Raw genomic sequence first — 142,665 nt, 5'->3', positions numbered from 1 at the left:
TAAGTGTTGAACCTGCTCAGGCTCCTAGGGTGTGAAAAAAACCCCAAGAAATCTCGTGTATCCTGTGGTGATGTTTAGCAGCAGGGGAACTTCAACACCTATGGCCATCTCTGTCTGATTTACTAGTAGGAAAAAGAATAGAATGGGTGTGTAAGGTATGTGAATTTATTCACTGTTACACATGCTATTTAAGACATTCTCATCATTGAAGATGATGGCATGCTCTCCATTTATTAGAAGTCCTGAGTGGCCTGGGATGTCTGATTCCAGTTAGGGCTGTATTTCTGCATCCCACCACTTCTAGATGAGTCATTTCTTGTGATTCTGCTTATCCATCTGTGCTTCTCAATACCCATTCACACCTCAGCTGGCAGCACTCTGACAACTGACTGTATTCACAGAATCACAAACCACAGAACACTCTGAGTTGAAAGGGACCCACAAGGGCCATCAAGTCCCACTCTGAAGTGAATGGGCCATACAGGGATTTAACCCATGACCTTGCCATTATTAGCACCCTGCTCTGACCAAAGTAACAAAGATTTACAACCACTCAGTCACTGCCAAAGGTATTAGCACAAGAATTTTAATATAAATTTGTGAAAGTGAAACAAAGTTCAGGGGCAAGATTCACTGTATTACTTGCTGTACAGGTGAAGCACACAAAGAATAATCAGTTAAGAATCAATCTAGAATGATTTACACAGGAATGTGTTCTAGTAGTTGATGCAGGTCATGGTGTGGCAGTAAATTCTTCACCAATGCAAGATTAATTCCAATATCTGGATTGTAAAAATTGGTGGATTGCAAGAGGACCATCACACTGAGCAGATTAAAATGTAAATACACTTTTCTAAATAAAAACAATTCTGGAAAAATCGTGCCTAGGGCTGCAAAGACCAGTGTTACCATGAGGAATTATTCTCAGTGTACTGCTGGTCCTCAGCATATGATCTTATAATCAAACCATTACTTCATTCTTTTTTCTCATAAAAATGCTGGACAGTCAATGACTTAACATTTAAATGTATTTAAACCTCTTGATGAGAACTGCTCTAGAGTGGAGTACATCTCAAGTGCTGGCTAAATGTGCTGGGGACAAAGGATGTGTATTTTCTACTGTGAGCTCACATTAATTTTGCGTTATTTGAAATAAAGGTTAAGCCTCTGACTGTCAATTAGTTGCAACACTGCAATGCTTGTATATGGCTTTCATCAAAAGTGCTTCACATTTTGTGAATTACAGAGAGATAAGTAATGAAATGCTGCATTTTAGTGAATCATTGTCTGTATCTGACAGTTGCAAAAAGTGCAGTGTGACTGTCCATATGACCAAGACACGGGAACTAAGTGTAATTGAAGCTGCTTCTTGAGGATGGAAGTATTTTACGACAAGACTAAGTATTTTGCTGAATATCTGTCCAAGTAATGAAATAGATAATTGGAAACAAAGCTGTGGTTTTGTGCCAGGCTCTTGAATGCAGCTCTGTCTGCCTTCCCTGGGCTGTACTAGACCAGGGAATGAGGACAGCACCACTGCTCAGGGTCACCCACTCAGCTACCACAGCTGGCACCAGGAGGGGCAAGAGACTCACCTGAATGCACTCTCCTTTAAGGTGGATCATATCTGTCAAATAAATGTATTTGATTTAAATACAGCAGAGGACTGATCATAAACACTGGCAACATTTTTTTCCAAAAATTAGAAATCTTATTAAAAAGATTTATTAGTGATTATTATTGACCTCTCTCCTGAATCCATCTAAATTTGATTTCAGCCATTGGATTTTGCTGTGACCTTATCTGATACACTGCAAACTCCACAATCCAATTTGTTCCTCAAATAAACAGTTACAGGGATCAAAGCTGACTCTCAATCCTCACTTCATTAAGCTAAGTAGATGAGCTCATTAAGAGTCTCACAACAAAGGCAGTTTTCCCAATACTTCATTAAATCTGTGACTCACCCCTAAACTGTCCCAGTGTTAGATGACACCTCAAGACTGCCAAATGAGAAGGTGCATTAGCTCATCTACTGGATATTTTCCTGCACATATGTCTGCCCACATCTCCCTTGGTAGCACTGGGTTTTTCCATAATTTGAGAGAAAAAATCAGGCTAAAAGGGACCTTGGGAGGTCAACTCCAAGATCTGCCTCAGGGGCTCAGTACTTCACTTGGGTCTTGACAGCCTCCAAGGAGGGAGGCTGCAGAGCTTTTCTGGTTGGTGGGGTGGGTGTGCTCATAGAGAAAGGATTTCTCTTTATGCTCATCCAAACCTTTCACATTTTAGCTTTTACCCATTGCCTCTCATCCTCTTGCCTTTCACCACCATGCAGAGCTTGAATTAAGCTTCTCTATCTCCTCCCTGCCAGCTCTGGAGGTGCCCTTGGCTCCATCCCAAAACCCTTGGCTCCATCCCATCTTTGGGCAGGACCAAAGCCCCATGCTGTATAATCAGGCTGACCAGAATAGCTCCTGCTATTCTGCAAGAATTCAGCTGTGGCTGGAGGTAATTTTGGCATCTGCAGGTTATGCTCCCTCTTCTTTTACCCGTTTCCTGAAGTTTGGATCAGCTGCAAGTGTTATGGATGGTTGCAAGTCATAAGGTTGTTATGGTTAGCTGCAAGTGTTATGGTTATTTTGCCATCTTCCAGTTCAGTGATGATCTGATCTGTGTGAGGCAGTCCAAGGAGAAATTAAACCTCAGACTTCCCTAATAAGGAAGGCAGACACAGCAATAATAGCAGCAGTGTTAGCAAAGCCTTACCTCACGATGCTGGAATTAGGGTGGGTCACCAAGCCCATTACCCAGCCTTCTGCACTGGTGGGATCTTTACCAGCATCCATCACTAGGAGTGATGTGAACTGTGAAATAACATATTTAAATTTGGAGTGACTTAGTGATAAACTGATTTTGATGAGCTGCTAATGCATTATTACATTTTCTACATTACAATTTTTATAATGCCTCATGCCACTTCCTGCACCTTGTACAGCCCCTGAGTGCTGATACAGGCTCTGAAGGAAATAATTTGGTTTATGTCTGTAACTGAGGCAGGAATCTTGCCAATACTGGAGTTGGCCCCTGACATGTCATGCACAGAAGTCAAACCAAATGGGCAGATTTCAATAATAAGGCCAATACTCATAGTGAGGGGTCACTTCAAATCAAAGTGTGTGACCCAATTATACTGATGGTTGGACTTCTAAAGTGCTGACAAACCTTTTTGAAATAATTAATATGGGGGAGAAAAACAGTAAAGAAAGACAGTTTTCCTGCTGATGTGTCAACAACATAGGGGCAAACTTTTTCTGTTACTGATACACTGATAAAAAGTACAATATTGTCTAAATAATTGTCTAATTATATAACTAAACCACCTACTTACTTTTGAAGATCAAGAAACATTTTAGTATGGGCCTAATCTTCCCTCAAGTGACCAATTAGAAAAGGAGATGGAATTAACTTATGATCTATTGGTGAACAGAAAGAGCTAAATAGTTTTACAGTATTCCCTCATGTCAGCTACATAATCTGGCTGAAAGACCCCACACAGGCAGATGCCTTTGTGTTTATTATTTATTATAATTAAATCTTGATGTAAATTTCACAGAACCCATGGAGACATGGGTCCCCTTCCCAGGAGACATGGAGGAGGTGATGCAGGGCTCTGCTTCCACACACCTCCCTATGGAAAGATTTTTCCACTGTTTTAAATACATACAGGTTTTCTCATGAAGTAGGAAGAATTTATCAATTCTGACTGATCTGGTTACCACAGAAATTTCATTTTCATACCAGATGACAGCTGGAAAATAAGATCCATGTAGCAGAGCTGAAGATATCTGCCCTAATGGACTGTGCTGAACAAACCGGTGACAGCTCCAGACAGAATCCTGTCAGGACCAAACAAGCTGAAAGCACTGGAGGGGAGACCTCTGTGGTGACAATGCTTCCAGACCAGAGAGAAAATGCAGCATGCTCACTCTTGCCCTTTTCTGGGGGGGAAATAAAGGAAATGTACTTCATTAGGGGTGCAGCAGGACAGAGTGTCCCTGTAGCTGCTGACCCTGCACCAACCACACTTCTATCCTGCTCCCTCCTCAGCCTCTTCACATCTGTCCTAAAAAACAAAGAAATTACTGTCCTGTGCACAAATATGCCTTATACAGCTTTCAATCAGCCACTCTAAAACCAATCCCAGCCCAGCAAAGCTCCAGAGCAGGTTGCAGGGCAGCACGTAGCCCCTCTCCCTTGCTGTCGGCTGTTACCAGTATCCAAAATAACTGCTCTAAGTTTTCTGATCTCTGCACTCTCAACACTCGCTTCCTCCTCTGACTCTCCTCCCTACGGGCAAGAAGTCAGGATGCATTTTCTTCAAGTGCAAAACAAACTGGTGCCTGAGTAAACAAAAGGCAGTAGTCCCAGCTGTGCCTCAAATTTGAGTGTTGCTGCCTTGCCCCAGGAATGCCACCCTACACTTGGACCACATGCAGTGAACACATCCAGCAAGCCCTAAATTTGCAAATACCAGTCTGCTGCTCATCTTCCAAGGTGAGGACCAGTCACCAGTGTGATACTACATCTACCAAATATAATTCTCAGAAAGCCTGTTTTGTGGTTGGGTTTTTGGGGTTTTTTGTTGGGTTTTTTTTTGGAAAATCTGGATTTTTGGGATAATTAGTTCAATTACTTCCAAAATGAGTCTATAAAGAATGCTGCAATAATTTCTGCATAGTGTAGCATGCTCAACAGCAGCTTCTTCAGGTGGCAGCAGACACATTGGCCACTGTGACCCTGGAAAATCACTGTCTGCAGACATACATGCCTTGTTCAAACATGTACGTGCCAAAGTGAGTGCAGAGGAGAGAACACGTCTGTGGTATTACTGGGGTCCCCAGGACAAAGGAGGAATTGAGAATCTGACTCCATGTTCTTAGAAGGCTAATTTATTATTTTATGTACTTATATTACATTTAAGAATGCTATACTAAAACTATACTAAAGAATAGAGAAAGGATACAGACAGAAGGTTACAAAGAATGATAGTGAAAACTTGTGACTGCTTCCAGCGTCCCAGCACAGCTGGACAATGATTGGTCATTAGGTAAAAACAAATCACATGTTGGATAAACAATCTCCATACCACATTCCAAAGCAGAAAAACACAGGAGAAGCAATCAGATAATTCTCTGAAGCTTCTCAGCTTCCCAGGATAAAAGATCTTGGCAAAGGGACTTTTCAGAAAATATGATAGTGACACACCTCTGCTATAAGTACAGGCTGGAAGAGCTAGGATTGTTCACTCTGGAGTAGAGAAGGCTCTGATGAGACATTACAGCACCTCCCAGTACCATAAGGAGGCTTACAGAAGAGCTGGAGAGAGATTTTTTGCAAGGCTGTGAAGTGATAGGGCAAGGCAGAATGGCTTTAAACTGGCAGTGTAGGTTTGGATCAGATAATAGAAAGAATTTCTTTACCATGAGGGGAGTGAGGCACTGGCACAGGCTACCCAGAGAAGTTGTGGATGCCCCATTCCTGGAAGTCTTCAAGGCCAGACTGGATGGGGATTTGAGCAATCTGGTCCAGTGGAAGATGTCCCTCCCCACTGTAGAGGGGGTTGGAACTAGATGGTCTTTAACCAATCCATACCACTTGGTGATTCTGTGGTCCAAAGCAGTTACCCCAAGTAAGGCTGGCTCTAGCAGGAGCTGAACCTGTGAAACATGCTGGGTAATGAGCAGCAGCAAAGCAGAGAGATGCCAGCACAGCACCTACTGATGCCACCCATTTGCCTCCCCACCCTTCCACAATGAGCACAGGGTCTCTGCACAGCCTCCTCCAGCAGCAGACAGGAGCTGTCATTCCTGAGAGCTCCTGCACCTCGATAAAGAGGCAATTCAGTGTCATTCCCTACAGAGCAGCAGCCCAAGCAATCCCTGCAGCCAAGGAACTTCTATTCTGGAAGCTTACACCTCCGATACAAACTGTGTAACACTGAATGGCAACCCCTTACATTAAATCAAAGACCATCTTTATTGTTCTTTATCACTGATACAAGCACATAGCTGTCCTTTCTCCAGTAGCAGACTTTTCTCCCCATGTTTTGAAAGCCCAGGTGTGTTATTATAAAGAACACTTGATGGGCAGTTCCAGACTGTGGAGACAGAAATAGAATATTTATGGTGAAAATTAAGTTTGTGAACTTACTCCCTGCTCTTCTAAGATTTGTCATCTGTGAGAGCTTGTTCACTCAAACAAAATTGGCACACAATCTGCAGCATCAGAGAAGCCTCTGTTTCTGCCGAAGCATTTTATTTGATATAAAAGACAGGAACTTAAGGGCACACTAACATAATTGAGAAACAGCTATCAAATAAGCAAGCTTTAGTTTTCAAAGGATCTGGTTGTATTTCACACAATTACTTCAGAACAGCAGCCCAATATTGGCTGATTATATTGGGTGGCAGCTGCCAGCGTGATGTGACCTCTCCAAAGACCCTCTCAGCACCCTGCCTGTTTTATCAGCTGGTCCCTTCGGGGCGCAGATGGAGCGGCAGGAGGTGGCTGAGAATCACAGCGCTCTAACCCCACCTAGGGACTGAGCCTCGGCTCAGCTCCTGCAGAGCCAGCTGCCAGCCCAGGGCTAGCTGAGAAGGGCACGGCTTTTGAATAAAAAAGCCCTGTTCCAGCCCCAAAGCCCCACTTCCCCTGCCTTTTCCATGGACCTCATTTGTCACACAGCTCTTAAAGCCTATTATACATGCACCACGTCCCACTCTTTGTTTTCAGTCTTCATTTAGTTTCCCCACACGTTGTGCTACCCTAGCCTTTATTTTCCCTGCTTGTTGCCCCCAATAAGTACTGATTATATATAAACCTAAGTATGTGCTTTACAAAATCAAATGCTTTATGAGGGATTAGACAGGTTAAACAGGATTGAAACAAACATTATTTTTAAAAAGCCACTAAACCCATGAATTTGCTACAATAAGAAAAAGCCAAATCAAATGTAACTTTGAAAATTAAACATTCTGCTTCTGTTCACATCAAAATTAGCAGCAAGGAGTACAGTGCATCTCCCTGTTCTTTCTGTTCGTCCTAGACATTACTGAGTCCTCAGTTTTAGATGCATGAGCACTGTGGGTCCCACTTTTTCTGAAAAAGGTAGAATTATAGAATGGTTTTTCTTGGAAGGGGCACTCAGGCCCAGAAAGTGTAACATTTAAGGTGCTCACAAAGCAAGTAAGTAATAATTTTTTATTTTTTGTCTTGCCATACACACATGCACAATTGCATGCCTATTGATCTGTCTCAGCAGGGTTAAAAGCTTCTAGGTTTTGTGACAGCACCACCAGGTGTTCCTGCTTTCCTATGAAATCCTTTCAGGCTGTAAAGCCAAGCAAGTAGCAGGCACTCTGAAGGCAGTTTTGAGTCTATCATTATGTAGTATTAATACAACTGCAGCCTCCTTGGCAAACCTTACCCTATGGAGACTTGTGTCTGCTTTCCCTTCAGTTCCATTACAGAAATCAGTTTTAAATGAAAAAAAATTGTTTTAAGACATTGTTGGTAGAAATACCTTAGCTCTTGTTGGTTCATGATAACCGTATCTTCCCTGTGAAACACAAGAAAATTTAATTAAATTTAAAATTTAATTTTTATTGTCAGCCTGCGGTGAGAATAAAAAAATTATTTTTCCACTATCAATTTGTACTACTTTATGGAAATTATGAAGACAGTAAAAATAAGAGAAAATAATAAAAAATTAACTGTAAACCCACAATTAAATATGTAAATTGACACTGAGTTAGCATTCAGGGGTCTTCTGAATGACTGTGGAAACAAGAAAGCAAACTCAGAGAAGGCAGATGCCTGTAAAACACTTATTTTCAATGTTGTGAGAATATAGCAGAGAACTGGGGCTGAGCTGAAGAGCTCAGCACAGAGCCCAGATTCCCACTGACAGGCATTGTAACAAGCCCACACCACTATGGATCTCTCGTAGCTTCCAGCACAATGGGTTTGCTGCAGCAGAGCAGCATCCTCGAGTAAAAATCCTGCTTTGCATTGCAGCAGCATCCTCAAAGCTCTCACTGGCAGCAGATTACATCCACTGATGGCCCTCAGGAAGCACAGCGCCCTAATCCCTTCAGGAGGGATTAGGAGAGGCGCAGAGGGGCCGCCCCATCCAAACAGCTCCCACTGGAAAGTCAGCACAGAACGCAGCCTGCCCAGCTCCCTTACAGCATCCCATTGCACCCCGCTGTGATTTGCAGCCATATCTCCCTGCAAAGATCTAACCCAAAATGTCCTCCAGCTGACTGCTGATGGGCCCTGCATCTTCCCTCTGTGCCATACCAGTGTGAAAAAAGCCAACCAATAGCCTTTCTAAAGATTATCACATTATTTGAGCAGATTTAAATCCCATTACAAGAGACAAACAAAATGATGTCTATAGTGAACACAACACAGCAAGCAGCTGTTTTTGAGGAGCAGAGAGGCTGCTAATGGGCTAACATACCAGGGTGCCAACTTGGGATGTGCTTGGTGCTTGCCAGGGAAAGGTGGGTTACACACAGGGGATCCATCACCTTGATGCTGTCTGTCTGAGGAATCCTGGTATTTCACTCTGATTCTGAGCAATGCTAGCAGACAGCCAAGATGACAAGCAGCTGTATATGTAAATTTTAAAAAAATATATATTTAAATTTGTACTTAATATCTGTATTTTAAAGATACAAATAATGTTTGCTCAGAAAAAAATAGCTTTCTCTGCTACTTTTTAAAAAGGATTTTGCTCTCGCTAGACTTACTAAAAACCTTGAACCAGAAAAATTGCAAATGCTCCATACAACTGTCTTGTCAGGAAGGAGTTGAAGCGTGGAAATAAAATTGGGTTGTCAAAAACCAGACACCTCAAAATACTCTCTTGGCAGAGAGAAACTCCTACACATGTTCTCAGCACCCTCTCAGAGGTAATGACTACCTATAACCGGAGATGAGAACTTTGCACAAGAGTGCTTTTGTGTTTTCAAGAGCTGATTGAGTCACTTATGAGTCACTGACAGCAAAACAGCAAAGTTACCTCCTTCCAGTGCTCAGCCACTATCCAAACCCCATCCCACAAATGCAGGGAAGGGTAATAAAAACGTCTTTATTTTACCTGGTTTATGACCTCTGCCATCTGACACTGTCTTCCCAGTATTTATTGTTCAAACCTGAACCTTACAGTGAGCCTTCCTCCCCCTCTCTGCCATTGGGAAACTCCTCCCTCCTGCAGCAAGGAAAAAGTGCACGGGGGAAATGGAAATATGGAGAAAAACCTGAAACTATTCCTTTTAATGGGTGCAGTGGGATTGATGACGTTTAGATACAGCTAGCATTGCTGTCTTCTGCTTCTCCTGGGTTTGCAAAATGAATAGCAAGTCTGATGGTTTGTTGTAGTTAATTGGTTTTTATTACTCAGCAACAGAATGCAAAATTAATTTTACTAAACTTGTCCCAATCAGTTTAATGACTAATATGGCATTAAAATATAGTAATTCTTTTTTTCAAAAATGCAAAAGACAAAATACTTTGCAAAACACTGTGAAGTTTTTTGGCATAATAAACAACAATAAATTATTTTACTAACAAAGTTAAATTATTTTACAAAACAAAAAGCGAAATTTCAAAAACATTAAAATGAATTTATTTATGGTACTCTTTGCCTAAAGCTCATAGATACCAATACCTTTGGTCAAAAAATGCTATGTTTCAGCAGTCCGGTTAGATATTTAATAACAGCATTAGTATCTCTACTATGACAATACAGGAAATAAAGCCAAGAATGAGAGAGAAAAAGAGAGATGTTCCCTGCCCTAATGAGTTTCTAATTTTGTTTACCATTCATTTGCTTAGGCAAAGCAGGGCAGCTGGTTGCACATTCCCATTCTGGAGGCAGGTTTGATGCTCCCCTGTGGCCAGACCAGGTGGAAGCTCCTTTCTCAGGCTTCAGGACCCGAGCAGTCACAGGTTCAGGACATCTGCAGACACTGGTAATCCATCTGTGAAACCACAAACAACAACTGGCCACATCCATGCTGTACCATGCCCACAGCACCACCCCAGAGGCTGCTCCTCATGGTTCCCCTTTGAGCTCCTTCCCTGCATCACAGCACCCTGACCAGCCCACCTCACCCCTGCCCAGGCAGGGAAACAAACCCTCCAAGCAACTTCAGCTTACCTCAGCACACATGTCTAAAACAGGCCAGAAGAAGAGAGTTTGGAAAACACTGTGTCTTCTGCTGGGGATGGAAAGGCTTGCTGCTGGCAAGGTGATGGGCAGGTAGAGCCATGGTACGTACGCACCACTCACTGCACACAAGAGATGCCAAAGCACCCACCTCAGCAAGCCATGACTCTGGAGATATTTGTGGGGGTTACTTCATCGCCTATGATTTTTTTATAACCTCTAGATCAGATTCCATTATATAAAATCAATTAATTTTGCATTTAGCTTTGGCGTAAGCGATCTGATGTCTGGTTTGCAAACAGATTTTTCTATCCAAGCTGTGAAACTAAATTAAGGAAGAGTAGTATAACAAAAATTGTTACAAAAGACATCTGCATCTGAGATGGTCATTTAAGACTCCTTTTATAGTCACTGGGCAGCAACAGTCCATGAATCATCTCATCCTAAATATAACTGGCTAGAGAGGCATGGATAAATGATGCTAAAAGATGAAAAATAACCATTCTTCATATACATTTTTATGCAGCACAGAAAAAACACAGTACTCATTGTATATTCAGTATAGTAATGTTTTTCAAGAGTTACAAGAAAAACAAATCTTCCCCATTTTTTTTTCCAGTTAGAGGAATATAGAGTGGACATTTCATAATGTCAGTGTAAAAAGATTAAATTAATTAGGACTATCATTTCTATGTATTTTCACCATCCTAATTCATGTTGTTCTTGCTTTATCTATCTGGATCTGGCTTCTGCTTAGCAGGGAGAACTGGGGGAGCAGAGCTGGCTCTGCTGTCACCTTCTGCCAATACCCATGAGCAATGGATTCCAGCTCCCACCCAGACTCCCACACTCTAGCTAGAGATAAGGGACACTAAAGAAGCAATGAGCAAGGAAACCATCAAACTCCAGCTTTACCTGGCTCTTCACTGAAAGCTTTAAGGCTCCAAAAGCAAGACAGTCTAAAAGCAGCATCATGACAGAGGCATGACAAAGCAGACGTTCAATACACCACACTTCAGCCAAACCAGCAAGCCCAAAGAGGAGAAATCAATAGCAAGAAGAAAGTGGTTTAAAACTCCTTTCCTGCCTGTCCTCAGCTGCATGCAGACATGAATTACTACTTGCAGGATGCCAAGCTGTCGCACTCTACCTCCTGCACTTGCAAAACCTATTGAACCCAATGCCCTTATCCAGTCCCACTCACTCCTTGTACCCAGGAGAACACTTACTTCTTTATGAGAGGCAATTTTAACACCCTGCTACCTGCAGGGTGTTACTCTACAGGGTTCTATAGATACATCTGTAAGCACACAGGACACCAGGCTGGATCACAGGAATTTGTAGCATCATTGTGCTGCAGGAAACCCCAGATCCCATACTCTGTACTAATGGCATGCAGATTAGGAGATGGAGTTTGAGCTGTTTTCTACTGAATCTGAAATACGTGAAATCTGAGATCTCTGAGCCATCTTGGAAGAGTTACAGCAGAGAACATGCTCCTGGAGCAGCTCTGGCAGGTGCTAGTGGAGTGGATTTTGCAATCTAACATTGGAAGCGTTCCTCACCTCTCAAAATCTTGACTTGAATCTTGTAACATCCAGAGCCTGCTGTCATGCTTATCTCAGTTGCTGGGCTTTAAAGAAAACTGAACAAGCTGAGCTCATAAATGAAAGGCTGCTGTAATTATGATTTCTTTTTTCTTATTTTAGGTTTCAGGAAGTCTGTATGTTTTCTTGTTTGATACATGCAATCCTTATGTTGTTAACAGAGGTCAAACAGAGACAGTCCTAGAGGAATCCGTCACTCTTTTTATAAGTCTTAATGCACACAGGTAGCAGAGGGCTTCAAAGCACAAGAAGTACAAAGTACAAAGCTTGTCCTGGTTTCAGCTGGGATAGAATTAATTTTCTTCCTAGTAGCTGGTACAGTGCTCTGCTCTGGATTTAGGATGAGAATAATGCTGAGATAACACAGTGATGCTTTAGTTGTTGCTAAGTAGTGCTTACTCTGTGCCAAGGACTTTCCAGCTGCTCGCTCTGCCCTGCCAGCGGGAGGAGGCTGGGGGTGTACAAGAAGATGGGAGGGGATGCAGCCAGGACAGCTGACCCCAGCTGGCCAAAGGGATATTCCATACCATATGGCATCATGCTGAAAAATAAAACTGGGGAAGCTGGCAGTGAGCGTCACTTGTCTTGCATGTTCTTTTATCATTTTTTCCTCTTCCTTTTCTGTCCTTTTAAACTATATCTCAACCCACTAGTTTTACCTTTTTCCAAAAGGCTGGGAGGTGTTTAGCTGCCTGCCCAGTTAAATCACTGCACAACTACACTGCTAGAAAACTGATAAGTAAATGAAGTGCATTTATCAATAACACAGCAGAGGGAAGCTGTATCTTTTAACAGAAACCATTCTTTTTGCAGGAGCATGCACACTCCAGCTGTCCTCACTGGTAACAATGAAAAGAAAAAGAAAATTGGTATTTCTGAATATTTCTCCATGCACACACATTGTATTTAAACACTCATGCATGTACAGTTATCCCCATTTAGCACTTTAATTATGTCAAAATGGTTGTTACTAGATGAAAATTTGACAAAGTAAAGGTCCCAGGTGATAAACCTTTTGATCTCATTCTCTTTGCCTATGTTCTAAGGAAAACAGGTTGCCAGTAAACAGTGATCTGATTATTTGCTTCTTGTCTGACCAAGGAAGGGCAGTGCAACAAAGGATTCAGTGTTCAGGTGAGTCCTGGCCTCAGGTGAGAGTCACCTGGCAATGCTTCTGCAAGGACTGAGACAGCCTAACTCTTTTCTGGGAAGGAACCAGAAGCAAAAGTGACAATTATATCCATGTACCCGACTGATGGGAATCAGCTGCCACTTGTAATACAAGTACAGAACAAAACAGAAGCACTATGGTAGCCTGACCTGCTCCTGGAGAAGGAGGAGTTCTCTGTGTACCTGGGCATTTTTCCAACCAGGCCTTTTTCTATGTAGGCTTTGTCTCAGTTATGTGTGCTTATCTTACTTTAGGACTGGATCACAGTAACGGAAGGCTAGAAAATTGCCCTCAGGCTGTGGTATGGTACCTGCTCAACTGCAATCCAGGCTGGCCTCCAAACTTTTCCCAAGGTGACCCCACGGGCCTGAATTCCACTTCTAGAATTGAATTACAGCTGTGTCTTTCACCCCTCTGTCCTAGGACACACTCCAAGTCTCAGATAAAATCCAAGACACTAATTTTTACTCAAAACATCTGGAATGGTCTTTGGGGCCTGGTGGGCTACCAAAGAGCCTGTGATTCTTTTTGCTCAATGCAGTTTTATTTAAAATTGGCGGCAGCTTTTGAACTAGAAGCCCACCTCCACTATTAAAGGACATTGCCTGCAGTGAGCACCATTAGCTGGTATATGTATTACCCTTCAGGGTACTTTTATCTCCAAAGCTGGGCTGAGGATCAAGGAAAGTTGTTCTTTACATGGTAGGTCATGTTTCTTCTGTTCAATTTAGCCCATTGTTTAGAGGTTCTGCTCTGGATACCATGCATGTAAGAGCAAACTAATTTTCTATTAGCCTTTGAAGAGAATAGGGAACGCCACCTTCAAAGATAAGGAAAATCACCTCATTTTACCCAAAATACGTAGCAGCCTGGCCAAGGATGGATGTTGGTGCCTGCCACCACCACTGTTGCTGTTTGCTCCGAGAGGCAATGCCCATTGCTCTGATACAGCACCTCCTCTTCCCGTGGCCCCCGAGACTGTACACGCTTTGCTGTGTGCAGACACAAATGCATCCCCCATTGCCTGTGTGCGTGCCCAGGGGGGCAAGCAAACATAGCACATGATGGGTAGAGTATCAGGTTATTGAAAGTCACGGTGTGTCCCCTGAAAATCAAAACACAACAAGACATGACCATGACCATCTGACATCTCTCCTTTATATTAAAGTGGTGTATACAAGTGGTGAAGAATAGAAACATCTCTTTTGCTCTGGGCTATGGGCTTCTCTGGAACTTTGAACACAACCCATGAGGTCATGCTCACTGCAAACAAAGGCACACAGTGCACTGTTGGTTCCTGCAGACCATGTTCTGTTTGTGCTGCAGTGTGTGAGATTGCAAAGATCAAAGAGATGCAAAACACCAGGGGTATATAAAAATATTACTACACTAATGCAATGCAAACAGTGCATGTGGAAAGAACAGTTTCACCTTATTTCACTTTCTTCTGCTTTCAGAATAAACATCACATCAGCATGGTAACTCTGGTTGGTGTTGGAGCAGCCCTTTTGTTGTGTCTCCTGTGATATTTCTGTAGGCAAATACAGCACTGACACGTAGGGTGATAAACCAAGAAAGCCACTGGAGATATTTCCCTTATGCTTTGGCGGGACATGAGTGAACATTTTTCACAGAACCAGGGCAAACTTTCAGGGGAGTGCTGACACAAAGGAGACATTCAAACTCCATCGTGTTTACAGTGCTCCTCTCAAAGACAATGTGCAGAGGATGGGGATGGGAATGGGGTGGGAATGGGGATGGGATCGAGGTTGCTCTGCCTTCTCAGAGCCAAAGTGACAACTCCTATTAGAGCCTCAGCTTAGCAAAGATGAAAGTGACTTATCCCATAGAGGTCACAGATCCAGGCTGCTTTCATACAAGAGTCTTCTCATCTTATTGACTGCCGTGCACTCCTTTAGTCTCTAGCATCAGCTCCTTCATACCACTGTAGCAGCTTTTGTGTTTATAGATCCCAAAGTACTTTATTGAGGGAGGAAAATACCTCACAATCCCCTAGGAAATAAGGATAATATTAGGTGCATTTACAAACAGAGGGGTTCTTTGCCTACTGTAACCAAAGTGAAAGAGAAATAAGAACAAGGAATGGTTTGGGCAGGTCCTGTCTTACTCCACTGAGGTGTTCCTAGGGCAAAGAATCAGGCTGTACCAAACATGTCAGCATCCCACCACCATTAATTACTACCATCCTCGGGCTCAGATAAGAACTGATCATGAACTACATCTACCTATTTTGAGCACTGTTTTGTGTGAAGGACAGCTGTAAGCACACACATGGACCGAAGATGATAAGGTGAGTGAGGACTCTCACCTTCACAACTCACACATGGAGTCACCTACTGAAGGAGGAGGTAAATGCTGGGGAATGTATCATCCTAGAGACCAGCACTGCTATGTCCAGGAAGGTCAGGCTAAAATTACTTCCAATGAATTAGGAATATGCAATGCTTCAGAAAAGAATAAAATCTACTTGTGCCTCCTGGACTACCTCTTACAGAGGACATAGAATCATAAAATATATAGAATATTGTCCTAAGAGCAAAGATCAGGAAAGATTCTGATCGCAGGACTTAGGACCCCTCAAATACCTCTCTCTTGTTTTATATCAGACTTTGTGGAGGATGAAATAAAGATAAAATGTTGTGACATTTTCACTGAAGCCAGACTTGCATTTAGCTTAATTAGAATGCTGAGTTTTCATCATATAAACTAAGTAACCTGGGATGTGAGTGAAATTACTTTCTTTTAAAACAATGGAGAAGTACCTGTAAAATCAGATGATTGGCAACCCTCTGGTAAAACCAGACAGATGCTATGTCACAGAAACAAATGGATACTTTCTCTTTGATGCAGAAGCAGCATTTCAGAAGGCTCAATATAGAAGACTTTAATGTGCTGCAAACATCATGAGATTGTGAGAACAAAGCCAGCATTCCCTTGCAGTGGCATCTTTTTGTTCTCTCACACACCTTTCAGTCACCCAGGCCACATTCCTTCATCATTTATGTGTGCACAGGTAAATCTCGACTGCAAGTCCAAGAGAATACTTCAGTATTCCTGAGAGCACCCTGCTGAATGCAGTAGGGATGGACAGAAACAGGAGTCAAAGCAGATGCTTCTATTCTAAACACAGAATCCCACAGATGCACAAATCAGGTTTCATTTCAGTATCAAGTGAAATGCCTGAGTCCTTCTGGGTCCAAACCTTACAAACCTTATGGTACAGCAGTCTGCTTTGCCTGTAGGATCTCTGCTGGTGAAGCATCTTGCAACACACACACACATTGTAAAACATAAAAATTATATCCCCGTTACTCTTTCATATCACACTTCAAACTGAAGTCTGTAATTAACCTATAAGGAATCCACAAATGGATCAGTATGACACATCAGAGCTGAAAATAAATAAGCACTGGTTAGGATCTCTGGTTTCATCTGAAGAGATGCAAAAATGAGCAAGTGACAAAATCTGTTGCCCAGCTCTCATTTGTGTTCTGCCAAACCAATCCTGACTTAATATATGGGCTCTTATCCAGTCTGTCTTGAAGCTGAAAGGGCCAGATTCAGACTGTTACGTGGAAGTGACAGTAGACTCACTCTAACACAAGACAACAGGTTCCCAGTCCCTAAGTTGCCTTTTATTTATGTAACTTCAGCTAAACCATTTGAAATTACCCCCTGCATTCCTAAGTTTAAACCTAAGGGTCATAAAGTGACAGTTTCATCTGAACTTGTGAAATCTATTCTATTTCTTTGCTCATTTGCACATATTTTTGTGGCAGCATTAAAGCTGCTAGACTGTGCCAGATATGCAAAAGCAGTAGGTCATAGTACAGCAGTGCAGGAAGTGTACTGTCCCAGCATGATTTAAAATACAGATTCCCAATCTAGACCAAGAGAGATGGACATGACAGAGATAAAGTTATCTATTTTTAAAAGTCTTGCTCCAGCTGCTGGCTTCATAGCACACACTGTGGTCTAGACTGATAAGAAGCAGAAATTTGCATAAGAGCTGATGACACTATACACTCCAAAACCACAGGATATATGGATGTGGACAGAACACTACAAGCACCATGTAGCTGAACAATATCCCAAGCAACCAGAAATTTTTGGCAGCCAGCACATAGTCCAGTAGTTAACATCAGGGAGGAAAATAAAGCAGACTACTTTCTCTTTGGCCAGTATAACACTCTGTCTTTTCAAAGCAGCACTTGCAAAATAAATGAAGTTATTAATGACAAAACACACAGGATGTGGCCTAGATATCAGACTTTCTGAAGTATCCCATGTCTCATAGAAGGCATACTTAGAGATATTTGGGCTACTTTGTGGGTTTGGCTTGTGGATTGAGGATGTGGGGCCAAGATATGATCTGCTGTTCTCTCATGGCTTTTCTGTGCAGAGCCAGCATAGCCTGCAAGTAACACTGCTCAAGTATTAAGACAATTTACAAGATGCAAGGGCATAGGGAGACGTGGGAGGAGCTGAACAGTATGGTCAGGTTTGTCTCTGGATCCCCCAGGTAGATATGAGCATGGGATCTGAGATGCCAGCCCTCACACACAGAGCTCACTGTCCGCTCCAGGCCCTACACATCTGCCAGAGGAAAGCAGATGGCCTAAAGGGCAGGTTAAAACAGTCCAGATCCCCTTGCACCTCAGCAGGGTCAAGCAGGTGAACAAGCCATGGCACAAGATGAGGGAGTGCTCTGAGCCCATCAAGGATCAAATCTGAATTTGCAGAGAAGCAGCTGTTTAGAAAATTAGAAATGAAGATTTCTCCATCCCAATTTCTACCACTGTCATGGGGAACATTATAGGGCAAATAGAGAGAATTTCTTCAATTTGGCTTTTAGAGGCATTTATCTTCTAGAAGCTCTTATATTCTTTGGGTATGATTAGCTTTAGGTAAAGCAAGAAGATACATCATTCAGTTCTGCATTTCATTTCCTTCTCTGCTCAACCCCAGCCTGACTACCCACAATCCCAAAAGGCCAGCGAAAGAGAAAACCACGTACATACCTTTTGTTTCATGATGCTACTTTTCTGTTAAGTATCCAAACCCACCAGTCCAGGTTAACCTGCCCAAGCAGCTGGGCTGGCCAGCAGTCCATCGAGAGGGAAATGAGGGCAAGATGTGGAGGTTGATCCGTAGCAGAAATGTGACAGGTAGACACATCAACCACCAGACCAAAAGGAAGAAATTGAGCATTTTAAACTGCAAAAAGCCTATTCAGATGTCTAAATAGCATGGGTAGCTGTCCACAGCCAGCAGACACTGTTTAAAGAGTTCATAGTTCAGCCAGCTGGAGAGGTTGGATGGTTGTGAGAGCTTGTCAAGTCCTTAGACCATTGGTTTTAAAAAAAGGTTGGCTAAAACCACTTCTGCCCTTGAGGCAATGTTCGGAAAAGATTTTTCCCACAGTATGTCACAAGCCACTAACCAGTGCAAGGAATGCAGCTTATGGCTCTGCCTCACACACCTACAAGAGGAGGAGTGAGATTCATCTTTCTTCTGAAACACTGGAGATATACCTTAACTTGTTCCTCAGTGCCCTGTTGATGATACTCAACCCAGCTGAAAGGATCATGTTTCTTGCTTCTATGCTCAGGGTAAAATTATTCCCAGATGTGAAATCCAAGAGGAATCCTCCCTTAGCCCCTGTCCTGGTCAGGTCACTGGGGCTGCCAGTGAGACTGCTGCAAACTTTTCAACTAACAATTCTTTTACAGCCTTGGTGATGACCTTGCTTTCTTCTTCTGCTCTCTTCTGGCTGCTTACCTGGGAAAAGCTTATGGGGCCTTTCAGGCTTGTTTCTGCAGCTTTTAGCCATGGGAACATGTTCAGACTATGGCAAAGTCCGTGCCTGTGACCAAAAGAGTCTCCTTTTGTGTTCTGTTTTGAAGTGCCTTGCATTTCTCAAATGCTTTAGGCAATGGGGTTCAAAGTACTTCAGTATCTTTAAAAAAACCCACTATTTTGGTGACCTTTATTTTCTCCATCTCCCACAAGGAGTCAAGCCCAGGTCTGCTACTCACTCATACTACCTGCAGTGATGGTGCTTCTGGGCTGCTCCAGAATGCTTCTCTGCTTGACTCTGAGCGGGAGACCAGATTTCATCTCCTCTCTATCAGCAGTCCCATAAAAAATTCTTTACTAAAAACTCAGTAATTCCTTTGGATTAATCCTCACTTTAATAAATACCTCAGTAGTAGCAACAAAAATGACTCAACTGTAAAGACAGCACAGAAAACATTCCTCACCACAGACACCATAACAGACAGTGTGGTGAACCTGGGTTTTTTCATTAAGGATTCTCATTAATAAGCTTTATCAGAGCCTGAACTCAGGACAAATTCTGCTCTAATTTACCTGACAAATTTTTTCACAGCACACTTACTGTCTCTGTTCATAGTCCATCTTTTGATTCTTTGATTCTGAGATAATACATCAATGGGACAATCTGGGGATACAATAATTTTCACCACTAAATAGAAAACTCACAGCATAAAGTCTCAGTCTTAAAACCTGATGAGATGTTTCAGACCAAGCTGGGGTCTCCAACAAGATGCTGCCCTAAAACATGCTTCTCTGTTTTGTATTCAGCTTGTATTGCTTACTTATCTTACCCCAGGACTCTTGCAAAATACAACCAAAATTTCCAGCAACCATCCATATATTACTTATCTCCTCTTAGCTCTCCTTCTGTAAAGTAATAAGACATTAAAGAAGACATCCTCAGGTCTGTGCACATTTGAGGAAAACGTGGATGACAGAGAAGGGAAACCAACAATAAGGCAAACAAAACATACACTTGGGACTGGAAGGGGAATAAAATGTTCAGAGCTCTGCCTTAATTTCAGGAGGCCATTCCTATTCAGAAGTAGATGTAAGCATGAGTACCAGCGTGATTCTGAACCTATGTTTTCTGGTTTCAGTTTGGGCTAGAGTCAGCAGTTCCAAGGACATTCTCTGTTTGTTTCCACTTAACAATTTAAAATGTCCACCCATGCTTTCCCACAATTGCATGAGTTTGGTTTTTTTTCCAGTATCATTTTTCCATTTTGAATCCAGCTTTGCCTTTAGGACAATTATTTTGTTGTATTTCATGTAGCCATGTTGTGCTTGCTTCAAATAAATTAATCATGTTTATACTATACAAAGATATTTGGCAGCATTACAAATGCACCAAAATATATTCACAATCTGATAATCTATGCTTTTTATTTGCAATCATCTTTCTGCCTTCTGCTTAAAAGCAAGATGGCCAATTTCCAGTCATAAGCATGCATGCATTCATGTGATCAGGATCTCAGAGCCATAGTAGGCTTGGGCCTTCCTAATGCTCTGTTTTCCTGTTTTATGAGCTTCTCATAATCCAAAATATCTACAGCATCTTTTACATCAATGACAAATTCAAGGATGCAAATACAGAATTTTCTTCCATAATGTGTACAGCCAACCTATGGGTTGATAAATTTCAAAAGATGTTTTGATAAATAGAGAAAAATTCAAGTTCCAAATTGGGGACCATTTTTCATAGTTATTAAAAGAATATTATTAAAATAAAGTATTCCTGAAATAAATCCAGTTTTAAATCTGTTGCAAAAATTAAACCCGTGCAATTATAAGGACCTAAAATCATTGAAGGAATTCAGAAAAGTATGTACTCCTTAAGAAAATATTTTTCAATTAAAAGGGGGTCACAGCTTCTCGATGCTTCCCGAACACATTGAGCACCTGTAGTGCCAGCAGTGAGAAATCCCTGCATCTCTCAAAGCACTCCTGAAAAACAGGTTTAACTTTTTTAACTCAGATAATTTCAGGGTGAGACTCTCAGGAACAGCTGCCATTGTATGAAAATTAGGCCTAAGTATTTAGCTCAAGGCCATTAAAAAAACATAAATCTTCAGAATGCAAAGAAGACACAGAAATTCTGGCCTGGGGTATTGTTTTTTAAATGACCACATAGAAGAAAAGACATAATTATGCAAATTGTTAAACTGAGTTGGTTACATAAACCAAGCGGGTTACAGGCAAGTTATTCAAATAATGACTTGGTTTTTTTTACTGATTAAAAACGGGCTGTTATACTTGGATCCTGAGCTATCTTTAGTTAAACACCACTTAAATCCACATTAAGTCACTGTGTTCTCGTCAATAGATTTTAGATTGAGTCAGGTCTGTGCACCCTACAAAGAGTTATTTACTCTCTTAAACACCATTTTATATGGCTGTTGGATAGAGAGCTGTGTGAGTTTAATCAGTCATAACTCACTCACTCACCAAACAAGCTTGAACAAATGGTACCTAATATTTGTCAGAAAAATATTTAACCAGTTTCCCAAACCCAGTGTTCAGAGCCATCTGGAAAATGAGCTAAAAAAACGTTTCCCCCTCAGGCAGGACTAAGCAAGCAGTCAGTTTAAGCTCTACTTAGAAAAGTTAAATGTGAGAAAGATAGAAGGAAAAGCAAGGTCTGTAGCTCTGCCCCCTTCCTGGCTGGGCAGGAATTTCCAGAAATGCTTTCTCAATAGTGTGCACTAAGCTGAACAGAAGAGGAGTAAAGAGAGGGGTAAGCCATCACTTGTGCAGCAATCAGTGTTAACAGAAGCTTAGGGAAAACAGCTTTTGGCTCTTGGTCTTTTGTTGTTCAGTTGAAAACAACCATGAACAACCGTGGAAAAAAAGCTGTAGCTAAAAAGGAAGATAAAGCACTACATGCTGAATACCAAAACAAACATAGTCTCTTTCTGAAATTTAGGGGCGGCAAAAAGAATCCAACCACATTCAAATTCTCTGTAGGTCAAGAGAAAGTTTGTTTTTTTTATTTTGTTTGAAATGACATTTTTCCAACACCCAACTTCAATAAATGCACCTTTTCATATAGAAAATAACTCAGCACAGCATTTCCTATGAAAATATTTTTCTCCTGGCAGAACCAGGTTTCATGCCTAACCTCAGACAGTCTGACTGCTCTGAGAACAATCAGCCACTTTTATTTATTAAACCAACATGAAAAAACATTCATTCTCTTTAAAAAGCAGTTTTCTTCAGCTTTCATAACACAGACAACAGAATAAAAAATAGGGTCATTTTGCACTACTTCTTTTAATTTTATTGAGTGTCAATATATATCATTAATATAAAGTTACTTCATTCTATGAAGATCAAGACACCTTACAGTATAAAATTCCCTGAGATACAATATGCAATTTGAGGGATCACATAATTCTCTATTCCATTTACATCATAACCAAAAAGTAATGGTAATTCGTCTTCTTATAAAGCCCAGAAGATAATGATCTTCCTTTCTCTCCCTCCACCCCAATATTTTAAGGCATGGAATAAAAAAAGTTTCCAAAATGTATTCAAGGAAATTTTTCTACTAAAAAAAGAAAATAGCTTTGCCCAATTTTTACAACTGGATTGTATACATCATCTGCAATGCCTTGGTACCCAATGTACAAACCAGTTTGTTCAGGCAAACTTTAAATTTATCATTGAACTAGAGCTCTACAAAGTGCATTACAAAAGCCAGTCCTTTGCCTGTAACAGTACACTCTTAGCTCATGGTGTGGATGACCAAAAACCAGAGAAATTCTGTAATACTGACTTCAGCAGCTATAGGCCTGGACTGACTTTCCTCCCAAATGGGACGCCACAAATTTGCAACACCCATGTAAGAATGATGAAATTAGAAAAGGCTTCTCTTCTCCCAATGCAAGTGCTCTGCAATAATTACTACAAATCTGCAGTTTTCACTATACAGTTCTTGAAAACCCTCAATGCACAATTTACAAATACTGTGCAATTTTGACCACTTTACCCAAACTATGCTTTAATTGCTTTGTAGCTCTTTTCTGAATTTTACAAAAATATTCCCTCAAAGATTTCAACTCTTTTTTTAGAGAGGTGGAGAAGAAAATTAATGTTTGCAATCTCTGGAAATTCCCATGGTCCTGCAGCCTGATCTTCTGCATGTGGCATTACTAATGATTACACAGAAGAACTGTCTGCCTGGAAACTTTCACAAAATGCAAAGTTTAGGAGGACTGAAAAAAATGCACTGGTTTCAGCAGACTGATAAAAAGTATTGCAATCTTAAATATTATTTCTTTACATTTAAGATTAGGTTTTTGTATACAGTTCTGCAAACTCTGGTAAAAACTGAACAGAAAAAAATACTATACATTCAAAGGAAAAGAGGGAACCTATCATCCTGACACTTGGGTATTACTCTTAATACTATACCTATATTGGAGTTTTAAAAATATCAAACCCAGTATTATGGCAGTAGTAACTACTGATAGAGAAACAGATGACCATGTTGTCATGAAGAACACTCTTTTACTTTAAATGATCACTTTATACTTCTTGGAGTGAAAGTGCAGCATTAGAAATCATCCCTACTACATCCCACATTGCACAGATTGTTTTCACTCCCTTCCCAATAAATATTCTACAGCAACTCTGGCACTGACAACAGAAAGGTTCATCAAGTACTTTCAGCCAACCCCCTCCTTGACAAAAGCAGAAGGGAATAATTGGAGAAGCCTGCAAGATCTGAACTGCTAAAAATGCGCAAATTATTAATGAACTTCATTATTATTAGTTTTTTCCCAATAATCCTTGGTTCCATGCTTACCTATTCATGGGGAACATCTAACTAGAAATAAATTACAGTAGACTGCCAGTTCATACATCTTAAAAGCATTCGTCCAACATCCCATAGAGCTTAAATCAAAACTAATCCTTTCCTAACCTAAATATGACTCACAAATGCCAGCAAGGTTGCCTGTTCTGATGCCCATCTTTTATTTGCAACTGACTTTCTTCTTTTCCCACATGTTCTGTGCTCATGATTTCATTCTGAATGAAGTCTCTGAGTAACTCCATGGACTAAAAAGCAGCAGAATTAATATCTTATTCACATGGGCAAGTCTCTCTCCTGTAGGTTGCCATTTTTTTTGTCACCAAACTTCATAGCTGCAAAAGACAGGGGGGCTGAGCATGGCAAGGATGTGCAATTGTAACTAAAGTTTCTTTCCGGCTTTGGCAGAGCAAGATTACATGTAACCAAAAGGTCTGGCTTTGGCAGAGCAAGATTACATGTAACATCCACTACTAGGATGGCTCCAGCAAAAAGTGGGAGTCTAAAAGGGAATGACTCCTGTAAATATTGCTTGACAGGCACTGAGCAAAGGGAGTTCTACCTTAAGAACCTATGTATTGAATTAAAAACTGAGCCACAAAAAGACCTCAAAACCAAAGGAAAACAATAAATCCTTCCCTTTTCGTATTCTTTCCTCACACAATCCGTACTTTACCACAACATAGATCTTATTCTCTACAGTAATTTTCTTTCTGAATGGAAGTGATTTGGGAGTTTGGGGATTTTTTTGGTAATTATGATTTTAAAAACAACAAAACAACATTCTGACTAGTCTGCCCTCCAGCAGAATTTTTTAAAATGCATGCCAAAAATTGAAAGAGTTGCTACACAACAGCACTGTCTACTGATACTTGAGAAAAAAGATTGCCTTTCTGTATATATATTCAATACAGCAATAAAACCCCTGCAATTCTGAGTCTTTCCCTGAATTTTCCTGTATGGCAATAATTTTGCAGAGAAAAACATGCAGATACCTGTAAACATTTTCTAATTCCTGAATAAAGGGAGGGTGGAAGTGTTCCAACTTTCTTCCTTACAGTCTTTGTTTTCCTGTACTTAAAGTTCCAATCTACTGTCATAGAGGATAAACATGCCTATGGTTTCAGCAGGTAGTAGGAGAAATACTTTACATCATCTGAGCTGTTTGTCCACTCAGATTCAGGTCCCCCCATACACTTTTTCCTAAACAGAACAATTATTTGGTTCAAAGCATTATTAACTAGCTGTTCCAATTTCAAGCTAAAAGGTGTTACTGTATCATCAGATTCTTACATTCAACACTTGCGGCTCAGAATTTGCCTGTAAATAGCTTCCACACGCATAAAAAACAGTTTAAAACATTCATTTTTGTCTTAGTATTACAGAAAACCAGCACTGATCATGTGTCTTCTGTGAGCAAAGTTTCACGGTCCAGGAAGTTGTCATAGCCATGAAAATTGGTTTCAGCTGTACAGCTGAGGAATTTGGCATCAGATATTTATGTTGAGCTGTGCAGAAATTTAAAAGTTCTGTAACTGTACAACTTCTGGAAATTTAACTTTGCTCTTTAGGAATCATCTGGCATAATGTCTCTTTGTACCTTCATCATTTTCTCTTTAATAAAAATCTTCCTTTCATAGGCTTTTCACAGCTTGTTTTCCTGTATCTGTACACTTCTCCAACTAATGCCAGTCTCCTGTGGCTAATGCCGACTACCTGGGCTAATGATCCCTGTGAGAATCATCCTTCCTGACACCTTGACACTTGGCCCAGGCTGTCCAGGCAAGCCTCACCCGGCCCGGAGCATCAGCTTTCAAACCAGCTGGCCAGATTCTGAACAGTCTTGATTTGATTCCCAGCTGTCCTAACAGCCTCGCAGACCTTGCAGAAATGCTCATCCCAGAACGAGGTGACGTGGACTTCGTACTTCTTCCTCCAGGCAAAGTACCGCCTGTAGTTGGGTTTGTTTTTATCGAGGAATTTCAGGTAGGTGGCCAGCAGCCGGGGGCTGGGGAAGTCGTCCACGTGGATGAAGGAATCGGGGGGAATGAAGCGCTCATAGTTGGCCCTGCGGGGTCCCAGGACGACGGGCACGGCGCTGGCGGAGAAAGCGTTCCTCCAGAGCTTCTCGGTGATGTAGTCGGTGTGCTGGGAGTTCTCGAAGGCCAGGTAGAACTTGTAGGCTGAGACGGTCTCCACCAGGCCGCCTTCGGCCAGCGCCAGCCCCCGCGCCCCGTACACGTCGATGGGCAGGTGCTCCTTCAGCTGGCGGTAGTAGCGCACCCGGGCGTGCTCCTCGTTCCAGTTGCTGATGACCCAGGCCACCAGCCGCGTCTTGCGGGGCAGGATGAAGGGTCGGGGCGCCGGCGGGACGTAGAGGTACCCGTAGGGCACGAACACGTCGGAGTCGCGGCGGTAGGACATGGTCCAGTTGAAGACCCCGGCGAGCCCCCGCAGCCCGGGCGAGTGAGACGGCGACTCGAAGTTCATCCACACCCAGCGCTGGCGCGGGGGCCGCGGCGGGGACCCTCGGGGCAGCCCCTCGGCGCCGTGCCGCGCCAGGTCGCGGTGGTGGAACAGCACCGCCTGCGCTTCGCCGAACCGGCTGCGGTCGGCGCTGAGGCGGCAGCCGCTGATGTTGTAGCGCCGCCGGCAGTCGGGCAGGCGCCGCGGGCGGCCGAAGGGCTCCCACCACAGCAGCACGGTCACCACCTCGCCCTCCGCCCGGGCCGGCTCGGGCAGCGCCGAGTAGAGGGCGAGCGCGGCGGCGGCGGCTCCCAGCAGCCCGGCCGCCAGCGCGCACCGCCGCCCGCCCAGCCGCCGCCGCCAGCAGCAGCAGCGCCGCAGGGCCGCCTCCATCCCCGCCGCCCGCTGCCCGAGCTCTGCCCCCCGCAGGGCACCGGCGCCGGGCAGCGCATCCTGGGGCTGGGGCTGCTGCCGCCGCCGCCGCTCTGCTCCCACCCCCGGCCCCGGTAGCGGGGAGGTGTCGGTGCCACCGCCTCTCCCGGCCATGCCCGCCCGGCCTCCGCCTCCCGGCCCCGGTGCCGCCCCCTGCCCCTGGTGCCGCCTTGCCCCGCCCGCCGCGGCCCTGCCTCTCCGCCTTCGGGGACAGCGGTACTCGGGCCCCTGGCGGGGTTTCGCGGCCTCCCCGCCTCCCCCGTGCGGCGGCCAGGGAGCTGCGGCCCCGGGCCGCTCGGCTGCTCATGCCCGGCTCGGGGCCGCAGAGGCAATCTGTGCCTCCGCACTCAGGAGGCATCCCCGGTAAGAGCCCAGGCCCCAGCACGCACGGGAAAGGTTCTAGGGACGCTCACAAGGGGTCTCGGGGTGCCCGCAGCCTGGCACGCTGGTGGGTTGACCCCGGCTTGGTGCCGGGGGTTAATCACAGCCGCTTTGTCTCCGCCTTCATCAGCAGGGCAAAGGAGAGAAAAACAACGAAGGGCTCTCTGATCGACCTAAGGGCAGGGAGACATCACTCAGCAGTTACAGTCACGGCCAAAACAAAACCGATTTGGGGAAATTAACTTAATTTCTTGCCTATCAAATCTGACTAGGGTAATGGGAAATGAAACCAAAATTGAAAGACACCTTCTCCCCACCCCTCCCTTCTTCCTAGGCTCATTTCTGCTCGCAATTACTCTATCTCCTCCCCAACAGCAGAGCAGGAGGCTGGGGAATGGAGGCTGCAGTCAGCTCATCACATGGTGTCTCTCCTGCTCCTTCCTCCTCAGGGGACGGACTCCTCACACCCTTCATCTGCTCCAGTGTGGGTCCTCCCACGGGAGACAGTCCTTTGAACTTCTCCAACGTGAGTCCTTCTCAGGGCCTGCAGTTCTTCATGAACTGCTCCGGTGAGGGTCCCTTCCACAGGGTGCAGCCCTTCAGGAACAGGCTGCTCCAGCGCCACTCCCCAGTGGGGTCACAAGTCCTGCCAGCAAACCCAGCGTGGGCTTCCTTTCTCCACGGGGCCACAGATCCTGCCAGGAACCTGCCCAGCAGCAGAGTGGTCTATGGGCATCCACCTGCTCTGGCATGAGGTCCTCCATCCAGGAACATCCTGCCTCACCATGGACCGCAGGCTGCAGGGGAATCTCTGCTCCAGCCCCTGCAGCACCTCCATCCCTTTCTTCTGCACTGACTGTGGTGTCTGCTCTCACATATTTTCATTCCTCTCTTCTCCGGATGCAATTGCTTCTGTGCAGTAACTTTTTTCCTTCCTAGATACATTATCCCAAAGGTGCTATTGCTATCACCGATGGGGTCAGCCATGGCCAGCAGTGGGTCTGTTTTGGAGCTGGCTGGAATTGGCTCCACCAGACATGGGGGAAAGTTTCTAGCACCTTCTCAGAGAAGCCACCCCTGTCACCCCATCACTAGCAGAACCTTGCCACACAAACCCCATACATGAGCACATGTAGGAGCACGGGGCAGAGGGCCACACAGGGAGGAGAACCCTGCCCACTCACGTCACAAAGGCTGGCACAGTCTCAGGTCTCCCCTGCCCTACTGCCCATGAGAAAGCAGGACTGCTTTGCTGCTTCCCTTGTGCATTCTCATTTATTTCTTCCAGTCCACACCTGAAACAGACAGAGGTTTTAAACTCTGGCAAAAGGGTTTTCCCACACCAGCTGAGCTATGATTTACATGCTGTATCCTGTGGCCTCACAGGAAAGTACTTTGGAAGATGCAGGGAATTTTTTTAAGAACAGGTGTAATTTAGAGAGTGAAGCTGAGAGCAAGTTTGAATAAGTCACTTGTTTAGGAAAAAAAAAAGTGACAGCTGCCACAATAGCTTTGAATTCCTGTTAAATTCAATCTGTTTCAAGCACCTCTATGAGGAGTAACAATTTGGAAAACTAAAGGAAAATAAATTTTAAAAGAGGGTTCTTTTTGCTCCTTTACATCTTTCTTAGAATCATACATGCTTACTTTAAAATCTCACAGTTATTTAAAAACTACAAAACCTCATGATTACTAGAAAATTACTTTTTCCAGCTCTGCTTCACAGAGTTGCTGTGAAAAACTACCTCACATAGGCTCAAAACGTTTTTCCTAAGCAATTTGCATCAGTGAACTGCAAGGTTGTTGACTCACACAGTTCAGACAGTGTTTGTACAGAACTGAACAAGTTTCCAGCTCTGACATTTCACAAGCTTGTATCCAACAGCTGTCGATCCAAGGTCTTCTCATCTGTATCTACTGAAGGCAGCAGAGTTACATCAGGCATAAATTCTCACTGACTGTTTGGATTTCAGATTTTACATAATACATATGTCAAGGCCCTGTGACTTAACTCTAGTAAGTCAAGAAGTAAGAAGTAAGAAAAGTGATTCAGGTCTCATAAAAATAAAGCACGGTTGTGTATGAGGGTGGTGTTAGGTTAGAAACTAAGTCATGTACATCCATAAACCTATTGCACATAGTCATTCCATACTGTGTACACAGTATGTCCATAGTCCATGCTGCAAGCACTCATAAAATATAAGAAATGCCAACAGCTGTGGTTGGAGTTGGTAGCTGGCTGCCTGTTTCAACATACAGAGTTGGCTGGAAGGGATCTCCAGGGAACACTAGTCCTCACTAGTGGATGAGGTGAATCATTGTCGGCACTAGCATTGTCTGATTGTCCTGATAAATAACTGATTTTAGTCACAAAATGGGACTATGGGAAAGCTACAGTAGAAAACTGCAAAAAAAAAATACAGAAATGCTCATCCTTCTAAGGAAGAGCAGAATCCTGTGAAGCCTTAAACTGTACGTAGATTCAATCCAGAGCCCACCTGATACAATGAACACTACATAAAATGAACACAATCCCTAGTCTATATTAATCAAGGATTCAAAATGGTCGAAACCCACAGCTGTTAGTTATTTTGTTTATTCAAACATTTTTCTGATAATATGAGAAATCTGGGACTTGTGACAGTGAGTGGGAGAACTCAATTGTCTTCTGGAATTCTGATTCACTCAATAAATTTGATCATATCAACTGCAATGACAGTTCCTATTTTCCTTCAGGAGCTTTCAGCATTGATACGTGACTTTGGAGGAGTTTTATCTAGTCATGCTTTCATTTCCATTGCTGCTAAGCATTCACTGCTAAGCATTCCAAATTCAAAGCCTGACCAGTTACATTCATGATGCAAGGCTTGATCCTGCCTATGGTAAGTCAACAAAAATGTTTACCTTAATTCAGCATTTATGAAATGTTTCATAGCAATGTAACATGGAAATCTTTATAAGCCAAATAGTGACAAATTTGAAAGACAAACCACCCCCCCCCCAAAAAAAATTCCCTTGTGATGATTCACAGCAAGAGTTGCCTAGTTACTTTTGATTTTTTGCAGTCTCACAGTGAAACTTCAGTGTGACTTTCATCTGAACTTCAGTGGCGTCCATATTAAGATGATTGTTATACCAAGACAAATCTGTTGAATTATTTAGCATGAAATCAAAAGATGGCTTTCTGTATTCCTCAACACAACATCAGCTAAAGCTCTACATCTCTCTGTATCCTAAAAAAAAAAGCTATTACTGAAATCCACAGTAAGTTGTGGTTGTATATAAAACACAGATATTCAGAACTATAATAATATTTGGTTTATTATGGCAAATAAGAATTTAATCATTTCAAGATGAGAGAACAGTAGCCTAAATCGTTTCTATGAGTATTATTGTCACCTTAAATTAATTTTCCTGTTACACCTGCTGCTGTGGAAGCTACATATATGTTTACATTTACATGTTGTATATGTAGTCCACTAGTTCAAAAATCTTTATACAATTTATATCTATAGTAAGATGAAATGTATATTTGAGATATATTTTAGAATTTTTACAAATCACAGATCTGACTGTTTTGTTGCTGCTGTCTTCAAACCCTCCCAGTATTGGTAATAGCAGAAATACATTTTAATTGGATATTCATTATAGTCACTGCTGAAAGTAAAGATAGTTGTGCCTTCATCTAGAAGTCCAGCAGATTCCTAGAAATCTTGGTGTAGTAAATTTAACAGCCAGATGGGATAGGTTGTGTAGAGTGAGGGATGCAGGCAGTGACAGTGATGACCCGGCTGACAGTGATGCAGGTCCTCACCATCAGGACCAAGGCTGGAAGTCAGGTGTCCTTGGTTCTGTGTGTAGGTCAGATGTTTCTCTCCCCTTCTTAATGTCTCATTTCTTATCTATAGAAATAAATACCAGCCTGGCAGCAACCCATGTCAACTTCAGTTTGCCTCATTTCTGCCATCATACACAGCACATCCATGACACAATCACATCAGCTGCTTTGTGCTGGCAGGGTTTGTCAAGCAGTTTTATTCACTCTGACTCAGGAAAAACTCCATGGACATCACTGAGAAATACAACATGATGAAGGCTGAGTAGTGTTGCCAAATGCCTGAAGACCTCCCACAGAGGACACATCTGGTTTTGTATGCTTTGGAGATAAACCAGTCCAGGAGATAGCTCCATGGACTGAGGACCACCCAGGCTTCTTGGCACTGTATATGCAGCTTGGGAGTGCTTTAACTGCTCCATGGAAATCACAGCAAGTTCTCATGTTGCTGATAGTCAGGAATTTAAAATAATATGCTGTGTGTTAGTAATGAAGCTGCTGCAAAATAAAAAATATTTTGCTTATTCGAAGGCTGAATAGATGACATCACTAACAGCAGTAAATATTTCTGCCTGGAACTTCCCAACTGGCTTACTCCTCTACTCTGACTCACTCTGTTTTGTCATACTTCAGAAATATTTAAGCCTAGAAAAGTGTTTGAAGTTATTTGTCAACTGTTTTACAAAGGCAGTTTAGAAGGTACTGTAAGACATGGTTGTGTTTTCAGCCACAGCTATCAACCCAGACATTCTGTCAGGCAGGGAAACCTTGTGAAATTTTTCATCATAAGAAAATGTGATCAACTTCAAAGCGTAGGAGGATGCTGTCTGGTACCAAAATGACACTAAGAATGATGTTGCAGTCTCTTCATAAATAGTCGCCATGGTTTCAATGCAAGTTTTGCCAAGTAAGAACCTAAATTCTATATGAAAAGGTGTGATAAAAGTTTTGTTCTGTATAAGTGTTACACTTTGTATTTCAGCATGAAGTTTAAATGCCTGTTATTTGATTACCTTCTGTTTCACATGTAGGATTATCATCTTTCTGCTTGGAAATTTAAAATTTGGAAATATGATGAGAAGATCCAGTTGAAAGCTGATGCCTGAACGGTTTCTGGACAGACAAACTCATGTTTCTGCATATGCAGCAAAGGCAGTGTTTACATATTCTGCCTGGCTACAAGTTTCACTTGTGACTGTGAGCAATGCTGGATTAAAACCACGAGAAGTTAATATTTCCAGGTCAAGGCACAGGCATGAACAAATGTGCTGTGCACACTGTGAATGAAAGATCCTGTCCAGGACACTCTTCAGTTTTCCACTAAAGCACACAGCTTCGTTGTTCACCAGGGTAGACCAGAGCAGAAATCAGAGCAGAAAAATTTTCCTAGCAGTCCCACACGATCCTCAGACACTTTGACACATGTGTGGGTGCCGGCAAGCCAGAATTTGACTCTGTGGATATTTGTAAGCAGTTATCAATAATTTCAATCTTCCTTGGGTTTTTTCAGCACTGGCCTTCACCTTGTGCAACCATAGTGGCAAGAGTGATGTGCAACCACACTGATGCTCTCATTTTACCCAGTGAGCATCTCCCACGACGGAGAGCAAGGATTTGTGACAAAACTTCTCTTTGGACATCTTTGAACATCAGGGGCTGGGGTCGTTTCTCAGTCCTGGAGACAAAACTAGCCCTAATTTGAAGCAAATCTTCTAAACCATACATAATCTAGTTAGGGGGCTCTCAATACCAACTGCTTTAATAACTTGACCCTCTCCTGTTGTGCTTCATTACTTAATAATGTAGATGTAGCCTTGGAAAAATATAAATGTTTAATCACTGGTACTAATACAGGCAATAATGTAATGATATAAGCAATGATAACAATTGTCTTTCAAAACAGTAGTGTTGAGTTTGGCAATGAAATAATAAAATAAAAAAAGAGAAAAGGAGAGCGAAACAGTTAGACAGTAAAAAGTCACTATGATAAAATATGAGCACAGTTAATTTAAATTACCCAACAACCCATTTAATAAAATATTATAAAGATATTATAAAATCACAGTAATATTAATAGCATTATTATTATGCAATATTATATTTTAACAAATTGCTTTGTTTTATTCAAATAAAAGAGGAGACACATAAAAAGGTCACAAACATGAATATATCAGACTAGGTAAGAATTACCACAGCCTCATAAGTGAGGTAATATATTCAGAAGAAAAGATCTAACAGGGATTTCTCTGTTGTAGAAGGTCACACAAAAAGGAAGAGGGAGAAGATGAGCACCAAATGCTGCACCAAAACTGAGTTAGTGCAGGAATCCAGGATAGAGCCAGGAAGTCTTCTCATTTGGAAAATTTTAAAACAAGATTATGAAACAGAATGGGAAAGCAAGGAGAGGAAAGTAGGGTAAAAATGAAACAAAGCAGAAGCAAGATGCAACAAGCCTAATCAAAGTCTCTGTCCAAAAATCCAATGCTTTTCAAACATTATTATGTGATTCATGATCAAATTTGCATCTAGAAAGCGAGAACAGTATTTTCAAAAGGAGCTACCCCTCTAGTGTCTCAGGTACAATATTCAGTACAATAACCTCTTTCATTTAGAAGTCAAATGGAAACACTGAAAAGAGCTGGCTTGAAACCTGCTGAGGGGCTGTTTTGGTTTTGGTTTTTCTCTTTTTTACCTTCTCACTGATATAAAAATAAAATCAAACTTCTAATGTCAGAGCAGAGATCCATAAAATCAAAGGGCAAACATCTGATTTAATTCACAGATAATTGTAGGAAAAACCCAAAGGAAATCAAATTCCAGTTTCACAAAGTTGTCACTGAGACTTCCTTTTTAAAAATATTCAGTGTGTTACTTCCAGTGTGTACTTCCAGAGGAACTGAGAGACCCAGAAACAAATCCCATCTCCATCTCTTAGGCAAGGTTTTGGTACTAGGGGCTGACTACAGGAGTGACTTCTGTGAGGAGTTTTAGAAGTTTCCCCTGTGTCCAACAGAGCCAGTACCAGCTGGCTCCAAGACAGACCCGCTGCTAACCAGGGCTGAGCCAATGAGCAATGGTGGTAATGCCTCTGGGATAACAAAATAAAGAAGGAAAAAGGTAGTGCACCAAAGCAATTGCAGCCAGAGAAAAGAGGAGTAAGAATGTGTGAGAAGAACAGCCTGTAGACCTCAAGGTCAGTGGAGAAGGAGGGGCAGGAGGAGCTCCAGGAGCCAGAGCAGCCATGGCGAGTCAGCTGTGCCCCTGTAGCACACAGAGGTCCATGGTGAAACTGCCTCTGGAGGACTCCATATCTTTTCTGGTTTTATACAGTATGAAGGATCTAGATTTGTTTCCTAAGTGGCATGATAATACAAAGGAAACTAATATTCCTTTGGTGTTACCTCACCAAAATAATGGTTTAAGAGTGAGTGGTTAGTTATTTCAGGTTCCATGCTGTCTCTGTTGTTCTTTGATACTATGATAGCTCTTACATGGAGAGAGGCTTATTTATGTTAAACTTTCATTAAATCAGGCTAGATACTGAATCACAAACTCTTGCCTTCTTGTCATTGTAGAGACAGACAGAAATGACACACCAAGCAATGTATCAAAGGCTTTTTTTATTTCTGCCTGTTCTCCTTTCTTTACAGTTTTACAGACCTCATTTGTGACTCCAAATGTTTAGTAGCTTTCTTGCCAATTACTCTGTTGGTTAGTAAAAGGTATTTTTCTTGTCCATCGGATCTTTCTATTCTTAAATTGTTTACATATTTTCTTCACTGATTCTCATGGGATAGATTTAATGTTTATGCAGGTGCTAGTTGTTTTTCACCTGGGACTAGATTGTTTTGTTAACAAACTGTTGACACCAGGATTGTTTTCACATGGGAACTTGCAAAGTGCTAGCTTCACTTTGAAAAAATGGCAGACCGGCCACTGATCTAACAGAGCAGGCCTGATTTTTTGAGGCCTTTCTTTTATAATTTTTCTACCTTACTGCAACACCTTTGAAATGCTCAGTTTAATGGAGCAGTTTAATGCTCAGTTTAATGAATTCAGCCTAAAGCATTATGAGGCCCTTCATCAATTACATTAAAACCATCTGCTGGAATTTAGAATCACTTTGCAAAAGAGAAAACTGTGAAAACGTGCTTTCACAGTTGCACGTTTTTCAGCAAGAACATCTTGTAATCTTTGGATTGTGACATTTTCATCACTGGTGGAAATAGGGTTCAGATTTGACTACTTACAACATCAGATTAAAAAGTAGTATGAAGATGTGAATAAAACAACAAAAAGGAAATAGGTCCATATTCAAGTAGAACTTTATTCAAAATCCTATAAACAAACATCTACATTTTCAAAGGTAGCTAGTTATGCTGATGTTTGATTTGACACATCAAAGCAGGCTCAGGTCTTCACAGCACTGACATTCAGCAATCTGTAAAAAAGACAACATCTGCTCTAAGGATGGATAAGACATCACATAGTGAGCCCTTCAAACCACTGGTCACTTTTAGGGAAAGGCAGTAAAAGGAAGAAGGAAAATGTATTTACTTAAGTAAATTCAGCAATATGCATTTTTTTTTCTTTTTCTCTCTTCTATTTATATCTTCTGCATATTTTCCCTTCATTTTTTACAGTTTCTATCTCTGTGTTCCTGAACTGTATTCTCTTTTCTGTTTCATTCAGGAATTTCTAACCTTCTGTATGTCTCCTCTTTCATTTCTCTTATCAGTGATTCTTCCTTTTCCTTCACTGGTTCCTCTCCTCTGGCACTAAACACAGCAGGCTCATCTTCTCTCATCATCTCTTCCCTTTTGTCCATTTCTATAGCCTGTACCCACTCCATCTCCCCACTAGTCTCTCCTTTCTTCCCCAGATCCTTACACAGAAAAAAATGCATGAATGGAGATGGTTTGGTGAAAGCTGAAGCCAGATTGCTCCCAGATTTTTCCCATTGTGTATCTTTTCTGCCACCTCTTCTCTCATGAAGCCTGCCTGCCCACTGCAAAACAGACAGCATAGCTACTGAGGAGGGCACCACTTGTCTCTAACAGCAGTCCCTGAGAATAAAATCTCATTCAGATTCCCAAAGGAAAATCAACAGATTTTCAGCACCTACATCAATCTCAATGAACTGCTTTGTTTTAAAGCTCTTCTTTCTTCATGGTTCTGAGCAGGAAATGGAGAAGATCATGATCTTTGAAAACTCTGCTTGCCTTCACTAGAAGCCTGAGGTTCATGAGCTTTAAAATAATGCCAACATCTCAAAACTCTGAGTCGTTCTGTAGTTGTTAGGTCTGCTCTATAATTAAAGTGCTCCTACAAGAAAGTAACTCTAAAGTAAAGGCAGTGTGGCAGAAAGCTGTAGTGGTTAAACACTTCTCACACCAGTAATAGCTTAATCCATGCTGCTCTTGTAACTAAGATGCCACTATCTCCTGATCCCACAAGATCAAGATAGGAAGAAAGAGGTGCTAGTCATGTATTTTTAAACCTGTATTTTTAAACCACTATCCCCCAAGAATGTGGGAATGAGCTTCATGTAATGGCAAAATATGCTGAGTTCATATATTCTGCAAGCTCATGGCACTACAAATATTCCTCTTAAAAAGCATAATATCTCTGTTTTCTTAGAGTTTAAAGAGAGTTAGGTTAGGAGAGAATGTGAGCAGACACTAAGCTAAAATCTATAAAGAACAGGTCTGCTCCACAAAAGCCACACTCTACAGACTGTAAAGAGAGAAACACATTTCCCAGAGCACCAGCTGACCATTGCAGGCAAATACTCAAATGCCTGAAAGATTACCTGGATTACCTCTTTTCAGAAGGTGTGCTGGAGGAGTGCTTTTCCAAACAATTGAATTTCTTAGGGCTGTATGCTAAGAACAATAAGGCTCATGATGAACATGAAACCAACACTCACCATCTATCAGTAGGAACCAAGTGATTATTCCACGAACAGATGTGGAACCTTTAAAAAAGGTTTCAGAATATGAAATAGGGGGACTCAACACAGCAGCCCTGAACTGATTTCTTCTGCAAAGATTTCAAAGTCTGTTGCCTACTTACTAAAAGAAGAGATGGGTTAGCTCTGCAGAAAGATGCCCTGCAACTTAAAAATGAGGTGTTATAGTGAAAGTTTCTTATTATTGACTCTTACTTTTCACTCTTGCATGTCTTGAATAGAATTGAGGCTGTACAAGTAAATCACTGTTGTTCTGTGACACTTGTTTCAGGCTTCTAATGGAGAAATTGTTCTTCACATTCCAAACTCCTTCCAGAGCCACTGTTAACAATTTGGCAAAATAATAGCTTTATAACTGATTACTTCAGCTTGTTCTAGAATTAATATAAAACTACACAATAATATTCTTCCATAGCTAATTAAAACAGATTGACATCTTCAGAGAAAAGTTCAGATTGCTAAAGGCATGCAACGCTCTCTACTGTTTATAGAAGCTCTTAGGACTACTCAGGCACCCAACTGAAGCAGGATATAGCTTCAGTTAATTATTCAGTTTATTATTGTCTATAATAAACAAGAAACAGCAGTAATACCATTGATGCAGGGAGCATCCTTTTTGGTCATGCTGGAATACCAAATACCCTCATAAAAATAGAGAAAACAACACTCCCTCCCCAGAAAACCCAACCCAAACCAAAAACTAACCAAACAAATAAAAAACCAAAGCCATCACCATCAGAACAAAATTAAAAGCTAATTTATTTTGTGGAAATGTTACAATTTACTAGCCATCTAATTTATTTTAAACAATACACTTTAGCAGTCCAAACGGTGTAAATCAATAACCATGCAACCTGACAACTGTTGCCTATCAGAGCCCAGGCCACTTAGTAAGTGTCTCTAATTGTCCAAACAGCTGAAAAAATGAATTCAGTATTCACTGAATAATCTGTACACCAGCATCTATATTTATCATATTCATCATTCATCATTGTTATGCTATGCCTATAACATTATGCTGTACATACCATTTCTGTACTGAGCTTGCTATAGATCCATATTATACAGTCCTGTAACAAATATTTATGTAGTTTCTCTATTATCTTTGTACTTTAAGCCTTTGTAAGATACATTTCTTTGGGACACTCCTCAAAAGTCATGAGAACATGTAAAGTAACATCCATTTATTCAGCCAGACTGAAATACTCCAGACAATTTTGATCCATTGGCAGATGAATGCAGAAAAAATAGTTGTGATCAGCTCTCAGTAGCATTAGGCGCATGAGCAGATTGAGCAGACCAGTGTTAACATCTGTGACTCAGCTCTGTGCTCAGGTCCCCTTTTCAGTCAAGAGGAAAAGAACAGGCACTTTCAGAGCATGACACATGCAATGACAGGTGTCTAGGACAAGCCAAAAGAACATCCAAAGTGCCTTTTTTCCTCTGCTTACTACATACAGAGGCTACCCAAGTCAGTCATTTGCAGGTGTGTGCTTTAATTCCCTACAGAGCCTAGTCACAGTAATAAGAATTACAGGCTCAAATGGTCTTTACATCTGCTGGGTACTGATTACATCACCTAATTTAGGTACATTTTTGTCTGTGAATCCAACTGTTTTAAATTCATTTTGAGTGAGTTTAGAAATGGGTATCAATCCTACACAAGTGTACTAATAAGCAAATATACTACAGCATTTCTTTCAAAGAGAAAGGTAACAAAACCTCCCTACTGCTCAGCAGTTGTTTCTGGTTTATTAAACTGATATATCATATGGAATTATCTGTGTTCTTCTGGTCTCCTAATTTCTCACAAAAAAAAAAAAAAGAGAGAAAAAAGTAATAAAGACTATATGCAATCCTGCTGTTTCTAAATGCTCTGCACAATATTACATAAATGTTCTGTAATTTTGCCACAGTTTCTCAAAACAATCACTTGTCCTGACAAACACTTGCCATTTTCTGATAAAGAGGATTACCTGCAGTTGGATGATTAACATTGTATTCTTCTTCCTGTAAATGGAAGTGCTCCTCCAGTATTTCTTTAACTCTCCTAGGTGGCTCAACATATACACATTTCTGTCCTGTTAGTAAAATATATTACAAAACAGCCTGTTATTATAAATCCCTTGAATGCTGATGTACTTTGCTGAATGCAATCATAAAGCTATGCTGCTCTGCATCCGTCTTCAATGCACAGTGAACCAAATCATTACAAATATATGAAGGTGTTCGGCCAGGCCCTACTCCCCAGGACAGGAGGACGGTAAGGACAGGACCCTGTGGGTCCACCCAGACAGGGCGTGCTGGTAGCCAAAGCCACCCCAGGGCCACTGGGGAGCCGGCCACCGTGCCTCCCCATGACAGAGATGCCAGGGCAGGGCCGAAGATGGAGAGGCAGCCGAGAAGATGTCCTCGCTGCAGGAAGTCTCCAGGGAGCTGGAGAGGGATGCGGACGCCCCACGGCACCAGGGCCAGCACCTGCCGCGGTGCTGGGGGACATCAGTGAGGGGAACATCAGTGAGGGGGACATCAGTGAGGGGGACATCAGTGAGGGGGACATCAGTGAGGGGGACATCAGTGAGGGGAACATCAGCGGGGAACGGCTGGGCTCCCGCGGGGTGGGCCCGGGCTGGGGCAGGGGTGGCCGGGGACCAGGGACGGCCGTGCTCACGGGGCTGCTCGCCGCGGACATCGCTGCCCGGCTCCCCGGCCGCCGCCGCGGGTGTGTGCCGGCCCGCCGCCCTCATGGCTGCCGCTGCCGCTGCCGCTGCCGGGCGGTTGGGCCGGGCTGCGGCGCGGGGGTTGCCAGGCTGCCCGGCAGGCGGGGCCGCCGCGGCGCTGCCGCTCCCGGGGCACCGAGGCGGCCCCGAGGCGCTGGGGCAGCTGGCTGCCCCGGGGACAGCGGGCCCTGGCACGGGGTGCGGGACAGCTCCGGGTGCCAGCAACAGCTGCTCCTCTGCGTCGCTCGGCATGGCCGCGGGAGCGGGGCACGCACATCACAAACTCTGTACCGCTGCGGGCTGTCACCGCGGGCCTGCCCTACGGAAGGGTGCCGGGCTGAGGGGAAGAACGACAGAGTCCAGTTTAACTGATGTATATCTACTGATACTAAAAAGTAGTAGTTTGGTCATAAAATGAAGCATCTTCAGACACTGCTTATTGGACTGAAGTGTCCTTGTAATCCACGTCTCTATTATTCCTTGATGCATCTCAAGGTATATTCATCTTCTTCCACGGATGTCCTGAAACCAAACTTTTAAAAACAATAAACATTAAAATCATGTTACACCATTCATAGTTCAGAAGGTGTGTTTCCATTTTCCAACAGAAAGTGCTGAACATTACACACTGCTTCAAGACGCCCTCAACAGTAGCTTGATCAGAGCACCAAATGTGGTCCAATGTATCCCAACTCTGCTGCTACTGCTACAGTTGTGCTGCATGTTAGTGGAAAGAGCTTGGGATCACTCAGTAAGGCATCTGCATGGGACAGTGCTTACTACAGCTCTCATAGTGACATACTTCAGCACTCACATTCAATTTTCAGTTTATTTGACAGAGAAGCAACTTTCTCCACTTATTTAAACAGATGGCAAAGTTGAAGCTGAAAATCATACTGCGTGCCCTTACCATGGCAAAATTTTAGTGTACTAACTCCAAGTGCAATACTAAATTACCTGTAACTACATCAGACACGACAGCATGCTGGCTGTTTATCCTCACATGGTTGTGGCTAATTTTGTCCAATTAATGCCACATTCTTGACATTAAGTCTTTATGCAACTTAATTGCAAGGGAAAAGTAAAGAGGATCTTGATAGAAAGTCACTTCCTTGAAAAGCACCAGGAAAAAAATAAACCAGAACTACTTTCTATCCTATGAATAATGTGTTTGATTTATGAACAGGTGATTGCATTGATAAATGGACTTTAAATTAAAAATATGACAAAATACTTTGGGTTAAATATTTTATTTTATAATAAGCCTTACATTAGGTTCCTCAAACATTTTGTGTATCACCCAAATAAGTTACATTCATTCTGAGCTTTCATGCAGTTTTAAAAAAGTTAGAATTTCTCAAAAAATAATTTTCAAGTGAGCCGTAATAAAGTCTGCATAACCAAGCCAGAATTTTTTCACATCAAGTAAATATTCCAGTTTTCCCTCCTGCTTTGACACTACAGACAACTTACAAAGGCCTCTCCAAATCTGCACCTATTGAACAGAAACTCACAGGAATTACTGAGACTTTCTGACCACCTCGACTAACTGCAGTAAAGCTTCAAAGTATGAGCGTGACCACTGAACTGCTCTGCAGGAGGTGACATTTTGCCTGAGGAGAATACTGAAATATCTTACGTTAAAACCTCTTTGCAAAGAGACAGACCACCACCGACAGGCATGCAGAACACTAACAAGAAAGAGGCAGAAGACCTCACATTCACAAGCTTTTATGGGGACACAGTGTTTATGCAGTCTTCTACTATTTCAAAAAGGTAGTGATATATATCAGTCCTCCTTGCAATGTCAAGGGCAGTTTCATCCAAGTTGTTTTTCAAGTCTGGCTTCACATAGCGATTCATCAGCAGGAGCTCAAGGGTTTCCCTGCTGTTCTTGTTTCCTGCAGCGATGTGCAGGGGTGTCAGCAGCCCGTTTGTCTGCGCGTTGATGTCCGCGCCCTGCTGCAGCAGGAACGCGGCCACGCTGGTGTTGTTCCACTTGCAGGCGCTGTGCAGGGGCGTCCAGCCGTCCACGGTCTGTGCGTGGACGTCGGCCCCTTGGGCCACCAGCTCGTGTGCAACGTCCAAGTGCCCGCTGTAGGCAGCTCGGTGCAGAGGAGTGTACTGATCCTCATCACGAGCGTTCACTGGAGCCAGCTTTTCCGTCAGGAGCCTCTTCACCGTACCCAGCTGTTTAAAGAAAACAGGTAACTTCATGTGATTCTACAAAACAAGATGTATGGCTTTTGTTACAGACGCATTTTATGAAAAATCCTTTGTCAGGATCCTTTTCTCCTGAGAAGCTGGGAGGCCTCAGAAACAAAATGTAAACAATAATTATCTGCTGCTGTACAATGCAACAGGTGCATCTTTGATTGGTCTGATGTGGTTGTTTTTAATTAATGGCCAATCAAAGTCCAGCTATCTTGGACTCTCTGGTCAGTCACAAGATTTTATTATCATTCCATTCCTTTCTATTCCTTGCTAGCCTTCTGATGAAATCCTTTCTCTCTATCCTTTAGTATAGTTTTAGTATATCATTTTCTTTTAATATATCATAAAATAATAAATCAGCCTTCTGAAACATGGAGTCAAGATTCTCATCATTTCCCTTGTCCTGGGACCCCTGCGAACACCATCACATGGCTTTGATGGTCCTGAAGTTTAATTTCTGTCAGTGCCAGAAGCACTTATAAAACCTCAGATACAGCCTCTCCACCCCAGTTAAAAGGCTTATTTGCCATGAAGAACCTACCATGCTTTCAGTTTATAGAAGTTTAAGAAAAATGCTGTTAATTGAACTTTGAACTGGAATCAAAATTTGTTCTAAAAGCCAATGGATCCAGAGATGCTTCAGTGTGTACGGGCTACAAAGGGTGATGGTTTACATAGAGTGGCTTGCCAAACCAAATCAAAAGAGCTCAGAGAAAGAAAGAAAAGTATAGGTAAATTTTTGTTTGTGGATGAGACTACAGACGCGCTCAAAATAACATTCTTGTAAATTACATATGTGAACAGAGCAAGTGCCTTACCCGATTGTTTTCAGCTGCCCAGAGTAGCAATTTCTCTGGATGTTTTTCCATTTTCTTTTCTTGCATTTCGTACCATTCTTCCGTTCTTTCTTGCTCATCATCATCATCATCAGACTGTCCTGACCAACAGCTCTGAGTTCCCACAGGAATCAAATGCCTGTGCGTCTCCAGCAGTTCAAGTTGGTTAAAATGCTCTGTGAAGTCTTCGAACAGCTCGCTGTCATCATCGTCCTCATCAGCTTGCTTGTCTTTATTCATTTTCAGTCAGCATCTGTAGAACAGTATTTATGTCAACTGTAACTGTTATCGGTGCACTGTCAATAAAACTATCTGATGGATGGTGCTGATGTCAACAAACAGCAAAACTCAAGGGAAAACTCAGTGATCCTCTGCTAACCCGGGCTTTGCCAGCTCTGCCAGAACTCACAGATAATATACACGCTAAAAAGCACCGCATTGCCCCGACCCCCGGACGGCATCACCTTCAGACTGCAGTGCAGCACTGCGCGGGGCTTTGCTGAGCGCACTCGGAACGCTGCTCACTTTACCAACAAAGGGTCTGGAGAGCAGCCCGGACTTTGGGGCAGAGTCTCTGCTCCTCCACAACGGCCCGGCCCGGCCCAGCCCGGCCCGCAGCACCGGGCCCGCTCCCCTCCGCGGGGCCCGCATCACCTCGGGCAGGCCCCACCGCCCCGCAAGACACCGGCCGATCCCCGCCCGCCCCGCGGGTCCCCCATCCGCCCCGCTGGGCCCCGCTCCGGTACCCGAGGTCCCAGCGCCGCCGGGGCTCCGGGCGGGGCCCGGCGAGCACTTCCGGCCGCGCGGCCGCCGGACGTGACGGAACGGGCCGGGCCGGGGGCGGTGCTCGGCCCGAGCCGCGGCGGGCGCGGGAGATGGAGCGGCGGCAGTGATGGCGCAGTGATCGCACCTCACTGTGCCCCCTGGCCCAGCGCCTGGTTAGGTCTCTTGTGCTTCACGTAGCGCCTGTGAGGAGAGAAAGTGACTCCCTGAGCCGGCAGCGCTGTGCCAGAGCCTTCCCGTGGGGAACTTAGCGCCAGGATGAGCGCCATCAACTCACAGTAAGCCCCCGTTGTCTGCAGCTCCCTGCAGTCCCGACACGCCAGGCAGCAAGTGTTTTATGTGTCTAGGACGAGTTAAGGAGAGCCGGGATCATCAGCTGTGTTTCCCTCTCGTCCTTATGATCACCGTGCTTGCCTTCATGCACGTGTAGATTTCCAGTGCAAAGAGAGAATTAGACTTTCCACAAGTATTTTTAAAAGCAAGAAACATACAAAGGGTTCTTTAGTTTTTAATTAGATACTTCAGAGGGGTGCTTGCATCCCTTTACTGGAGCAGAATTACTGGGATAAACAAATCTTCCAACTGGCTGTTTTGGCGATGTGCTGTTTGCAGTACAAGTAGTGAAGTATTTTGAGATTCTTACAGGACTGATACTTGGTAGAGTTTTATGGCAAATCTTGTTTCATGACTTTGGACAGATAAGCTTACCTTAGTAAAGGCTGTGTAGAAATTCCCTATGTGTATTGCTCTCTGACACTAGTTTTCCTGTCTTATTCAGGGATGATGAAGATACCTTTAAAATACTCGTTGCTACTGATATTCATCTCGGCTATTTGGAGAAGGATCCAGTGCGTGGAAATGATACATATGTAACTTTTAACGAAATTCTGGACCACGCTCAAAAAAATGAAGTAAGTGCTACATTTTGGAGAAGGAAGAGCTGAGGCTGTTAAAAATATGGTCCAATCTGCCAGAAGCTGTAAAGCTTAGTCCTGGTGCAGTCTCTAGTAATACCAAATCAAATGTTTAAACCATTTGTTGCATTCAGTTTCATTTCTGATTTAGTAAAAGGAAGGCCTGATTCTTTGTGAGAGCATTCTTTCTGAATCATGACTTTGGTTGCATTAGCAGTGGTTTTGGGTTTCAGTGGTATCTAGAGAGGGTTTGTCACTGCGAGGGGGAAAAATAATTGAGGAGAGTGAGAGTAGTGATATACATTCTTCTGACAAACCAGTAGAGATTTGTTAGAAGCGTTTGAAGTGTCATGCAGTGCTGAGTCGCTGAAGTAAGCAGTTCTGGTGCTGAGCAGCTCCGGTTCCTGCACAATCGGCAGCAGAATTCTGTAGTGGGGTGGACAGAGGGACTTCCTGAACTGGGACAATGTCGGAGGAGCCGAGAGCCACCAGGGGCCCGCAGCGGCTGATGGGACCTGGGTGGAGTCAGGAGCAGTGGCAGCCAAGACCCCACCCCACACCTGTAAAAGAAGCTCCTGGGGAATGGCAGCAAGCTGAAGCACTTCCAGAATGGCAAACAGATCTGTCACAACTTTTTGTGCAGGAACTGCACTTGAGCCCTGCCAGCTCTACCAGGGAGCAGTGGTATCTATCTGCCAGAAAGCCATGGCCTTTCTCTGCATCCACCATGGCTGACAGAGCTGCCCAGACAGAAGTCCCAGTCCAAACACAGCTCTGGTTGAGGAGTATCAGGGAGTGTGTATGAGAGAGAGAGGCTCCTGGAATCACAGTCTACTTTCGTTAGGGCAGGCCTGATAGGGAGGCAGGACACATGATCCAGGGGATTCCCTATCCTCACTCCCTCTGGATGAACTCACTGAATTAAGGGAAAGGGGCAATGGCAGCAAGTTCCTGCCCAGGTGCATCTCCTCTGTGACTGCCCCACAGCCCCATGTGCCCTGACATAACAGGTGTGAAGCTCTGCAAGAGGAACTGAACAAGGACAGTGGTTCATCTAGCAGAGAGGTGTTGCTGAGGTTGTTGCCTGTGCCCAATATCAGAACTCCTTCCATGAAGAAAAAGGGTGGGTTGTTGTAGGAGACATGCTTCTGATGGGAACAGAAGGCCGAATATGGTCCAGCATGTGCCAGGTGGCCAAGAAGGCCAATGACATCCTGGCCTGGATCAGCAATGGTGTGGCCAGCAGGACCAGGGCAGGGATTGTCCCTCTGTACTCAGCACTGGTGAGGCCACAGCTCAAATCCTGTGTCCAGTTCTGGGCCCCTCACTACAAGAAGGACATAGAGGGGCTGGAGCATGTCCAGAGAAGGGACACGGAGCTGGGGAAGAGTCTGGAGCACAAGTCAGGTGAGGAACAGCTGAGGGAGCTGGGGGTGTTTAGCTTGGAGAAGAGGAGGTTCAGAGGAGACCTTATTGAACTCTACAACTGCTTGAAAGGAGGGTGTAGCCAGGTGGGAGTTGGTCTCTTCTCCCAAGCAACAGGACTAGAGCAAGTGGCCAGAAGGTGCACCAGAAGAGATTTAGACTGCATATTAGGAAAGATTTCTTCCCTGAAAAGGTTGTCAAGCACTGGAACAGGATGCTCTGGAAGGTATTTAAAAGATGTATGGATGTGGCACTTGGGTACATGGTTTCATGTTGGACTCAGCTGTGCTGGGTTAACACCTGGGCTTGATGATCTTGGAGTTCTAACCTAAAAAATTCTGTGATTCCATTTTTAAGGACTGGATGTTCATCAGTCAGATTCTTTGTAATTTTGATAAGGTTTTTTCCTAATGCTTTACCAAAAGGTAAATATATGAAGTATATGCAGAAACTGCAGCTAGCACCTTCTCAAAATAATGTGGTGATAGCAACTGGTTTCTTTGCACTAGTGCAGCAGTGAGAAAATAATGTAGCTTTTCATGCCTGTCAAAAAATGTTCAGGAGCCAATTTGGAGACCCTTATTACAAAAGTAGACTAATCCTTTTTTTACCACTATCAGTTGTTTTCTCCTATGGCTCTTCATAAATGAGTCTTTTTGGGGTTGATTTTGTTTTAATTAATAATTTAATTAGGGTTTTTTTTAATAAGGAAATTAAATATTGTTTCCTCTTACAACTAACTCTTTTTACCTAGAAGTATATTTTCTCATATTTGAGCAAGTATGTGGAACTCCCTAGAAGAAATAATTTAAACAATTTGCTTAGAAGTCTTTCAAGGTAATACAAAATGTTGTATTAAAATAATAAAGCTTTTTGTTACATACAGGTGGACTTTGTTTTATTAGGTGGGGATCTTTTTCATGACAACAAACCCTCCAGAAAAACAGTACACTCTTGTTTGGAGTCACTAAGAAAATACTGCATGGGTGATCGTCCTGTTCAGTTTGAAATTTTGAGTGATCAGGCAGTTAATTTTCATTACAGCAAGTAAGTATGTTACTGTAAATTATCATGTAAGGCTTGGGTTGTGTATTGGGTGAGTGTGTTGTGATTTTTATTTTAAATCCTCCATGACTGGAACCTGGAATTTTTAGGCCTGTGTGGGACAGTTCACAGGATAACTTCACCTGTCATCTAAGTCTGTAAAGAAATGTGTACAATATTTTGAGAAACCTCTGAATGTGCTATGAGTCTTGATATATTTATGTAATGTACAGTTTCCATTTTGCAAGTACAGTACAAGTAATCCAATTCACATGAGTTGTTTTGGTAAAATCAGAAGAGTTCCTTGTGTTTAAGCAAAGGTTGCACAGCCCAATCCACTAGTACTACACAATTTTTTGTACAAATCTTTTCATGGCTTGTTCTCAAAAAAAAGAGATTTCTTTTGCTACCCTATTCCCCATAGAAAGTGCCATTCCAGACCATGAGTAAGAATCTTCTTATGCTTAAGTTTAAGCTTTGGCTTATTCATAATCACTTCTTTCTGAGTTCTACCACATCTATTTGTGATGAAGTCAATTTGAAGAGAATATTGAGAATCGTACACGAATTTGCAGATACAGTTTAACTTCTTTTCCTCTTTTTGTTTAGGTTTCCTTGGGTGAATTATCAGGATGAAAATCTCAACATTTCTATTCCAGTTTTTAGTATTCATGGCAATCATGATGATCCCACAGGGGTAATTCTTATCATAATTGTACTGTTGCATTACAAAGATATAGAAATACAGTTCTGGGAGACCATGCTACTTTTAGTCAGTTGCTCCACGCTGTGTGTAAATATTTTGTGCATCCTTAGGAATTACCTTAATAAGTGACAGCAAGTTAAGAGTAAGTGTGACATTTAAAAGCAAATGGAAATAAGTTAAGAGATCCATATGAACTGTGCTAATTTCTTAATGTATGTAGGTTTCTGTCATTGAGAACAGAATCACTTTTCATGCCTAGAAGTAGCAGCCTTTCAGAAAGTTTCTAAAACATTCCATCTGTAGAGACTGAAAGCTTCTTTCCTAAAAAAGTAGAATTTTACTATTTTGATTTGTGCATATGTGATTGATATGCATCATTTATTTTCAAGGAGGATAATCTGATAATTGTGAAATGGTAGCTTAAAAATAAGCTACTCAAAGTAATTAAGAAATGGTTTAGAAAGCATTAAAATGCATGTATTAAATTAATAATTTTGCATTTTATATCAAATAGCAGTGTATCACAGAGATGAGTGTTTTAGCAGCAGTTTAACTTTGAACTTACTATAAGGTAGTTACCTTAACCAGATAATTTTTGTAGAAGTTTGGAGACTGGCTGGTTTGAGTGGTTTTTTGTGATTTTGTTTTTCTGAATGATTTAATGTTCAGTTTCATATTGTTCAAATGAATTATGACTTGTAAGGAAAAGGGATTTGCTTTTGTACTCTAGAGTATTAGGAAAACCCTTAATATTTGTTATGGGACATTTCAACTTCAGAAGTTACTTAAGGAAAGATATTCTCTCTTTTGAGACTTTTATTTAGACATTAAACACTTAATGTTCTATTCAAATTCTGTATTTGTTTTTTAATATTTGTTGTAGGCAGATTCACTGTGTGCATTGGATATATTAAGCTGTGCAGGACTGCTGAATCACTTTGGGCGTTCAACTTCTGTGGAGAAAATAGATATTAGTCCCATTTTATTGCGTAAAGGTAGAACAAAAATTGCTCTGTATGGCTTGGGTGAGTATTTGTCTGCCAGACTGTGACTTGACTATTCGTGTATTACTGAAATTTAATAGGTATAAATAAAATTGGAACAAATGTATAAGGCTGCAACGAACATGACGGTATATGCGATTCTAAGTTAAAGCATATTCTGTGACAATGTCAGATTTTCCTCCTGCTTTGTGTCACTAGCTGGCGGGGGGGTTTTTTTTGCTCATTTAGATAAATCTTCCTAAATTTAATTTTTGTGCTTTTATTGGTGATAAATGAACCCTGCTTCAGTTAACCATAGTGCTGGTGTATCAAGTCAGAGCAATCACTCTTAAATTCTCTCTGTTGTGTATTAAGTTTATTTCATCCTACTTAAGCAAAACTTAAACACCCAATGTGTATATGACAATTTGGTTATATTTAAAAACATAAGCCGTCTGAGCAGAAATCTAATGTCTTATGTCTCTGTCTGAAGTGGTTCATAAGTAGCATTGGCCATGGGTAATCTCAGTTACCTTAAAGAAACTTAAGAGTTTCATACTTTAAAGTAATTCTGTGATATGTTTTCAGCTCCAGGTTTGTTCCTTTGTATTTTCTCTACTGAATTCCTCTCTACCCTCACTTCATCCTTAGAATGGTTATTTTTGACTGCTCTCTGTGTAGAGAAGTTAACTATTAAGGTCTTATTTTTCCACCCTTATTTTTTGTCCAGTCATGAGTGCTTAAATAGCTAATTCCAAGCAATTTTTATAGCTCTAAATTAAGTCCTAGTTGGCCATGATTTTGTGTGTTTAATGAGATACTTGAAATTAGATACTTGAGATGCTAGATGTTTGAAAGGTTAGTAGTTAAGATGTTTGAAAGATTAGTAGTTAGTGGAACGTTCTAATATCAAAACATAAGAGTTTTCAGTATGAAAGTTGATACTGGGAAATGCAATAACTTTCTAAAGTACCAGTGTTGCTGCATGAAGATATTCATGGCATGTTTCTTTGTGTTTGTGCCAGAATTATTTTTACCTTTTTGACTTTCTCTGATTCAGAAAGCATTTGTTCTTATACAAAATATGGACACTCCACATAGAATTTGTTGATGTCTATCATGAGCCTGGCTAAGGATAGTTTGGGGTTTCTTTTTTCCTAGTTAAAAACATCAAGGAAATAATCAGTGACTTCCAGGGATGGGGCATGCATAACTCTCTTGGGCAAGCTGTTCCAGTGCCTCATTACCCTTACAGTAAAGAACTTCATAGTAATATCCAACCTAAATTTGTCCTCCTTCAGTTTAAAGCCATTCCCCGGTCCTATCATGCTTTCCCTTCTGAAAAGTCCCTCTCCAGCTTTCTTGTAAGCCCACTTTGGGTACTGGAAGGCTGCTATATTTTTGTTCCTCATGCTTTTTTTAATAGAGTTTCTAGTAAAAATGCTATGAAATACAGACTTGTTTACCACACAAATTTATTTTTGTTTGTTTGTTTGTCCACTTCAGGAGCAATTCCAGATGAGAGATTGTATCGTATGTTTGTCAATAAGCAAGTAACCATGCTGAGACCAAAGGAGGATGAAGATAGTTGGTTTAACTTGTTTGTGATTCATCAAAATAGGTAACAGTACTGAATGAATTGCAGCAATTTACTGTGTTACTACATTAAACTGTCTGGAAAAGAATAGGTGAGCAAGCCAGCTGTGTTATTTCATGCTTCTTGTGAGTAGCTGGTTTCTTAAGATTTTTACAACAGAAAACATTATTTTACAGCTCTTTTTGGAGAAGAGTTATAAAGGAAAAAGTTTGAAATAAATGAGTTAGAGGAGTTGGGAGATCTCTTCCCATACTTTTATAGTCAGAGGCAGAGGAGTGTTTGTAGTGTTATGTGCATATATCTGCTTGTTAGAGCTGGGAGAAGACCAAACTTCATGTTGTATTTTCTATCCTTGTTTGAGCCATAGTTCAGCAAGTCCCTTGCACTGCTGTGCTTGACAGACTGGTAACATGTTCTATCTGCCTACAGGCTTCTCCCAGCAGTGGTAGTAGAAACAGGCAGAGTTCTTTTCCAAATACTTTCTTCTGATTTTTCCTGAAGAAGAGGGCAATCCTCATGCTCAAATAATGGTGAGGCAGACATAAACAAATAGAGCTCATATTACCCTGTGTACTGATTTATGTTGTGTAGGCTGAAAGAACTCACTCCCCACCTGACTTGTCTTCCAGAAAGGGATTGGGGATGGCATGTCCCATGTCTGTTTAATTCAGTTGGTTTTCCCCCAGCATTTAAAAACTAAAAACAACCAAACCTGTTTGCTATGAGATGCTATAAAAGCATTCATATAGAAAAAAATCCAAAAGTCTTACAAGCCAAATAAGAAGAAAAGGGAGATCCAAGTAAAAGGAGGGAGCAGAAAACAGTGAGCTATGCAAAAAAAGTGAGCTATGCAAGTTGCCCTATTGTTTAACCAAACACTAAACAACTGTGTAAGGAGTAAATGTGGAGAAGAGCTGACATGTATGTCTGATATTATTGCTGGAGTGCCTGTATAATTTTAAATCACACTGATGTTTTTCTCCTCCTTCACTGTCCCCTTGCCTATCCATTATTCTTCTCTTTTCTTGAACAGGAGCAAACATGGAGCTACCAACTACATTCCAGAGCAGTTTTTAGATGACTTTATTAATCTTGTTGTGTGGGGTCATGAACATGAGTGCAAAATAGCTCCATTCCAAAATGAACAGCAACGTTTCTATGTTTCTCAGCCAGGCAGTTCAGTGGTGACATCTCTGTCCCCTGGAGAAGCCGTGAAGAAGTGCGTGAGCTTTTCTTTTTGTTCTTGTTCATCCCTTGTCTTACATGTCTCAGGTGTTCTGTTGAGAGCAGAAAAGTACTTGAATACAGTATGAAAAGACTTGTATTACTGTATGGATTAGCTTCAGAGTGTGACATAATAAGCAAAGTAGATGGAATGAGTACCTGGTATAGCTTCTGCTTTGCACACAATTTAATCTAACATTTAAAGCAAATGGAACTTAGCTAAGCGGAGTTACACACTGATAAATTGGAATACAAGGAACTGAGTGCAGATGCTTGTATATGGAATAAGCACAATCTAAGCATAATAAAGTGGAAGTTTTGCAGGGCCAACCCTGAAGTACAGATCTCTCTGTAGCTTTTGAAATTTTGTCCCTGAAAAGTAAACATGAATTTGAAAACAAATCTTTATACCATAGTTCTTGTAAGTTTATCTTCTAGTAAGTTACCTTTCTCCCTCTAGACACATTGGTTTGCTGCATGTTAAAGGGAAAAAAATGAAAATGGAGAAGATTGCTCTAGAGACAGTGCGAACTTTCCATATAGAGGACATTGTTCTAGCTGATCATCCAGATCTTTTTCATCCTGACAATCCTAATGTTACTCAGGCAATACAGGCATTCTGCATGGAAAAGGTAACTTCTGATGACAACAGTTTATGGATAATTGTATGGACAGGGGATGGGATGTGTGACTGGTTTTGAGACTGGAAGATGAGAAATCTTGTGCCCCATATTAAAACAAACTTAGACAGTTTCCATAGGAAGCTAATTCCGTGACATTCACTCTGCAGCCTTGGCTTCCAGATTCCTTGATTGGGATGAGCTATTAAAGTAGGCTGAACTGCTTTTTAGGTGTCCATATGATTTTTGTACAAAAGCTTGCCCCTAAGAGTGGGGCAGTGTTGGATGTGCTCTTTGGAACCAGCAAAAATACATTGACCTAAACCCTGAGAGCTCAACCAGGCAGTCTGAAGAGGCAGAAGTAACTAAGCAAGTTTATTAATTGCTTAGTTCTTAGGTTTATATGGCTCTTTCTGCTTTTCCCTGGAACTAGAAATTTAGCAAAGCATAGTAGCTATAAAATATGAAAGATCAGTGGTGTAGATACTTCTGGACTACACTATATCTGAAGGATAAGCCCTTCTTTGTCATGTTTTTCTCAGTCATTCTAATGGCTTTTGACTGCATTTTGGTACATCTGTGTTCAGGAACAAGAGCACATTCTAAAATGATTTATTTTGATTGCTCCCCTTGCAACTGGGTGTATTTAAAGTTATACTTGAATCGTTCAGGCATCTGTAGGAGAACAAAGTAGAACTGAATTTATAATTCTCCTTCACAGGTGGAATTGATGTTGGACACTGCAGAAAGAGAACGCTTGGGAAATCCCCGCCAGCCAGAGAAGCCTATCATAAGATTAAGAGTAAGAAATTGTTCAGCTTGGTTTGCTTTGTTTTTAAAGGTCACTGTGAAAAGTTTCAAAGCAAAGTCATGCTTTTTGTGTAAACACATAATGTATATACATTTTTTTGCTGTGTACAGGCAAATATAAATCACCTACCATACTTCTGTTTACCTGTGTAACCAGTACTCTAAGTTAATGGATAGGATTGGTCATAAATGTACTTCACTGCTATTCTGAGTAAGGGCATCAAAAGTGGCTATTTACTGTGAATTTTTATAAGTCATATTATCCTGTGTGCTTTCCCAACCCAATTGGAAACTGTTGTGAAGCCTAGTAAGTGAAACAAATTAAGAACAAGTTATAAAAATGAGCTGTTATTAGCTATTCTGTTAATGTTATTATTAGCTGTTAACTATTCTGCATAGTAAGGCATTAATTTTAGGTTGACTTATTTCTTACTATTAATTTTTTTCCTTAGAAGCATAACAAATCTGTTTTGAATTGAGTGGCTTCTACACTTCTTTTTGTTTCATATGTACATTTGTCCTTTCCTCACTTAGGTTGATTATGCAGGTGGCTTTGAACCGTTCAGTGTCCATCGTTTCAGCCAGAAGTACATGCATCGGGTGGCTAACCCAAAAGACATCATACACTTTTTCAGGCATCGTGAACAGAAAGAGAAAAAAGGTGATTATGAAAGAAGGAATCATTGGCTGCTTTTGTTTGCATTCATCTCTCTGTATTTTGTTGCCCAGCACTTGCAAAGGTTTGGTGTCTAATGTCTTACAGGAGGAGTAAAGATGCGTTGTCTTATTTAAGAGTATATATTGCACAACTATTTCTTTTTTATTTCTGGGTTTGTCCAAAATTCTGATATTTAGCACAGTGTCTTCTGACAGTTATTCATAAACAGTTTCATTCTCCTTTGGCCTCAGACCTTATTGAGTTATTTATGGTAGTACATATAGCCCCATGCCAGACTGAGTTACTCTATAGTTCTGTGGGAATTACCATGAAAGGCATTAAGTAGCTCACTTCCGAGGCTTCTTAGAATAAGATGATTTGGTTTGAACACTCTGAAGGAAAAGAAATGGGTATAGTGCTTTTTCCCTTTATATTTTAATTTTATTTTGTAGTAGTTAATTTGTTCATACCTAAAATAGTAATGAAGGGTGTGGGCTTAAGAGCTGTTGATATATTTTTTTAAAAAGGTCCAAATGTAAGATAGCATTTTGTTTGCCCTAATTAATTTTGTGTATGACGTGCTCTTGGCTTGTCTCTTCCAGGTTAGTGCAAAACCAATAATAGCTGTTACTATTGCAGCATTTCTCACTGTTTCCTAGAATTTTTATAAACGGTTAATAGATGTTGTTCAATTACTGGATTTGTAATAGTTGCTAATGAAGATTCCGCTCGTACAGGAACATAATGTGCTAAAAAACTCTTTCTAATTTGCATTAGTACATTGCAAGTGCATTGTCCAGTTCCAGTGACAGTTTTTATGAATACTGTCAGTTCTATGAAGTTCAAAGCACCATTTCATGCATAAAAACTGCTTTTAGTGAGGTGTTTTTAAAATTATACTGTATTTGTCTTGGTTTATTTTTCTTTGGTTTCCTTTTTTTAAGTTGTATAATCACATTAACATTTTCAGAATACACAGTAGCTACCACATCTGCCACCATGTTTCACTAATTTACTTTTCCTACTTAATGGACATGTCAGCTTCAGGAAGGGAATATAAGAGTACTGCCATGGCCTTTGTGTTGCTTTATTAGACAGCCTCTTATGCAAGGGAAGTGGCTAAGGAAGCACTCAGTGTTTTCATTACATGTGCACATTGTGGTTCACCACAGGGGATGTTAAAACTGCAGGAATTCAGTCTATAGTCTAAATCTATCTATAGTCACTTTATATTATTTGTGTGGTATGTGCTAACCTAGTTTGATTATCCCTGTCATCCTTCTGCCATTCCTACCTTGCTGCCTGAGAAGGGGGGGATGAGCTATGAGAATTTTCTATTGAAAATCAGCCAGCGTGCTGTAGAGGAGAATCCCTTTTCTAGTAAATGGATTACTTATAAAAAACTTTAGTGCTTTGATGACTCCTATGATTTTCTTCTATTTGTGACCTTCTAGAGTTCAATTATAATAACCTTCAGAGCATAGTGTTCAATATATAATTCCAGATATATGTTAGTTGGAACTCTTTATATCTGCTAGACATGGAGTTGTCTGCACAATTATTATGTTTCTCTGTGTTTCCAATGAATAGACTCTAAAAAGAGCAAAAAGCTTTACATATAAAAGGGACCACAAGTCTTCTTAGGAGACTTGCATTAACCTTTTTTCCTGCTACTGTCAGTGGCATGGTTCAGTGGGATGGGAATAATTAAAAGCTGTAAATCTAGATGATGCCACTGTGCTTTTCTATTCTAGACATTGATCTTAATTTTGGAAAATTGGTTAGCAGACCTGCTGAGGGAACAACACTGAGGGTGGAAGACCTTGTAAAGCAGTATTTCCAGACAGCAGAAAAGGTATATTTCTACCTTTTATAATTTTCCTTTTTAATGTCATATGATATTTTTATCACCTTTTTTTTTTCTTCTTTCTTAATGGAAGTAGTGTGCCCTGAAAAGACTGACATTCACCGAGAAATGAATTTATTTCCCAAAACACTGTGTGTGTGTTTCAGATGACACATGAAGTGTGTGTTTTAGATTAGCAAGTAATTGCTGTGTATAGGTTGTGTAGGTGTGCGAACACACACTGGTTTGAGAGCATGATAGTTCTTTGTGTGAACTTGCAGTGTGTGCCCTGTACTGTGTGTCATGTACTCAAGTACAGGAGGAGAATCTCAGGCAGCATGTGAGGGAAGAGCTGCCTTAATTTACTCTAGAACCAGTGTGAGACTGTAGGATTTACTATTACCAGCTGACTTAGAGTCACTTGTTACTTTGCAGTGTGCTTGTCTCCTCAGATGTAGTGCACATCCACATTTTATTTAAAGCAGAGCAGGGAGAAGGAAGAGAGACCCGTGATAATTTGCTTCCTTCCCACCCTGTTGTTAAATATAGTATATTTCCCTTTCCCAGCACCAGTGGAGTAACATCTATGAGATAAAAAAAAATCAGTGAGCCAGGTGCACAAATGCTTGATGTAGTTGATCAAACATAACTTGCAGAAGCTATTTCAGTTGTAGAAAGTCTTTAGAGCAAGAATTCTTGAGGTAAAGATCCTTCAAATGACGTCATCCTGCCTAACCTTAGACACATGCTAGGTGTCAGTATTAGGACAGCATAAATCGTGTTCCTTTGTTATACTAATTTTATTTAAGCATTTTATTGTATAATAGTTAGGAAGTTTATTCTTCTGGGCAGCATTATTTCCTGGAAGATTTTATTTTAGATATTACTAGCATTGCGGTTTCTTTACTGTCCATAAAGCCTTTTGCTTTGACTAGTTTGAAAAATACTCTGTCAAGTTAATGTGACATGCTAGTAGCAAGAGAGTTGTAACTGGTTTATGAGACATAATATTTGCTTATTGCTGTGCTTTTCTCTGATTTAAATAAGCAGTGCACATTACTGTTTTTGCAACCAACTTAACGTAACATTTATCTGAAACAGCTGGAATATTGCTTGCTTTCTCTAATGGCAGATGCTTCTTAACAAATTATTTTCTCCAATTCTAAAGAAAGTACAGCTTTCACTTCTAACCGAAAGAGGAATGGGAGAAGCAGTGCAAGAGTTTGTGGACAAAGAGGAAAAAGATGCCATAGAAGAGCTGGTGAAATTTCAGCTAGAAAAAACGCAAAGGTTTCTCAAGGAGCGTCGCACTGATGCAGTGGAAGAAAAAATAGATGAGGAGGTAATGTTCTGTTAACGTTGATTCCCCAAGAGAGGTCAAGACAGTAGAAAAATCACTGCTCAAACACGGTTTAATAGAATTGCCTGTGTGTGGAGCATCTGCTTGAGGCAAGTGTTGCCTCAATTGTAAAGCAGAGGCAACACTTGCCTGTAGTCATTTTCTGCAATTAATAAATGAATAATTAATTTATGAGGAAGTTTCAAATACATGATTTCAAAACTTATACTGAAAATGGAACATGTACACATGTTCACAGAAAAAAATCTGTCTAATACATGTAGAACTACATATTTACTACTGCTGTGAGAAAGATGGCAGGTATAATCTCTTTGTAGCTCTTTTGTATTGGTTTAGGGAAGAGTACAAGAACAGGACAAGCGAAAAGGAAATTTATCCTTCAGGTGCTCTGCTTGCTTCTAACTGCTTGCAGCTCAGGGTATCCCAAAGACAGACCTGATTTATGTGTTCTGAGCAACCCTTGAAAGACATTTTTGTCAACCAGTTGAGCTTCCACATGAGCCCATGTATTCAGCTGTAATATTCAACACTGTAGAAGTAATTGTTCTGCAGCTTATCTGTGCACTGTTTAAAGAATAATTTGGTGGGGAAGGAGGGCTACATGTACATGTTTTCTTACTGATTGCTTTAATTTATGAGGGGTTGAAAGAGACAATAAACAATCAGTGCCTGCAGGCTTTCTGTGACACTTCAGGGTGTATTTTCTGTTGTTGTTTGTCCTTAGAACTAATGTCTTCTTTCTATCATGCCTCATATCTTTTTCCATATTTGTCAAGTTGAGCTTCCTTAGTTGTACATGTACTGCAGCATTGTCTCTTCTCATAATAGTTGTTTTCTGTCTTCCTTCTTCATCTCTACCTCTTTTCCCAGTTATTCATATTTCAGTGTCCCTTATTGTCAAAATTACTATTCTCTTCTTAAACATAGTATCTCCTTCATCATGTGCCAGGCTTTCTTCCTTGCCCACCATGTTATTAACAGAATGTGAGATTCTTAAACCATAGGACAGCCCTAAACAAACTGTTCAGTTATTCTTGGACTCTCCACTTCTCACATGAGCTTGACTTAATGATTCAGTGATTAAAGCTTCACACTTACTGTGTTTGATTGTTGTATGCCATGAATTATTTTGACAGGAACTGTATTTTTATTCAGGTGCGAAAATTCAGGGAGAGTAGAAAAAAGAATACTGAAGAAGAAGATAAGGAAGTTCGTGAGGTAATTACTCTGAGTTTTGAACATAAGCTGAAAAATGGAGTGGTGACTTCTGCATATAAATCCAGTCATTTAACAATTCTTCAGCAGTACTTCAGCATTGTCCTGGACAAAATGTGCCTGTCTGCCTTTAAGGCTTAGTAAGCCTGTTTTAAATCTTTGTTAGGATAATATGTACCTAAGCTACTGCTCAATTTGGCTTTTGAGGTCTCTTTTTTTGTACAAATTTGTGAATCTGATTGTTCATTATTTCTTGCTTTTAATGGAGGTTAGACCAGGCAGGTGACTTTAAAAGACCTTTCAGCTTAAGCTCTTTGTGATCTCATTACCAGTGGACATGTGGATGGAATATATTGAGTGGTATTACAGGAACAAATGGGGAATATTGATAAACCTTTAGGTACTGTGTCCTTATCAGCAATCTTAAATTTCCTACATTCATACTTCGATTGCATATGTATTTCCAAAGAAAACTGCCAACCTCTGTTAGCCTGGGTTCTCCTTTGTCTTTGCAAGTTATGTGAGACTGGAATGGAATCTTGAGATAAAGGACACCTGGGGTGAGATTCAGTTCTTCTAGTCTGGGATATCATCACCTGATGAACACCTGTCTTAAGCACCCACTGTCATCAATAGAGTTCAAGTCAGTGGAGCCCATAGGGTGCATTCTCTGAGCAGACACATGGAGCTGACACAGGATGACCTGAGCTGCTCACCAGACTTCACCAACAACGTGTCACATTAATGAGCTCCACTCTGTTAGCAATCCTAGATAACTGCTTTATATGTACACATCTAATTAAGTATTTTCACAGATGTCCTCATCTTCCATAACACTGGATTTGTGTCTTCTAAGTCTCACTGGTTTAGAATTACACATTTTTATTTATAGTTACGGTATAGATTTATTGTACATAACTAGGATTTAACAATGGTGTGTTTCATGATTTAAGATTCTTTTTCCTGTAATTATTTTTCCTTTTCAGGCAATGATCAGAGCCAGAGCCCACCGATCTGAGGGTGAAGCTCTGGTTGCAGCCTCCAGTGATGAAGATTCCATGGATATGGAGAGGATGGGCACTAGCAATCCAAGTGATGGCCTTTCTTCAACACTGAGCCGAGGAAGGGGTCGGGCAAGAGGTAGGGCAAGAGGTGCAAGAGGACAAAATTCAACAGCAAGAGGTTCATCTCGAAGAGGAAGAGGTAAGAAAAACTTTGCAGTCTTTGTACTGCAGTTCCTGACTTTTTTTATTTAAAAGTTGACTCTCTTCTGATGCTTCCATCAAGTGGAAATTTGCTGCTTAAGAACTACTGGAAGAAAACTCTTCTTAAATACTTGGGGTATCCTACTACATAAAATTGACTGCCTTACAAGGCTTAAGTTGGGACTTTTTCACTGTGATTAAAAGAAAAATATCATGCTTCCCTGCTGTGGAAACATAGTATACTCCTAAAAGATGCATTATTGGGAAGAAATGTACAATGAAGTGCATGGATAGACCTTTGTTACTGCTAAAGATAATGCATTTGATCAGCATAAAGAGGAGGCACATCTCTTTTCTAATGGATCAGTGTAAAGAGGAGGTACATCTCTTTACTAATCATCTATCCTAATGTAATTTCCAAGAGACTTTAATGTTTCTAGTGACTGAAAATAGGGGGAGTATTTCTTAAGCAAAAAGAGTTAAATAGCTCCTGGACTGAGTGTGATTGTACACTTTGCAGTGGTACTTCCTTTACAGTTGCACTTTCACTGTGTATATATACATATACATATACATATATATATATATATGTATGTATGTATGTAAATAAATGACTCCTTTGAGTTGTCTCAGTAGTATGCCCAAATGTCTGAGTGGGTTGAGTTCAAACGAAGGCTGTCATCTTGGGTCTGATTTGCTTAGTGCTTTTAAACCAGTTCTTTGAGCCTGTGCTCCACTACTGTTGTGATCCCATCAGAGTAGAGCCCTCTGTGTTGAGAGGTTGTGTCTGGGGACCTTTGAACAGTTGACCCAGAGCAGTTCTTCTGCATGTAGGGAGGGCTTTAATTCAAGGAGAAAGTGAGGAGTAAAGAGGATTGTCGATTTTTTTAAAGTGACTTCCCACTCAGTAATAATAGACTAGAGAGGTAAAAAAAAACCTGCTGAACAGATTTACATTTTGTTTGTTATATCTACAGGAACCACTAGCCAAGAGTCAGCTTCTGGCAGCAGATCCTCCAAGTCTGTATCTGTTCCTGGCAAAAATATGTCTATCCTGGATGGTAGGCCTGTGATCTATCTTTACTCTAATCCTCTCTCTCAAATTGTAGTGAAGGTGTTTGTTTAATGATGAAGTGCTTTAATTGCCTTTTATTCTATTAGTCCGTTTCAGCTGTGAGAGATTCTTTCAACAGTAATGAAATATAATAATTAACAGTGATGAGAGAAGGAAAAAAGAAAAGGAAAAAACTTAGTGATATGCTTCTGTCATGGGGTAAAATGGAATGTGTTAGGAACTTCTGGCTAGAACTGCACATAGGAAACATATTACATAATGCATTTTCTTAAGGAATAAGCATAGAAAGAATGTGTCTTAATATTTTAGGCAGAATTTTCTTCAGGGGATAAAAAGTTATATTTGACTGATGTTTACAAGTTAGTAAGCTTTAATGCAGATCCATGTAGCCTTACATTGTAGTGAGTTTTGGAAATACCAGTTTTTACTAGAGAAGAAAACCTAATCTTTAAGCCACCTACATATGTGAGAGTAGCTGTTCCTTGCTGTGGAGGAAAGGCACTGAGGAAACAGCATAGGTCATCAGAGAATTAAAGAAAAAAATACTGCTCACTACTACACATAAACCCCTCACAAAATACACCAAGGCAGACTGAATTTTAAATTATTCAGCAAATTACCTTAATTGTAAATTGGCTAGCAAATGAAATATTTCAGAGAAATGAATTTTAGCAGAGGTGTTCATAATTAGCCTGTTAGATATACCGGAATTTCAGTCACAGTAGTGTTTTTTGCATCCTCTTAACCAGCGTTACTGATGGTTTTTCAGCCAGACTGGGAAGCACCTGCAGCTGCACAGAGGGTTATATCCCTGGGCTGACAGACTTAATTTATGTTTTGGGTTGGTTTGTTTGTTTTACAGGGGTTTTTGCATGGAAATGCGTGCTAGGCAGATGTTAAATAAGAAGAAGTGTATAATGTTATTTGTATTTAATTGTGTGAGCGTTTTAAAAGTATTGCATATGTTTTATTCCAGTCTTTAGGTCTTCCAAAACAGACCACTCTTCAAATTCGTTCCACTCTTACTCTGAGGTAAGCACCTTGTTGTATGAGTGAAGTTGTGCTTTTACTGTTGATTTGAAAAATAAATACACAGTCAGAGCATTAGCCTAAATCAGCGGATGTTCCCAAACTATCAGTTCCAGCATTAAGTTTCTACATGTTAATCTGTAGACCTTTTGTATCCTTTTTTTGTTATGGTATTTGTGTGAGAAAAGCTGTGTTTTATTTGTGGCCATAGCTTAAGATACAAGGTGTCTATACATGAGTGTTTTGGTGGGTTGTGCTAGGTCAAAGATGTGAAGAATAAACTTGTGCTGTATTTGCTAATTTGTGCAGTTCTAGCCTGGAGCCCTCTCAAGGGTATATTATTCTAACTAAATAGATGTATAGTTGGAAAAAAAACAGAGGTTCTGTGCTGTAGTGCTGACACATTGTGCACTCTCTCTGTAAGGAGAAATTCTGTGGAAAAACTTTATACATCTTTTTTCCAGGATATTATAGATGTTGATTCTGATCCAGAAGATACTTCTTTTGTTCCTTCCTCTTCCAAAATAAATCAAAGGTCAGTATGTTTGCTTTATGAATGTAATGTGTGCCTTATTTTTGGCTAGCAATTGGCAGAGTCGAAGGGTCTGATTGACTACCAGAATTTTAGGAAAGTCATAACACTGCTTAGAGAGTTTATATAAATTTTTACTTGCTAATATGGATTATCTTTCTGTAACAGAAAAAATTATATTACTGATTGAGATAAACTCGATCAGAGCTTTAGTATGAAGATGTTATTTTAAGAATTTGTATTGTTCTACTTATTGTTATGCCTGTTTATTTTTACTTCGTGTATTGGTGGTCCAACTCTTAAGTCAAAAGGGAAGTTATTGGAATGTCTGGTAACTTGAGAACATGCTGATGCCATTTTTTTTCTCTTTGTATGTTTCAAGGTTGCCAGCTACATCTTCACTTAGTAGAAGAGGTTCACAAAGCCAAGCATCTAGAGGAGTTGATTATGAGTCAGATGAGGTATGGTATATAGTACTCTTTTTTAGTTTTATTTCATGTAAGTTTCTGTAGCTCACTGTTTTACAGCTATTTGAATAAAGCATTTCAGAGTGAAATTGAATTTATTATTTTTTTTCACTAACAGGGCTAGATTCTTGCAACCAACTTTGATTAGACTAACTGCATAATTACCAAAATTAAGGCTAGAAAAATACCTCAGAAAAATACCTGATCCTTTTTCCCTTCAATTTGTAATCAGTGAATTGTCTTTACTGAAATGTTGACCTGGAATTGCCTGGGAGAGAAAGTAATTGCAATCTCTTCTGGTGCTTAGCTATATCCTTTCATTTAGTTATATATTTTATTCTTGTAAAAAGGAAGATTTTTTTTTTGCATTTAGAAACGGCAGTTTTCAGGGCATATTATTACTGCAAATTATCTAAGTACACTTCTTAAAAAATTTAAAACACTTGTCTTCAAGTCTAATATGTCTGTTCTTACAGTGTATCTTTGAACTGCTAGGAAATGGTTTCTTCCATAATTAAACAAGTAGAACTTTTTACACAGTTTTGCACTGAATAGAAGACATTCTATTCTGTCAAGCACTGTGCAGTTTGTTTTCACTGTCTGTCATGCATGCTCAGAATCCATTCCTTAATGTCAGTGTCAGGTGGTGGCCATTTCAGAGAAAATACTACATTCTTGTCTCTTCTCCCCACTGTGCTATCTCTTCTTGTACCTGGAATAAAAACCTACATGTTTGCTTGAATATGCAAAAATAAACAGTATTTTTAGTTCATACAAATATTAGTAAACTATGATATGCAATGTATATATAGACATAATTTAACTGAGGTACGTGCTTCTCATTTACAACTGAAATATAGATTGTACCTTATTTCAAAGTAGCTGTTCTGGTCATATTGACATAAGCTTCTATTCTCTGCAAACATGTGACACTGACTTCTAAGTTAATAAATGACCTCTTTCATATCAAAACCAACAAAAACAGGTCTGTCAGAAAACATGGAATAGTATGGCCAAGCTTTCTAGTTTAATCTAAAGGTGACTTTGCTTTTTTATGACTGGGAACACCTGCTAATTTTAGTAATGTGTGTCTCTTTGGAAACTGCAGGATGATCCGTTCATGAGCCCTGCAACGTCAAGAAGAACTAAGTGATTTCCAACTCACCGTGCAAGAGAGACTGTGGAAGTTTGTGAAGAAAATGGAAAGCAGTTTGCAAAACTTTGTCTATGTGATATTTCCCTGTAAATGATGGCTTGCCTTCCATTTTCACTTCTGTGAAATGGTTTGGTTTGGGTTTGTTGGTTTCTTTCAGCAGCACCAAATTTGGTGTAATGTCTGTTACATTGCTTGATGCAGTAGGCTAGAAGGGCTCATATTCTAAAGCACTGCCTGAAAGTGCAAGTTCTTTCTAAAGCTCTGAAACTCTGTTTTCTTTTTGAGATGATAATAAAAATGACAGTTATATCTTTTCTATAAAACTCCATCTCTGGTTTGAATTTTGCAGAAAAGTAAATTTATAGTAGTCTGCAGGTATGAATATGGACACAGTCTCAGTACAGTGGAACTTGTACTTACCTGCAATCTGCTATGGATACAGTTGAAAACTCTGAATTCAGAGTCATAGTTGGACACAAGGATGAAGTTTTCAGTATTGAAGCTATAAAATGTCTTAATGATTTCAACTTTACCAAGAGAACTTAAACCCAGTATTGCAGTTATTAAACATTATTAAGTTATTATACATTATAAAGTTATTATTAAAGTTATTATATATAATTAAATATATTCTTATATTATACATTATAAAGTTATTAAGATGTTATACACATCTTAGGAAAATATTTTAGCTGAATGTGTATGAATAATAGGAACCATATCAAAGGCTCTTTCTCCCTTTTCACTGTTTTTTTTTTTTTTCAGTCAGCTGTCAAATTCACAGTGTCTTTGTGTTTTGTCTGTGGAAGATGCTTTGTGTTTTATCCATGGAAGATAAAGATACCAGCCTTCACTTCAGGGGAAAACATGTAACTGGAGTGTGCAGAAAGACTGTACTGTAAAGAGGTGCTTGTCTTAAACATTAATGTGATTGGTTATACAAGGGGGCAAGATGCTCTGAAGACCAACATGATTTCTCAGTGGTCACACTGGATAGTTTTTAAAAAAATCACTTCTCACCCATGTAATTTCAATTCCCTTGCCCCAGAAAAGCTCAAAAATTCAGCAAAGCTCAAAAATTCATTAAAGTGAAAGATTCATGGTAGTGAAAGATTGTTCCCAGGAGCAGGGGGAAAAGCAAACTATGCTGTGTATTTAAAAAGAAAAAAAGGCATTATTCCTCTTTTTGAATACTTCCAAACTTTTTGGCATGTCTAGCTGACTTTTTTTATATTCTTCTTATAATCTTTTATTCCCACCAGGCCTGTTTTCTAATTTGTTATAATTTTGTTAAGAGTATTCTTGCAAAGGTATTTTTGATGACTTTGTTATTAACTGAATTCATGATCCATCCATATAGCTTTATTTCAAACATTATTTTTCACTTTAGAAATGGCATAATCTCTCAGGTACCTTTTATAAAAGCCACATTCAGCATGCCAAATCCTGACATTTCTGTGCAGCTGCCTGTTTTACTGTTGGAGTGCTGGGGATTGTTGAGCAAGGGTGAAGTTGGCAGGAACACATATGAGCTGCCAAATCTGTTATAGCCTGTTCTCTAGTAACAACCAAACATAGGTGAGCTGCTTAAACAGCTCATACTGGAGCATGTTTTAAATACAAAACTAAATCAGAAAGGTGTTGTGAAGCAGAGAAAGGCACACCAGCAACATGGGAAGACACCTGACACAGAGCTTCCACTGGGCTTTTCCATGACCCTTTGTGAGTATTTTGGGTGTGCCTGTCCAGAGTGGCTGGACCACCTCCTCTGGATCACAAGACACAGAATGCAGCTCAGAGGAGGGTGGGCTTGAGCTGACTGAGGGGGGAAGATTCACATCCTGCAGCAGCCTGGCTTAGGAGGTGAGAAGATACCCTGCTCTCCTGGATGAACCTCATCTTCAAAGGCAATGGCAGCTCTAGCTACATATGCAAGGGTGCCCTGCTAGAAATTAAGAATTAGATCAAGGGGCATAAATAAACAAAGCTGATAATTTTTGCTGAAATACAGATTATAGTACAGGAGAACAGGATGTAATAGATGTGAAACAGTAAGAGCTGGTTTTTGAGTGGCAGAAGAGGGAATGCCCTTACACACCGGCCAGCAGCGCTGGAAGGGAGAGGGGGACTTGGGAGCTGCTGAAGCAGCATAGCAAGCAGGGGGACATATGTCACTGACCCTTCTGTTCTCATCCTAAACCTATAAGAACACTGCTCTGTCCAACTTTCTACTGTTTTCTTGAGCCTTTATTTGAGACTGGTTTCCTGACAGTGCTTCTGAGTGAGATGTTTCTTCTCTCTGAATGGTCAGGTGTGACTGCCACCTTAGCAGCTCCAGCAGGCCCACTGGAAAGCTTTCTCTGAGACAGTTGAATTGCCTGAAGAGCTTAAATTGTTCAATTGGGGTTGTCTATTCTGCTTGTTCTATTGTGTCCAGCTCCTGAGGAGTGGTGAAGAGAAGGCAGCCTGAGCATTTCACTGAGGCAGTCACAAACATCTTTTGGAAGAGTCATTGTCCCCAGTGAGTGACCAGCTTATATTAATACAAGCTTTTCACATAGTGGTAATTTAATTAATGGTTAAGTAAAGCCTTTTATGCATAAAACCAGCTCTGGCTGGGGTTAGTGGACATCACCCAAGCAGATCTGTCCTCAGCAAAGGTGCAGCACTGTGCACTTGGGAAGTGGCACATCTTTCTGTGTAAGATTTGTGGGTCTTAGTCTCCTGGTCCTGATTTTATATTTCCTGCTGTGTTTTGTGGGAAAGGCAGAGGGAACACACATGCTGCTGTCTCATCAGTGCTTGGACCACCATACAGCTTCTTTTGCTTTGGATGCTGGACTCAATGGACTGGGACAGTTCCTGTTCTGTGTCCTGTATAATCACATCTTTGTACCTGCCTCTATTCCTACAAATCCTAGAAAGCAGTTTCACATCAGATTTTATTCGTTTGGCAGAGAGGAAATACCTACCAAGGGGAAACTTGAGTATTCCATGTCTCTGGACATGAAAGAAAAAATGTCTTTGGAAAAGTACCCTAAGTACAATAAGGCAGCTTGTTAATTACAGTTCATCTGTTACATTCTATTCTATTCTATTCCTTTATTCTATTCCTTTATTCCATTCCATTCATGCTAAGAAATAGGCTGAAACTTGCCTGCTAGACCTGTAAAACAGCTCAGATTTGACCTGTCCTGAGAGAGAGAAGAGCTGGCACACGTGCTGCTGGTGTATAAACAGCGTGGAATTTGCTTAAGCTGGCCTGCTGGTAGAGCAAACAGATTCTGATATCTGAAGAGAGTGATTTTGCCATTCTCACAGATGTACTTACCTCGGAGTAGCACCCTGGAGCGCAGCTCCATGGAAAAGCAGCACGTCAGAGCGCAAATTATGTCATGCAGCCCAATGACTGCAGAAGATCCCGGCTCGGAGCTCGCCTGGGAATATAAAGCTGGCTGAAGGACAAAAGTAGCGGCGAGCTGAGCGGGAGAGCAGCACACTGCGGGAGGCAGGAGCATCTCCCGGCTCCTGCTGCTCTGTGCCGTGTTCGCAGCCCCCGAGCGCGCCGGGCTGAGCGAGGCGGGAGCGGCTCTCCCGCCGCCCGGAGCGAGTTCTCCTCCCGCGAATGAGCTCTTCCAGAACCGCAGGAGCGGAGCAGCGTTCCAGAGATGTTATCCTGGTTTTTCTGGCTCACCTTCCCCGAAGTGGTTAATGCCTTTGTGAGCCCGGGAAAGTTGCCCCTCAATGGGAGCCTGGAGAAGACTTTTGTAGTCCCGAACGTGTCGGGTTTCTTTTCCTGGGATAATGACAGCCTGGCCGACTGGCAGAGCTTTGTGGACAGGAGCCGGTACGGAGCGGAGTCGCAGAGCACCACGGTGAAAGCCCTGCTCATCGCGGCGTACTCCTTCATCATCGTCGCCGCCCTCTTCGGCAATGTCCTGGTCTGTCACGTTGTCATCAAGACAAAGCGAGTGCACTCTGCCACCAGCTTGTTCATCGTGAACCTGGCTGTAGCCGATATCATGATCACGCTGCTCAACACACCTTTCACGCTGGTAAGAGGGGGCAGAGATGCCTGGGGTGCCCCACCCCTGAGGGAAAGGAAGCACCTCAGCATCCTCAGACACGGTGCAGCCTGGGATGGGGGGGGGATGCACCACCACAACTCACCCCATGACTAAAGTAAATTTCTCTGGGCCCCTACAGTGCCATAAAGGTGCTTTGGTGGCTTTTCCTGCTTTACACTGCTATAGGCACTGTGTGGACATCCTGCAGATACCTGTCCACTTACAGCTATTGGAGTTGCCTTTGGAAAACCCCACATGTATTTTTCTTCTCTGATTCATGTTATCTAGCTGAAGATCGGAAATTACCCGTGTTTTAAATGTGACCCTGACAGTACTTGAGAAATAATAGCCTTGCAGTGATTGCTTAGTACTTTGTAGCATCTGATCTTTTTTTTTTCCCCCCTTCTCTTTTCAAAAGTATTTTGAAAGCAAGGTTATAAACCTCTTGAAAAAATTAAATGCTTAGCATTGTTTAACAAGCTGTTCTGAAAAGCTGTAGTTTGCCTGAAGTGAGATAAGGTGTACAGGTCAGCCCTATCCCATGAGTGGAGATTAAAAGGAAGAGCAAATGTATTGACTGAATAGCGAGGCTGCAGAAGGATACACTGTAAATAAAACAACAAACATCTTTTTGCGCAGCGCTGCTGTATTGTTCGAGAGGCCACTGAGCAGCAGTAACCTGCCTCTTCAGTGTTCATATAATTATACAATTATACAAAGAACCTGCTATCTTATACATGTCTTTTACACAGCACAAGGGATTGTGTACTGGAGGTGTACCTAAAAGCAGTTGTGAGGTGCACAAAACTAATGGTCTTCTTTTTTAGGCTCGTTTTGTGAACAGTACCTGGATCTTTGGGAAGGGGATGTGCCATGTCAGTAGGTTTGCACAGTACTGCTCCCTCCACGTCTCTGCCCTGACCCTTACAGCCATTGCTGTGGACAGGCACCAGGTGAGACCTCTCTGAAGCAGAGAGATGGAAAGCTTGGGAGGGCATAAGTAAACTGAGAAGGATGATCCCATATCCTTTGCCTTTCAGCTTCCAGTGTACTGTAAGATTCATGAGAAGCTGACAGGGTAGGGGGACAGTTCTTGTTGTCAGAATAGTTTCAAACCCACAGCAAGGTAGGAGGTGTCCATCACCTTGCTATCTCTTCCAGCTGAGTAAAGGGAGCTTTTTATGCAGCAGATAATCCAGCAGCAGTAGCAGCAGTAGCTCTCAAACAAAGAGAAAGATCAAGATCCTGATAGGAATTCGTGTGGACAGCTCTCCTTTGAGGTGGCTTGTCCAGCACCAGGGTTGTAAGGGACATCCTGGTTAACTTTCTCAGCTCTATCTCCTGATGTTCTGGGATGTCCCACCTCCTGTTATCCTGAATATTGGAGATCTGACTGTAGCACACTGGTGTTTGTCACAAGCAGAGATGTAGCTTGCTGTGGATAATGGGCTCAAAGCTGAGGACATTTGGGTATTATCAGCTTGGAGTCACCCAACAACCACCCAAAACTGTTTACAGTTGGCATTTTCTTCTAGAAAGATTGTTTCCAGAAAATGCACTCACTATCAGAAGAATTTCCCATGAAGGAAATTTAACCTGGTAATGAACATGTGTTAACAGCTCCTGGTATGCAGTTTTTCCCACCTAGATGAAAGTACTGAAATTTGAGGATAGGACTAGGATCTAACTTGAACCATATTTCATGGTGTTAAAATTCAGGTTTTCATGTACAACTTACACTCATTAGGAGCTGGGTGATGGCTGTACTGCTTGCATGCTAAATTACCACATTAAGTAATAGATTTCAGGCTGGAAGGTTGTATGAAAAAAAAAAAAAAAAGTATAATTTTTTCCAGAAATATAATAAACCTAGATTTTGGGTTATTTTGCACAGGTTATAATGCACCCCCTGAAACCTCGCATATCTACTGGAAAAGGTGTTATATACATCTCTGTAATCTGGATCATGGCAACTTGTTTTTCCCTACCACATGCTATCTACCAAAAGCTCTTTACCTTTGAATACAGGTAAGGATGTGCTTTGCTTTCCTCCACAGTCTCCCTGGAGGCCAAACTCTGAGCAGTCATACTTTGGTATATTCTACAGAAAATCTCGAGCATATGTCAAGGTCAGCCAAACCTGGATCTAAACTACAATTTTCATCCGATTCCTTCTGCAATGTCTGATATCCTGTCCTTTTTATTCTTAAACATTTTATCTTTATTCTGTCCCACTAACCACACAAAAAAGGCTAAGAAGTTAGAGGATCTGGCTTGATTCTTTACTTCTAGACACTGGCATTTTATGCCATATACCAATCTGGCCTGTTTGGGCAGACCAGAAATGGGAAATAAAAAAACCCTACCTACCAACCAACCAACCAACCAGAAACCCACTAAAACCCAAGAGGTTTTAATCTAGTCTTTTGCTCTAGGAAAGTATGTAAATCTATCTCAGCTGTCAAGAGCCTTAGTATTTGGAAAGTGCTTTAATGAGGGAAAGGTCCTTAATATGTCAGAGAATGTGTTCCTATTTGCCAAAGGACAGAAAATAAAAAACTGCTTATATGCAGCTGGAAATTTTGTAATTGATGAAATTCATAAAATTATCATAAGGTCATGAATGCCCATAAGAAATTATCACCACATTGCTTACTGGCTTCTCCATGGCTTAGATCCTTGAAGAGCAGAGCTCTGCTCAGCTGTGACATTTGTGAGATAAACAGTGTTTGCTTTCAGGCCCTGTGGCAGGAGCCCTCTCCCAGCTGGGTCCTTGTTTCTGATGTACTTATCCCGCCGTGCCTGGCCATATGTGCCTCTCATCCTGTCCCATCTCTCCGTTTGCAGTGAGGATGTCACCCGGTGCCTGTGTCTGCCAGATTTCCCTGAGCCCGCTGACCTCTTTTGGAAGTACCTTGATTTAACAACCTTCATTCTGCTCTATGTCCTGCCCCTTCTGATCATCTCCGCTGCCTACGTGACGGTGGCAAAGAAGCTCTGGCTGCGCAACGTCATCGGGGACGTCACTGTTGAGCAGTACTTCATCCTTCGCAGGAAGAACAAGAAGACCATCAAGATGCTGATGCTCGTTGTCGTCCTCTTTGCAGTCTGCTGGTTCCCCCTGAATTGCTACGTCGTGCTCCTCTCCAGCCAGACCATCCACACCAACAACGCCCTGTACTTCGCCTTCCACTGGTTTGCAATGAGCAGCACCTGCTACAACCCGTTCATCTACTGCTGGCTCAATGACAGCTTCCGTTCGGAACTGAAGGCTTTGCTCAACATGTGCAGAAAAGCCCCCAGGCCCACGGAACAGAGGCTTCCCTCCACAGTCCCATCCTACCGACCGGCTTGGCCAGAAAATGGCAACTTCAAGAGGTTGCAGGCCTCCCATGTCCTTCCAGCATCCTCCAACATCCAGTCAGGGAAGACAGACATCTCTGCAGTTGAGCCAATAGTAGCTGTGAGCTAAATGGTGGCCTTGGACTGCACACAGATTTGGCAAGAGTTAAAATGGTGGGAAGATGTGGAGCCCTGGCCACACAACAGGTGATAAAGCCAAGAAGGAGGTTCTGCAGGAGGCAATATGAAAGAGCTGCATGTTTGATGCAGGCTGGTGATAATGGTGAGGAGGCCCTAGAGGAGAGAAAGTAAACTCTTCCCAGGAAGGAACTTTCGTCTTTGTCAAGGTGACTTTGGACTGGCTCTCAGGATGGGGTTCTCTGCATGTGTGTTGCTGTTACCTGCATGACTAAGCCTTTTTAGAACTAGGACTCTGTGTTTTGCTGGTACCTAAACAACAGTCTCATTACATCAGATCTCCCTTCCCCTCTCCTGAGTCTCCTCGTAGCAACGTGGAAATGGTTGAGGTGTAGACCTTTAGGTTAGTGTCTGAGATCCAGTGCAACTGGGTAGGAAAGCATTCTTTCTGAACTGGGGTCTGAAAAGTCAAGACCTGTTCAGAATGAATGAACAGATCTATTCCATAATTTTTGTGTGTATGTGTTTAAATATGCTTACAGAAGTGTGGGGTATGATAGACTTTGATAAATAGGAGCCTCTTACATCACAGGCACTTTTTCTAAGATAGATTTGAAGAAAACTGGATGCCTATTCTTCAAGTAAGCCGATGGTTTTTCTTCAAATAGATAACTAAAGCCAAAAACATACAAAAAGTTGGACATAGCATTCACAGTTGGAGAATGGAAAATTAAGTGCTATTGTGGGTTTGGACTAGAACCTTTTATCAAAACATCTTTTCTTCATTGTCAAGTTGCAGCTAGAGGATCACGCAATTTGAATTTTTAACTTGCCTTTGAATGTTGCTCTCTTACCCTGTAAAGCACCTGTATACTAGGGAGAAGATATTTTCATGAGGGCACTGGCATTGTGACAACTTGTCACTTCAGACATTTGGAACATTTTATTCCAACTAAGATGTTAGCTCTCTGGAATCAGAGAGCTTTGAGAGAAGCTTTGAGAGAAGAGATGGTATCTCTGATAGCAAGTAATAAAAATGGAACATTTGTCTGCAACTTATCCTCTGGTTGTACAATTTTGGTGCATTTAAGGATAAGCTGAGATGTGTCCTATTTGGAGTGGCTAAGAAAATTCATGACTGCCAAGTGTCTGAAGTAGATTTCAGAACTTAATGTTCTTAGTAGAAGAAAATATGGGTTTGAAAAAAGGGTGTTCCAAAACCTGTACTTTATATTGCACAGAAAAACAATACTTCCTTGTGCTGTGGAAATTAGCTTGAACATCACCCCAGGATGACCCATTCCACATTTAACTTGCAGTATTCAGCCATGAAGTGAGAAAAATCTTATTATAAATGGGAAAAAAAAGTGAAGCTGTTTTTCTCAGTGTCCTGTAATAAACTGACAGTTCTGAAATAATTTTAAGCCTTTTGCAGAGTTTTCACACCTCAGTATTTAAAGAGACTAAAATATCTACCACTCCTTGCAGCTAACCTGCCCTTGCACAAGTGGTTATCACTCTCTCACTGTGAATCCAGTGCTATTTTACTGCCCTTTATCAATGCCCCTGGAGTGAGATTATTTTGTATCACTGATCTGCGAAGTCAAATCTTTCCTCCTGTCTTCTTTGACCCCTTACACCAAGTCCCATTTCCTCCCTCAACACTTGCAACACATCAGCCCTGAATTGTTCAAGGAGTTGAACTGGATGATCATTGTAGGTCCCTTGCAAATGAACTATTCTATTCTATTCTATTCTATTCTATTCTATTCTATTCTATTCTATTCTATTCTATTCTATTCTATTCTATTATTTCCCAATTGTGCAGAGCTTGTCAACCATGCTCCCCATTCCAGTGGCAGCAGAATCCAGCACTTTACTAGCAAATAAATCTCTGAGAATTCTGAGTACCTCAGTAAGATGTCCTTTCTGAAGCTGAAGGAAACATCTTAAGATTCACAGTTTTTGAGTGCAGCTGTCATCCTGCTATGCATGAAGAACACTGCAGTAACTCCAGTAGACAAAATCCTCAAATGTCCTTTCAAATGCTGCTGGTGAGTCTGAGTGAGGCTCTTGCAGTTGCAGCTCTGCATCCTGCACCCCTGCATTGAGTGGAAAACCTTTCTCCTCCAGGCTCTGCTCAATCCTGAGTCTGGGCACAAGGGGGGGATGCAAGAAGTTGAAGTTGTTTGATTTGAATCAAAGGAACAGGAGGGATGGACAGGATGAAAGGAAAAGAAGAGATAGATTGGACAGTGAACTTCAGGAGCCTGTCCAGGGATAAACTTGTACCTCTGGTGGCTGGTGGCCAGCAGAGGTACAAGTCTCAGAGAGACTTGGACAGCATGGAAGAGGGGGACATGATTAAAGCCCTGGAAATGGTGTCCTTGGAAACTGTACATCATACACTGTGTGTGCTACAATGTGCTTGATGTGGTACGGCGTAATTTTGAATAATTAGCTATTTTTCATCTTCTTCATGTCTGATTTGGGATTCTGGACAGATATTTGGCATTCACCAGTGCTGCTGAAATCAGTGGGGGGGTTGTGTTCTGTGCACACAAAGTGCAGTATGAGGCGAAATACTCAAAAAAATATTACACTCTGGGCAATTTGGGTATGCAGGCTTCATGGGTACTTTTCCATTCTACCCCATATCTCTTGCAGATCAGCGGGTTCTTTTAGAATTCTAATACAGCCATTGGTGCATAAACTGCATTCAGATGCCATCTTGGTGGGTGTGAAGGGAGGATCTGAGTGTGGATATAATGAGACGCATGTACAGGATGGAGATTATCTTCAATTTTCCATTTGGTGTGTGTTTGCCTGCTGTAGCTGGAGGTTTTGATCTCTTTTGAATTTGGGAAGTGTTGCACAAGGCACTGAACAGCTGTTCATTGCAGGAGATCTGCGTAGCCCAAGAACAGGCATGTTTTGCTAGTGTTTCATTCATTTTCTCTGTGTAGAAAGATGCAGAAACCTTGCAAGGGAACACATACAATACCATGATGTATTTTGCAGCTTGTGCTATTCTGAATAGCGCTCAGGGGAAAACAAATCCTTGAAAAAACCTCTTGCTTTTACACATAAAAGGAGGACAACTCTTCGAAGCACACTGAGATCACACACAAAAAAAAAGATGACAAATTTCTCCTGCACAGAAGAAAGGCACTTCACCTTTGGTTGGTGTTGTTTCTAACTGCAGGGCAGCCCACCTCTTCTCCTGTCAATGTGGGATGAATTTCTCCACTTGGCTGACGCAGATGAAAAGGCAGCTGCTTAAAATATAGTAATGTCCTGTAAGTTCAGGAATAGTAATTCCATTGTCTCTCTGGCATTTTCAAAGGATATCAGACACCATCTCCAAGCTGTCTTTATTTACTTCCACTCTTCTTATAGAAATAGTGCTGGGAGATTCCAGAGACTTCACAATCACAGTTTTCTGAAAAGCACAAACCTCTGATTTCTTCAATGAATATATTAACTAGCCACCACTAGCTGTTACAAACACAGTTTTACTATCTGGCAGGCACTGATCTCTTTTCTCTGGTGACCAGTGACAGGACATGAGGGAATGGCATGAAGCTGAGTCCAGGATAGTTTAGGCTGGATATCAGGAAAAGATTCTTCACCCAGAGGGTGGTTGGGCCCTGGAACAGGATCCCCAGGGAAGTGGTCTCAGCACCAAGCCTGACAGAGCTTTGTTGTCCAAAGGAGCATTTTGACAACACTATCAGGCACAAGGTGTGATTCTTGGTGTGTCCTGTGCAGGGCCAGAAGGATCCTGATGGGTCCCTTCCAATTCAGGATATCTTATGAATATTTTATTAGGGGGCATCTTAAATATTTGCATATTAAATGTGAAACCTCAAGATGTATTTGGATGCAGTTTGGGTAGAACATGATTAGAAGAGTCTGGCTATGAACTGCATAGAAGTCATGAATGGATCGCTCTACAAGACCATGATATCATTGCTGGCTACAGACTTGTCTGCTTGTTCCAAATTTCAGGCTACAATTGTGCACTGAAGCCACCTAGTAGGGAGCTTATGCTGGGCTTAGCAACAGCTGCATGAAGCTGTACAGCTCTGGGATGTGAACAGGGACATCTGCACAGCACTGACCTGTGCACACACTCTGTTGTTTCAAGAGCTCCAGGGATGTCTCAGTCCTCTAAGCAGACTGACCTAGAAACTGCATGTGGACACAGAGAGAGAGAGCTTTAGAATAGCAGTTTCCCAGGAGATTGAGAATAACTATTATTCACATCTGCCTTATTCATAAAGCCCTTGAGTGCTGGTGAGTGCAGCCAGGTCCCTGCTGACGCAGTCTGCCGGCCTTGTGTCAGGGCAGCGGGCTGTGAACACTCTGCACCCAGGAAGGCACCTACAGCTCCTGGAGACTTGGCTGGAAGTGCTGTGCCTTCCCACAGCCTCAGTGTCCAGTCCTGGTGGCTGGTGACTTGCTGTTGAACTTCCTTGCGCCACCGAAGGGGAATGAGGATGGGATCCTCCTCTGCTCTCCCTATCCTGCACAGCCCAACAGAAGGGCAGCCCCTGCTCTGTCCTGGGGGTGGCACAGTGGGCTTGGAAGAAGGTTTGGACTGGCACTAAAAAAGCAGGGAAATTCTTTGGCCCATCCTTTTCTCTTCTGGGTGCAATGTCCCCCATAGCCTGCCCTCTGGCTTGCGAGTTTGAAGGGATTTCTGAGTCATGGTGCAATGAAACTTTCCACCTCTTGCCTCAGGCTCAAAGCCATTTAATGATAGAGAGGCAGAGGTGAATCCAGTGATCATCACAATGTCCTGACCAGGAAAAAAATTACCTTTATCTATAAAACAAATCAGTGCCTCCTGGCCAACTGCCACAGTTTATAAACTAAGTGTGGATTATCCCTTTGGCCACTTTGGGTTAGCTGTTCAGGCAATGTCTCCTGCCAGCTTCTTGTGCACCTGCTCCTTGGCGGAGCTTGGGAAACTGAGAAGTCCTTGGCTTAGGGTAAGCACTGATCAGCAACAACCAAAACATCAGTGTGCTATCAGTATTATTTTTGTACTGAGTCCAAAACATGGCATTGTTCCAGCTACTAAGAAACAAGTAACTGTATTCTGGATGAAACTAGGGCACCAATTAAATAACTGAAGGTCTAACAAATTATTCCTGGCTCTAAGGTGTCAGCTTACTTATTTCCACAACATGTAGGGTTAGGTCCATCCAGAGCAGATATGTGGTGGTACACAGTGCTTGACTGTTAGCCCCTGAAGTCATAGGGATATGAGGATTTTAAGACATAGTTACATTTTTTGTAGGCTTTTTTTTCAGTTAAAAACACTATGATGTGACAGGTCTGTCAGAGGCTACCAGTTTTTAATAATATGAAGATAAGGATATGTATCAGATGTTCTAAAAGAACATCATCAGCCTCTGAAGGTACAAACTTGGTGGGATATGTTGGAGGGATATGTAGGATGGTGATAACCAAGTTGTTATGGTCTCATCCCTAGTGATTTTTGGAAGTTGCTCTAGAAGTGAAGTATTTGCCCAGAATTTGTCTTGAAGAAGTCCCAAGACAGGGCTCAGGAATGATCTGACACTTGAACAAGGAGGACAGCAAGGAGCAAACCCTTGAGCTTTGTACCCAGCATTCCTGTTCAGCAGTGCAAACACATTCCAAGAGAAGCAGACAGTAGCTTTAGGCTCTGTTTCTCATCCTGCAGCTCAGATTCCCAGCAGAGAGGCCTTGTTCTGAGCTGTGCAGCAGCACAGATTTCTCTCATCCCAACTGAGTTCAGATAAGAGGGGAAAAGCAAACAAAGCCCCCACTTCCTCTGCTGCTGGATGGGAGATTTCACTGCTCTTGGTTTAGGTACATGAACTTTTTAAGTGTGCAAGAGCTAAAGCAATTCAAAGGTAGCACAAGGAGAGAGCACCCAGGCTGTTTGCATCCCTGGACTACTTATCCATTCAAATGCCTTCCAAGGCACCTGCACTTTCCCTGGACTGTGGGAAAAGCAAGACTATGACTTAAGGGGACTAACTCAGCAGCCCTGGGCTGGGTGGGAGTTCATTCAAAGGCTAGGAATGTTGTTTGCATGGTGGCGTTTGGTTAATCTCAGTGATTATAAAAAGTTTGAGATAACTCACATCAAAGAATCTGAAGAAACAAAAGCGAAGATGCAAATTTTACTACCTAAAAGGATTAGTGTTATAGTGTGAGTTCTTAGTAATTTAGTATATTAAGTCAAATATTCCATTATGAGGAAAGCAGTCTTCTGGAGCTTCTGGCCACACAGCCTGCCTGACAGAGACACCAAACTGCCCCTAATCAACAGCTAGGCTTTCCTTTGTGTGACTTTCATGTGGTCTGTGCAAAGTGGTGCTCAAAGAAAAGATTTCTAAGGAAGTTTATTCCCATGACACAGCTTTGCTTCTTCCCTGCTTCTGTGACAGACTCACCTGTGCTTGTACTGGGGGTTAAATCCCTCCTTCTACGACCATCTTCAGAAAAACACTCAAGACCCAATTTCTATCTTTCTGTTCACAAAGTGCAGTCAGGACATCCTTTGTTAATGGGGTTCTAAGCTTAGGCACTAAACCAGTAATCAAAGCTGCTATTAAAACATCCACTGTTCCCCATAAGGAAAAAAAATGGACCTAAAATATATATCTTTATTCTGAAAGTGACTGACAACATCCAGAGGCAGAAAAACAGTGGGGTACAGATGATTTTAGAGGCACACCATCTGCTAATGGAATAAACATTTTTACTTGTTCTCTGCAGTTTAAATCACAAGTTTTAAATCTCACAAGAGCCACTGTAAGACAAAGCATGTGCAGAAGAACTAGTTGCAACTCTCCTACATTTAGAGAATTATTAATACCCAAGTGGTGGAGAGAGAAGGGGCAAGAAGGAATGGCACGGACCAAACCTGAACCTTGACATTGTCATTTTACTTTCTGGAATATTTAGAAGAAGAATATTTAAAAGAGTATAGTGGTGAAGTGGCTGAAGATGGACTCTTTTCCACAAGGCCTAAATTGGCATTCCACCCATCTTTTGAAAATGGCAAAACACAACAGGAGCAGTGCTACTAAAACATAAGTAGAACTGAGCTGGACAGCTCAGAAACACATGTTAAAACAGGAAGATATGGCTGAAAAGTATGTGCTGACAGTGTGGCCAATTTGTAGATAGTAAATTACAAAGTGGATGTACTATTTATTATGTGCTGACATTTTCTGTTGCTCTGACAATTTCATGAGAAAATAAAAAGAGCAGAATTATAACCACTGTCTAAAATGTTTTCTCAGGGTTTAGCATCAGACCACATGTATTTGCACTATGGCAACACGTGATTTTTCCTGGAACCTTTGGACATTTATGCTGTTGAAGGTCACAAAATTTATTTCATTTTAATAACCAAGGAAGATTGATAGACATTTTATTAAACACTTTAGAAGACAACAATAGATTCACTGCAGCAAGTCATATTTTTTAATACAAAAGGGGAGTTAGTAAAAAGTTAGGTACATATCCAACATGAAACATGAACATGTGGCTTTCAGGAGCTTTGAATTTTAAAGACTGGAAACTCTACTTACATCAAACAGTTCAAACACATCCACATCACAAAATCTTAGTATTGCACTATAGCTCCTCGTCCAAGACATACAATGCACAATGTGCACCTGCACTGCCTGCATACAAAGGACCATCAGCAACACACCAGCACAGCCAGACAGAATCTAGGAAAGGTCAAAGGGATCATAGGCTTGGTGCCAGAATTATGGCAGTAAAATTCAGCAGTGTGGACCACCAGTGTCCAACGTAAGCCCTGTTTTGTGCTGGTAATGCAAGAGACATTAGGAGGGCAGCTGTGCTGCTGTCCTGGGCAGAGGTAGCATAAAATTATGGTCTTAAAGACTTCTTTTAAAATAAGGCTTGTCTTAGTTGAAAGCCATAAGAAAACACAAGAGTTCTTGTAATATTAGCCCTAAGTGTAGCACAGCAGCACTTTCAGATCCACTCAGCTTCAGATCCACTTCAGTTCACAGCGGCTGCCAGATTCAAGTATGGGCACAATCTCTGAAATCTGCTGCAGCAGCACATGAAGAGTTCTGTGCAAAAATGGTATCACCAGTTACTCCTGTTTGCCTCTCATCCACAACCATATGGAGAATGCTAGCAGATGAGAGCACAAAAGTGGGTGACACTAAGGAACTGGAAACTGGAAGTCCTACCTAGCTATAAAAGAAGTCCTCCCTTGTTTAAAAAGCCAGCTTGGAAGAGGTGACAGTCAAGTCATTTCGCTTTCATGGACAATACAGAAAAACGAGTCAGTATATCACATTTGTGAAAGATATACACTGCCACTGTGGTGCTTCACTCTCCCCACCCACCTCACCTTACATCTAATATTTCAAGACAAAGGTCATTTTAATACTCAGTGAAGGTTGAGGTCTTGGGCAGAAGGGACAACATTAAAGCTGAATTCTACTCTCCCCAAATGGTCTGATGTACAAACACTCCCCCTTATTTTGTCCCTTCCAATACACTTAAGAATCTTTAATTAAAATACAGTCACAATGTGTGTGGGGGAGAACAACCTGTCATACTATTTACATCTACTTCACCTTGGCTGTTGGGTACTTGGCTCTGCTGAGGCATTTGGGTGCTACTTTAATCTACTTTAATACAAGTTAGTTTGTCTTCTCAAGTGTGGTTTGAAAACACCACAACTAATATTGCATTTGATACTACAAACACGCTGAGAAAAATTCTACACATAAAAACATTACAAAACAACTTCAATAAACTGTTACAAAAATAGAACCAATTTCACTGATCTTCAGTCCAAAACTCCCGAGGCAGATTTATTAGACACTAAGACCAAAAGAAATTGAGGGATAGAAATTAAACCAACACTTAGCTTACACATCATTACATTTTATAAAAACATTATTAAGACATTATTAATTTATTAATACATAGAAAACTCAAAATCCCTAATATTTACAGTACCTTCTTAACACTAAACTGTTTGTAGTCTCTTTACCAGTGTCAAGTACTTAATCCCAGACACAAATGTTGGGATGACTAACAGAGACATCTCTGGCTGAACAGAGTAACCTCTATTTTTCCCATGAAGACACAGCCAGTACCAGCAGCAGCCACCATCCAGGACAGATTAACCAGATTCATCATAAAACCCTACCCCCAGCCCCCCTTTTCCAGGTCAGAGAGCCCAAAGTTACCTTACTTAAACCCCAGAACTGAGATGGCCACTGCTGCAGAGCAACACTTCAGAATGCAATCAGCGGCCATCCCTTTTTGCTACCTGCAGGCTTATGTTCCCATCCCTGTCCAGCATGGAGTGAGCTCTGTCCAGCTGCCAGCTTCAACTGCATTCAACACACATCACTTGCTACTCATGACAGAATTGTTTTGTTCTTGTTCCTCCTTGTGTGTGGTTTGATTGTTTTAATAAATAACGGAAGCGTACAACGTGCTTTTTCAGGCACATGACTCCTGATTATTATACAACAAATAGTCTGTAAACCAGTTTGGCCTCTGGGGAACTGTCAGGCGATTGAGAATGTTGCATTAAAGAGCAGCACCTTGCACTGAGCCCAGTGGAGAAGCCTTCCCATGGAAAGGGCTCCTGGCTCCTACAGCTGGGAAGCATCAGCACGAAGAATCTATGAGCCTTTGGCGAAGTCTCTTGTCTTCTCTCATATTCGTATTGCCACTCGCACCACGGTCTGTCAGAACTGAAGAGAAGGCAAAGCTTTAGAAGAGAAAGGGCCATCAAACCACTCAACACCTCCTGGTGCACAAAGAAAGTGCCACCCTGCCTGTGCTGTACTGCTGGCTGTCCTGAGCTGCCTCCACTGTCCCCACGCCCAGCACCAGGGTGCCCTGCACGTCGCTCTGCCGGAGCCAGCACTGTGCCACTGGTTTGTCAGCACAGCCCCTCAGAAAAACATGCTGACACCACAAAGGACAGAGGAAAAGATAATGAGGTGTGGGTGAAGCTTTGCTGATGCGTGTGGAGCCTGCAGCTGTCCCCAGGCAGAAGAAGAGCGGCCACACCAGTCTGAGCTGGTCACAAACACAGCAGCTTCTTTCTGCAATCCATTTTAACAGCACTTCAAGCATTAGCTTGCTCTGATTTGGACAAAAATAGATCTTTGAAGTGTTTTCAGGAGGTGAAAACAATCTCAAAAATTCTCCTTTCAGATAAAAATCAGTCATATTTTCTATTAACTTTTTCAGCTCCTTGAGCCCAGATTTCCACCTCGGGCTTTTATATTTTATTTCCAAATCCACCTGTCATTTAAAAAATGGACAGATTTAAAAGGAAAACTAAATGCTGTCAGAACTACTCCAAGCTGCTGCACAAGAGATGGCTGCCAAAAGGGGTTCTTCTGGTTCAAAAAGAATTCTGCTTGTTTGTTCTGAATTCTCCTTTTGTGTAAGTTGACTTCTCCAAATCTGAGCCTACCACAACTGCCTGACTCAAGTACAGGAACAGCTAATCCCCGGGTACTGATGCTTCTTTTTTATTAATTACAGGGCATAGCTTTCTGAAGAGAGAACAGATTTATTCTTTCCCTACCTTTGAAATAGTTCTTTAACTTTCCCTCAGCATTGTGCTCACATACCCAGGTAAGCTTCTAAATGTTTTAAATCATCATCACTTTTGGTTTACACCTCTCCCTGGATATTTGGCTTCTCTAATTCTGCACTTGAGGAAGGAACTGGTTTCACAATTAAGGTATGCTACATTTTTTAGGACAGAATCCTAGACTGTATTGTATATGAGTGATTGCTCAAGCTGACCATGTCTGCAGACTGATGGGATATCCAGAGAACCATTGCACCAATCCAGACTGACTTGGACCATTTTGACAAAAATCTCTTTACAGTCAATCTTCCTTGCTCTCTATGAAAGCAGGAAGAGGAGTGTGTTCACTGACTCCAGTCCCACTTCCCTTCTTTTGTCATTTCCTGCTCCTCTGCCAGCAGCATTTCTGAGCATCAGACTTATTTTTATATGCACCCATAACTTCTGCCAAAGCCTGAATAGAAGCAGAAGCAGCAGTTGCTGCACTTTGGAGCCAACTTCTGAAGAAAAGTCCTGAACCCACTATCTTTCTCACTGGAGTTGCTTCATGCACAACCCAGCCTAGAACTCTCCTACTGTGCAGGGGGTCTCAGGCAGGTAAAGTTCAAACAGCTGAAGCCTGTTGGTGCCAGAGCAGAGATGTCAGCAAGGACCACCAACCCAACAAACAACCCAGGGTTCAGCTGTGCCACAGACTTACACCACCACATTCTTCTGAGGTTACAGCACTTACACAGCAGGCAACAGAGCAAGGACTAAGGAGGTCCATTACCTTACAGAAAATATTAATAAGATTTTGGTAGGAATATACATCTAGATCAGCTTACCTTGTAACTCTGTTGCATCTTTTTCCAGCTCTTCCGTAGTTGTTTCTTCAGGCTTCTCCAACTCAGCAGTCCCTGGCTTGCCATCTATGGTATCAGTCTTAATAGTACCAAGGTTTACCAAAAGCTGCATGACATCAAACTTCTCAGAAACTGCAATGTTCTCCAGCACTTTAAGGCATTTAAATGATTTAAGTTCACTCACATTTTCCTCAAGAAAGAGGAGGTAAAGGCTTAAGTCATCAAAATGATTTGACTTAAGTTTCAGAACATCAAAAGTTGGCAAGATTTCATACACTTTGAGAACACCTGAATTCCACCTCCATGGCACAAACATTGCATACACTACCAGGGGCATCACCATCAGATAGACTATCAGGTTAATATAGCTGAGTACCTTGAAGACACCAACAGCAATAAGCTTGCACTGAACCACTTCTGGAACAGTTGTGTCATTCTTAAGGATCCCAGTTTTGATAGTGCAAAGAAACTCATCACTCAGAGAGGAGAGACGGATGTAGTAGCCCAGATAGAGGCATGCAATGAAAATAATTACTAGTGTGAGCAAACGGCATGTAATGTATTTAATTATTAAGCACTTGGAATTCTTTTTTGTCTTCAGGTACTGCTCCACAATTGGGTATTTAAAGTAGCTTTCAGATATTTCCCACAAACTGAAAAAGAGAGAAAAAACCACATCAAACTCATATAGGTCAGATGCTGCAACATTCACCTACCCCAAATATCAACAAAACCTAGTACTCTAAATGAGATAAAAGATTGGAAACCTTCTTAAAATCACAGAATCACAATATGGTTTGCATTAGAAGGGTTCTTTAAACATCATCTATTTCCAACCAACCCCCGTGCTCTGCCATGGACAGGGACACCTTCCACTAGACCATGCTGCTCAAAGCCCCATCCAACCTGGCCCTGAGCACTTTGAGAGGTGGGACATCCACAACTTTCCTGGGCAACCTGTGCCAGCCTCAACATCCTCACAGGGAAGAACTTTTTCCTAATGCCTAATCTAAACCTACTTTCTTTCAATTTAAAGCCATTCCTCCTCACTACATGCCCCTCTAAAAACCCCCTCTCCAGTCTTTTTTGCAAATATCCCTTTTAGGTACTGGAAGGTGCTTTAAGGTCTCCCTGGATCCTTCTCTTCTTCAGGCTGAACAACCCCAGCTTTCCCAGCCTGTATCTGTAGGAGAGGTGTCCCATCCCTCTAATCATCTTGATAATACTCTTCTGGACTCACTCCAACACGTTCACATCCTTTTATTGAGGTAAATCAAGGGTAGTTTTATTGAAGTCAGTAGAAAACCAATAGAATAGAAGACAAATGAAAAATTGAGTTCAAACCCTGGAAAATGGGAAAAAAACCATAGCCCTCATGGCAACAAAATATTTTTGTTCTTTTCCAGTACAGAACAGGTGCAGTAAGTAAATCCATGCAAAAGAGCAGACTTTCCAAGCACTTGTTCAAAAACAGAACACTAGAAGGCTTTTTACTTGCCAAGACCCAACTCCACATTTCACAGGGACCTAAGACTGCTGCACTCCTTGTAACCCCACACAGAGAAACAGGTACCCTCAGCCTACAAGGAAGCAGGAACTGGATCTGGTTGGAACAGTGCACCAGCTTGATCAGAAGGGGGGGGGTGGGTCACTTTTGTGGGTTTTGAGTTTTTAATAATTTTTCTGATCAGAAGCTTTGCAGACCTGTATCTTAAAGAACAGGAGATAACAAGTAACTTGACAGTGTGCAAGGGACTGTCAAGAACATTGAGAACTGAGGACTGAAGTATCTCTTTTCTTACACCGTGGTGGGCAACACTACTTAACAGCTACTGCAACTAAAGAAATCAGAAACATCTCAGGTAATAAGTAATCTGAAGAGCTCATTACATGTTTTCTTTGAAAAAAGAAAGTTATAAGTTCCAGCTCCCAGGGCCAAAGTAATCATTTCAGATATCTTCTTTCTTTTAACCAAACTTAAAATTGTGTCAAGTCACCATTCAAACCTTTGCAATAAATTTCCAAGTGGGTACAGATGTCACACCTGTTACGAACTTGAAGAGCAAAGAAAGCCAAGCCCCAACATCTTACCTCTGTGTCAAGTTCTCATTAGCAGCTGGAATCAAGTCAGCAGGGTCCCTGGGGTCTCCACTCCGAATGCTGTTAGCAGCTTTGATTGCCCTGTTATAGGCTTTGTCAAGTTCTTCCATAATAAATTTCAGGTCTGAGGAAAGGTGAGGTGCTGCAGTGAAGCGCCAGAACAGACATGGCAGATACAGCAGGATAGCAACAAGCAGAAGGATGTATGGGAAGAACTGCAGGGAGAAAAAAACCCCTGATTAGGCTTCACCTGCCTAAGTAATAAGTCAGCCAATCGCCATCATTCCCCATAAGCATTACATTTCCTAGAGGCCTACTAAATCCCTGTAATTTTATTTAAATCCTTCTACTAAAACCCAATTTTGTGATTATTTGGGATATGCAGGGAAGCAAAATCTCTTTTCAGACAGCTCCAGTAACTTTGCTGCTGCTTAGAGCGTCTCCCCACCAAAGGGAAAAAAAAAAAAAGCACACAGAATAAAGGTGCCATGATCCTGATAACAATTTCTGCATATTCAAAACAACTGGAGCTGACATTGAGAAATACAGCATTAACCTGGGGAAAAAACAAATAGAACAGCAAAGCAGTTATCAGAGGGGCTGACTGAAAGAAGAAGACATCATCACCTAACTCTCCCTCTCCGATGTGTCACCACTGTTCATAGCAACTAAAGCACTCCAAATACCAGCAAAATCTCTCCTGCTTTCCATTTGCTGTCAGGAGGTTAATGAATAGAGCTGCTACAGCTCTGCCTCTGCCTGCAAACACACATCTGTTTAGAGTGCATCCAGTGATTGTAAAAGATGTAAGTGTGGCTGTAGTACTTCAGGGTATTTGAATATTTTCAGGTAACACCTAAATGGAAACCAACACACAGCATCAGAATGGTCTGGTATTAATGCAGCACTGAGAAGTCAGCCCTTACATGGTCACAACTGCTTAGGAAAAGGGCTGAAGCAGGTAAAAAATACAAGTTTGAAGTTTTGCCATCTTTCTTCTATTCATCTACAAGTAGTTTTTGTCACTCTAATTCCTCCCAGCTGCAGGAAAGATGGTGTTTCTATGTACTCTGACATTATATTCGAAGCATAAAATTATAGATAGCATTACCCTTACAGAGACACAATGTAAGACCTGGAGAGACAAGCAGTTTGTAATGAAATGTACTGCAAATTCAGCCAACCTCTAATTCATTCAATTCAACCTTTGCTAGCAAGCACACTTAACTCCAATCTAGCATCAGTTCATAAGGAACTTTAAATTAGTTGAACAAATATGAAACAGATGTAAGACATCACAAGTGTTACAGACATGTGCCCCTGCACGTTCACTGGCAAAGCCAGTGGAGATTTTTAGAGGAAGCTTGAACTGAAGTCATTAATCACTGCAAGTGGAAAAGCTACACGTACATTTGCAGGTATTTAACAAGATGAAAATCTGGGCCTAATATAACAATGTTAACTAGTGTTTGCATTAATCAAGAGATATTAAAGTTTTGCATGCACAAAGTAATTTGATGTTATGGAACATTTTATTCGGGAAAATTACTTCTAATATGAACTACCATTAGAGCAAAACTCTGTGTTATTATTGGCAGTAGGAATGCATATGATGTGTTAGACCTTAAATGACTGACTTCCCCTATCCACAGCAGCCCATAAAAACTGTGCAGAGCTCTGCCCTCACTACTGCCTCTCCCTCCTCTTTGCACACAACAGATAACATCAGATCATCTTCCTTCTCCCAGGTGTAGACCTTCCAATTGAGGTGTAAAACTCTGGTATGTCCAATGTATTTTGTACATCTCATCATCAACACAAGAACTTGGTCTTCTTCTTTATCACTGTGGACAATGCCACCAGGTCTGAGTCCTGATGCCTTGATTTACCCAAAACTTCATGGTTTCACATCCAGGCTCTATCAGTCCTTTGAATTCTGTATGATGTAGAAATAGAAATGATCTGTCTTTGAACCCATCTTATATTTACCTAAGCTCCTCTCAGCTGCTGCAACACATTTTCCATAGGTCTTAACAAATGTTTAAGATTGCCTGTATAGCTGCAAAGCCTGTTTGACTTCACTTACACCTGTGTCATACACCTCTGAGCCACCTTCCACTGGTGCTAGATGGGGAAACAAACAACAAAGACACATCTGATTTAGTACTTATATTGGTTTACACCACTTCGATTCAGTACTCACTCATTTCAAATTTTACCAGCATAAGAAGATGTATTAATTCCCTTTCTGACCCTCAAAACTAGAAACGCCATCAGGAGCATCCCATATAATCCTAGAGATCTCTTTACCCCAAGCACTACAAGACATGTGGTAAGAGGCAAAATAGTTTTCACACTGGAGTTACAGCCCCAAACCTCCATTGTTCCAGTCTCCACTTCTTCTTTTATAATATAAAAGAATTCTGCACTTGTGTAGCACATTGGCAGCAGCCCTCTTGCTCTGTCCCAGATGTCCCCCAATGTCCCCCTCTAGCCTGCCCTCTTTGTTGTTGCCTTAAAAAAAAAGCAGCCCCTGCCATCTTGCCCTGCACCTCCTCCTCTCCCCAGCTCCTTCACCACTGCCTCCTCACCTAGAGCATCACACTGCTGGAAGAAGGCACATTTGCTATGCATTTCCTGAGCTTCCTCTCGCCAGACTCTCATCACTCCCAAAGCTCAGTTCATTGCAGCATAAGTGAACTCTGTGCAACTCTTTTCTGAATAGTCACAAAACCAGAGCAGTACACGATCATTAGTGCAGCTCTTTTGTTTGCCAACAAAAGTCTGTATTTGTCATCTTTTCCACAGCACCTGATGCACAATTCCATCCTTCTCAGGTCCTGGCTTTTTCAAAAATGAAAGATACACTTGTTCTATTTGTTAACAGTAGGCTTAGATAACCAGCAAATTGTTTTGAATCATTAAAATTTAAGGTCTTGAATGACAGGGAGAAGTGAAAATACAAAGTCATCTGGCATGAGTCCTAGGTTTCAGAGCAACAGACTTGGGTTGTCCAGCTCATCTGACTACATTTGACAGTCAAACATAATGACTTCCCATTTTAAGAGGAGGACTCTGTGGTATTTGTGCACAGACAACCACGTGCCATCAGCCTTTCTTTTATGGTTTATGGTTTATTTGCTCCCAAGGCACCGAACGCACAAGGAGGAAGTGCCCCTTCAGTCTTGCGTAGTTTGAGCATTGATGTAGAAGGAAGTGTCACTGATCCCAAGAACTGTATGTTCAAAGGTATGCCAGAGAAAAATACTGGCCCAGAAGTGAAACTCAGTTTTTCCTTTGCTGTGTAGTTACAAAGTTCCTTCTCAACATATTCAGTAGGAGACTGACAAAAGGAGTGGTGTGTGCAGCAGGGACCCAAACTGCAGTGCCCTGTAAGTTTTCTGCCGCAGCTGAGCTCCTGAAAGCTAAGGATGATGGAAGCAGGTTCTCCTGCCTTAGCCTGATGGCACACTGAGGGGGACAGCAGGCTCCCAAGGAGACAGAGCACTTGGAAGCCAAGAGGCTGCCCCTGTACTGCTGCAGGTCATGTCACCATGTCACTTGACAAGCCCTTGAGCCCTGTGCACATTCCAGGCTGTTTAAGTAAATTTGTTAGCACTCAGCCACTGTTCAGCAAGAACATGTGCATGGGTAGAGAAGAAGAGGCATTTGAGCAATCCATTTGCAGAAGCACATCAAGTGGTGGAATCACAAAACCCTTTTGAAGATGCACAAGCATCACACTCCTCCAAAGGTGAAAGATAAAATCAGACTAAAGCACAAAATAGTCTGTCATCACCAGCTTTAATTCTGCTAAGGTGAAGTCAATACACAGAAAAGTTAGAAGGGCATTTAAAATAAGTGCTTTATAACCTCAAATATGCTTTTATCATGCAAAAAAAAAAATAGCTGGAATTGGTGGAGTGACACAAAGGGCATTTTCAAGGCCCTAATCTACAGAAAGCTTGCCAGAGTCTGGATATAAATGTCTGGAAGAAGATGAAAATAACTTTAATGGTATTTAGAAAACAACAGCTTTCTAATCTTACTTTATCTTCAGTCCCTATTTCCTCTGGGCAAACACAATACAAGTGACTGAAAGCAATCTGACTTCCACCTACCTGACCATGGTCAAAGAGTAACTTGAGTACAGTAGCACAAAACTTGGGCTGCACAGGTCTGGGTAACAGCTTTGAGAAAATTAATTGGCAGACAATTAAAAGAATGAAGCACTGAAGTGCCTTCCTTAAAATACATAAACATGGTGAGATGTCTCCCTCACCAGTTCCAATTTTGGAAAAAGCCCAAGCAAAGGCACTAGTCCCCAAACAGGCTAATGACAGTAATTACACATTTCCAGAAGCAAAGGCATTAAACTCCCTCTGGATATGACCCAATTCCTCTTTGCAGCAATGGGAGGTGTCTCACTGGTGTTCAGCAGAAACAGCTATAAATGACTGATCATTCTAAATGAGATCCTGTCCTGTCTCCAAATCTACAGGTGAATCTCAAACCCTATTTGACATTTATCCCTCCTGTTACATACTTTCTTTTCTGATACAGCTTCAAAACTGTTCTTCTCCAGTTTTAATTAGCTCAAGCCATGATCACCAGGGGAGGCTGTGATGGCTGGATCCAGTTTATTCTGGACTTTGGGGGACAGCTGGCAACATGGTAGTCAAGGGCTGCCAGGAACAGTGACCCAGACCTCTTGCTGGGGTACACGAGTCAATCATCACACTCCATAAGCAGTGGGCAGCCCTGGGCCTGTTACGCTTTCCTGCTTGGCTACAGACGGCATCCCAGCTTCTCCCCTTGAGCAGCGATACATCTCAAGGTTACTCCTCAAGGCTGACAAATTCCTTGCTGTAACACACGGTCTGTAGGTGATTATTAGCATGCTTGAAATTTTAGCTAAGTGATTCAAAGGATTGACAGTGCATATACAATCCTTTAGACATAAACTGTTGAGAGGTCTGGGACTAAGTTTGAACCTATCCACATCTGAACTCCCCTCTGAGAAGTTTAGACCACAAAGGAGTTCTTTCTGAACCTCATGACTCAACAGGAGGGTCTCCCCAACAACTCTCATTCTATCCTCTATGCACTAAATAATGTAGTGCATCTTCCCACTGAACCTTGATAAACCACTGTCACATTCACATTTATTTAACTGTGTTAACTCACTGCTTTAGAACAACACATTGTTGCTTCTCTCTTAGAAGTGAAGTGGATGACTCCATCTGCAACAGAATGAAGTACCTCTAGCACTACACTTTCAAGAAATTACTTCAAAATGCATCTGCATTTATAAATACATCTATGGGTGTCCTTGCTCTGACAGCCCTTAATCTCTCTGGGAAGGGTTTACAGGTGAAACATGAGGAGCCCTCAGTCAATTAAGAAATTGTACAAACAATGAGTCACTAGAACCAGGTAAAAATCACAATTATAACTGTACCATCAATATAATAAATAACTCCAAGGTTTGCTTTGGCGTATTCACAAACAAGTGACTCAAAGAACAACTCAAGGGTCCATTGTAAATCTCACTTCTTTTATGAAAAGTGAGGGTTTTCACATAATTTCACCTCATGCATACAAAGACTGCAGACCCATCTCTGTAGGCAATGCTTTCAGCAGGTCCCAAAGCACTTGTCCTGCACTTTGAAAGATCTGAGCCAGACAATTGACCTCTCCTGGCTGTGCCACATGTGAAGATCTCTTCTTTCAGTCAGATGAATTGTTTGCCTGCATTTCACGTGAGTATAAATCTCCTTTTTCTGAACAACCCTATACCTTTTCTTTGCTTACCTTTATCATCTTTGCTTCTCCCCAGTTAATAGCAGACTAGAACATACAGTAATTTAAAAAATCCCTAGAAGACTCTTGATCATAGGTAGCTCCATCCTAGCAATCCAAATTTCAGGGCTATGAAGTGGCCATCACTCAGGGTTCAACCACCCCTCAACTTGCTTGGCTGCTATCAAGAGCTGGTAAGATGATGCTCACTGTTCTCCTGCTTGAGTTTTCATAAATTTCTCTGTGCACTATGGATTAAAAAGGCATAAATTTCTCTATGTACTATGCATTAAAAAGTGCAGTCGCCTCCTCTCCTCCGTCACTACACTGCAAGGAGTGCCCTCACAAAATGGCCAAAACCTTTTCTTCTCCTTCCAGTTAAGGATCAAGACAAGTTTTACCAAAATAACTTGTCAGGTGGAACACTCATCTTTAGAGACAATAAGCAAACTACCTGCACAGGGCAGGCAAATACAAAACTCCTCCATCCCCACCACCACTGACTGTCTGTCTTTACCACTCATTTATGAAACCAACATTTCTGTTCTGACACTTTAGACAGACACAAGAAACCTCTTTAGGGAATTAAACCTGAATGGAAAATCTCAGAAGAAAACAGAGGCAAGAAAATAGTGAAGCCTGACCAGAATAAGTTTCCTCAATGACAAACCTGAGGAGGAGTCAGAGGACTCAGCCATATAATCATTTTGACAGCTCTTTCATTGACAAAGAGAAGGAAATTTCAGCATTAAATTAAGAATATAGGCAGGACCTACCACAGTCTCTTCTTTATATGTATCTGCAGGTATTTTGTTCATTGAATTGTGCATTTTAGTACACAACTCATTTTGCTTCCTGCTGAGGGTTATCCAGTGTGAGGAGTTTCCAGAACAACTGAAAATTTCAGAACTCCTGTTCTCCATGGGGAGAGGTCCTGGGCTCCTTCTAGGAGCACAATAACCACTAGAGAGGCAAGGAACCCAGAAGTTTGCAGTATGGTCCTTTTCAGCTTCCAAACTGATAAATTCAACCCCTGGGAGAGATCTCCTAGAGCAGAAAGGACAACCAGTAAAGGTGCCAAGCTTTAGGGAGTGCCCAGAACTGAAACTTACATTTTACTGTTCAAAAAACCAAAAATCCCAGAGCAAACTTGAACTCTGAAACAGGAGGGAGATGGAAAGGTTTCAGTTTTTCTGTTAAAAAAAAACCTCTGGAGGTTTTTTTGATAATCCTCCAGAGCAACCAGATGTTGAGAACAAAAGCAGTGCAGGTTACTACATGCTGGCTTTGTCACCAAAGAGCTCCCTGCTCCTCCTTCCTTCTGTACCACACTGAGCACTGCCCCAGGAGGCAGTACTTCTGCCAGAGCACAGAGAGCATGCCAGAAGGAAACCCATCCATTTTAATCAGTAATGGGGCCTACAATCTTATTCCCCCAAAACTTTAATATAGTGCCTCCTTAAGTGTTTTTTATGGAGCCTTCCAGCATGCCAATATAGTGAGATACTAAGTGAGTCAGAGTTTTGGAAAGAATCTGAGATGCCCTGCAAATAAAAGCTCTGCTTCCCAGAAAGAAGGAAAAAAGTTTTAAGTGAGGTTTTAAGAAGAACTGGGCCTAATGACCCCTGCTGTCCCTCTGTGTGCATTGCTGTAGATGCAGAGTCAGGTCTCCACTAACCACTGACCTGAGCACAGCAAGTCTCCCCTTTCTCCTAACATCACTGTGCTCCCAAAAGGCTCTGCTCTGGCCATTTTTACAATAATTATTTAGCCAAATCTGCAGAGCAATGAGCTTGTGCATACTTTGTAGTGCAATGGTGTGGGGAGAACCCAAGTCTTCCTGCAGAAGTGATCCCAAGGCACTGAGCAGCTGTTGGCCCCGGATGCAAAGAACAGCCTTCAGATACCAGAGTGGGAAGCTAAGTTCACTGTTAAACAGCTGTAATGCCACTCCTTCCCTGTAAACTTGTAAAGCATGGAGGCTGATGAACAACCAGAAGTATACTAGTTAATATTGATCTGCAAAGAGCATCTGCAGCTCCCAATGTCTGGGTCAGAGAGTGGGTGGCTAATCATGGATCTAGGAAGATGAGTCACCAGCCTCTGTAAAAGCCCCTGGCTCAGCTGAGCAGATGCACTGCTGACAGTCTGCAGGATATTTACAAGGAAACATCATATGCCATACACATCATGGAGAACTGCAGCAATTTCTGATACAGCACTAGTCAGCAAATTAACATGGGTTGCATCATAAAAGTATGAGTGCTTAAGCTATTTGTAGCTGGCAAACAAGCAGACAATGCTATCAGCAGGTAACTATCATGTGAAATTCAACACAAAAAAATTGGGTAACAAGAGCCCATTCCCTCAAGAGAAAGGGGCAGCAAAATATCCAGGTTTGCAGGTGGAGTTTCCAGCACTGTGAAATGTTCCAGCAGCTTCGACTGGCCTCTGTAGAAGGTCTGGCTGAAGTGGAGTCCTAACTGTGCAAGGAAGAGTTCAGGCTAGAAACCAACAAGTCTGGCTTTAATATTCATGAAACACATGCCTATTGGGTCAAGGTTATCAGTGGAGCTAACTGGAGAAGCCAAAAGTAAATCCTCAATTAATGATTTGGGTCAGCAAACAAATCAGAGATAGCCTTGAACAGCCCCTCAGAGATTATACCACCAGATGACTGGATAATAAAATCTGAGGCTCAGGATAGAGAAGCAAAAGCCAGAAATACAGGTGCTGCAAGTCTCATACCTGAGCTCCCTCTAGCACCAGGTTCTCCTCTGCTCCCAGGTACCAGGGGTGTATTTGCTGGGGCAAGTAATACAAGGGCTGAGGAAGGCAGAACACAAATTTGCAGAGCCCAACAAGCATTTCTTACCTTGGCATCAGCACTGCTCCAGCAGGCCAAAGCTGCCTCTCGAGTTGAGTCAGCTCCAGGCATTGGCATGGCATTAACCCAGTGTGTAGCTCCTGCCAAACCTCTGCTAACTGCTTTGAGCCAGCTCAGGTATCTTAAAACCCACTGCACTTTTAACCCATAAAATAAATCCTTCTGTGCTTTATAGGATACTGCTTTACCCGAGGCAATGAAAGCCAGCTCATGGCTGGCCTGCAGACATGCAGAAGAGCACGCTGAAGACAGGGTTAAACCTGTTGGTACCACTGATTATTTCACCTCCCCCAAAATGTCTATCTGCCACAAGTCTCTGTCTCCATGCACAACTGGGCAAGAGTAACACAATAAAAATATAAAATGTTTTTATTACCCTGTTTTTATAAAATAAGCTTTTACAAGCATTAAGGCAGTTGTTGTGTCCTGTACTCCAGTTTTAAAATAGTTCCTGGCTAAAGCCAGATGAAGCATTCACTCCAGGGCAACACAGCAACATTAACATTACTCTTGTGTCAGATAGCTGGTGACCCTTTATTTAAAGGCAGAAAATACCTTCTCTAGTACTACCCTCTTTGGAAGTAAGGGGAAGAAAACATTCTAAAAATAGAGAGTCAAGTCAAAGGCAAGGACTACAGCAGAGCAGAGAAAGCAGAAAAGTGAGGCAAAGGTAGGTTTCTATGTGGGAAAAACTTTGCCAGGAGATGGAGACCTATACATACTTTATGCAGTGACAGGGGTATGTTTTCTAAGTTGTTGTGGGATGGTTGCTTCTGCTGCACAGCTGCCCAGCAGTAGGAGTCCACATAAGCAGCTTGTCGCCAGGAGAAGGAGCTGGGTGCAAAACAGCTTATTTGAGCACCTGGGAAAACAAAGCAAAAGTTATTGCAGCCTCAAAAGATTTAAAAAAAAAGAAGAAAGCAAGCTTAGGAAGAAAAGCCTCCATTTAATATGTTGTGGTACCCAAAGTTATCAGGTTAAGCGATCAGACAAAGCCCAGCAGTTCTGCAAGGAGGAGGGTCCCGAGTTCCCACTGCCCCCAAAGGCTGTAACTCCCACAAGGATCCATCTAAGGATGTCCCTAAGGGTTGAGACAGCATATATACAACACTTATCTTTTAGGCCTATTTCTGTAAGTCTTGTGGGAAATGTGACCTTTAAGATCTTTCTCACTTGCACTTAACTCAGGTTGGCCAAAGGGGAATTGACAAAGTGTGACCGCATCAGGCCCGAGGCAACAAATGCCATCACATACCATGGTGTCACAGCTTCCCAAAAGCACAACCTACAGCTCACGTGTCTACTGTAACAAGACCTCAAACACCATTCTTGCAGCCCAGCAGCCCCTGCAATGATTGATGGAAGGGCAGGTTTTCCCAGGGTGCTGCCACTTCTGCCTCTGAGACTGCAAATTATTTGGAGGGGTTTGAGTTATATCCGTGAAAACAAGGATTTCCTCCTGTAATTTTTGGCAGAGAAATTGTGGCCCCAGACACATCCAAAGGATGCCAGGTCTCTCCTCATCAGTGGAGTGATGTGCTGTGTCCAAGACTATGCACAATACTGTCATTCCCATTTACTCCCAGGACCTCTCCAGCTGCTCAGGAGCTTCAAATTAAGATCAAGGCCCCAGCTGACAGCAAGGGCAGCTATTTACCAGCCTTAGGGTCAAATTCTGCTCTGGCTAGTCACAGGCACCGGGTGACCCCTCCCACAGCATACTTCAACCAGGAAAAGTGGTTATGGGACATGGAATACCAGTGGCTCCCTAGGTAATGCCAGTAAAACAGGATGAAGGGGTTCAACTTTATTTCTGAAGCTTTGATAGCGAAAGCAATCCCCCCAGCACAAATACATTTCCACCAGACTTTCATAAATGTTGCAACAGGACAGTCATTTCACCAAATAATACCCAGAGTGGACATGGCTCTGCCACGAACGTTTCTTCTAAGAGCAACACTACCAACACTTTTGCTAATATCAAAAGGCCAACAGGGGAAAATGTGCTGTATTTTTTCCCCTGAACACATTCATCTAAGTTATGCTAATGGAATTGTTGTGTGCTTTATGGGAGTAAGTATGTAATACAAGCCTGTATCATTTGTCATGCCTTTTTTCTAGTTTAGTTTTCAGAGAATAACAACTTCTTTTGGAAAAGGAACCAACTGCATTTGCCTTGTAACTTGTACGGCCTCTTTACAATGTAGCATAGTCAAGGAGCTTTATGAATAAAAGCCTTTCCATGAGTCACTATTGTAATTATTTCTAGGGCTGTAGTATCATAAGGACATGGTTTGATCATCATGGTTTGACCTGTCACAAGTCTCCCTTATGGAAAACAAGTTACTGTTTATCAGAACAGAGCTCATGTGATTTAGCAAAGTTGGCACCACACAAGCACTTGCACTCCCCCCAAAGCCTTGGGAGTTTTTGTTTCCCAGATGATTTCCATTAGTTGTGGAAACCAAAGAAATAATATATTGCAGAAAAAAAGGGGGGGAAAGAAAGCAAAGAAAAAAGCAGGCATTTAATGTCTGCTCTCCATGGGATAGGGACCATTCATGCCCTGCTCTCATCATTTAACCAATCTCCTGCTGTTGGCTGTGCCCAGTGCGGAGCAGCAAACAAGTGACCCTTTCAAAAGGAGAGCAATGGAGTGTTCAGAAAGATGCTTTGTCTTATTCATGTTTGTGCATCCACAAAAAGAAACACATTCCATGTGTTCATTCTCATTAACAGTTGAACACCACTTAAAGTGATGGAGTGTTTAAAAGGCAGAAGTGAGGAAAAAGGCAGGCATGCCTCTTCTCCAAAACTAGTGATGAAAAAGGCAGCCAGCCTCCTTCTCCAAAATGTCATGTGCACAACTTCATACCAGAATAGCTACAGCAATGCCAGTGCTGCAGCAGAGCAGAGACCATCACTCACAACCTACAGTCTTTCAGCAGGGACACTGGAAACCTGACTTGGGAGCCAAGCACATAGAGCTCACCCTCAAGCAGGGGGACACTCCAGTTGTTGGACTGGTTTTTAACTATCTGATTGCAGTCTTGTTTGTAAACACTTGTTAATTCAAATTACAACTTTGCAGTGACAGTACTAAAGTTAGGACTTATACAGGGAAGATGTTTTTGTGCATCATCTGTACAAAACACAGACCATTACATGCGTCAGAAAATGGTCACCATTTCCCATCTTTTATTTCCTTCCTTCCTTCTCTCCTCCAAAGGAGTAACAGCAGTATGTATAGAGAGATAATTTATTTTATGTTGGACTATTCTGGAGGAAGTTGAAAAGAAAATCTGTAGTTTCTATTAGAGAAATTTGGCACAGGGCTACATGCCTTCCACAGACCCACTGTGCACACAGCTATGCACAGGGCTAGGTTATGAGAGGCCAATGGTCCTCTGCTATCACAGGAGCAGCCTCCTGGCTTGGTGACATGAAGCCATTCCCTTCTCTTGCTCCTGCAAGTAATAGCTTGGGAAAGAGAAAAGCAGCTAACAAGCCCACGTCTACAAGGAGATAAAATATACAAGCAAGAAGCATGAGGAATAACAAAAGACTGAATTTGTTAAGCAGTTGCCACAACAGTCTTTGGCCAATTTATCATTACTCTTGGCAACAGACTTTTTTTGCAATCATTTCCTGATTAGCTTTGGAGAGGGAGCAATAGGGATTTGTCTTTTACTTTTGTAAACAAATGAGGATTAAAAAATGCTATTTATGATGGCTGTCCTAAACACAGACCACCCAAAAGAGCTGCAGAAAGCTAGGCAGCAGCAGGTGTGCAGCCATATCTGATGAAATGACACTTTTCCAAGAGTGCTAGGAGTACAGATGGGGCTGGTTGTTGCAGCAGGAATTGCTTGCAGGCATGCAGCTGAGTGCAGAGTACAAGGCTGAGTCACTGCAGCCAGTGCACAGCAAGGATGAGCTCTCACCCCACGCAGCTGTGGCACCTCTTCATGGGTGCTTTGCCAACAAACTTCCAGCTATTGCCTCCACATCTGTACCAGGAATACCTTTTCTTCCCCTACAACTGGCTCTTCTGCAGCTCTTATGCAGGAAATCTATGTATGAGAAGAAACTTTCAGAACCCAAGGAAATCTTAAATTGACAGGAGAATCCCTGTTCAGTACTGGACTGCTTTGCTGGGTCCAAGGCAGGAGGAGCTGAGGGATCAGCACCCTCTGGCTGCACCCTTCACAAAAGAGAGGGTAAAGCCAGCAAGCCAGACTGGTTTCCTCTTCAATGGCTCAAAACCTCTCTGCTGACTTACACATCTAATTAAGAAACTGCAGCTAACAGACAGGACAGTCAAAAATCAATGCCAATCATAGGCTTAACTATTTTTCTTGAACCAGGATGAAATGATTGCAGCTGACAGGACTGAACCTTCATTAAGTAATTATTTGGGTTCTAATACACTGCAGTTACTGCAAAAAGATTTGCATACGCTTGGAGGAAAACCTGGCCATTAATCTTTACTATAATTTTCCACAAGGCAAAATGAACTTGCCATGATATCCAAACATCTAATTTCATCCAGCAAGAATTATGCTCCTTAGTAGCCACTAAACAAAAACATAAGCAAGAAAATCAAGGCACACATTGACAATGCACAGACTGCCAGGCACCATCCAACATACATCCTCCACATGAACATTAAAAAATATTTTAAAGAATAAAAAAAGGAAACCCAATGCATGCCAAGTAGAAGGTTGGGAGAAACAGAATCTGTTGAAGAAGAAAGTATGGAGCAAAAGGGGGCACTGGAGAAAAAAACCTCTTCCCGGGGTACTTTGGCAACAGAGCAGGAGCAGAATGTAAAGCTCAGGTGATACAATGTTTAAGTGAAGTGGGTCAGAGAAATTAGCAGGTATATTTCTTCTCTACAGGGCTGCAAGTTGCCCCTCAGAGAAGTCTCAAAATCATACAGTGGGAAAAGAGATGGTTATTTATCAAGCACAGCCTTCAGAGTGATAAATTTTTTGATTCATGGGAAACAGCAATTGTGAATTAAATTTCCACCACATCTTTAAACAGAGTTTCCCTTCATCTGAAGGAGAAGCACTACAAAACAGTGGCAATGACCATCTAGCTTCCCTGCCAACATGGGTGGTACCCCAAATCTCAGACAACACCAGAGGCCCATGATTTTTACATTTACTCTGGCAGCTAAAGCAGCTTACCATCACTTCCACAGGAAATGTAAAGCTGGCTCTATAGGAATTAAACAGAAAAAATCTTACCAACAGCTGAAGATGCTCACACAACGACAGTTTATAGCTTGATATTAAAGCAAATGTTTTTACAAGCTTGCCCTGGCTGCCCAGGCAGGCCTGTGCCTGATGCTGGAACTTCTGCTCTTTCCTGATCACTCCCTACATGCCAAAGAGCAGCACAGTGTATCCTGCTGGGATCTGCACCTCTCTGACAGAAGGTCTCAGCCTGCCTGGCTGCTCTGGGCTGAGGCAATACATTTGCTGTCTCAGTTCTTCATTAACGCCCTGGGTTTCACAGCACCCTGCTGAATTGAATGCAAGGTGTGCAGCAGTCAGCTGTTAGCACACAGCCTGCTCCAGCAGCACTGGGAGGGGCTTTTCCAGCTCTCGCCAGCAGCTGCCATAGTAATAGTCTTTGGCTTAATTACACCCAACCCAACTTTAGCCTCCAGCTCTTACCAAGTCACAAGATAGGATTATTTCCTAAGAGCCTCCCCAGGAACTTGTGAACATGAAAGGAGAGGGTCATCAGCAGGGAGGATCAAACGGGGAGGTACAAGAGAGGAAAGGGGCCCAATTCAAGAGTTAAGACTATTTTTTCAGTATATTTATTGTGATTTAGTCTCACAGTTGCTTGGGTTTTTTATAATTTTCTACACATTTTATTCCCATGACTGCTTCAGACACATGATTAACTTATCTAGAGAGATCCAGGCCCAGCTGGACATGCAGCAAGGGGCACTGATGCCATTGTGGCTCCCACAGAAGCTTCTGGGATGCAGCACGCAGAGCTCCCCACTAACACCCTTCATCCAGCCAAAGCACCTCAAATCACACAGGCAGCCAACTGCAAGGATGGAAACTAAAAAAAAAAAAAAAAACAAAAAAAACAAAACAAAACCAAAAAACCTGGGTGAAAAAAGATGCCCATAAATTAGGTGGAAAATGAGCAGGGCAAGTAAGGATTGTCATCACTGGGCAAGTCCAAAGTGGTCAATGGGGACATTAACCCTGTGGTGTGCAGAGCATAAGGCAAGGCTCCACCTTCCCACCTCTGAGCATCCTCCAGCATGGCAAGATAAATAAAATGGTTTTAATGCAACCAATCTCAATTTTGACAGATTCATGCAGATGCTGTTGGTTGGCCCATGGTCTGGTACTTCCTAGCCCAGCATCCTGCCAAACTGATAAGCCAGCTGCACTAAGCAAGCCTTCATTATGATTATAACCAAGTTTCCCAGCAGTCTACACTCAACATGTGATGGTTTCTGTGTCCTGGAAAGGCTTACAAGGTGTTTTCTTATACGATAAAACAGAGATGCTAAAACACCTGCATTACTTCATCCCACTACCTGTGAGCCATGCACAACCAACACCCAAACCAAACACGTAAGGGCTGCTGTGGCCACCACAAAATTCCATTCTTCTCCACTCTCTCCCTCCCTTCTCATCCCTCCCCAGGCATCCCCTCCCACACAGGCTGCAGGGAATGCTGCCCATTGCACAGCTGTGCCTGAAGCTGCTGCATGCAGGAGGTCAAACATCATTTGGTGACAAGCACAGATGAGCAGTTCACAGTTGCCTTCCTACAGAAAAAGATGAAAATAGTTGATGTTGAGTGGACAGCTCTCACATCTGCTTTTCTTTAAGCTGCAACCCGAGACAGCCATTGATACTTTTTCCAGAACTAAGCTGAATTTTGGCAGAGGCCAAAATGAAGCAGCTTGTTTTGATTTCCTCTCTGCTCATCTGACTGTACCTGCTTAGGGCTGCAGCATCCTGCTCCAAGCAGCACCCTGGGAATAAGTATCTATGTTTTCAGCCAAAGTGTTTACAGTAAGAAAGCACATCTTGCAGTACACACAATCTGAGATCAGAAACTGGAATGAAATTCTGACTCAGAGCTATTCTTACTAAAAACGGCACAGATAAAACTCTACTCATTTCTCATTCATACACTGCTGAGGGTGCCCTATCTTTCAAGGGTTTTTTCCCCTTTATAAGAAGAATTGCTGATTTAGCTACATTTAGATGTTTTCTGCTACCACGCTACCTGACCACCTCTAGTATAATTTACCCAAGAACTGCCAAATAATATAAGGAAATAATATCAAGCCACGTTATAAGGAATATACATATACAGCACAATCCTCACAATCTTATTGTTATTTCCATTTTCCCATTCCCAGTATATATAAAATTATGTAAAATTGTATAAAACAAGGTCTAGCGGCAAAGAGCTAACACGTGCAGGATTTCAAGCAGCAAAGATTCCCAGGGATAGCAGACAACAGCTCAGTCACTGCTTAACTACACCAGAACCAGCTTAAAATCCTCACAAAACTACAACTGACCAATAACTAAAATATAGGAAAAGCAAACTCAGGTTAGTTCTCCCCCTGCCCCTGAAGAATGCCAAAGCAGGGTGCAGGCACTAATCCCAGAATTTCAGCACTGCTCACTGGCTGGGTGCTCCAGCTGCTCTGCTCCAGCAGAGAAATCCTCTGTGATTCAGCTGGAATCTCATTTATTTCCTGAAACTCCCATCAAAACTAAAAGTTGCTTGGTGGCTTCAGAAAACTTCCATAGCCTTTGCAAACATTTTAATAAATTTGCACAATTCGAGCAACCGCATGTAGGAGGAAAATTGCAGGTGTCTGACACCAGACTGCAACGGAACAGGAAAGCACAGCAGGAAGGGAAGGTGACAGGAAGAGGTGCCAAGAGAACTCAAGGTGGGAAGAATGCAATTATCCCAACAGAAATAGAAGCTGAGCATTCATTTTTGGAAATGGTGTTCAGTTTTTGTACTCTGAGCAGGTATTTCCACCATTTTCACACCCACCTCTGAGTTACTCTTTTTCAGACCCAAAAATGAACCCTGACAGTTTCACTCAGTTTAGCATTCCCGAGCTTTTTCAGAGCATGATTATATCACGAAGTGTTTGAAAACAAACCGTGCTGTCTATTTCATCACCAGCTGAAAGCCACAGCACAGACAACCAGGCATTTCCAGCCCCTAAAATCCTCAGTGTTCCCCCAAATGCCTTAATAGAAGCAGTTTTGGGCTGTCCCACAAGCAGCCAGCCTGAGCTGCAAGGACTGTGTGGGAAATAGGTGACAGCTGTCCCAGCAGTGTGGCTGATTTACTATCACTTTCTGTATGGACACCACGTGGTGCAGTTTCACCCCTGCCGGAAATAACAAGTACTTCTCAGAGTTATTTGCATATTTATTTCTCAACTAAAAAAGCTCAGTTTTCAATGCACTGTTTCCTTCTAACAGGTTCTCAGGATTATAAACAAAAACACTCGCAAGATGCAGCCCTTGTTTTTATTCTTGCTTTATGAATCTACTGCACTCACAGATTCAATCCGAAATAATTGAAAGACGAGAACTTAATTCATCTGAAAGAAAAGCACACTTTACTGAACTCTGCAGTTCAACTGTGTGTTTGATCTTTGTGTAAGGGAGCAAAAGGAAAGAAATAAAAGAAACATTGGTACCCAGGCACTGTTTCAAACTGGATCCAGCAATTCTACAGCAGAAGCAGAAAGAAGAATTAAGGGCCCCATATACAAGCTACTGTATGGAAATGCAAACCCTCTTTTTAATTGCTTTAAGAGGAAGAAATGTGCTTATATCAGTAGCAGATCTAAAACTAAAAGAAGCAGGTTAAAGTGCAGAAATATGGATGTGTTCATCCAGTTTCTGGATGAACAGAGCTGCAAGGGGCTCAGATCTGGTCTCAGCATTCCCAGTCTGGTTGTCCTTCAGTTCCCTGCGCAGTTATTGTGGGCCACAGCAATCTGGTGCAATAGGGGTGTAGCTGTGTGTAAATACAGCCATCTGGGGCATCCTATCTCTCAAGCAATCTGGTATCTGACTAATGCTATTCATGATGGCTTTGCACAGATTCACCACTCATCCAAAGTTCTGTTCCACTTTCCACTCTCCTGACATTCACTTGACTCAATCCTGTAGATGATGGAGATCAGGTGTATAACACTGAATGCCAATAAACAGGGGCAGACAGCAAATCAAACTATCTCTTTGAAAGGCTGGAAATCCTGTGATGCACCCCTGTCTCCAAATGGATAGCATTACATATAGACCTTTGAGATCTTCATTCATATAGTACTATTCTTAGCAAATCATAGGAAGGCTTGGGTTGGAGGAGACCTTAGAGATCATTTAGTTCCACTCCTCATGCCAAGGGCTGCTGCATGATCACTTTTGTAACTTGGGGAGGTGGGTAAATAAAAAGATAGTAAAATAATTGGGGAACTTGGCCTTTTGCCTGTAAAGTTTCATCGACCTGTAGTTTCATCTACCAGAGTCACAGCAGAAATTGACAACTGACCGGGAACAGCTGCAGGAGGGCAGAGGAGCAGCGGAAAGCTTCAGAGAGCTCTGCCACTGCCCGTCCTGCGGGTGAGCAGCCCCACCGAGCCGCCTGCAGCGCAAGGCAGAGCTCTGACAGCCCTCCCCGTGGCACCTGTCCCTGACAGCTGAGCCACACCGAATCCTACTGCCCAACACCCGGAGCGGCAGCAGACGGGCACTTCCCTGGCACATCCCGGCTGGCTGCTCCGCTCTGAACTGCGCTGGGAAACAAAGGGCAGCGCGGCTCCAGCGCTCCCATCGCTCCCCGGCAGAAGATGCGCCGGCTGGGCTGACAAAGCCCCTGCTCGGGAGGTGTCGAGAGAACGGCAGCGGCCAGGGAATGCCCAAGCGAGGAGGAGGGCCCGGGTGAGGCCGGCCGGGCAGCCCAGCACCCCTGGACGAGCCTGCTGCCAGGGATGCGCTCCGGGACGGCTGTGTTCCGGGAAGGCAGCGTTCCCTCCCGCGGCCCAAAGGCGCCCCCTGCCCTGCCCTGCCCTGCCCCGAGCGGGAGCCCCGCCGAGCCCGGAGCTCCGCTCCGCCGCCCCCCGCCCGCCCAGCCCTTTGTCCGCCGCGGGAGCCGCCGGGAACCGGGAAAGGGGGGCGCCGGAGTTACCGATGGAGACCTCCTGGGCGAAGGCGAGGGAGATGAGGAGCAGCGGCAGCCCCACGGCGATGCAGGTGACGATCTTGTCGAGCGCCAGCTCCAGCCGCAGCCCCTTGTAGCGCGTCTCGGGCGGCTCCTTCAGCAGGAAGTCGGAGAACACGTACTCGGTGGCGATGTGCGCGATGGCCATGGCGGGCACGGCTCCGCACGGCTGCGCTGGGCCGGGCTGCGCGGGGCCGGGCCGGGTTAGGCTGGGCCGGCTCCGCCCGGATCCGCCCGGCTCGGCTCGGGAACGCCCCCGCAGCCCGGCCCGGCCCGCCCGCAGAGGGGCGGGGGGCGCGGAGCGGCGTCCTGCGGGTCGGGAGAGGAACTGCGGCAGTGCCAGGAGCCCTGGGGGGCACGGAATCGCAGAATGGCTGGGCTTTGAAGGGATTTTAAAGATCATATATTTCCAGCCCCGCTGCTGTGGGCAGGAACGCCCTGCTCGGCCTTAAACGCCACCAGGGATGCAGGATCCACAGCTTCTCTGGGCAAGCTGTGCCACCTGTGCTCCCATCCTCACAATAAAGAATTTCTTCATGAAATCTATTCTAAACTCACCCTCGTTGAGTTTAAAGCCATTCCTCTTTCTCCTATCACTGCATGTCCTTGTAAAGTGTCATTCTCCCTCTTTTTATAAGCCCCCTTAGGTCCTAGAAGGCCACAGTGAGGTGTGTCTAGAGCCTTGTCTTCTCTGGGCTGAACTCTCTTAGTCTGTCTCCTAGGAGAGTTGCTCCAGCCCCTGCACGGACCATCTTTGTGGCCTCCTCTGGATGTGCTGTAGCATGTCCATGTCTTTCTTGTGTTGGGGGCCCCAGAGCTGGACACAGCACTCCACACAGGGTGTCAACAGACCAAAGCAGAGGGACAGAGTCACTTCACCTGTCCTGCTGGCCACACTCTTTCTGATGAGGCAGCCCATGATGAGCTTAGTTTTCTGCATTCTCAGCACAGTTTGTTCATGTCCATCTTTTCATCCACAAGAACCCCCAATGAGAGGGGCTCTCCATGGGTTCTCCCAGTCTGTACTCATGTCTGTGGTTGCCTCAACGCAGGTACAGTGTTTGAATGGAGACTCCTTGTGTCAAGTTTGTGCCCATCAGCTCAGGTCATCTCACCAGGCACTGCCAAGAACAACCTGACTCTGTCCATGCTACTCCTCCATCAGCTGTTTGCACACACTGTGGAGAGCCCCTGAGGCACTTTCTCCAGGCTGGTGAGCCCCAGCTCTCTCAGCACTCACGGCCCCAACACAGTCTGACAGATGCTCCAAGCCCCCAACCTACCCAGCACGTTGTACTGTGGCATTTTCCCCACCCATAATGTTTGATCACTGCTTTTCAGGTCAATTTTTTGGGGGAGGCACTGGGCACTGGGGTGCCTTCACCTTTAAAAACCCTTTATTTGTTTGCCCCTCTGTACATTTCCTGTTGGTTTCTGGACCTCTGTGAGCTTGGAGTATCCTCAGCCCAGAAGTCACAGAAGAAGTCACATGTCCACCCCATGCAGAGCCACTTCCTGTGCTGTGCTTTCATGTAATACTCCCCCAGCTCACTGCTTTCTACAAAAAGGACAAAATATTCCCTCCTCCACTCAAATTCCCCTTTATAAAACTGGTATCCTATCTGCTTTCAATTGTCCTTCCTATTTTTTTTCCAAGCCATAAGCCAAGGAAATCAATCCTCATATGGAAACTGTTCTACAATACTGATTCCCTTTCTTATTCTTTTTATTCTGGTCTTGTGCTGCTTTGCTGGATGAGGCCAGGAGATTTGACTCATGCTGTGTACAAGGTGCAGGTGCCCCAGACATTTATGTAATGGGACGAAGTGGTTTTCTGTTTTGCTCTGTTCTTAATTTGTACTGATTCCTAATATTTAATTGCCTTTCTGCCCACTGAACAACATTGGAGCTAATGTTGTCATTAAAGTATTACAAATCAAATCCCATTTCAGAGATGTTTAGACAGTATGATACACATAAAGGTAGGACTGCTTTTTACCACATGTAGTACTGTATATGTATCAGTAATAAAATTTGCCCTTTTTTCCCCTGATTTTTTATGCTACATGTGCTTAAGATTGTCACTCAACTTGTCCACTCTTTTTCACAACACTTTAGTAAAATAGTGAAAAGCAAGGACAAGAATGTCATGTAGCACCCCATAAGTGACTTTCAACATGAAAACTGACCACTTTTCACAGCCTTTTAACCAGTTATTTAACCTCCATGGACTCCTCATCCCATGGTGATTTAATTTCCTTAAGAAGCTTTAAGAAGACCTTCTCAAAGATCTTATGGAAATGTAAGCAGGTTATATTCATCCATGTTTCTTACCTATGCACTGAGTCCTTCAAAAACCTTCCTAATGCCCAATTTTCTTGTGGGGGAAAAAAAAAGAAAGTATAAACTCTTCCATGTTCTCTTCTGTTCCTTTGGACACTTTCCTGCTTTTGTTTTTAGAACAGTTTCAACTAGCTCCCATTGTGTGGCTGACAGAGCTTTTAGTCCTCTGGAAAGTTTTTAAAGGTTGACCTTGTATTTGTCACCTTTCAAGTTTTTGGATTTAGGACAGTTCCCAGCTGCTACCCCGCTTTATAATCCAGGTTTTTCATACTTGAGGGCCTGTAGCATTCCATGGAAAACACCCCTGCCTTGGTGACTTGATGTTCTGTTCATTTTGTTGCTTAACTCTGTTCCTGCCAGTGCTTCAGCCCAGCACAGATGCTGTCCTTCAACACAGGTGTCAGGGCACAGCTGGCACAGGGCTGCCTGCACCAGGCAGGCAATGGTACACTTGCTGCTTTACACTTTTTTTGTTGTTTCATGATCCCCTTGGCAGGCTGTGTCCCCTGGTCCAGCAGCAGTGATGTCCTGGGACCCTTTGGAGCCTTTGTTTTGGTTTCACAGCCACTGTCCAGCTGAGAAGCAGGACAGAGGAAATGAACTTGGCCAGAAGGTTCATACAAATAGCTGGGGTTTTTTATTGTCAATGAAATCACTTTGGCAAACTAGTTTCTACAGTCAAAACATACTTATGACTCTGTTTCTAAAACAGCAGGTGCATTAGCTACCCTAGAAGTGAAGTACCAAATAATTTCCTTTTGTAATAGTGCATTTTGAGTGATAGGCTTTAATTTTATATGTACACAGAGAGCTAAAGTTCTGCACAGACAGTATTTTTGCACAGAACAGGAGACCCCAATTTTAAAGTTTACAGGACAGGAGGATGAAAATATCTGTATTTGCCAGCTCAAATTGGAGGTTTTGAGTTGTTTATTGTTATGATGTAAAATCTATAAGGGCTCAGTCCTGCATTTCTACTTCATGTGTGTGCTTTCAAATGACTGAGGAAAACAAAGAAATTACTGAGAAACATCCAAGAACCTTCAACATATTGTTTGACTGGACACCAATGAAGGACACATTTAAGCTACAGTAAGAGTGTTGCACAGTAAAATTTCCTACCTTTGAATATACTTTAAAGTACAGGAGTGGAAAAAATAAAATTTAAAAAACCAAACTAGCAACTTGAATTTATATTCAAAATCAAATTTGTGTAAACAGTTTTACAAAGGTTTTTGTCCTGGAATTCCTGTGCTAGAGCTATAGCAGGCATGAGCAGGCAAGAATAAACACAACCTAACAAAAAATTAGCTATAAACATTCAAGTATCACTAAACATGTCCTGATTCTGTCTGTCTGCCTCGCAGAGCACAAAGATCATCCTCCTGATGGCTTCATTACAGGTTGGGAGAGAGGTGTTGCTCAGTGCAAAGAAGAGGTACAGAATCAGGACCATAACAAGCAGCATTTACACAGTCAGTCTCTTGGAGGTTGTTTAGAGCTAGATTTTTAGACATAAATAAAAGCTGTTAGAAACTAACAGCAGGGGTACTGCTGAACCCATCACGTGCTAAAATTTATTTGTAGGTCTTCAAAAATCTGTCCCCGGTGAAAAGTTTCCTCATTTAAAAAGGGAAAAAAAAAGAGACAGTCACTTGAATGGTGGTGATTTCATTGAGCCAGACTTTGGGAAACTGCAGGGACTGGGAGATTTGCACCTGCTCTTTCAGAGGATGACAACTCAAGCCAGTCCCTGGTGGTGCTATTTTCTAGTGTGAACCCCAAGTTTCTGCACAGAGCACATGGATGCCATTCTGCCTGCTCCTCACTCCTGTGAAAACCCAGTGGATGCCAAGAGGTGTGCTGCTCTGCTCAGGTGCCAGATTGGATCTTGGACAGAGCTCATCTGAACTCCAGAGGAGTGGAAATGGTGATGGGTGGTACCTGGCTCTTGGAGCTGAGCTCTACAGCTCGTGTTCACTCTTGTGAACACTGGCCATGGGGTAGGACTGTCAGCATATGCCTTGCTCCAGTTTTATTAGCAGCATGTTGCCTGGCAGTGTTAGGTTAATGGTTGGACTCAGTGATCTTAGAGGTGTTCTCCAAACTTAATGGTTTTATGGTTCTGTGTTGTGAAATCCAGTGAGTCCCTGTGAATGATATTAAAAGTGGGGATTTACAGGGAATCTGCCAGAAGTGCACTTTTATCATCCAGAGCTGTGTAATGTATTCTATTTCCTTGGTGGGTGATGAAGCAGAAGAAGATTAATGCTGTTGACAGTAGAACAAGTCCAATGCAAACAAAAGCTGCGAGTATCAGGCTGGCTTCTCCAGAACTCAAAGTTTTGCTGAAAAAATTGCCCACTTTGTTGTCATAATCTGTTAAAAGAGAGTTGTAATGAGAAATATGCACATGAATCTGAAGAGTTTTAAATGGCATTTTAAAAAATCTTTACCCTTTGTAGCGGTTTCATTTGTTGTAGTAGTTTTATTGTATGTTCCAGTTGTGTGTCCTCCTTCTGAAGGAACTTCCCACTCTCGTTTCCCTTCTCAGGGTGAAAAAAAGCATAGTTAAGTTGGAAACCTTAATAAATATTTCTTTTTTCTCTTTTGAAAAATTAGAGTTGACTTTATTTCATTATTTCTACCTTGTTGATCTGAACAGAAATTGTGATTAGATCATCACAACTGTTCCTCTGGGCAGCTCCATGGGCAACATTCCCCTTCTCTGTAGGCATCTCTGTTACTCCACCGCTTACTGTAGTGATGGGACAAGGGGTAACTTTTAAACTGAAAGAGGGTAGATTTAGGTGGGATATAAGGAACACATTTTTTATGAGGGTGGTGAGCCACTGGCACAGGTTGCCCAGAGAAGGTGTGGATGCCCCATTCCTGGAAGTGTGCAAGGCCAGGCTGGATGGGGCCTTGAAGAACCTGGTCTAGAGCAAGGTGTCCCTGTCCATGGCAGGGGGGTTGGAACAAGATGATCTTTAAGGTCCCTTCCAACCCAAACCATTCCATGATTCAGTTCTGCATTTGCTTGTCCATTTGAAATCTCACAGCCCACATGAATATGTGGAGTCAAATAAATTCATGATATCCAAGGAAGGAGTATTTTGGCTATATTTGGCATCTACATTTGTCATCATGCTGCTACAGGGTTATAGGTATGAGGTGTGCCTACTGGCACTGTTTCAACTCTTGTAGAGGAGTATAGCCAGCACAGTGAGGACCTAGATACTGGATCCAGATGTTTAGTGAAGTAATGTGATGTGGAGATGCTCAAAAAACACTTTCAGCTTCACTCACGTGTGTTGGAAGAGACAAGCACCACTCAAAAAGCTTGCCAACTTTTCTTAGTCAAGAGATCACCTATTTCTTGGACAAGTTGAACAACCATTTTCTGGAGCTCCTTTTATCCCAGCTGGTGTCTGCCTGTGCAGGGAGGAGCCCAAAGAGCTCTACAAGTCATCTACAGGGCTCACAGGGAGGAACAAGCACCATGCCAGACTGAAGGCTCTCCTGCACAGTGAGGCAGAAAGGCTGAACAACAGCTTTGCAGATGTTTTCTGTGCCACCTTTAAAGGGCAAATGGTCCCTAGGCTGCCACTGTCTCAGAGGAGCACTTGTGAAGCACCAACTGATTTCAAGTTGCAGCAAAGTGCACCAAAGATTGCCATGTCACTCGGGGTGTTTGTCCTGTCTCTTATCACTGCTAACTGGCCATGGCAGTGCAGGTGCTTCCCACCAGTGCACAGGTGACCTCTCTTCCTTTCATCCCTGCCTTCCATCCAATTGTGCTGCAATACCACCTCTGAGTCCTGGGATGTTTCTGATACTGCACCTGATTTATTGATGGTGTAGGTTGTCTCCATGCCAGCATGGATGTGATCGGCCACGTGGCAGTGCAGAAGCCACGTCCCAGGGTTTTCTGCTACGAGTTCAACTGTCTGGAAAGTCCCAGGGAAAAGGTCATATACATCTCCTCTGTGGTCCTTATCTGTCTGTGGCAAAGCAAAACCAGAATTGTGAGAGTCATGCCTCAAATACTCCCCCATGGGCACTGAAATATTCCAGCCAGAATTCCAGCTCCTTAAGGTAGATCAAATGCTTCTTGTACATTTCTAGTGAGCATCGTCCAGAGAAACTGAGGTCTGTGGACACATCATTTAATCCATTATACAACAGCAGACCCCTTCTGTTGACTCCAGCTTGTGGCTGAGCAAAGATGTTTCTTTGAAATATTTTTCAGGTAGTCCTCCAGTGGCAAACTGTCACAGCATAAAACCATACTCTAACCCAGCATAACTCTAATTTCCTCCCTGTATTTTCCCTCACACCTATCATATATTTAAATCATTAATATTAAAATCATATATTTTAACCCACCTAAGCATGTCCTCTACTAGGGTAATAGAAGTTTTGCAAGTATCTCATTCATTTTGTATTTCCTTCAAATGCAAAACTCCCACCCACCTCAGCACTAGCCCAGGGCTCTGTGCCTAAGTGACAAAACCAGGCTGGAAATATGGATTTTTTGTTTGTTTGTTTGTTTGTTTTTCTCATAAATTTCCCATAATACTATAAAAGTTTTACTTTGATTTATTTTACCAACCTTGAAGATGAAGGTCTGCGCATGGAAGTGAACTGTGTGGATATCCACTTCATTGCCCATTCCTATCAAATACCAGTTTGTCCTATCACCTTCGTTCATCGTTAGACCCAAGAGACTGTTGTAAATCTTCCCATTGATTGCTGGAAGAATGACAAAATAGGAATGATTAATAATTGTCCACAGTATGGGTGATTATAACCTCTACTTCAGGCACCCTTTGCACTTTCAGGGTAGAAGGAGTGCTCAGGCAGAGAGGGGAGAGGCATGTGTGGTCAGGACAAGCGCTGTCCCCAGCGACCACTGCCACTGCAGGGAGACAGTCATGCTTTTGTTTCACTTTCCAAATTGTGTAAGTATACATCAACAAACAATTTTCTGTCTTACAGAGCATCAAACTGGTTTTTTACTGGTTGAGATTGAACTCCTGAGCAAACTGGATTTATGCTGAGAAGCTACATGGAAAAGGAGGAAATAGAATTGTTGCCTAAAATGGGTACCAGCTGTAGAAAGAAAAGTTTGCTTTGCTGTGTGTGTCCCCATCCAGTCTATTCAGCCTGGCTCCTGGACTGGCTGCAAATACAGCCACAGTTTTAAAATATCATCCCTATGCTCCTAAAAAACAAGCCTTGGAGGAACACAGCTCACAAATGACAAGGGAATCCAGGCAGGGCAGCCTCTTCCCAAAAGTATAAGAGTAAACTATCATGTTAGAAAAATATCTTGGCTGGGCCTTGTGAAATCTCTTTGTTTCCAGCATTGCAGTTTATGAAGTTGTCACATGGCTGGGTAACTGCAGGCTGAGTCCAATGTCTCCCTAAAAGGGCTGTGAAAAATAAACCTCTTTCCTCTTGGCTGCTGCTGCTGAACCCTACATACCATGCATGCTGTTGCCTTCTTCAAAGTTCTCGGTGGAATTAAAATCATCAGGATTCTTATGAAGGTATCTTTCAATATTTTCTTTCAAATACCAGGATTCATTTTCATCGAACACCATAAACAGAAGAGTAAATTCACGATCAATGTCTTTCCTCAGACCTCTTTCATCTAAAGTTCCTTTTCTGCAAACCACAAGAGGCCCAATCAGACCACTGTATGTGTCCTGAAATAAAATAAATATATGCATTAGAGATTTTCAATTCATCCAGTTATGAAATAGATACAGATTAATTGAAGATTAAATTGCTTTCTCCTATCAGATGAGAAAAAATCAGTCCAATTAAAAACTTCTTTCTCTGTGTGTCTCTCTGTTAATTTACCAAAACAATGACATCCAGTGGTCCCTTTCAACCTTACTCGTTCTGTGATTCTGTGATTTTGTGCAATGTTTTGTGTTTACCCCAAATCTCTTCAACTGTTCTTTAAGGAGGAAATCATATTACTGTGGTGTATGCCTTGGGATTTCTGTAGCTTAAATTACCCAGGCATGTGCAACTGTTGGTGAAGAGTTCAAAGCATCTAGCTCTGTAAATGGTGTCTCTAGCCTGTGGTCCTCTCCCAGCTGAGAAGCAGAATCCTTTCATAAACATTACACAAGGCATGACGTGTTAGCCAAAGCAATGCAAGCTTTAATGGCCATTTCTTGGTTACCTTAACAAAATTTGCTGTTGAATAATAAACCCAAGTGATACAATTTGGATCTGTTTTGCCAGGACCGGATCGTTCTGGGACGTTCCACCTGTAGGTGTTTATTTCCCCTGAAAAAGAGAGAGAACAATTTTACCTTGAGCAGCTAAGTATTAGAGTCTCTGAATGGTATCTAACTCAGACCTCCTACCCTCCTCATCAAAAAACTGTCTGCATCAAAACTACCTGTGGAAGCATGCAGCAATGGGATAGGGATATGATTCTGCCTTCCAGGAGGTCAGTGAGGTTCCAGTGGTGTAAGTGAAGGCAGATTGCTCCAGAAAAGATCTGCGAATGATTCTGACAAAAGTGGCATCCCACAGAAGGAAGTTTACAGACAGGACTCTTCATCTTTGCCCTTGGCAAAACCTGCAGTAATTCAATGATCTCAGCTGCTGATACTTAAGATCAGATGAGGCACTGGGAGCCAAGCCCAGAAAATGTTTCTTGGACCTTCTCAATTGAAAAGAGCAAAAAGAAGTGGCAGTTGCCACTGGGATTTTGCAGGGGGTGCTGCAGAAGTGTGTCAGCTGGGGGCCCGGATAGGAGAGCTGGATATGTACCAACCTGCTGTCAGGGGGGAGCAGGGGGGGTCTTTCATCTTCCAGATAAGACCTTGCTCCACAGCAATTACCAGAGAACCTCTATCCCTTCCCAAATGTCATCATCTCTGCCACATCCTCCCTGAGCAGAAATTCCCTGACCTCTGATTTTAAAAAAATCATCATGAATGGATGAAAAAATGATCTGTTTGGGTGAGGATCATTTCTCTGCACCAAACACAAACATCTGTGTTCAGATGAAATGCCTATGCTGTGTTTCCCTGCTTTGCTTTTTTGCTGGTACTTCAGGAAAGAGTAGGAGACCAAGATGTGGTCAACACCTTGCCCCTTTAAGTGGTGGAGAAGTGTTGAACCAAGCAATCTCTGTCCCAAAAGTCTTTCAGGGTGACAACAGCCAAGAGCATTATGGGACATGCTAGGAGTCAGGTTAAAACCAGGAAATCACAGAACCATGGTTTTAGTACAGCTACAGCCCAAGAGCTGCCAATGGCTGTGGGCATCTAGGCAAGGAGAGTTTTCAAGCTTAAAAGGTTGGGAAATGACTGAGTCTAGCTTTTGTGTCACTGAGCCACTACACTGTTCATGCATCATGCAACAGTGGGTTTTAATTGTACAGTAGCAACTACAAAAACAAAAAAGTGATGACTTTCAACTCTCATACAGTGTGAGATGGGTCTCATGTAAGTATTGCAATATCATTTACTCTTACAGGATAAGCATCATGTCATGGAGACATGGAGGCCAGGGAAATGTTTCTCATCCACCTGTATCTAACCTACATGTCATCACCTCTTTTTAGAAGGTGTGATCTGAGAAGGGAGGCTGGTCGTGGTCCTCCACCCCTTCCTTACTTTTTCCTCCTCAGCTCAGGATGTTTGGAGGCTGTAGATGGAAAAAAATCCCCACCCTACTTAAAGCTGACACACCTCAGAAGGCATTGAAGATTGATCTTTGAAGTTCAAATAAGGCATAACCCCTGGAAAAAAGCTATAAACATGAGGAAAAATTGATGTTTTCTCCCTTTTTTCCTTCTGGGTAATTGGAAGAATGGCCAGGGAGAGAACAAAGCTGTGGCAGATGAGAGCTGGTCTAGCATAGGTTGCTATGGATATGCTTTCTGCATCTATTTACCATGCCCCCCACAGGTTCTTTAGGACCCGGCAGTGCTCTCAGGAGCACAGTTTGTCAGGATGCAAATCTGTCTGATGACTGATTTAGGATTTAGTAGAATTAGACAGTCTTTGGCAAGTTTGGGGTGGGCAGTCCAGCCTGGCCTAGGAAGAAAGACAGTGAGGATTTCTAGGTGATGCTGGAGGGGACTGAGGTGCCCAGAAATTTTTCTTATTTTCAGGGATTTCATTTCTATGTCAACTGCTCTTTCCAAACTCCTAAGGAAAAGTCAGTCCTTAGATCCTGTTGAAGAATGCTTTTGGCTTACTCTCAAACACAGAGACCTTCCCTCATCTAACTCATCCCAAGCCTGCTCCCGTGTGGACACAGGAGACATGACAGTAGTGTTCCCGTTGCTACATTTCAAACGCCAGCCTAGCAGTGTCAACATCATCATGGAGCAAATTACAAAACAAAGGAATTGTATATAAACCAGTTCCTTTTCCTTCCCCTCCCCCATGTATTAACCTCAGGTATACATTCATCAAACTGCAGCAAGGCAGATGTTGGCTCACATTTGGACATGAGTTTCTGTGTATTTGTATTTTACCGACACAGCTGTTCACAGGAAAGAAATTTCAGCTTGCAAAGAGCTTTATTACATCAAATTTTCTTTACATTTAGTTTCACACTGGAGTTCACAAATACTGCCAAAAAAATTTGCATGGGTGTTGGAAAGCAAACGTGGGTACATTTTGGATTGATTGCTATGCTTGGGTTTGATTTCCCACTTAGAACATAAACCCAATAAAAAAATTGAAGTTCAAAAAGTTAAACAGGAATAAAACAGGAATTAAACAGGAATTTTTCTATATGAAAAACTATTATCTACTGTTTTCCTCACTAGAAACTGAGGCGTATTTGGTACACTTTTCAAAGGTTATTAATTCACATGACAGCTACGTTTGGCATTTTATGCATGAGTCAGAATGCAATGCCAATTCTCTGTAGCTTGGGAGAGGCAGAGTCAATATTAACATCTGCAATTCTTACCTCTGAATTTGAAAGTTTTTAAAACATTGTTAGAGTGTCAGTTTGGAGCCAAATGCAGTACTGGCTTACACTTCTCTTGCCATGATTATGGGCCTGCTTCTCTCTCTTTTGGAGGTTGTCTAGTGGTTTTACATTCCTATTTCTACCCCTGATAGGAATGAAGGCTTATTCTCTGCCCAAACATGCTCACTTGGTCAAGAACCTACATGTCTAGAAACCCAGAACTGTAGCTGAATAAGCATTGAGCATATTGTGCCTGGGAGAACATATAGATATGGGCAAGTTTGAAAGAGAGATTATCATTAATGTGCTAAAATGCTTTTATATACAGCCTTTGTAGCTCAAAGAAAAGAAGGGGGGAAAAAAGAAAAAAAGGGAGCCTTACCAGGGAGGGTAATTGGTGTCTCAGGCTGTTCTTCACAACCAACCTCTTCTATACCATGTGCACTTACTGAGTAAGGCCTGCTGGCTTTGTTCTTAAATACGATCAGTACGGAGTCACCAACCTCGGCATGGAGTAGTGGCCCTGAATTCAAACAGGAGATGCCAGTGTTTAACGCTGCTTTTCTGAATTCAACAAACTTTCAATAGCTTGGCCTGGGAGTAGAGCCAAGGTCTCTATCAAAATCATTGGGCTTTTCTATTCTTCCAGGAAAGCCATCAAAATTGTTTTATCTCAGCTGATTAAAAGCTCCGTATGTACAAATAATCCCCTTTCAGTCAATGAAGAGAATTGTTCTCTCTGAAGACAGGTCTTTGAACAGCTGTTTTTTAAGGAAAACTCCTGAGGATGGCTTTTGAATCTTTCAAAATTTTATTGTCCTTCAGAAAAGGAAATTGTAAACATATTCCTAGAGAAGGTTATCCTGAGGGAAGAGTATGAAACTGTATCAGGAGAGGCTTAGTTTGAGTATTAGGAAAAGGTTCTCCACCCAGAGGGTGGTTGGGCACTGGAACAGGCTCCCCAGGGAAGTGGACAGAGCATCGAGCCTGACAGAGTTCAAGGAGCATTTGGACAACACGATCAGGCACAGAGTGTGAGTCATGCAGGGCCAGGAGTTGGACATTGATGATCTTCCAACTCATGATATTCTAAAATTCTATGACTATTTTATGACCAGTTGTTGCCTGCTTTTCACCCCATAAAAAACCTGAACTGATGGTTATTTTACGATGGGTAAAATTATGTCTTGCCAATTGCAAACACAAATCCATCTCCTTAATATTGTCTTAATCTGTTTACAAGAGTCTCCCCCATGTTACAAGCTCTGAAGCTAAAGTGAGTCCTGGAATTGCCATTATAACACTCCTTAGGATACTCCTTATTCATATTCAAGAATTAATTCTTTAATTTGGAAAGGATCTTTACACTCAGCAGTTATATAAATAGCATGTAAAATAGCTGACACCTGGAATAGGCGTCACTGTTCCATATTTTCCATCTTAATAAAGCTAGAAAACATTTTAGTTTTTGGAAAGCAATCCTCTCCCTGAGCACAGGCTTGGTCTGTGAGACATGAGAGCTACTTGCCCAGGATTTCCAAGTGTTCCTCCTCTTCTGTCCTCACTCTGCGCTGTGTGAAGTTGCCACTTGTGTACTCCCTGTAAACCACCTTCTTGTATTTTGAACCAATCAGGTCCTCTGCTTGGCCCAGAAAAACATGCCCATAGCTGCAAAATAAAATGCAATAAAAGCACTAAAGTGTACATAGCTGAAAGCTAGCAACTGTTGTGCTATTCACAACAGATTCAATGAGAATATACAGCTTGATCCAATGTGCTGATGGATGTGAAGGCCCTGAGAGATGCAAGAGGTTTTGAATAGCAAATAGCAAGAGTGATAATCCTTACTGAATGCACAGCCTCCTCAAACAGGTAAAGCTGAGGATAAGATGCACTCTCCAAGAATTTTGGGAACACAAATCCTTCACTAGAGCTGGAGTAGGGGTAAAGTGTGAGATGAGAGTGGTTTCAGCTGCCCTCTCCAGCTGCATTGTTCACTCCAATAACAGATACTGCCTGTCCCTGGAAACCTGAATCCTCTTATCATGATGGCTGCTTTTGCTATCTTGGCTATTAGCCATGGGAAGATGATAAACAAAGCTTGACCTTTGCAAACTAATGCGATCCATCATCTGAGATAAGAGGGAGCTGCTTTACCCTTCCCTCTTGCTGCTGTGTACTGCACAGGCTGGATGCTTTCCCAGCATGATGATAAAAGGAGAAATGTATTTTCATTCTGCAAGGGGAAGAGGATGCTTTCCAGGTTTCCCTAGTGTGTTGCTGCTCCCATGGGATCCCAGAGGGCTGACTCGCCGGCAGAGGACACTCACAAGCCGCTGTGCAGCTGAGCCTTCACCCTCTCTGGGAGCAGCTGCCTCCTGGCACCTCATCTCCAGGGTGCCCCTGGCAGGGGAGTTGCAAGGCTGGTTCACAATACACTAAATAAAACCAAAAAACTGCCCCAGGGATACTGCTTACTGTGTAGTGAGCTGTGCAACAGCAGCCTTTGACAGTAGTGGAGTTTATGTTTTCTTTAAACTCACATCATCACCTGTGATTCCTCAGGTGTATTTTTTTACAGACTTCTCTTCCTCTGTACCAGGAGCACTTTCACAGATGCTTTTCTAAGGTTTATTTTTGACATAAGTTCCTTTTTGCTTTCACCAAAGTGTCCTCAGAGACAAGTCTGTCTAATATGATCTGGAATGTGTATTTTTTCCCAAGTTTTTTATTCCTCACACAGTAGAGTGATTCAGTTGCAGGGTTACTTATGTTCTGATCTTCTCAGGGGATCTAGGGGCTACCATGGTGCAGGAAAGCAGACTCAGCACCCCCATCATGCATTTGCATTGCCTACAGGAGCTCACATCTGGAACAGGTGACTGACTTTCTCCTCTATGAAAACCAGAAGTCTGGGATGGCAAGGCTGGGGAGGGTAAGGGAGAGAAGAGGGTTGGGGGGCAACATTGTAAGGTTGAGCCAGGGCTGGAACACAAACTTGGAGGCCTTCTTGAATTCAACAGCATTACAAGACAGTCTGAATGAAAGCATTTGAAACTGGTGCCTATGAACTGGTCTAGACTGAGAGGCTGTGACTTTGTAAATACATTTTCTCATTATCTTTGGCGAAGAGTTCCTCCTGAAAATACAATGTTGGTGTCATGAAATGGTGCTTCAAAGTTTCCCCTCCACTGTGAGTGTGTCTTGTGCCCACAACTGTTTTTTGGGTTGGGTACCTTTCCTCATAGCTGCTGATGTTGTAAACCTTTGGTGCTGAGCTCTTATTTGAGGCATAGTCCCACTCCACCTCCTCTGCAGCAATGTAATAGACCCTCATGGCTCCACGCTGCTGCTGGGCTCCGCTGGGGCTGCGGCAGCTGCTGACCTCGTAGAGATGCTTCATCCCACCAACAAAGTGATCAAAAGTCCTGCAAACCACTTTGAATGTGCCTGGAAAGAAAAGCACATGGCATTTAAGCAATTAAAAAACCTAACAAGCATCTTGGCAAATTAGGTCCTGTGTACATCTCTGATCTGTCCTCAGATAATCCTAATGTATAATGCTGTGTGGAAAGTCAAGCAAGAGGATGTTTAAATAGAATGATAGAATATTCTAGGCTGGAAAAGACCTCCAAGATTATGAAGATAGCCATTAACCCAGCACTGCCAAGTCTACCACTAAACCATGTCCCTAAATGCCATCTCTACAATCTTTTAAATTCATCCAGGGATTGTGACTCTACCACTTACTGGGCAGCCTGCTCCAATGAACTAAAACTCCCTGATGCAACCTGAGGTTATTTCCTCTTTTCCTGTCACTTGGTACCCCTTGGGAGAGGAGACTAGCGCCCAGGTAGTTATAGAGAGTGAGAACAACCCCTCTGAGCCTCCTTTTCTCCAGGCTAAACACTCCCTCAGCCACTCCTCACCAGACTTGCTGCTCCAGACCCTTCCCCAGCCCTGCTGCCCTTCTCTGGACATGCTCCAGTCCCTCAATGTCCTTCTTGCAGTGAGGGGCCCAGAACTGGACACAGGATTGGAGGTGTGACCTCACCAGACCTGAGTAGAGGGGAACAATCCCTGCCCTGCTCCTGCTGGCCACACCATTGCTGATCCAGGCCAGGCTGCCACTGGCCTTCTTGGCCAGCTGGGCACACCCTGGATCATGTTCAGCTGCTGTTGTCCAGCATCTCCAGGTCCTCTTCTGCTGAGAAGTTTCCCAGACACTTTGTCTGCAGCCTTTGGCATTGCATGGGGTTATTGTGAACCAAGGACCCAGCAGGACTTGACCTTGTTTTGCTCCATAGGAAAAACCAGCCTGCTCCATCTTTGCTCAAAAATCACCATAAATTACTTCTAACTATTTGAGTTAGATCAGCTTGGCCAAGGACACTCTGAAAGGCACTCAAATGTCTGGCAGCAGGAATAAGCTTGCCAGCAAGCCTCACTGCCAGCGAGCTCATGCTGCAGACATGCCCACGAGGAGCACAGGAAGAGGAGGAGGAAGCACTCATTGCAAAACTCAGTAAAGGCATGGAGAAACAAGGGGTGTGTTTCAGAGATGCTGGTTCCTTGTCCCTGAGCACAGAGCCACTTTACCAGCCTTCAGTGCAAGGGACTCTCCACAGAGCCCCTGAAGTTTGTCTGGTGTAGTCAGGCTGAAGAAAGGCTCTGCAATACAGATACAGTCCCACAATACAGGAGTGCCTGCTTATAACCATTTATCTCTTTGCACAGTTGAGATAAACTGGAACTTTCTGACCCTTTGCACTCCCTCCATGAAAGGCCAAGCCACCATTGGCCCTTTTTTTGGTGGCTCTGGTGGTCAAAGATGGTAGTGATTGAGGGAGCATATTTTGGCTTGTTCATGGGCAGATTTTAATATTATACTCTCCTTCTCTCCTGCCCATTTACTCAAGCAGAAGCTGACTGTGATGTTGTCCTATACAGCTCCACCTGCTAGCACTGTGTGAAGGAGGAAAGCACTTTCACAGCTGCTTTGTATGTGAGTCAGTGATAGAATCAAAATTAGAAGCTAGCCCTGTCCAGACTAGATTTCAGTCTATTTCTTGCACCTCAGAGGCAATAGTGATTAAAGAGATAAAATAATATGTAATTAAAATAAAATCACAAGCATTGACGATTGTAAAGATCGTAAAAATAGATTGAAAAGATAATTCATTCAATTTCTGTTATTGCTGGTAGAAGGTTAGCCAAAAAATAATAATCTCTTAGAATAATTGTTTTGTGTGAGATCTACAATGCAGTTTCATGACAGATGGTGGAAATGTTTGGGATTTGTGTTAGAAAAATTTCAGTTGTCTTACAGCATCTGCAACAGAGGTCTAACCTGGCACATACACAATTCCAATGTACATTTCTATCAGGTGCCCTGGCCATGGATGGCCCTTGGCATAGCTTTGTACAACCCTGATGACTCTATTAATTTAAACAGAGTTGCATCAATGCAAAGCAAGGTAATGTTGTACTTTATATGATGAAGATTATTTGGTGTCTCCAGCAAACAACTCACACTCTCCTGGTTTGAAGTATGAATCACTGGATTACCCATGAGATTTAAAAGTACTTTTAATGTATAAGCTTCTGAAGAAACTCCTAAAGACTGATTATTACTGAAAAGCCTTTGTTGAAGTCCTAAAATACCTTAAATGGTGCTGACTATCCACATGGCGGTGAACTTGCTTTTCTAAAAAAGTCTTTTTGGAGAATTATGAAATTCTATGAGCATCCTGTTAGCTATCTCTCTGCCTGCTGCTCTACCCATCCCTAAGTCATTAAAGCCTCTGGTTTTTGGTGTACATGAATATATACACCTTCCCAGAAAAGTAATCCAGCCTGAATTCTCAGCTATGACAGGTCACCAGGGTCTTTCTCCATGCTTTCAGCCTCCCTGTGCAGAGCAGAGCATCTCACTGTCTGTTATTTTGGCTCACTGGTATCTGCAAGCGCCACACAACCAAAATCAGTTCATGAACATACCCACACGGTCTGGCTGCATTAGTGCTGTCCCTGATAAATGAGGAAACAAGGCCAGCCCATCCCTTGTTGTCCCTCTCAAGTCGATGGTGTTTCCTTGGAAATGAACCCCGTGCATGTCGTAGTGACTGCCCAGCCCAATGAGGTGCCAGGAGACCTTGTCATTCTTGCACATGGTCAGGCCTGGCAGATTGCCATACAAGTAGCCATTGACAGCTGGAGGAGAAGGAAAAAGTCAACGTTAGCAGCAGGTCCACAAGAATGCATTACAGAACCTCCTACCACCCACCTGGCCAAAGACTCACGACTTAGCAAGTCACTAAAGGGGCATTTTGTGAAGAAAAAGTAGGATTGGATGACATCAAATTAACATCTAAGTGCTATTCCTATAAACTCAGAACTTCTACCTCTTTGGTTTTAGCCTGTAAAATCTTGTAATAGCTCTCTGCTATTGTGATGTAGCACTCCTCCTCTGAGCTTTTGAGCATACCTCCCAGACACCACTCAAGTGTACAAATTTGGTACCTCCTTTCAGCCTGGAGAATGAATAACCACATCATTAAGGCTATGGAGAGGGCCATAAAGAGTCTGAGTTACAAGGGTAAGGCAAAACTCCCTAATCCTCAAATTGTTCTCTGTGATCAATGTGTGAAAGATGCTATAAAAGAACAAAACTTCGCTATGATTAGTTCCATCTCATAGAAGAAGAATAAAATAGACAGGCCCAGAAAATCCCAGAGTTCTCTAAAAATATATATGTAAAGCAAAGGTAGGTTATGTGATTTGCTCAAGTCTGTCATCCCAGGGGTACCTTGGAGGAGATCCATGCTAAAGTCAGATACTTACATCCAGAAATGATGTTGTAAAATATTTTTGGCCATTCCCCTAGTCTTTGTGTCTCCTCTTCCAGAGGTAGTCATTGCCCAGCAGGGCAGGTAGATTTTACTGCATGAGTCAGTGCCAAGGCCAGCAGTGAAATTTAAAACACTAGTGAACATTGGCTTCTTCTGCACCTGTCTCTGGCATTGTGCCTTTTTACAGAACTAAGTATTGTATCTAAAATCACTGCTCTGTTCCCTTTTTCCAGATGTATTTGTAGATGGATGCATTCATTGCCATTGTGACTGGAGTTTCAATGTGCACTCCAAGGGCATCAGGAGCTGGCCATAAGCTGACTGACAGCTTTTCAGCTCACTCTCCAGTGCAGTGCAGAAAGCTATGAATGATGATAAAACCTGCCAACTCATCTTCCTAATATGATTGAATAAAAGATATCATTAACAGATATTAGATATTTTGTACCATGCATTTTGTTGGATTCCATGAAATCAGCATCATTTTCATCCACTTTTGTTGGGTCTCCAGTAAATGATTCAATATTCTTGTTCAGATACCAGCTGTCATTCTCATCAAAGATTGAAAAGAGGAGGTAAAATTCTCTGTCTATTCCTTTCTGTAGACAAGGAGGAAGACAAGACATAAAAAAAGTCTATTCAATAAAAATGAATAGGTTTTTATAACAAAGCTTTCTTTTCCCTGAAGCCACCTTCTTACTAAGACTGCACAGAGACAGGAATTGGCACCTTTTCATCAGCCAGAAGGATGAATAGAGTGTCCTTTACGGGGTGTGAAAAGAGTTATTATTTGCATGCAAAAGACAGAAAAGCTAGGGAAGAGACAGGAAATTAGGGAATGGTGATTTTGTCTTCTTAACCGTCCCCTTAGATCAGCTTTTACCCTGAGGAGTAACATTTGTTTAATCTCTGTAAACAGAGCTGGGACCTGGGCAAACTGCCTGTATGGGAGCCCCAGTGCACCACCCAGCTCTTAGGAACAAGCAGACATTCCCGTTGGGCACCTGTGTCCCGTCGTGATTCAGGGCGTTCTTCCGACAGACCAGCAAAGGTCCCACAAGGCCAGAGTTGGTGTCCTTGACAGCGTCAGTGGCTGAGTAGTACAGGTAGGTCAGGCACGGGGGGTCACTCTCTGTTGGACCTCCGTTTTCAGGCACCCTCCATTTGTACGTGAAGGTTTCACCTGGCTTGACATGGGCTCCTGGCTTCAGGTAGCCTGGAGAGACAAAGTTGAGATGCACCAAGATTACAGGAAGGCTTTGTCTCCCTGACTACAAGAGTTAGATGGAAGTTGGGCATAGCTACAGATTTCTGTGGAGAAGCTCCCCCTTGCCACCACAGCTGGAACACCATCCCATAGTTTGGGCAGCTGTGCCATGGGAACATCTCACCCGAGGCCCGTGCCATGGGGACAACCAAGCCAATTCCCTGCAGAACATGTTCAGCTGCTCCACTCAGACACCTTCCGACGCTACGTTGGATTATCTGGATTATATTCAATCAGACAAGACACGCAGAGCTCATCCTGGTGCTTAAATGGATGCCTCTAATGTTTGTAACTTACCTGCCCTTTCATGGAATTCATCTGTGGCACGGAATTCATCTGCGGCACAAACTCAGTCTCTGCTTTTCATTAAGCACCAACAAATCAATTACATTAGTGAGTGGAGCTGGAGCTGTGGCTCTTTAGAAATTCAAAACAAATCTGATCCTGGTAATTGTTTCTTTTTGATTTTATAGCAATGCACAGGAGCCTTTGTCAGCGTCTCCAGAGTGGATGATATTGTTCTTTGTTGGAGGCTACTTTTAAAGGATTTGGGCCATTGTCTGCTGCTATGCAAAGGGTGGATTTAGATTGTCTTTGACACTTAAGCACCCATTATCTATATTTTCTCAGCACACTCAGTGTCTAGTACTCCAAGAAAATCTTAGAAACTTAGACACAAGTGAAAATAGCAGTATTGCATCTGAGCCCGGCTATTTGCTGCAAACTGCAATAGAAAACAGACTACAGCTTCCACAGTATCCAATACTACTGGATTCATCCTGCAACAGTCCTCAATGAGGCAAACATTGACTTGGAGTCAAAAGTCCCCTTGATTTTGCTACACACTGAAGTGTGCAGTGCTGAAGGGCACTGCTACCAGGGACTGATAAATGAAATCATAACAGCTTTGCAAGCAGGAAGCTGCACTTCCATTGGAGAACTATCTCTTACATGGGTGGCATTAGGATCTGTACAGATAACTTCAAGGCTGAACTCAAGCCAGTTGCTTTTTTATGTTTTGCCTCCTGGCAAATTTGTTGAGTTACAAGGTCGGGAACAAGAGACAACAATTTAATAAAGCCTTTTGCATTGATCTTATTGTATGATGAGTTTTACATGTTGACCTAATTCTCTCTCAGCACAATTTTCAAAAGAGGGATTATGTCCCATGAGTTTCTCTTGATGTGTTGTAGTGGAAACAAAGCAATTTAGGCAACAAGAAAAGTATGTTCCTTTTCAGGGCTGAAAATGCACTTTTTCAGAGACCACAGCATTATCTCTGTAGATGCTATGAATGGGATTCATCTCACCTGAAGTGGGCCATCTCAAGCTTAGTCCCTAACTCAAATTCTAGACTTCTGTGTTTGGTGGAGACAGAATCACATCTCCAGAGCGCCTTCTTGTCACTGACTGTAAAAGGTGCCTACCAATTAACATGATATTTAACATTCAACAGTTAAACTTAGACGATAAGACCCTGTCCTTGCACAAAATGAGAGGAAGAATTTCATCAACACTCAATTTCAGCATTTATGTATTTATGAAAATTAATAAGGATTATCACTGCTTTGTGATATGTTCCAGGGAAATTAGATAAAAGTTGCCTTTGAAACTGACTATCCTGACAGTAAAGCAAGGGCAATGGCCAGCCTGGATTAGAGAACTGGGAGTGATGCAGCTGACACACATGTGGTTAGCTATAGCCAAACACTCAGCAGGGCCATCAAGCCAGATCCTGAGAGTCAATTTCTGGAGCGTGTCCAGAGGAGATCCACTCCTTGAAATGGAGATTCAATTGAAATATTAGATTAGAACTAATAGAAATTGGATTGTGCTTGTGACTTTTGTTCAACATAGGCCTCAGCTAGTTTTAGATATATCATATGGCACATATCCAAGGAGAAGAACCATCACATTTGCAGACTGTGGAGTCCCATTGATTGTGACATGAAGGATAGATGCAAACTAATCAAATCATCCTTTCTGTGCCTTATCATACACAAAAGGGAAAACCTGCAGAGCTCAGCAGCAGATTTTTGGGCTCAAGTATTTTAGAGGTGATTATCCAGTGTACAGCCAAAACTTACCATCTAAGTAGGGAGCACCTTCTGACAGCTTGCTGAAGCTTACACCATGGGCCATAATGCTATAGCTTCTTCTGGCTTTGTTGGCAAACGTAACCAGCACTGTATCTCCCACCTCAGCTTTTATAACAGGGCCTTAAAAAACAGAGTGAGGGAAGGTATTAGAAGGACTGCTCTCCAGCATATTTCCACCAAAAGAAGAGAGAGCTGCTTGCACTTAATTCCCCTCTCAGTCCAGATGGTTCTACATTCAAACCTGATGTAATGAAAGGAGGGGAAAATATTCACTGTACCAAGTATTCCCAGGTGCTTCATGTCTTCTGACCAAGTCTTCTTACTGAACGTTGCATCAGTATATCCCACATAGTGAACTTTCCAGTACTGCCCTCCTATTCTGTCAGTCCCTTGTGTGAAATATGTTGCAGATTCACTGTGGAATTAGCAAATCAGACTGGTTAAATAATTGAAAGTTCAAGCAGAACCCTTCATTTCAGATAAAATTATTACTCCAGACATGGGAGAAATGACCCCCCCCAGGTTACTAATCTGCATACACTTTTCTAGCATACAAAGAAAGGTATTACTGGTTTGAATTAGCCAACAAATGAGCATTGATTGTACATTAGACTTTTATGTTGAACCCTGATTTACTTAGGAAGACATATATATCAACTTACCTTAGGCAAGAACTGTGCACAATGTGTGTCTAATCATTGTTGGCTTTTCTGGGAGACATTATAATGCGATTTGTCTCCATCAGTCATATCAGGGGGGAAAATTCTGCCACTGTGGCACCTCTGAACTGCACTGATTGTAAGTGTGAAAGCTGCCTGAAGAGTCTTGATGAAGGGTCATTAACTGTGTTCAACTTGGCGTGCCTCACTTTCCCCATGGATTTAATGGAGTAAGATAAGTGCTTCCAGAAGGCACCTTGAAGCATCACAGTTATGCATCCAGCTTCCTGACAAGGCTGTTTAAATCCATTCCTCCCTGCCCCTTTCAATTAAAACCAATGACAGTGCAGGACCTAGCCCATGTGAATCACTGGGGCAGTGGCACAAAGACTCCTGAAATTAAAGCACAATGGGAGTTGACAAGAAATCTTACCTGCCAGTGGCGTTCAAACCCTGCCCAGTGAATTTATCATAACCGTCAGGCCCGTAATTCCAGAGCACTTCTTCAGCAGCAATGTAATATCTTCTCTTATGACTGATTGGTGAGGAGTGAGACAGGTTTTTCTGGCAGATCTGAACATCATATAGTGCCTCCATGCCACCTGGGAGAAGAAAGAGTCTGGAGACAGTCCCTGACCACCTGCAGAGTCAGCAATCTCATGGATACAAATGTAAATTCAAAACTCTCTGGGAGCTACATGGATTGGAAGTAATTACTGCAGTAAACTTCTATTTCAAAATACATTCTCTGCTTACAACAGGCCAGATACCAATACCCATCCTTTGCAAGGTGGTACACTTTATGCAATAGGTGGAACCCATAGGCATCAATGACACTCTTTAGGGGACTTATTTACTCAATTTCTTAATCTCCATAGTGATGATAGAATGATTTCGGAGGTCAGAGTGCCTCCAGATATCTGCCAAATAGCATCATCACCCCCTGACTTCCACTGAAATACAGACTGGTTATTTCTGCTGAAGGTATTCGTTGCTTGCCAGAATTGAGTCTGTTTTGCCTGTTGCCAAGCCCACTGGAATGAATGCGTAAAAATTCTCCCAACTCGTCTCTGCTGTGATAATTACACATTGCCTGCTGCCATGACACCTAGTTTATGATACACGCTTTTAGCGTCTTGCACCGCACAAATATCACAACATCACCATCAAATCCCTTCACATAATGGTTTCTGAGAACACTGCTAAGTTTTGCCTGATTTCCATAAAGCAAAAAGCTACGAAGTGTTCAGCTGGCATGATTTTTTTTAATGTGTAAGTACTTATCTACAACAAAAAAACTATGTTGAAAAATGAATATTGAAAACTCGTCTCATTGCTCATCAAAATCTCGGGTTTACCTAGGAATCGTGGGGACAGTGCTGGGTCTAGCAAGTCTTCCTCACATGGGTTACACAGCCAAGTCATTCATACTAGCTGAAGATTTGACCCAACATGTATCATTTCTGGTGACTAAACTCATGATGGTGATGTTTATCTGGCGAAACAGTTGCAAATTTCTCCAAAGTTACACAAAAAAAGCGCCAAATCCTGCTCCCCCTGGAAACATCTCCCAGTTTTCCCTTCCAAACAAAGCAGAGGCTGATGAGGGAGGTCTCTGGCAGCGTACCTCGTAGGTGCTCATTGACCTGGCAGGTTATCAGCCACCTCCCGGGGCTGCCAGGGGTCATCTCTGCCGTGATGAATGTCGCTGGGAAGAGACCGATCACGTCCGCCCTCTGGTCTCTGCTGGTGAACGTGTGCCCGTAGAAGTAAGCAGCATGGATATCTATCTCGGCCCCCATGCCAAACAAGTGCCAGGACATGGAAGTGTCAGCACACATCTCCAAGCCGGGGAGATTGCCATATATATAACCGTTAATTGCTGAAAACAAAGCATGAGACTTTATGAGAAGTGAAAGAAAAGTGACTCTGGTCCCATTCCTAAGGAGTAGCATTTTGAACATCTGTCTTACTGCTCTGTATGATCAAATGTCCCAAATTCTGTCTGTGTCTGTGAAAAACATCCTGGTTAATATCAAGATGTTGCAAAGGCCAAGTCGTCACCAAAAAGGCCTGATAATGAAGTTAACTTGTTCTGCAGCTATTTAGCATGGCTGAAATCAATTTCCTCTTGTCCTATGTCATAAATATACCATTATATGCCAGGCACAAGCAATTTAGATTTGAAAATTTTATCAGCCAAATCAGTGAAGTCAGCTCTGTCTTCCTTAACTTCTACGTCTGATAATATATCAGGCCACTAGGAGAATGAGACTCATATTTTGCAAAACATTTCATTTCCTAGGCTCCCTGGAACAAACAAAATATACAGAAATATCTGGAATCAACTTATACCAAATGTCCAAATAACACAAAGTACCATTGGCCAGTATATCTCTGTAGGGCAGGAGTGGTTATACCAGCCAGCCCACCATCCACAAGCCTTTTGAGAATTCTTTCAATACACACACCTCAAATTGCCCTGCAACTTTCTTTGCTCTTTTCACAGCTGGACAAAAATCTGTTGCCTGAGATAAAATGTTAAACAAATGTCAGAGCTGGGCATGAAAGCCAAATCTCCTTTCTGCAAGTGTCATTCTGTTTTTAGGGAGAGGTTTTTATCAATACAGTACTCCAGCATTCTGACCCATTCCTTGCTGACACAGATAAAGGACAGACATCAGAGGGTCCTACTGAATTGAAAAGAGCCTGCTCACTGCTGTAGGTCACCATTTATTCAAAAGTCCTTCTTACCATGCATTCGGTTGCTGGTCTGGAAACCTTCATCCTCTTTGTTAACTGTGTCTGGTTCTAAGCAGAAGGTGTTTATATTCTCATCAAGGTACCAGCTGAAGTTTTCATCTACAATGCTAAACATCAGGGCAAAAGCATTAGCAGCACCAGTCCCTTCTATTGTGGTCTCATCTGCAGTTCCTAAATTGCAAACGAAAAGGAAAGTGATAAAAAAAGCCTGGGATGGGATTGAATTTAAAAATGACAATAACCTGGGCACACTCAAGGAAATACAGTTCTTTGCCCACAGTCTGCAGGGCAGGATGAATTTCACCTAATTTTGCTCTTCTAAGGCATTTTGACCCCGCTCCAACAGACTTTGAACAGATGAGTGCCTCCAGAAGGCAAAGCTAAGCTATGTCAAGCTGATATTTCAGTATCTCTTTGGTCCAACACGAGCACAAGCACTTGCCAATATCTGTTGTCCCATTTCCCCACTCTTTGGCCCGTTGCACCCAACCCTGTCCCTTCATCAGTGTCATTTAGCATCTGTGTTCCTGCACAGTGAGCCAGGTCATGAGCTGGATCTATCCAGAAACCAGTGACTCATGGGTTTTTTGACAAGGAGTGGTGAGTGGTAGCCTGCATTTCTGTTGCACTGAAGTGAATTCTCAACCATACCCCCAGAGTGGCCCTCTAAATGTGGCTCTCTCTCCACAGACTGACAAGGAATCCACAAGTGTTATCTAGGACTAGATACTTAAATTTAAAAAGGCTGAAAACAGGATGAACAGAATTTATTCCAGCTAAGTTCAACATCTTTATCTCCATATTTATTTGGGGAGCAACCTGAGACCATAGGACTAGTGATGCTGAGTAGTCTGTTATTATCCACTGGCAGATGTAGACTTCATTCCAATCAGTCTATCACTGATCCCATGAAAACTTTCCTTTCCTCTGCCTTCTCTGGGAGAAAGCTGAGTCTTGCTCTCAGTCCTGTGTCCACCACCACCAGCTGGAGGACTACATCATGTAGATATCCTCCTTCATGAACTAAAGGCTAAACATGTAGATAATCTGGCTTTCAGGCTAGGATTGTTTGGAATATGATGTCTCCTAGCTTCATATGTTATCTTGTAGTTATCAGCTCGGTGTCACATATTCAGTTCTGTGGATTTCAAAGGATCTCAAGGAGAATGTAAATCAGAGACATTTCAATTGTGTGAGTTAAGCTGGAAACCAGGCTTGTCTTTTCCACATTAAAGTATTTCTCTTCTTCATATATAGAACCTACTTCACTTAGAAGTACTGCATATGAAATCAGGGCTGATTTTGTACTCTGGGAGTTACTGAAAAGGAGTGGCAGAGTTACACATGCCCAGGGGAAGAAGTGGCAATGACTCACTTGATGAAGAGAAGAGGGCTGGCTCATAATATCTCCAGCACAACATTATCAGGCTATAAAATACACAGGACAGGCTGCTCCATGCACATCCCCATAAGGCTGAGTGATATAACTTGTAAACAAAAATAAATACATACTCTCTATGTGAAAAAAATTACAAAGATTGTGCTTTCAAATATGTAAATGCTAATGCCAAATTCACCACCCGCTCTAATTTGATTTCCTGAGCAGTAAGTCCTTTGTTCATGCTGAAATTTCCCCAGTTTGGGAATACTTATTTCTGGTCTCGGCCACGATGGGATGGTCACAGCATGCTGCAGTCCCTCCACCAGCCGAGGCAAATCTATCTGAAGCCAAAGGGGAGCAGGAAGGGGGGTGTCCCAGAGCTACAATACCTACCCTGGGATGCTCCTGGAATGGCCCATCTATTCCTTGCCCCTTTTTATGGGCTATGTAGGGATAGACTCTAGACCATCATGTTTAAACCTGTAAGCAAAAATGACTGTTAAGATGCCAAGCTTGGCAGAGGGGCTTGCTCTATCAGTGTTTCTAGCTCAGTACCTTTTTTACACACCAGCAGAGGCCCAATTAAACCAGATGCAATATCTCTTGGTGTGTCAATGTGAGAATGGTAAATCCAAGTCAAGCAGTTTGAGTCTGCCAAAGTTGGGGAATAATCTTTCCTTACTGGCCATGTGTACGTGTAATTTCCACCGGGAACAACAAAGTCGTCCTCTTTGCTTTTACCGCCAGTTCCATCAGGGTAAAGTGCTCCTAATACATAAAAAGGAAAAAGGAATACTTTAGCCATCCCCTAGTTGCTTGTGTTAAATAACTGTGTAATTTATTCTATTTTAACTTGTATTTATAAAATAATAGCAGCGTTCACAAATACAGAATCATTGAGAAATTTTGAAAAAACTCAGAATTTCTGTCAATCTCACCACAACTATATTGGGAGTTAAAATCCATTTTTTATTGGTAGATAAACCTTTAAAAATGCATTAACAGGTCCCATTTCTTCCTAGTCTCTTCACTCTTATCAGTCATCTAGAATTTTGTCATCTAACAGTGTGTATTTTTTCACAGGAAACAGATGAGAATACTGACTGTAGGAACATGTCGGCACATCCACACAATCCTCTAACAAAAATACACATGTATAGGTCTGGGATTCTTAAAATTAGATCATGTCTGCTATAGGCTAAAAGAGAGGAAAACATTTAGTTGCAAGAACTCCATCTGTTCAAATAGACTAGAGGCAGAAGGAAGGAGGGAAGATGTTTTGGTGAGTTATGATTCAGAAAAATAATTCAGGCAAAAAGACCCATCCAACCTGTTTCAGTACTGGGTTTATCCCAGGTGTCGAAAGTTTGTGGCAAAAAGTTTTGAGATGCGGCTGTTCCTGGTTTTAGTCATCAGCTGCAATTACTGATGAGTTTATGAGAGGGTGATCTAAAGTCTTCTGATGTCAATGTCAATAAATACTGGGACAGACTTGTAGCCATGACATTAGTTACTCCAGGGAAAAAGAGAGGAAAAGGCAAGCCAGATTTTACCTTCAGAGTCCTTGTCATAGAAGACCCCATGTGGGTGCACAGAGTATGGGCGGGAAGCAAAGTTTTTCAGATGGATGATAAAGACATCCTCTTCTTCTGCCTTCAGGACTGGGCCAAGGAACCCCAGCCATGCTGCTTTGGGGATCTCCTGGGAGTAAGTGTCATCAGTGAATTGCCTAAAAATAGCCTTTTTGTACACACGTCCTATCCGGTTGGCTCCTCTTGTTGCATACACCCTTGCGAACCTGGTATTGGGAAGGGAAAATTTGAGAAACAGTAAACCTATCTTAAGAACTGATCAAATAACTGGTGCTTGCAGTGAAGATAAATAGTTCCCTGGGACACATCTCATGGCTGGTGGAATTGAATTAAAGCTCAGGAGTACATCAGGGCCCCAAGCCCCTTTCTGTACAGTAACAACCATCCCGCTTTCAGGTCCAGTCATTAGCACAGTTGCTCCAAGCCTTCATTGAGGACCAGCCACTCAAGTCTCAAGCTGCTCAATTTTAACAGTTTCTCCCTCTTTTGAAGGTTTGAAGCCTCACCTCTGAAAGCATGACTGTTCAGAAGAAAAATAAAACCAAATTAAGGTTTTTTCAAAAGCCAATAAGAGAGATTCTAATCAACACAGCTCGGCTCCCTGGAAGAGTAGCATTAAATGTGTTTTGCATGAAATGTATAACTTCCACATTCCAAAGTCTATGTTTATAGCAACTTCAAGTGATGGAGAACCCACCATATGGTCAGTGGTTAACATATTATAACTTTTAAATACCTGCTCCCTTCGAAGCCTAAATTGCATTTGCAGTCTAATATCATCCAGCTCCACACTCCAACCACTGCTTCCAGTTAAGTTCTCTCTCAGATCAAAGGAGCCACATACCATCACAAACTTATTTTTTATGCAGACACTTGCATAAGTTTTAATTAATTGACTAAATTGCCTTCTACCCTTCTTCTGGACAAACCAAGCACACCAACACTCTTTATGCCACAAATCTTACGCAAAGCTCTCTTTTGAAAGCAAATATTTCTCTGTCTCTGTTGAAGTCTGAACAAAAGAACTCACACAATAGGCAAGTAATATCCCAGCTACGGCCAGAGATGTTCCCAGTCAATATTTCTTACATAACTAGGAATGAATTTTGCCCTTTTAACTATAACATCATACTGATGACCCAGTTCATCCTATCTGTGATGATATGAAATCCATTTTTTAATTCTCTCCATGTTACAGCTGGTAAATATGATATACAATATTTATCCCTAATTATAACACTCAATGAAGGCAGAAATTAAACCCTTTGCTACACAGCAAGCAGGGGATTGTATGACCAATTTCACCATAACTGACAGTGAGCTTTTTCATCTCCTGAAGATTGATTGGACTTTCATTGCTTCCTAAAAAACTCATCAAAAAGTCAAACTAAATTTTTCTGAAGTATCACTGGCAGAAATAAAGTAATTTCATATTTATTGTGAGACTTTGACTGGTCAGTTCACTTGCTTCACAAATCTCGTTTAGATTCTTTTGTGAAGTGCAAGAAACCAAAGTGGAGGATGTCACATAAGTTGAAAGGTATTATTTGCTTTAAGTTCTTCACCACACATCCACTTCTCCCTCTACCCAAATCTTTCTATGATTCTGTGATTTCTATGATACCATAACACACAACATCCCCCACTTGTGGTCATTACACCTCCACGATCACTGTCTAAAACAGACCTCTGAAGTGATCCAGATATAAAAGACTCCAAAAAGTACACTTTTTCATTTGAAATGTGTACTTTATAAGAAGCCACAAGTTTTGGCAGCAATTAAAACATTGCCAGTATTTCTAGGGCAGAAACAGTGAGGTAGGATGGAGGGGAAGGGACAGAAGCTTCTCATCTGCTTCTTCACAGAATAATGTATGCCAGATAAATACACCCCAAAAACAGGGTTAAGGAATGAGTTGCCAGGAAATTTGAATTTTCAGTGAATTAGCAGGTCTGTAGTCTGTGGACATAGCAAGACCTGGCAAGTCACACCACATTCACCAAGGAGAAGATACCTTCTATTGCCTGGGGGAAGAGCTGCTACCAGAGTGTTTACCACAGAGTAGGAGGTGGTGTCAGTAGGAGTGCAGTGTAAATGCACATGCTTCCTTACTTCATGGCAATGTACTCACATGGCTATGTCCTAATTCGAATTATGAATTGATTTTTTAAAATAGTTTGTAAGAAATTTTCTCTAGAAAAATATCAAATCCATTTTTTTTTCAGAAAGTCCCTATTTTCAGGAGATATTTTTCCTCAGTTTTTTTTCCAATTTCACCAGCCACCAAATATTTTGGTGCAGTGGCACCATGCTTACATTATGATGACAGTGTCTTTATGTCCAGACAACACTGCACACTCTCTCATAACACCCCTGAGATACAATGTGTCTTCTGAAGAAGGAGAATTGTACCCCAGAAAAATGCACTTCTTAGTCAGGCTTTGTTAAATACTTTACATGAAGCTAGCCCCTTTTAATGCATAGCCTGTGATCCCAAAATCCAGTTAGTGATCAAAGTTCAAGAAATTACTGTGAGAAAACCTTCTAGGCTTAGGCACTCAGAGAGTCTCAGTGTCTAAAGCTATGCTATATCTGGATCTGTGGTTGCCTCCTACTTAAAGCTGTCTAGAAGTCAGGAAAAGAAGTCTTTTAGTGGCAGCTTTCTGAAAGGAGGACTATTCAAATGGGTACAGAGGGTATCAGCTGCATCCAGTCAAAGTGTAGGTAATGCTCTGTGCAGAGATGTATTTTCAGCACATCCTTTCGGTTGCCCTCAGTACCTGAAAACAGAGCACTCAGGTTGTTCTAAGTCCCATTCTAGGTGCCCAGGCTGTCCCATTTCATCCTGGAGGATTTTGGGGGCCCACCTCAGCCTTCCCAAGTAGCTGGTAGCTCCATGCCTCTTTACAAGTGTTGCTGTACTTCGCATTACAGTGTTTAAAGTCCTTTTGCAGAACAAATAGCCTCACTGGACTGAATGCCAAAATGTTTCCTATCTGTCATTCCTCTTTGGTCACAAGAAGACAAAGCTTCTCCCTGCCTCTTTATATTCTCCTGCTCACTTCAAACTGCTTCATCACCCTGGTGGCTTTGTGATGCTTCTGTCTGAATCTCTTCCATCTTTCTGATCTGCAGATGTAAAAGCTGCTCCTCTAAATTTTAACTATTTCCCTTCGACTCAGTTGTCAGCCTGTGCTTCATGTCCATAAAGTCATGATGCTCAGACAGCCTTTCTTTCTACAGTAAAGAGGAATACTCCATCCTCTGGGGCAGTACCCATGCAAACTTCCTAAATTCCTTTTCATCTCCTTGCAGTCAGGCCAGTCTTGAGGTTACATATAGAGATAAGCAGGTTTGCAAATCAGCATAAAAAGTCTTGTTCCGACTGAGAAAGACATGCAAATCCTGCCTTCATTTCTGTGTGTGACTTCATTTTGGTGCTTGACCCCTCTCAGCACTTCCAAAGCCACAAGAAAAGTTGGAAATGCACCTGAGTGGAACAGAGAATTATTAACAGGGAATAAACTCTAGTTCTTGAAAACAAATGTAAGCATAATTATGGACATCCTGTTCCCTGCAACGACAAGCAGTACAACTCTTCCACAGAGAGAAAGAGTAAAACAAGAGTATCACATAGATTCTACTTCAGATCAAGACTAGACATGCAGACAATCTGCCATTTCCAGGTATATCCATGTGTGAAGTGTAATTTCTACACCCATTTCTTTTATCACACAGAAGACGTGTTTTGCCATAATTTTTAATGCGTTTGTGTTACCTTTGATCTGAAGGCTACAACCTAACAGAGGTTATGTTTTCCAAGAGGTGCTTACATGAGCATGGTGTTACAGGGAGCAGTGAGAAATGGGAAGAGCTGTTTGCTTGTGCGTGACTAAGCAAACAGCTCTTCAGTAGCCTGGAGACAGATCTTTGCAGATACAATTTCAAAGCCTTCTGAGTTTGTTTGCTGCTGTAATCACCACTGAGTGCCAAAAAACAGCACTCAGGATAACTAGTAGATGTGGAGTCCCAAATTTTCTCCTGTGGTGAACATTCCCAATAGCTACTGTACACTCCTGGGTGCAAATGCACACAAATGCAAAATTTCTTTTTATTGTTGTTGTTCCAATAAAGTCCCATAGACTTTACACTTATAACCATCATTATGGTTTAAACAACCATCTTTATAGGTTTATTCCCTAAAATCTGTAGATGGTGAAACCTTCCTTACTCTCTATCCTCTTTACATATTCTGGGTTTGGGTTTATAACCATTTTATTTTGTCAAAGTTCCTGATTTTTCCTGTGGCTGAAGTAAACCAGGACAGTGCCAGGACAGGGCTTTGGACTACCACAATTGTTTTAACCCCTGGGTCACGTAACCTGTTCGAGGTAACCCTCCAAGAAACCATGACTCCCATGCCCAGGCCAGTGCAATGTCTGTTCTTGAGGGATAGCCAGGTAAGGGGGACCAGTGGTGCCAACTCACCTTTCTAAATGGCGCCCTGACCACAAAGCGTCAAACAACAAAGTTGAGTGTCCTCAAAAGACAGAGACACAAAGCCCTCAAAGGATGTTTTTAGGCTTTTTCTGACCCACATGAGCCACAGAGGTCAATAAAATCCATGAAATCTTAGATGAGGCTCCGTGGTGTCACTGATGTGGTATGATGGCTTCCCTCCTACAATAAACTTGCCCCTTAAGTCAGTAACAAAGCTCTTCTCAGGCTTCATTAGAGCCAGGATTTCACCTCAAATACCCTTTTGATGTTGACCCTTCCCACAATGATCATCTCTGCTGTTGCAAGTGGGTTATTTGGCCTCATAATGACTCAGCCATTAGTGCAGCATCTGTGACGACAGTTTCACCGTCATTTCTCTGGGTGGGATCTCCTCACAGGCAAATTGCACAAACTGTGTTTGATGCTGTGCTAACAAAAAACACCCGTTAGTGTTGGGGTGCAAGACTTGGCCCAGATAAATAAATGTAGGATTGGTGGCCTAAAGAGAAGGGATGAGCTGCTATACCAGGCAAAACTTACTAACATCTACCACCAGCAGAGCAAGATTTAAGTGTCCATCATATAAACTCGTATCAAGGTAATTTCAAGGCATTATCCACTAAACTTTAATCTTGAGGGCTGAGCTACAGTGGGGAAAGAATGACTGGTGGATGTCAAACCACAACACTTCGGTATATTTTCCTCTTGAAAAGCCATTTTCTGCGTGACCACTTGGGAAAGAGAAAACATCCAGGCTCACCCTCCTGCAGCAGCAATACCCATGCCCTAACTCACAAAATCCCGCTGGGATCTGCAGCACATCCAGCAGCACGGACAGCACTTGCACCCTGTGTGTCTAATCCAGCACGGTTTAATGATGTCAGCTCTTCCAGCAGTTATGTCAGGTGGGAAGGGATGCTAACCACCTTCACAGCTCACCAATGCTCAGTGGCTGTAATCTGGACCTGCGATTTCCAAAGCCCTGTGTGCTCCAGAAAATGTAAGTTTAATTTCTGAAGGGAGAACAGAGAGTGAAATGTCTTGGTTTTACTCACAACACTCCAAGTTATGAGAGTTAGTAGAACTGCTTGAGGCCTTAAGCTTAGACAAGACAAAGGGAAGAGGTGAACAGCCTCATTAGTCTATTTGCTTTACAATTACTGATGTCCAGCAAGATACTTAGTCTCTGCAAGCAGCAGGCTGGCTCTGAAACACTGCAGTAAGACTAGGCATAATAAAAATTATCATCCAAGCAGAATAATTCTGCTAAGACAGGGCTCATTTGGGTTAATCAGCTCTGATGAGAGCCAGTCTTCAGCTCACATCCACCCAGGCAGGTTCTGATGCAGCACTAGGACTCCTGGCTCCAGAGGCAGCTCGCTCAGCACCAGCACAGCAGGAACTCAGCAGCATAGCTGTGTCTGGTGCCAGAATCTGGTTTCTAGCTCCATGCTTCAGCTACCAAAGCTCCCTTTATCTTCTTTACTACTAAAAACTAAAGGTTGAGGAAGATGTTATTGACTTTGGCAAGCAACATTGATAATCATCTCTTAAATGTCGCTATCTGATCCAGGTAATGTAACACTTTCCATTGCACACTTGCTAATTCAGGATTTTCATTAAGTACTGAGGAATAAGAGGTTTTGATTATATCTTTGTGGGCTAGCTGGAATCAAAGGGAACATTCCTTTTTGTGTATGCATCAATTCTTTTAAAGATAATCAGCTTGTCTGCAACCTCTTTATCTTCACTTTGCTCTCAATAAAACTGAGATAGTGCCCCATCAGATGGGTGCTGTGAGGCTGCTTCACAAGGTGAGAAGTGCTTGGCTCAGCGAGCCTGAGTGTTGCTGCTTGCAGAACAAAGATGGCTCAAAAGGCATTCCTATCCCTACCTGGAAACTGATCCTTAAACATTGCTAATGGAACTACTTGTTTAATAATATCCGTAGGAACCAATTAATTAGCTGAAAAGTAGCCCATTATTATACTGTTTTAAATTTACATTAGAGATTATCCTAAAGAGCTGAATAGTCAAAATAGCTATTTCTGGTTCACTATTTAACCCACATGCCTATGCAGACACTATTATTCCAGAATACAGCACTTTATACTGGCTCAATTCAATAGGATTTAAAAGTGGAGTAAAATAACAAAAATCACATAATTATTTTGCATGTAGGAAGTTTGTGGCAAACATCTCCCCAGCTTTGAATGTGCAGTCTAGATTAAAATCCTCTGTGGGTAAACCTTTTGTAATTAGCATTCTGTAATTATTACATTGCCATGATGACTGAAGACATGAAGTATCTTCCATCCCTGTGTTGCCATTTAGTAAAAAAAAAAAAAAAAAAAAAGCATTTATGCTACAAACTTAAAAGTAAATGTGCCTCTTGATGTTCAGGGAGCACAAAGTGCACACAGCCTCAAAACTACAATTTACAGAACATATTCCAATCTCTCTGTGGTATTTCTCTATTGAATACCTCTCCGTTGAAGTGGATTTATAAGTAGCTGCTCTTCAGTTAATGCTGTATGCTCTGTAGTAAGAGATCTCCTAGTTTATTGAGTGGAGAAAGTTATCCTTTGCTACAAAGGTTAGGAAAGTGAGAAATTCAGGCATTTAATATAAACTAAGAACAATTTTGTCAGTAAAGCTTGTTTTCATGGGCTGGGAACAAACTATTAACCTTAATTCTACCTACAAATGTAATACCTATTGACTTGGATGCCATCTGGGACCTCTAGCTATTAAAAGCTTAAGCATAAATTTGTGTTGAAAAATAAAACTCTTTCTCATCTTCTTCTTGTGACAAAATACTTTCTTTTGTGAAATTCATCTGAGAGTGATTCTGAAATTACTTACCACTAGAGACATGTGCAGACTTGCTTGGGATTTCCTGAAAAGTCAGAGAGTACATTTCCATTTCTAGCTTCTGGGAGGCAGCATCTATCTCCCAGTGAGCCTCCAAACCTGGTACAGAGACCAGGACCTCCTCACTTCCTCACAGCTCCCACTCCAATCCCAAACCAAGATGCTGAGGAGGGATCCCCAAAATACCTCTAGTGTGTCAAAAATATCAATGAAATGTTAAAAATATTCCCACACATTTGAATCCCATGATGTAAGAAGCAATGGTTCTCAACAAAAAGAGAGTCGATTCAGATGTAAGAAAAACATTTTTAACAATGAAGGTGGTAAAACACCAGCACACATTGCCCAGAGAGGTGGTAGGTGCCCCATCCTTGCAAGCATTCAAATTCAGCTTGGATGTGCCTCTGAGCAGCCTGACCTGGTTGAAGATGACCCTGACCATGGCAGGGGAGGTGAACGGGAGGAACTTTAAAGGTCCCTTCCACCCAAATCGTTCTTTACAGAGGCACCAGGCGTCAGAGCCATCTCCATGGAACATCCAGGCCAGCTCTCCTGCTCTGGGAGGAACACACAGCCAGCCCCAGCCGTGTGGGCATGAGAACAGACACCTGTTTCACTGGCTAAGGCAGGATTCATCAAAGCGCTCCCCAGTTTCAGAGCTCACCAGGAATTCTCTCTGACCATTCACTGCTGTGTATCTAAGCACTTATCTATGCACATTTCCAAAAGGGAAGTCCCCAAAGTTGTATAGATTGCATGGATGTAGGGACTTGTATCCCATTCGTAGGTACCATACACATCTGAATTTCATTATATCAAGTTTGCCAAATTTTATCAGGGGAAATACTTAAAATTACATAATATGCCAGTAAACAGGGTTTTGTGTTTTACTGCAAAGACTGTGCGTGGTTATAGCAAAAGCTGCAGTTTGCTTTTTGATACCAAGACCCAGAGATACCTCCATCTCTATGAAATACAGGTAGGGGATTTTGGGCCCATACTTGATGCTTTTTTAAAAAATATCAGCTCATTAACATCCTCTTCAAATACACGCTAACTATCCCCTTGCTTAATCAACCACAATGGAAGAGAAATCAATCAAAGTCTAGTCTTGCCTTGAAACTGAATTCCCACCTATGACAACATCATCAGAATAAAAACAAGGAAAAGGCCGTCTTAAGACATTTGCAGCAAGATGACCACATGAACCGATTTTGTTTTGGAGTTGTTGGTACACCTCCAGGTTACTCAAGCCCCCAGTCACTTACTTGTCCTCTAAGAGGCTTTGCCCTGTGATCAGATTTTTCCCAGATGGTGCATAGTCCCAGTTCTCTTCCACAATCCCGAGGTAGTAAGTTCTGGTCTTTGCTTCCACCAGCGCGCACAGCCAGAGGAAGCCGAGGGCGCGGAGGCAGCCCCCGCGCTGCGCAGGAGGCATCTGTGGTGCTGACTGCGAGGCTGGCACGGGCAGGCAGCAGCAGGGTGCACCAGAGCCAGCTCACCCCTCCCTCCCTCCCAGCTCCCAACAAGTTATAAATAAGGAAGGGACAGAGCAAAGCTCCTCCTTTCCAGCAGGTTAGGACTGGGATAGGTAGAGAGCCAGGCTATGCAGAGCAGGGAGAATGTTGCTGTCATGGCAGGACCTTTGCCAATCCTTTGGTTAGTGAGTAAATTACTCACTTACCTGTCCAGGCTAGAGCCAGTTGGTGGTTTTTAGAAGTCTGGATGCTTTTCAGTCCTCCTTTTTCCAGACTAGGTGATATGGCATACTAGGGCAGAGGAAGGGTTAGTGGTTTTGACATCCTTGTAAAAACCCTGTTTAAAAAAATTTATTTTAACTTCTTGATCATGTCTGAGATTTCTAAAAATAGCATCTTGTTGTCTTCATTGGTTTTTTAAAATGACATAACACTAAGGTATAATCCAGCATTATCAGAGAGAGCAAAAGAATTGGCCAGTACCTCTCATCATTTTCTAATCTATTTATTAAGACTGAAATTGATTTGAATATATGCAGTTTGAGAGTGCCCAAAATAAGGTACCTTTTTAGAAGCATCCCTGGAAATTAGAGCCCTTATAAAAGTCTTTCTATTTGGACACCTAAGAATTGAGGCACATGAAGATCACCCTTTTATTAACCTTGGCAATTAACATACCCACGTAGCTCTCTAGAAAATCACTCCCTCGCTTTACAGCTTAACGTCTTCCAAGAGGATATCTGTGTTACCATCTTGGCAAAGCCCAGTGTAAACATATACTGGATAGGATAGGATAGGATAGGATAGGATAGGATAGGATAGGATAGGATAGGATAGGATATTTTAAACCACTTAGGAAATGCCCCAAAAATATCTAGGTGACAAGACACTTTGCAAAATCATACTGTTCCTAATTTTTAAGTGACTACAGGTATAAAAAAAGTTGCAGTTCTGGAATAGAGTTCTTGAACTCATTGCAAACTTTAACAGTTGTGAAATTCCCCTTTCAGGTCCAGAGCCATCTGACCTCTTCCTGTGGAAGCTAATGGTTATCCATGACTAGGGATGCAGGAGGCTTCTGAAACAGATTTGGAAGTCACAGGTTTAGTGCTGTCCACCAGGATGTAGCTCAGTGATGTGAGTGATATTTTATGTGGCAGTTGAGTGAGGTTCACCCTCTGGCATGTGGGAGTGATGGCTACATCGATGGTCAGCTGTGCTGAGCTTCCCTCTCCTCAAGGGTGTGGAGGTGTCTCTGAAGTCACAGAGAACAACTCAAAAAACCAGGTGCTGTTGACAGCAGCCCAGCTCCAGCCACCTGGACCTTGATGGGTCTCATCTAAATGAAGAGACAAGGCACACAGACACACGCAGTATCGTGCTGAAGAAGGTTTTGTTGGTTTTAGGCTATGCTTTCCATTTCTTTAGCTATGAAGACTGAAAGCCCAGTATATGTGGGTTATATATGTACAGTCAGACAAACTGCAAATGGTCAGCTTGACACAGTTATAAAAGCAGGAGTCCCTTGGCCCCCTAAATTCTCTCTGATACATGCTGATGTTCATTTGCTCATGTCAGTTAATTGATGAACATCGAGAAAGAGGAGACGTGATAGGACAACACAGGTGTTGTGCAACAGGACAATACAGGTGTTGTACAGAGATCCTCAGAGGCAGCACCTCCAGTCTTCCTGATATCCTTGGACACCTTGCTGATCTCTTCACTCTTTTGCTGCAAAACCACACTGTGCCCAGCCTCTTGTCTTCTCACGTCAATCTGTATCCTCTTTTCCAAAATGCTGATACTCTCAAGTCATCTTCCTTTTCCACTGCTTTATTGTGCCACTTTGTTGTTACTCAAATGATGATGACTAAAAGCACTGTGCTTTTAACAGGCCTAATTAGAAAGCAAAAGAAAACACAGTGACAGTGGGAGCTGAGCTGAGCTTTGCCAGCCCGTGGCACATCCAGGGAGCATGCCCCTGGGGTGGGACAGACGAGCCAGCTGCTGGGCTACAAACCTGTGGAAAGGCCAAGGGGACACTTGGAGGCTAACAGCATCCCACTGTCATCTCTTCTCAGGGCCTAGGAATACTTCCCCCGCCCAGAGGAGCTCTCCTGAGCCCAGGGGAGCTACAGACTTCATCACCTGTCACTCAAGCACCTGCATTTACAAGAACTCGTGCCTGTTATGCAAATATTCATTGTCATGGTGTAACAAGCATTTGCATTCGAGTAGGAAATATGTTTATTTATAGGGCACTGTTCACTTTGCATGAGATTGTGTGGAGTTCAATTGCTTAAATCAGCCATTTGCATGCCATTTGAGATATTTAAGGACTGGGTACAGGGCCAATTTAATCTAGACAGTGTTATTATGATTTTCTGTCCGTGTGCTTTTTTGTAACTCAAGAATTTTGTTTTCTGTTTAAATCTCAGTATATGTGGACTAATATAACACAAATGCATCAGGGTAATGGTGAATACGAAGGGGGAGTGTCCAATTCTAAGCTGGCCTCTGACTGCATTATAGTCATTTAAATAATAATAGTGCTATGTCCTAGTTTTTCTATTGCTTCTCACGCACCTAGGATTGGATCCTGGCTGCTTTATTGTTAGAATACCT

At 42.3% G+C, this 142,665-nt stretch overlaps 7 protein-coding genes across 8 annotated transcripts; 2 read left to right on the top strand and 5 right to left on the bottom strand.

The window, feature by feature from the left end:
• Positions 1–21,851: 21,851 nt before the first annotated feature.
• Positions 21,852–26,705, bottom strand: FUT4 (fucosyltransferase 4). Its single transcript, XM_066570585.1, has one exon. The coding sequence runs from the start codon at positions 26,703–26,705 to the stop codon at positions 25,500–25,502; it is 1,206 nt and encodes a 401-aa protein (XP_066426682.1). The 3' UTR covers positions 21,852–25,499.
• Positions 26,706–35,114: 8,409 nt separating this feature from the next.
• On the bottom strand, positions 35,115–39,539 carry C2H11orf97 (chromosome 2 C11orf97 homolog). The gene is made up of 4 exons (XM_066571206.1): positions 39,450–39,539; positions 38,755–38,859; positions 36,974–37,099; positions 35,115–35,248 (listed from the first exon to the last, which is right to left on the bottom strand). Exons 1-4 carry the CDS (start codon positions 39,523–39,525, stop codon positions 35,241–35,243), a joined length of 315 nt encoding a protein of 104 aa, XP_066427303.1. The 5' UTR covers positions 39,526–39,539; the 3' UTR covers positions 35,115–35,240.
• Positions 39,540–40,732: 1,193 nt separating this feature from the next.
• On the bottom strand, positions 40,733–43,369 carry ANKRD49 (ankyrin repeat domain 49). The gene is made up of 3 exons (XM_066544713.1): positions 43,295–43,369; positions 42,531–42,801; positions 40,733–41,688 (listed from the first exon to the last, which is right to left on the bottom strand). Exons 2-3 carry the CDS (start codon positions 42,786–42,788, stop codon positions 41,230–41,232), a joined length of 717 nt encoding a protein of 238 aa, XP_066400810.1. The 5' UTR covers positions 42,789–42,801; positions 43,295–43,369; the 3' UTR covers positions 40,733–41,229.
• A 31-nt stretch (positions 43,370–43,400) lies between these two features.
• Positions 43,401–63,520, top strand: MRE11 (MRE11 homolog, double strand break repair nuclease). 2 transcript variants are annotated; one of them, XM_066544710.1, is made up of 19 exons: positions 43,401–43,609; positions 44,110–44,242; positions 46,557–46,717; positions 47,324–47,411; positions 48,304–48,445; positions 49,910–50,024; positions 51,034–51,219; positions 51,685–51,856; positions 52,566–52,646; positions 53,189–53,315; positions 55,067–55,167; positions 56,327–56,500; positions 57,674–57,736; positions 58,720–58,936; positions 59,916–59,999; positions 60,990–61,045; positions 61,507–61,577; positions 61,957–62,035; positions 63,150–63,520. In XM_066544710.1, exons 1-19 carry the CDS (start codon positions 43,590–43,592, stop codon positions 63,192–63,194), a joined length of 2,115 nt encoding a protein of 704 aa, XP_066400807.1. In that variant the 5' UTR covers positions 43,401–43,589; the 3' UTR covers positions 63,195–63,520. The 2 variants fall into 2 exon arrangements, with proteins under 2 accessions (XP_066400807.1, XP_066400808.1); XM_066544711.1 differs by lacking the exon at positions 43,401–43,609 and having other exon boundaries at positions 44,138–44,242; positions 46,576–46,717.
• Positions 63,521–66,622: 3,102 nt separating this feature from the next.
• On the top strand, positions 66,623–72,163 carry GPR83 (G protein-coupled receptor 83). Its single transcript, XM_066544712.1, has 4 exons — positions 66,623–67,252; positions 68,092–68,217; positions 69,159–69,292; positions 70,112–72,163. Exons 1-4 carry the CDS (start codon positions 66,866–66,868, stop codon positions 70,734–70,736), a joined length of 1,272 nt encoding a protein of 423 aa, XP_066400809.1. The 5' UTR covers positions 66,623–66,865; the 3' UTR covers positions 70,737–72,163.
• Positions 72,164–78,168: 6,005 nt separating this feature from the next.
• On the bottom strand, positions 78,169–103,433 carry PANX1 (pannexin 1). Its single transcript, XM_066544709.1, has 5 exons — positions 103,233–103,433; positions 93,728–93,867; positions 84,308–84,531; positions 82,199–82,869; positions 78,169–80,514 (listed from the first exon to the last, which is right to left on the bottom strand). The coding sequence occupies exons 1-5, from the start codon at positions 103,411–103,413 to the stop codon at positions 80,429–80,431; spliced, it is 1,302 nt and encodes a 433-aa protein (XP_066400806.1). The 5' UTR covers positions 103,414–103,433; the 3' UTR covers positions 78,169–80,428.
• A 4,186-nt stretch (positions 103,434–107,619) lies between these two features.
• HEPHL1 (hephaestin like 1) lies at positions 107,620–140,000 on the bottom strand. The gene is made up of 20 exons (XM_066570574.1): positions 139,831–140,000; positions 131,149–131,393; positions 130,151–130,363; positions 128,206–128,385; positions 127,079–127,333; positions 125,885–126,053; positions 125,071–125,207; positions 124,781–124,912; positions 122,431–122,642; positions 121,875–122,025; positions 120,576–120,788; positions 117,812–118,025; positions 116,104–116,243; positions 114,958–115,098; positions 111,811–111,917; positions 111,100–111,322; positions 110,224–110,363; positions 109,453–109,612; positions 108,065–108,157; positions 107,620–107,987 (listed from the first exon to the last, which is right to left on the bottom strand). The coding sequence occupies exons 1-20, from the start codon at positions 139,998–140,000 to the stop codon at positions 107,785–107,787; spliced, it is 3,498 nt and encodes a 1,165-aa protein (XP_066426671.1). The 3' UTR covers positions 107,620–107,784.
• Positions 140,001–142,665: the final 2,665 nt, after the last annotated feature.

The sequence above is a fragment of the Molothrus aeneus genome, chromosome 2, assembly GCF_037042795.1.
Source record: "Molothrus aeneus isolate 106 chromosome 2, BPBGC_Maene_1.0, whole genome shotgun sequence".
Lineage (NCBI taxonomy): Eukaryota > Metazoa > Chordata > Aves > Passeriformes > Icteridae > Molothrus > Molothrus aeneus.
This window is presented reverse-complemented; position numbering and strand designations above follow the sequence as displayed.

Excerpts from the sequence above, each read along its gene's own strand:
- FUT4 (XM_066570585.1), bottom strand. The coding sequence starts at position 26,705 with ATGGCCGGGAGAGGCGGTGGCACCGACACCTCCCCGCTACCGGGGCCG.
- C2H11orf97 (XM_066571206.1), bottom strand. The coding sequence starts at position 39,525 with ATGAGGGCGGCGGGCCGGCACACACCCGCGGCGGCGGCCGGGGAGCCG. Across the intron at positions 38,860-39,449 it reads TGTCCGCGGCGAGCAGCCCC|GACAGAAATGTGTATATGTT; the intron begins GTGAGCACGGCC and ends TTTTACTAACAG. Across the intron at positions 37,100-38,754 it reads TGTTAATCATCCAACTGCAG|TGGCTCTGGAAGGAGTTTGG; the intron begins GTAATCCTCTTT and ends AATTGTTAACAG.
- ANKRD49 (XM_066544713.1), bottom strand. The coding sequence starts at position 42,788 with ATGAATAAAGACAAGCAAGCTGATGAGGACGATGATGACAGCGAGCTG. Across the intron at positions 41,689-42,530 it reads GGGCAGCTGAAAACAATCGG|CTGGGTACGGTGAAGAGGCT; the intron begins GTAAGGCACTTG and ends TTCTTTAAACAG.
- MRE11 (XM_066544710.1), top strand. The coding sequence starts at position 43,590 with ATGAGCGCCATCAACTCACA. Across the intron at positions 48,446-49,909 it reads AATTGCTCTGTATGGCTTGG|GAGCAATTCCAGATGAGAGA; the intron begins GTGAGTATTTGT and ends TGTCCACTTCAG. Across the intron at positions 58,937-59,915 it reads TTCATCTCGAAGAGGAAGAG|GAACCACTAGCCAAGAGTCA; the intron begins GTAAGAAAAACT and ends TTATATCTACAG.
- GPR83 (XM_066544712.1), top strand. The coding sequence starts at position 66,866 with ATGTTATCCTGGTTTTTCTGGCTCACCTTCCCCGAAGTGGTTAATGCC. Across the intron at positions 67,253-68,091 it reads TCAACACACCTTTCACGCTG|GCTCGTTTTGTGAACAGTAC; the intron begins GTAAGAGGGGGC and ends CTTCTTTTTTAG. Across the intron at positions 68,218-69,158 it reads TTGCTGTGGACAGGCACCAG|GTTATAATGCACCCCCTGAA; the intron begins GTGAGACCTCTC and ends TATTTTGCACAG.
- PANX1 (XM_066544709.1), bottom strand. The coding sequence starts at position 103,413 with ATGGCCATCGCGCACATCGCCACCGAGTACGTGTTCTCCGACTTCCTG. Across the intron at positions 84,532-93,727 it reads TACCCCTGTCACTGCATAAA|TTCTTCCCATACATCCTTCT; the intron begins GTATGTATAGGT and ends TTCTCCCTGCAG. Across the intron at positions 82,870-84,307 it reads AATGAGAACTTGACACAGAG|TTTGTGGGAAATATCTGAAA; the intron begins GTAAGATGTTGG and ends TCTCTTTTTCAG.
- HEPHL1 (XM_066570574.1), bottom strand. The coding sequence starts at position 140,000 with ATGCCTCCTGCGCAGCGCGGGGGCTGCCTCCGCGCCCTCGGCTTCCTC. Across the intron at positions 128,386-130,150 it reads TCTGCTGGTGTGTAAAAAAG|GAACTGCAGATGAGACCACA; the intron begins GTACTGAGCTAG and ends TTTGCAATTTAG. Across the intron at positions 127,334-128,205 it reads GACCAGCAACCGAATGCATG|CAATTAACGGTTATATATAT; the intron begins GTAAGAAGGACT and ends CTTTGTTTTCAG.